The 144179-nt window shown below is 44.1% G+C and overlaps 8 protein-coding genes and 1 pseudogene across 11 annotated transcripts in view; 4 read left to right on the top strand and 5 right to left on the bottom strand.

Moving 5' to 3' along the window:
• LOC121574734 (acid-sensing ion channel 1-like) overlaps positions 1-12525 on the bottom strand; it is a 367348-nt gene extending 354823 nt beyond the window's left edge. Inside the window, exon 1 of the mRNA XM_041887285.2 lies at positions 11557-12525. Coding sequence (XP_041743219.1) covers positions 11557-11924 — 368 coding nt within the window. The 5' untranslated portion in view covers positions 11925-12525. The remainder of the gene's footprint in view (positions 1-11556) is intronic.
• Positions 12526-35821: 23296 nt separating this feature from the next.
• On the bottom strand, positions 35822-42040 carry LOC121575773 (elastase-1). The gene is made up of 8 exons (XM_045223228.1): positions 41937-42040; positions 41629-41732; positions 38431-38531; positions 37930-38055; positions 36921-37057; positions 36596-36738; positions 36146-36295; positions 35822-35958 (listed from the first exon to the last, which is right to left on the bottom strand). Exons 1-8 carry the CDS (start codon positions 41974-41976, stop codon positions 35947-35949), a joined length of 813 nt encoding a protein of 270 aa, XP_045079163.1. The 5' UTR covers positions 41977-42040; the 3' UTR covers positions 35822-35946.
• Positions 42041-44128: 2088 nt separating this feature from the next.
• On the top strand, positions 44129-48901 carry LOC121575742 (elastase-1). Its single transcript, XM_045223227.1, has 8 exons — positions 44129-44354; positions 44851-44954; positions 45389-45489; positions 45846-45971; positions 46541-46677; positions 47783-47925; positions 48298-48447; positions 48634-48901. Exons 1-8 carry the CDS (start codon positions 44315-44317, stop codon positions 48643-48645), a joined length of 813 nt encoding a protein of 270 aa, XP_045079162.1. The 5' UTR covers positions 44129-44314; the 3' UTR covers positions 48646-48901.
• Positions 48902-56428: 7527 nt separating this feature from the next.
• Positions 56429-66513, top strand: LOC121575774 (elastase-1). Its single transcript, XM_041889068.2, is given in 9 exon segments — positions 56429-56661; positions 57161-57234; positions 57236-57265; positions 57673-57773; positions 58133-58258; positions 64272-64408; positions 65516-65658; positions 66033-66182; positions 66369-66513. Coding segments are annotated over 9 exon segments (813 nt in total). The 5' UTR covers positions 56429-56621; the 3' UTR covers positions 66381-66513.
• Positions 66514-76267: 9754 nt separating this feature from the next.
• On the top strand, positions 76268-80743 carry LOC121575775 (elastase-1-like). Its single transcript, XM_041889069.1, has 8 exons — positions 76268-76375; positions 76872-76975; positions 77380-77480; positions 77840-77965; positions 78542-78678; positions 79783-79925; positions 80297-80446; positions 80633-80743. The coding sequence occupies exons 1-8, from the start codon at positions 76336-76338 to the stop codon at positions 80642-80644; spliced, it is 813 nt and encodes a 270-aa protein (XP_041745003.1). The 5' UTR covers positions 76268-76335; the 3' UTR covers positions 80645-80743.
• Positions 80744-81555: 812 nt separating this feature from the next.
• On the top strand, positions 81556-87531 carry LOC121575743 (annotated as a pseudogene).
• A 2884-nt stretch (positions 87532-90415) lies between these two features.
• On the bottom strand, positions 90416-125228 carry LOC121574736 (glutaminase kidney isoform, mitochondrial). Of its 3 annotated transcripts, none has more exons than XM_041887288.2 (18): positions 124590-125228; positions 124297-124396; positions 120346-120481; positions 117896-118025; positions 113832-113911; positions 111329-111492; positions 111063-111121; positions 108537-108569; positions 106708-106766; positions 106520-106586; positions 99833-99883; positions 99452-99628; positions 94426-94557; positions 93922-94014; positions 91660-91721; positions 91192-91268; positions 90926-90989; positions 90416-90668 (listed from the first exon to the last, which is right to left on the bottom strand). In XM_041887288.2, exons 3-18 carry the CDS (start codon positions 120414-120416, stop codon positions 90506-90508), a joined length of 1482 nt encoding a protein of 493 aa, XP_041743222.1. In that variant the 5' UTR covers positions 120417-120481; positions 124297-124396; positions 124590-125228; the 3' UTR covers positions 90416-90505. The 3 variants fall into 3 exon arrangements, with proteins under 3 accessions (XP_041743222.1, XP_041743220.1, XP_041743221.1); XM_041887286.2 differs by having other exon boundaries at positions 120346-120467; XM_041887287.2 differs by lacking the exon at positions 90416-90668 and having other exon boundaries at positions 91192-91332; positions 120346-120467.
• Positions 125229-125295: 67 nt separating this feature from the next.
• Positions 125296-131936, bottom strand: rdh5 (retinol dehydrogenase 5 (11-cis/9-cis)). 2 transcript variants are annotated; one of them, XM_041887289.2, is made up of 7 exons: positions 131841-131936; positions 129475-129563; positions 129192-129230; positions 128673-128998; positions 127750-128008; positions 127085-127248; positions 125296-126025 (listed from the first exon to the last, which is right to left on the bottom strand). In XM_041887289.2, exons 2-7 carry the CDS (start codon positions 129504-129506, stop codon positions 125805-125807), a joined length of 1041 nt encoding a protein of 346 aa, XP_041743223.2. In that variant the 5' UTR covers positions 129507-129563; positions 131841-131936; the 3' UTR covers positions 125296-125804. The 2 variants fall into 2 exon arrangements, with proteins under 2 accessions (XP_041743223.2, XP_045078745.1); XM_045222810.1 differs by lacking the exon at positions 129192-129230.
• Positions 131937-134636: 2700 nt separating this feature from the next.
• bloc1s1 (biogenesis of lysosomal organelles complex-1, subunit 1) lies at positions 134637-144133 on the bottom strand. The gene is made up of 4 exons (XM_041887292.2): positions 143878-144133; positions 140477-140549; positions 137609-137741; positions 134637-135934 (listed from the first exon to the last, which is right to left on the bottom strand). Exons 1-4 carry the CDS (start codon positions 143936-143938, stop codon positions 135824-135826), a joined length of 378 nt encoding a protein of 125 aa, XP_041743226.1. The 5' UTR covers positions 143939-144133; the 3' UTR covers positions 134637-135823.
• Positions 144134-144179: the final 46 nt, after the last annotated feature.

Raw genomic sequence — 144179 nt, 5'->3', positions numbered from 1 at the left:
GCGCACATGACTGTAAGTCGCTTTGGATAAAAGCGTCTGCTAAATGGCATATTATTATTATTATTACAGGGACCGACTCCTTCCAGACTACAGGGACCGACTCCTTCCAGACTACAGGGACTGACTCCTTCCAGACTACAGGGACCTACTCCTTCCAGACTACAGGGACCGACTCCTTCCAGACTACAGGGACCTACTCCTTCCAGACTACAGGGACCTACTCCTTCCAGACTACAGGGACCTACTCCTTCCAGACTACAGGGACCTACTCCTTCCAGACTACAGGGACCTACTCCTTCCAGACTACAGGGACCTACTCCTTCCAGACTACAGGGACCTACTCCTTCCAGACTACAAGGACCCTTTGCTGTTGCAGTGACAGCTGGACGATCAAGGAAAATATGCCACTGAGTTGTCTAGCACAGTTTTTGAGCACCCTGCCTCCAATACCGTCAGGCTCTAATACCATCAGGCTCCAATACCGTCAGGCTCCAATACCGTCAGGCTCTAATACCATCAGGCTCCAATACCGTCAGGCTCCAATACCGTCAGGCTCCAATACCATCAGGCTCCAATACCATCAGGCTCCAATGCTCCAATACCATCAGGCTCCAATACCCTCTTATATGCTTCCCTACTCTGGGTGGCATCACCCTGGTGAAAAGTGATATTTTTCATAATAACCGTCCCGTTGTCCTTGGGTCAAAATTATTATTAGTGACAGACCGTGGTTGGTCGACACTCCTGACCATGTAAGGAGGCTGTGGGCTCCCCAAAGAAGACAGGCTGCGTCGACACAGCAGAGCCAAGGCGCCGGCCGAAGCGATGAGTGGCCGTTTGTTCACCGCCGGACAGGTCCTAGAGCAGATATGTTCATCAAACCTGGAGCAAGAAGAAGAAGACGAAGAAGAAGAAGAGGAGGATGAAGCTGAGGATGCTGAGGACGTGTCAGAAGAGGAAGACGACGAGGAATTCAACTCGCCGCGTCGTCCTCATGTTCAGAGGAAGAGCGAGAGGAGGAAACGTGCGAGGGCGAAGGAGAGATGTTCATGACAAAAAAACAGCCAAATCAAATGGTCCTCAGTGGCATACGAGAGAGCGGGCAGGATGGCAGAGAACGAGGCGGCGACGACGACCCCGATCCCCGGCGGACCTACGCCGTATGCGGTTGGCCAGGCCCGTGACACGGCGTCGACGTTCCACCTGTTCATCACACGAGCAATAGAAGAGATCGTGGTGGACATGACAAATCTGGGTGTTCGAAAATACAGAGACGACTGGAAAGGGATGGACGAGACCGACCTACGTGCCTACATAGGGCTGCTGATCTTAGCCGGCGTGTACAGGTCCGCGGCGAGGCGGCTGCCAGTCTGTGGGACGCAGAGAGCGGAAGGGCGATATTCCGTGCCACCATGCCACTCAAAGTGTTTCACACGTACTCGAGACTGCTACGGTTCGACCCGCGAGACACGCGACTGACAAATTGGCAGCCATAAGAGAGGTGTGGGACAAGTGGGTGGAGCGGCTGCCGCGTCTCTACAACCCAGGGCCTGAGGTGACAGTGGACGAGCAACTGGTTTCATTTAGAGGTAGTGTACGTAATAAAATTATTCTGTGTGTTTCTTTTACACACACACCTCTGACCACCACCTCTGACCACCACCACTGACCACCACCTCTGACCACCACCACCTCTGACCACCTCTGACCACCACCTCTGACCACCACCTCTGACCACCACCTCTGATGACCGTAACCTCTGTGCCTGTGTTCTGTGACACACCAACACTCGTAGTAATAATAGTAGCACTTGGCGACGAAGATTGCTAACAATCTCTTCTTTCCCGTCCCCCCCCATCCCAAAGGCCATTGTCCTTTCCGGCAGTATATGCCAAGCAAGCCGGCCAAATACGGGATCAAGTCATGGGTGGACTGCGACGCGAAATCCAGCTACGCCTGGAAGATGCAAGTCTACACCAGCAAGCCCACCGGCGGAGGCCCAGAGAAGAAGCAGGGGCTGCGGGTCGTGCTTGACGTGACCGAGGGACTTGGGGGGGGCGCAATGTCACATGTGACAATTTCTTCACCTCTTATGAACTCGGTCAGCAGCTCCTCCAGAGGAACATCACCATGGTTGGCACGGTTCGAAAGAACAAGCCTGTGCTCCCACCTGCACTACTGGCGTCAAAGGGACGAGAGGTGTTCTGTTCTCGTCCAAGTTCGCCTTCATGCCTACCACCACTCTGGTGTCCTACCTACTACAAATTAGCTATAACTGGGCTAATAACTCACTAGCTAGCAAAGAATATGAACAAATGTGCACACGTGGCTACACGCAGCTCTCGCTTTGATCTCAAAACAAGTGCATAACAATCGTGACCGCTCATGCTGTAAAAGTCCAGTTCTAAGTGAATGGCAACAAATCCATATACAGTGGGGGAAAAAAGTATTTAGTCAGCCACCAATTGTGCAAGTTCTCCCACTTTAAAAAGATGAGAGAGAACTGTAATTTTCATCATAGGTACACGTCAACTATGACAGACAAATTGAGAATTTTTTTTCTCCAGAAAATCACATTGTAGGATTTTTAATGAATTTATTTGCAAATTATGGTGGAAAATAAGTATTTGGTCACCTACAAACAAGCAAGATTTCTGGCTCTCACAGACCTGTAACTTCTTCTTTAAGAGGCTCCTCTGTCCTCCACTCTTTACCTGTATTAATGGCACCTGTTTGAACTTGTAATCAGTATAAAAGACACCTGTCCACAACCTCAAACAGTCACACTCCAAACTCCACTATGGCCAAGACCAAAGAGCTGTCAAAGGACACCAGAAACAAAATTGTAGACCTGCACCAGGCTGGGAAGACTGAATCTGCAATAGGTAAGCAGCTTGGGTTGAAGAAATCAACTGTGGGAGCAATTATTAGGAAATGGAAGACATACAAGACCACTGATAATCTCCCTCGATCTGGGGCTCCACGCAAGATCTCACCCTGTGGGGTCAAAATTATCACAAGAACGGTGAGCAAAAATCCCAGAACCACACAGGGGGACCTAGTGAATGACCTGCAGAGAGCTGGGACCAAAGTAACAAAGCCTACCATCAGTAACACACTACGCCGCCAGGGACTCAAATCCTGCAGTGCCAGACGTGTCCCCCTGCTTAAGCCAGTACATGTCCAGGCCCGTCTGAAGTTTGCTAGAGTGCATTTGGATGATCCAGAAGAGGATTGGGAGAATGTCATATGGTCAGATGAAACCAAAATATAACTTTTTGGTAAAAACTCAACTCGTCGTGTTTGGAGGACAAAGAATGCTGAGTTGCATCCAAAGAACACCATACCTACTGTGAAGCATGGGGGTGGAAACATCATGCTTTGGGGCTGTTTTTCTGCAAAGGGACCAGGACGACTGATCCGTGTAAAGGAAAGAATGAATGGGGCCATGTATCGTGAGATTTTGAGTGAAAACCTCCTTCCATCAGCAAGGGCATTGAAGATGAAACGTGGCTGGGTCTTTCAGCATGACAATGATCCCAAACACACCGCCCGGGCAACGAAGGAGTGGCTTCGTAAGAAGCATTTCAAGGTCCTGGAGTGGCCTAGCCAGTCTCCAGATCTCAACCCCATAGAAAATCTTTGGAGGGAGTTGAAAGTCTGTGTTCCCCAGCGACAGCCCCAAAACATCACTGCTCTAGAGGAGATCTGCATAGAGGAATGGGCCAAAATACCAGCAACAGTGTGTGAAAACCTTGTGAAGACTTACAGAAAACGTTTGACCTGTGTCATTGCCAACAAAGGGTATATAACAAAGTATTGAGAAACTTTTGTTATTGACCAAATACATATTTTCCACCATAATTTGCTAATAAATTCATTAAAAATCCTACAATGTGATTTTCTGGATTTTTTTTCCTCATTTTGTCTGTCATAGTTGATGTGTACCTATGATGAAAATTACAGGCCTCTCTCATCTTTTTAAGTGGGAGAACTTGCACAATTGGTGGCTGACTAAATACTTATTTTCCCCACTGTATGGAAATGGCTATTTGCATATAGGCCTACTGCAGCTCTGATTGGTTATGGCGCACCGGTCTGTGTAGAGTCCAGGCCTGAGTCATGTCTGTCAGTGCAATAAAATCCTATTCCGATGGCAGGGAGCTCGGCCCCAAGTGATGTACTGGGCCGTACGTACTACACTCTGTAGTTAGCGCCGTACGGTCTACAGATAAGCCATATTCTGACCTTGACTTCATTCCCTCATAATTACAACACCTTTACGCGAGAGGAAACCATGATTATGGTCGAGCGAACCTGCCGGTCCCATGTCGAAAAAGCATCTTCTTTATTTTCCCCAATAGAAATAACAGCATTCGCCATGCACTGTAATTTATAATTTGATAAGAGCTATTGATAAGACCTAGGTAAATGAGTAATCCGTTTGGAAAAATAGATTGTAAATACACATAGCAATTGTTTAAGATTTATTTTTTCTTATGATCCCTGGAGAATAATTTGAAACCAGCCATATGGAAGCAAACTGAAAATCATATCAACATGACATGTATTGCGGACCCTTTTCCACAGTGAAGTAGATATAAATAACTGTGCCGTTATTCAGAATTTCTATTGTGTGCCCTCATAATATGCGTGGATGTAATTTGGACACCTAAGCTATAGGCTTCTGTAGGGCCGAACCTGCCAAGTTGACGTATGCGCTTTAGAACGTTTTAATTATATCCTATGTCCGGGCTTTTCTCCATTTTATTTAACAATGTTTATATCATGTTAAATATTAGCCACTATCGGGAGCCACGGTCAGTAGTACCCACATACATTTATAACTGTCACTTTAGTGTTAGTTTTCTTCCATTTGTAGCATCCATTTTGCTTCATTCCATTCCGTTTAACTTTATTTCCTCTGTCACGTCCAAGTTGTTCCTGAGGGTCGCTAGCATTAGTGGATCATATTAGGCGAACGATGTGCAATAATGTGCGACACATAGCCTATTTGAATCATTATGGAACTCAGACCACACGTAGCAGGTTAAACCTGGAGCCTGGCGCACGGTTCACGACGACTGGACCGTTGTCATACAGTTCCATGATTAGTGAGAACTAGGGTAGATGTATAGGACTATTGTTTAACCGCTATTGTACACTTTTTTCCACCTTCCAATATTCCATGAATTGAACTTGAATATGACAACTTTCAGGATGAATCAAACGACTGTATTTTGTATTCACCAATATATTTTGTGCGTAAAGGCTCTCCAAACCTGTTTTTTTATGATTCATACATACTTTCCTAACCCTAACATTTGCCTAAATAATCTACAAGATCAGAGAATTTTGTAATCTTCCAGTTGGTGGTGAAACGAAGATGAAGATGCATAGATGGCATTGTTTCATTGATCCATATATTCTGAACCCGTTCTCTCTATATATTCTATTTAAAGGGATGGCTTAAAATAAATGTACTGAAAACCCTATTGAATGAAAACTACACGAGAAAATCAGTTGGCCAGAAAGTGGGAGGGTTTTCAGCGGTTGAATTACATTTATTCAGAGAGCGCAAGGTAACCACACCTTTATCAGCACCACAACACGGTGCATTTTGGGTGCATTTGGTGCATTTTATTATTTATTATTGTTGTTGCATTGCCGAAAAGGAACCTGCAAGTAAGCATTTCGTTGGAAGGTGTCTATCATGCTTATCCTGTACATACGACTAAGAATACAACTTGAACTTGCATTCCAAATGCAAGTTCCTGGGCCCTGGTCAAATGTAGTGAACTATATAGGGAATAGGGTGCCATTTGGGACTATATAGGGAATAGGGTGCCATTTGGGACTATATAGGGAATAGGGTGCCATTTGGGACGCTGCCACTGTGGTTTCACAAACACCACTAATTACACTGGGATAAAGGCTTGTTTATCACACAGCTTACCAGACACTGGTTAATTGCTTCTGCTTGTCATCCCTCTCTCTCTCCTCTTGCTCCCTCTTTCCTTCTCTCTGAGTCGGCTCCACTCTCTCTACACTCATATTTCTCTCTCTCTCTCTCTCCTTCTGTCTCCCTTCTATCTCAGGCTAATTTAGAGGACACCATTGCTGCTCTGCTCAGCTTTACCTTTTTCATTTCATACTGCATGACTTTGTTTTCATATTTTTGCAATAACAACACCTCTTTATGAGCATGTAATGGACTGACTGCCGAGACTGGTCAGCTCTGTAAAGCCCATGGACCAGGTAACGTTTTTCTGGCACTATGGAGTTAAACTAAAGCCTCCTTGCCATCCCAGCTTATCGTACTATACAGGAGAGGAGTTTTCAGAATCCTAGAGGTTTCCTTCCTTCCTTAGGCCTCGCTAGAAGGATTGTGTTAGCTGAGATGTACATATTCCTGCAAACACCTTGGAGCGATTAAATACAATGCATTAAAAATTTCCCCAAGGTTAGTAGTAATGTGAACATCAAGGTCAGAGAGAGAGAGAGAGAGAGAGAGAGAGAGAGAGAGAGAGAGAGAGAGAGAGAGAGAGAGAGAGAGAGAGAGAGAGAGAGAGAGAGAGAGAGAGAGAGAGAGAGAGAGAGAGAGAGAGAGAGAGAGAGAGAGAGAGAGAGAGAGAGAGAGAGAGAGAGAGAGAGAGAGAGAGAGAGAGAGAGAGAGAGAGAGAGATAGAGAGAGAGAGAGAGAGAGAGAGAGAGAGAGAGAGAGAGAGAGAGAGAGAGAGAGAGAGAGAGAGAGAGAGAGAGAGAGAGAGAGAGAGAGAGAGAGAGAGAGAGAGAGATAAATAGAGAGACAGAGAGAGAAAGTAAGAGAAAGAGAGAGAGAGAAAGTAAGAGAGAGAGAGAAAGTAAGAGAGAGAGAGAGAAATAGAGAGAGAGAGAGAGAGAGAGAGAGAGAGAGAGAGAGAGAGAGAGAGAGAGAGAGAGAGAGAGAGAGAGAGAGAGAGAGAGAGAGAGAGATACATAATATGACATTTGAAATGTCTTAATTCTTTTGGAACTTCTGAGTGTAAGGTTTACTGTTAATATTTATTGTTTATTTCACTTTTGTTTACTATCTACTTCACTTGCTTTGGCAATGTTAACATACGTTTCCCATGCCAATAAAGCCCTTAAATTGAAATTGAAATTGAAATTGAATTGAGAGAGACATAGAGAAAGAGAGAATGAGAGAGAAATAGTTCTGTATGGAGATGGAGATTGTATGTGTGACATTCTTACATGTAACCTGCTACCACAGAAGTAGTGTTCTTACAGTGAGGGAAAGAAGTATTTGATCCCCTGCTGATTTTGTACGTTTGCCCACTGACAAAGAAATGATCAGTCTATAATTTTAATGGTAGGTTTATTTGAACAGTGAGAGACAGAATAACAACAAAAAAATCCAGAAAAACGCATGTCAAAAATGTTATAAATTGATTTGCATTTTAATGAGGGAAATAAGTATTTGACCCCCTCTCAATCAGAAAGATTTCTGGCTCCCAGGTGTCTTTTATACAGGTAACGAGCTGAGATTAGGAGCACACTCTTAAAGGGAGAGCTCCTAATCTCAGCTTGTTACCTGTATAAAAGACACCTGTCCACAGAAGCAATCAATCAATCAGATTCCAAACTCTCCACCATGGCCAAGACCAAAGAGCTCTCCAAGGATGTCAGGGACAAGATTGTAGACCTACACAAGGCTGGAATGGGCTACAAGACAATCGCCAAGCAGCTTGGTGAGAAGGTGACAACAGTTGGTGCGATTATTCGCAAATGGAAGAAACACAAAAGAACTGTCAATCTCCCTCGGCCTGGGGATCCATGCAAGATCTCACCTCGTGGAGTTGCAATGATCACGAGAACGGTGAGGAATCAGCCCAGAACTACACGGGAGGATCTTGTCAATGATCTCAAGGCAGCTGGGACCATAGTCACCAAGAAAACAATTGGTAGCACATTACGCCGTGAAGGACTGAAATCCTGCAGCGCCCGCAAGGTCCCCCTGCTCAAGAAAGCACATATACAGGCCCGTCTGAAGTTTGCCAATGAACATCTGAATGATTCAGAGGAGAACTAGGTGAAAGTGTTGTGGTCAGATGAGACCAAAATGGAGCTCTTTGGCATCAACTCAACTCGCCGTGTTTGGAGGAGGAGGAATGCTGCCTATGACCCCAAGAACACCATCCCCACCGTCAAACATGGAGGTGGAAACATTATGCTTTGGGGATGTTTTTCTGCTAAGGGGACAGGACAACTTCACCGCATCAAAGGGACGATGGACGGGGCCATGTACCGTCAAATCTTGGGTGAGAACCTCCTTCCCTCAGCCAGGGCATTGAAAATGGGTCGTGGATGGGTATTCCAGCATGACAATGACCCAAAACACACGACCAAGGCAACAAAGGAGTGGCTCAAGAAGAAGCACATTAAGGTCCTGGAGTGGCCTAGCCAGTCTCCAGACCTTAATCCCATAGAAAATCTGTGGAGGGAGCTGAAGGTTCGAGTTGCCAAACGTCAGGCTCGAAACCTTAATGACTTGGAGAAGATCTGCAAAGAGGAGTGGGACAAAATCCCTCCTGAGATGTGTGCAAACCTGGTGGCCAACTACAAGAAACGTCTGACCTCTGTGATTGCCAACAAGAGTTTTGCCACCAAGTACTAAGTAATGTTTTGCAGAGGGGTCAAATACGTATTTCCCTCATTAAAATGCAAATCAATTTATAACATTTTTGACATGCATTTTTCTGGATTTTGTTGTTGTTATTCTGTCTCTCACTGTTCAAATAAACCTACCTTTAAAATTATAGACTGATCATGTCTTTGTCAGTGGGCAAACGTACAAAATCAGCAGGGGATCAAATACTTTTTCCCCCTCACTGTACAGAAGTAGTGTTCTTACATGTAGCCTGCTACCACAGAAGTAGTGTTCTTACATGTAGCCTGCTACCACAGAAGTATTGTTCTTACATGTAGCCTGCTACCACAGAAGTAGTGTTCTTACATGTAGCCTGCTACCACAGAAGTATTGTTCTTACATGTAGCCTGCTACCACAGAAGTATTGTTCTTACATGTAGCCTGCTACCACAGAAGTAGCGTTCTTACATGTAGCCTGCTACCACAGAAGTATTGTTCTTACATGTAGCCTGCTACCACAGAAGTATTTATTTTACATGTAGTCTGCTACCACAGAAGTAGTGTACTTACATGGCCTTAGGCAAAAGAGCAGTGGTGATCAATATGCTAAAACTACACATGAAGTAATGTGCAGCAAAGGCCTTTGGTAGCTGTTTAATAATGGCATAGTGTGTGTGTGTGTGTGTGTGTGTGTGTGTGTGTGTGTGCGCGCACGTGTGTAGAAAAATAATGGATATACGCACAAAGCACAATCTGACGACAAACAACTGATTCAATGTCAAGGAGAGAGTCCAAAACCTCTTGTTCAGTACATCCTATAGAATCCCATACAGTTCTGAAACGGTGTGTTGTAAGTCTTTTGTCTGTAATGTATTTTTCGTTATGTGTTGGACCCCAGGAAGACTAGCTGTCGCCATTGCCGTCAGCTAATGGGGATCCTAATAAAAAATCATACAAAAATCACAGACGTAAAAGCAACATTAGTTCTCTAAAGTAATGACTAAACATCATTCTAAAGACACTTGAGGTACATCCAAAATACTTAAATCAATATGTAAAGGGATATGTTAGACCTGAATGTCCTGGTGGTTTCTCCCCCTAACTCCTACAGTCTAACGTGACTGATTTCCCTGAATACAGACAGAGATGACAATCAGTCAAATGAGGCTCTGTGAAAGTAAATCAGCTTTTTATGTTGATTGCCACGTCTATTGTTTATCGAGGGAAAGGAAAGGAGAGATGGAGGTATGGAAATAGAAGATGTGAAAGGTGTGAAATCTAAAGTAAATACCACATCAAATTAAATTTAAAAAACAGATATGTATGGTAAGGGATTTGGATCTCATATTATAAATAGTATATTGCTTTCTTCAGTTCCTGTGGTGATATTCACACCCTATGAGCAAAAGTGCTCACTGGGCATACAGATACAGAAGTGAATAGAATGGGCGGCAGGTAGCTTAGTGGGTAAGAGCGTTGTGCCTGTAACCGAAAGGTCGCTGGTTCTAATCCCCGAGCCGACTAGGTGAAAAATCTGTTGATGTGCCCTTAAGCAAGGCACTTAACCATGATTGCTCATGTAAGTCGCTCTGGATAAGAGCGTCTGCTAAATGACTAAAATAAAATAAATAAAAATGAGTATGAACTTCATGGTTGCTATTCAGACTAATGGTTTAAAAAGATCTGATTGGTCAAGACCAATTAGTGGCCAAAGGTCAGAAATGTGCTTCCTGTTTAAAAGCAGTAACTCTTTATGTTTTCAAACCGGTTTCACCACAGCATGAGGTCATGCTTACAAATAATATAATCCTTATTTATTAATCATTTATAAATAGTTTACATGTTAGCAGACACTCTTTATCCAGAGCTACTTACAGCAGCAATTAGGGCAAATCAACAGATATTTCACGTAGTAGGGTCGGAGATTCGAACCAGCGACCTTTCGGTTACCGGCCCAACACTCTTAACTGCTAGGCTACCTGCTTATTCATTATATCACAAAGAGTTACTGTAACCCTGTACGCCCTCACACATGTTCTACCCTTGTTCCCTAAGTGTGAGGTAAGCTGTATCAGGGTTAGAAATACATAATGCTTTAAAAGGTTTTGCATGTCTCCACCATGTTGTTTGTGTACACTACCGGTCCAAAGTATTAGAACACATTCAAGGGTTTTTCCGGTTAATTGAAATGCATTCCAGGTGACTACCTCATGAAGCTGGTTGAGAGAATGCCAAGAGTGTGCAAAGCTGTCATCAAGGCAAATGGTGGCTATTTGAAGAATCTCAAATATAAAATATATTTTGATTTGTTTAACACTCTTTTGGTTACTACATGAATCCATATGTGTTATTTAATAGGTTTGATGTCTTCACTATTATTCTACAATGTAGAAAATAGTAAAAAGAAAGAAAAACCCTTAAATGAGTAGGTGTTCTAAAACTTTTGACTGGTAGTGTACAGAAGCAGGATACTGCCAGGCTGGTTAAGTTGAACATTGAACAGCTAACTGGTTAAGCGCTAACTGGTTGAGTTGAACAGCTAACTGGTTAAGCGCTAACTGGTTGAGTTGAACAGCTAACTGGTTAAGCGCTAACTGGTTGAGTTGAACAGCTAACTGGTTAAGCTGAACAGTTAACAGAACAGCTAACATGTTAAGTTGAACAGCTAACTGGTTGAGTTGAACAGCTAACTTGTTGAGTTGAACAGCTAACTGGTTAAGCTGAACAGCTAACAGAACAGCTAACATGTTAAATTGAACAGCTAACTGGTTAAGTTAAAGAGCTAACTGGTTGAGCGCTAACTGGTTAAGTTGAACAGCTAAGTGGAACTGTTGTGGCTCCATTGTGTTATACACCCCCCCCACACACACACACACACACACACACACACACACACACACAAAACATAATGACATGACACACACCTTCCATTGAGTAGAGCAAGGAGCTCTCCGGCATGGTACAGATCGTTGCGTGTCACCTGGCCGAAGCGAAACGTGTTGAGGTTGCAGAAGGTGACTGCTGGGAAGATCATCAGCGGTGTCGCTATCTCGTCCAATTTAGTGACATGGGGGTACTGTAAGTAGAACTGGACCCGGTCCACACACACCAGGACCAGGAACCCGAGAGAACCCAGGAAGAACAAGATCCACAGGCACTGCTTGATGCAGATCCGTTCATAAGTGAACATGTGCGAGATGCCATGGAGAGTCGACCTGCTGGCGAAAACTTCAATCGCCGGAGGTTGCTTGAAAGAGTCCACCATCTCTTCCGAGTCCGGTTTGAGATCCATGACGAGGCGGTACGGTATCAGCGTGAAGGAATGGGAAATAGAGGGGTATAGTAGCCTAGACGAGGTGTTGTTATTAACAATAGGAAGAAAGGAGGGTACTGACTCTGACTCTGTGAGTTCACGCCCTACTACGCATGGATGTTCATCCTCATCCAGGCAGAATGAAATGTTGCGTCACTGAGCCCCCCAACAAAATAACACTATCTACCATATAGGCTACCAATACATTCTTCACAATGAAGTCGTCTATTTCGCGCTCAATTTCCCTTCAAAACGGTCCATGTGATAACTCAAACATACAGTATGTCCGATAGAGTCCCACATCTACAGGCATATATAGATTTCAATCCCGATTGGTCTCTCTCTCTCTCTCTCTATTTCTCTCTTCCAGGCTTGCAAAAACAAAGAAAGGACTGAAGAAGTTGAGATGGTTCAGGAGCAGTTCAATGATATGGTTCAATCATATGCAAATGTATACAACCAACGCAGTTTTTTGGGGGGGAAATGCTGTAAATTGTCTGCCCATACAACACGCTGCGTTCCTTCCCACCGGCTGTAGTAAATCCCACCTGGAGACAGTCTTACATTCCCGGACCAGTGAGAAAACAGTGAGCCGCGTGTCGGTCAGGCAGCAACAGCCTTGCATCCCTCCTCTCCTGTCTCTAGAACGGCAACAACCACAACAATGCAGTCATCATAAACTCCCCTTTTGAGTGGGATAAGATGAAACACGATTTAGGATGAGACCATCCTGACTAAAATAATGCTTATTAATCTGGGGGGGGGGGGGGGGGTGTAAATCCAATACCAACAAATTAGAGGTAAAAGGCAGAGGGAACCTCTGAGGATGTCGACATAAAACAGCTTTTCTTCCCCTGATCAATTAATTTGATGCGCGAATCGGAGGAGAGCAGGGATTGGAAGGCACGTGTTTTAAATAGGGTGACAAAGTCGGTTGGAAAATACGTAAAGCTCCGAACCCCGCGAGTCTCCGTCTGAATCTAGCCTATTATGTCCTTATAAACCACGGCTTCCTGCATCGAATTCACCAGAATATATATATATTTTTTTTGTAAGCAACACTCATCAGTGGTAGAAAACATGGTGTGGTGGCGCTGATGCAGGAAGGGAGGCGGCAGGGAAGGGAGAGAGAGAGAGTGTGGTTGTGTACCACCCCCGGTCTATGGTCTGAACAGTGTGAGTGAGAAGCTGATTGTAGTGGTGCTGACATGAGCTAAATGAGGTGTCTGGCTGCAGACCTGCACAAGGCAGAAGAAAACCCTACCCACCCGCAGACACCTAAGGGAATGGGACCCAAACAATATATCTCATTCTGTAACCTTATCAATACTTCTGATTAGAACGGAATGGAATGTAGTCTAACATTCAAATAATCCATCCATGGAAAGATGAGGCAGAAACAGTTAGTTTGTTAGTTAGTCAGTTAGTTAGTAGGTTAGTTTGTTAGTTAGTCAGTTAGTTAGGGGTTGGGAAGGCATATACTGTATAGCCTATAGTAAATAGCCTACTGCAAGACTGTCAAAGCAGCATGAGAAACCTATTACCACAGATGTTAACGGTACTCACCAATGAAATTGCTCATCTGATGCATATATAATCCCCGTTTGTTATAGTATTGACTGCATGACACAGTCTATTATGCAGTATATATCATTTATCATGTATTGAAGGCTACTGTATGTTGGTAACTTAAAGGAAAACTCTGCCCAAAAACTATCTTTAGGTATTTGTTTCATTAGTCCATTGTTGATATAGTCCCAACACGGTTTTGCATGTCAGCAATCAAGTGTTCAGATTTCTATATTTTGAAAGTTACATATCTTGAAAATGTGATTGCTGACATGCAAAACCTTTTGGGACAATATCAACAATGGACTATGTGTTCTCTCATAGTCCGAGAGCATCTGGTCGTCGAGGTGATGGTACGGGGCTACTAATTTCTCCTACGTGGAGATTTTCTCTTCTCCCCCTCTCTCACCTGTCTATCTCCTCATTTAAATTCTGTGCTGTCACTGTCACTTGTCCACTCAAGTTTAACATTGTTGTCATCTATCGCCCACCAGGTGCCCTTGGAGAGTTCCTCAATGAGATTGACACCTTGATAAGCTCATTTCCCGACGATGGCTGACCACTTATCGTACTGTGTGACTTTAACCTCCCGACGCCAGACTTCAATTCATTTCTTTCCACCTCTTTCTTTCTTTCCACTCCTTTCCTCTTTTGACCTCACCCTTCCCCAGTCACAGGCAATACGCTTGACCTCATCTACACTAGAGGCTGTTCGCTTACTAATCTCACTGAAACCCCCCGTCCATGTCTCCGATCACTACTTTGTTTCCTTTTCTCTCCATCTCATCTCTCCTCCAACCTAACCACTCAACCCCTACCCAGCTGGTCGTCCCACTGCTCTCTCCTCTTCCCTCCTGTCTCTCTTCGACCCTACTCTCCTCCCTTTCTGCATCCTTTGACTCTCACTGCCCCCTTTCCTCCAGGCCGGCCCGACCTTCCCCTCCCGCTCCATGGCTGAGTGACTCACTGTGTGCTAACAGAACAGGGCTTCAGGCAACTGAGCAGAAAAGGAGGAAAATTACATTTCCTGAGGACTTATCATCCTTCCACTCTCTCCTCTCTACCTTCACTTCCTCTGTATCCTCTGTTAAAGCTGCTTTCTATCACTCTAAATGTCAAGCTTCTGCCTCCAACCCTGGGAAACTCTTCTACACTTTCTCCTCTCTCCTTAATCCTCCTCCCCCTCTCTTCTCCTTCTCTGCAGATGACTTTGTCAACCACTTTGAAAAAAAGGTTGACGACATCCACTCCTCTTTCACTCAGCCTAGGGAGTCCAATGGTCCCACTCACACATAACTACCCTACACCTTGACCTCTTTCTCCCCTCTCTTTCCAGATGAAATCCTTCTCCATCCTGTCTCCTGACGCTGCCTCTTCGACCCTACTCTTCTGCATCCTTTGACTCTCACTGCCCCCTTTCCTCCCGGCCGGCCGGCCCGACCTTCCCCTCCCGCTCCATGGCTGAGTGACTCACTGTGTGCTAACATAACTGGTCCCACTCACACAGAACTACATTTTTCTCCCCTCTCTCTCCAGATGAAATCCTGCAACTAGTGATGTCCGGCCACCCGACAACCTGCCCGCTTGAGAGTCGCTCCCCTCCTCAAGAAACCAACACTCAACCCCTCTGACATCAAAAACTACAGACCTGTATCCCTTCTTTCTTTTCTTTCCAAAACACTTGAGCGTGCTGTCTCTGACCAACTCTCTCGTTATCTCTCTCAGAACGATCTTCTTGACCCTAACCAGTCAGGTTTCAAGGTGGCTCACTCAACTGAGACCGCTCTCCTCTCTGTCACAGAGGCTCTTCGTTCTGCCAATGCTGACTCTCTCTCCTCTGTTCTCATCCTCCTAGATTTATCTGCTGCCTTCAACACCGTGAACCATCAGATCCTCCTCTCCACCCTCTCAGGGCTGGGCGTCTCAGGCTATGCACACTCTTGGATTGCATCCTACCTGGCAGGTTGCTCCTACCAGGTGGCGTGGATAGGATCTGTGTCTGCACCATGTGCTCTCACTACTAGTGTTCCCCAGGGCTTGGTTCTAGGCCCTCTCCTCTTCTCTCTGTACATCAAGTCACTTGGCTCCGTCATATCCTCACATGGTCTCTCCTATCGTTGCTATGAGGACGACACTCAACTACTCTTCTCCTTCCCCTCCTTCTGACATCCAGGTGGCGACATGCATCTCTGAGTGCCTGGGAGATATCTCAGCTTGGATGTCGGCCCACCACCTCAAGCTCAACCTCGACAAGACAGAACTGCTCTTCCTCCCAGGGAATGCCTGCCTGCCCGCTCCAAGACCTCTCCATCACGATTGACAACTCCACGGTGTCCCCCTCCCAGAGTGCAAAGAACTTTGGCGTGACCCTGGACAATGCCCTGTCGTTCTCTGCAAAGATCAAAGCAGTGACTCGCTCCTGCAGCTTCATGCTCTACAACATCCGTAGAGTACGACCCTACCTCACACAGGAAGTGGCGCAGGTCCTAATCCAGGCACTTGTTATCTCCCATCTAGACTACTGCAACTCTCTGTTGGCTGGGCTCCCAGCTTGTGCCATCAAACCACTGCAACTTATCCAGAACGCAGCAGCCCGCCTGGTGTTCAACCTTCCCAAGTTCTCCCATGTCACCCCGCTCCTCCGCACACTCCACTGGCCTCCAGTCCAAGCTAGTATCATCTTCAAGACCCTGGTGCTTTTCTACGGAGCAGCAAGGGCAACTGCACCTCCCTAGCTTCAGGCTATGCTCAAACCCTACATCCCAACCCGAGAACTCTGTTCCGCCACCTCTGGTCTCTTGGCCCTCCCACCCCTACGGGAGGGCAGCTCCGGCTCAGCCCAGTCAAAGCTCTTCTCTGTCCTGGCACCCCAATGGTGGAATGAGCTGCCCTCTAAAGTCAGGACAGCGGAGTCCCTGCTGATCTTTTGAAAACGTCTGAAACCCTACCTCTTTGAAGGGTATCTTAAACAACTCTCTCTTTTTAAAAAAAAAATAACGTATCTTTTCCCACTAGCACTGACTTTCCTGATAAATACTTTGTTGAGGGAAAATGTACATGATACGATTGTGTTGTGTTGTTGTCTCACCTAACTATCTTAAGATGAATGCACTAATTATACGTTGCTCTGGATAAGAGCGTCTGCTAAATGACTAATATGTAAAGGCTGTGTGCTGCAACTATAAGATGCCTCTCTGCACTGCACATTAGATGGCTGCAACTATAAGATGCCTCTCTGCACTGCACATTAGATGGCTGCAACTATAAGATGCCTCTCTGCACTGCACATTAGATGGCTGTAACTATAAGATGCCTCTCTGCACTTCACATTAGATTGCTGTATCTTTTAACTATAAGAGAGGCTGCAGACAGAGTAATGCATTCATAAATCTATAAAGACCTCTTATAGAATATCTACTCTTGTATAATAATAATATGCCATTTAGCAGACGCTTTTATCCAAAGCGACTTAGAGTCATACGTGCATACATTTTTGTGTATGGGTGGTCCCGGGGATCGAACCCACTACCTTGGCGTTACAAGCGCCGTGCTCTACCAGCTGAGCTACAGAGGACCATATATACCCAGAGAAAAATATGTTTTATATTATTCAACAAAACCGTCTCTGTATTCAGTACATTCAAATGCATTGCAGCATTCAAAAGCAGTCTACTCATTGTTGCATATTGCTTTTTGAAAGACAGACACGCAAGCAATTCTCAGCGAGGTGAGAAGTGTCAGGTCTAGTTCTAAAGTATAGATGTTGCTGTTTATCCTTCTGTTGATGATGCCTGGCATGGCGAGCAGAACACTGTTTAATATTTCATTGGGATGACAGTGTGAAGCCAGAGACTGGCAGAATGGCATTTGGCACTGGGATAATTTTGGCTTTGGGAGCTGGGTCTGCCAGAACATGTATGCCAAGAGAGGGAGAGACAGAAAGAGAGAAACAGGAGAGAGTGAGGGGCGGGGAGAGAGAAACGGAGCGAGAGAGAGGGGGAGAGAGGGGGGGGTGAAAGAGGGAGGGAGAAAGAGAGAGAGGGGTGAGAGAAAGAAGGCTCTGCTGTGTAAAATGCCAACTCCAGGAACCTGGCTGGCAGAGAGATCAATAAGAGGCCTTCACTGCTTATCCAGTCTCTCTCTAGTAGGGCCTCAGGTGCTTCAGGTGGAGTATAGCTGTTTATCCTTCTGTTACTGATGCCTGGAAGAACACTGTTTTATATATTTCATTGGGACGACAGCGTGAAGCCAGTGATGGGATGGTATTGGGATATCATGATGGGGGGATAGAATCTCAGATGCCCCTGCTGGCTCGGGGAGCTGGGTCTGCCAGGAGGGGGGGGGAGAGAGAGAGACTCTGGGCCTTCACTACTAGTCCAGTATCTCTGTAGTTAGTCTTCAGACTCTGGGCCTTCACTACTAGTCCAGTATCTCTGTAGTTAGTCTTCAGACTCTGGGCCTTCACTACTAGTCCAGTATCTCTGTAGTTAGTCTTCAGACTCTGGGCCTTCACTACTAGTCCAGTATCTCTGTAGTTTAGTCTTCAGACTCTGGGCCTTCACTACTAGTCCAGTATCTCTGTAGTTAGTCTTCAGACTCTGGGCCTTCACTACTAGTCCAGTATCTCTGTAGTTAGTCTTCAGACTCTGGGCCTTCACTACTAGTCCAGTATCTCTGTAGTTTAGTCTTCAGACTCTGGGCCTTCACTACTAGTCCAGTATCTCTGTAGTTAGTCTTCAGGTGGCTAGAGACCTTTGACCCTGTTATGGAGTATAGCTGTTTATCCGTTATGTTGCTGGTGCCTGGCATGGCGAGCAGAACACGGTTTAATATTTTATTGGGATGACAGTGTGAAGCCAGAGACTGGCAGACTTGCATGGCATTGGGCACTGGGATAGGTTTGGCTGTGGAATCTGGGTCTGCCAAGACATGCATGCCGATTGGCCTCTTACACTAGTCAGAGCGAAAGAGGGGGGAGGGAGAAAGAGACAGAGAGAGAAAGGGAGGGAGAGAGAGAGAGACAGAGAGAGAAAGGGAGGGAGAGAGAGAAAGGGAGGGAGAGAGAGTGAGAGAGAGAGAGAGGGAGAAAGAGTGAGAGAGAGAAAAGGCTCTGGTGTGCCAATTCCCAAGGACCTGGCAGAGAGATGAATAGACAGACTCTGGGCCCCCACTGCTTGTCAACTCTCTCTACCGCCAGGTAGCACCTCTCTCTACAGGCTTCAGGAGCTCAACGTGGCCCTTGACCTCATGTTGTTGCTAAGCTGTTAAGCTGTCCCCACTAACCCTCCCATTGATTTAACTGTGGAGCCTATACCTGCTTCCAAACAACTGTTATCTTCACACACCCACACACACCCACACACACACACACACACACACACACACACACACACACACACACACACACACACAGATTGTCAGAGGGTTGGCATGCCCATATATCTGGACAGATGGACTATTATCTCCTACAAGGTTCCCCGTGGATACGCTGGAAGGAAAGATTGGATGATGGTGGATGGAGGAAGGAAGCAACACTTTGACATTGGAGGACATCCTTAGGCTTTGTCCAGAAACTACCCCTAGACGTAGGCCATACCCATGTAGAGTAGTTACTTATAATATAATAATATGCCATTAGCAGACGCTTTTATCCAGTAGGTACTTATAGCTGAAAGAATTGACATTCAAAGACATTCTTAGGCCCTGTCCAGAAACAACCCCTGGGCCTAGACCCTATACCCGTCCTAATATTTCTATATTTCTTAATTAAATTTTTCTATTTTTAGATTTGTGTGTATTGTTGTGAATTGTTAGATACTACTGCACTGTTGGAGCTAGAAACACAAGCATTTCGCTACACCCGCAATAGTCTACTGTAGGTAGAATTTCTGCCATATTGCTTTTATTTATCCAGTTTTCACAGAACTACACAAGTGCCTAGATAAGTGTGACAAACTAAGCAGAATTTGGTTTCTTTTATTTCTCATCCTGTATGAGATAAGATGTACTTTATTGTCCATTAACTGACAGAGAACGGAATTTGCCTTTATGCTCACAACGCAACCCCCCTGAGACACTCACTCACACCGAGCAGATGGAAGCAATGGGTCAGGCGCAGTACAGTTCCCCTGGAGCAATTGTAGAATGTAATGATACTGTAGGGGGTTAACATTTACATTACATTTACGTCATTTAGCAGACGCTCTAATCCAGAGCGATTTACAGATAGGGATAAGTGCCTTACTCAAGGGCACGAAGGAAGGGTGAGGGTATCTAGGATGATGCCACTGACTCTCTGGTTTTCAGCTGGGACTCTAACCACGAGGTCACCTGCCGTCCCCATTAGCACACCTCAATTCCTCTAAAACAGTTTGACTGGTTAATGTCTCCCTCTTTATGACCTTTAGCCTTTATCACACCTCTGCTCTGTGGTGCAAAAGGTGATCATGCAAATCATGCTGCAAATACTCTGCAGCAACGTCTACTATGCCTTACAGGGAGTTACAGCAGCAGAGACCTGGTCCTAAAGGGAATTACAGCAGGGACCTGGTCATGAAGGGAATTACAGCAGGGACCTGGTCCTAAAGGGAATTACAGCAGGGAGCTGGTCATGAAGGGAATTACAGCAGGGACCTGGTCATGAAGGGAATTACAGCAGGGACCTGGTCATGAAGGGAATTACAGCAGGGACCTGGTCATGAAGGGAATTACAGCAGGGACCTGGTCATGAAGGGAATTACAGCAGGGAGCTGGTCATGAAGGGAATTACAGCAGGGACCTGGTCCTAAAGGGAATTACAGCAGAGACCTGGTCCTAAAGGGAATTACAGCAGGGAGCTGGTCATGAAGGGAATTACAGCAGGGACCTGGTCATGAGGGGAATTACAGCAGGGACCTGGTCATGAAGGGAATTACAGCAGGGACCTGGTCATGAAGGGAATTACAGCAGCAGAGACCTGGTCATGAAGGGAATTACAGCAGGGACCTGGTCATGAAGGGAATTACAGCAGGGACCTGGTCATGAAGGGAATTACAGCAGGGACCTGGTCATGAAGGGAATTACAGCAGGGACCTGGTCCTAAAGGGAATTACAGCAGAGACCTGGTCCTAAAGGGAATTACAGCAGGGACCTGGTCCTAAAGGGAATTACAGCAGGGACCTGGTCATGAGGGGAATTACAGCAGGGACCTGGTCATGAAGGGAATTACAGCAGGGACCTGGTCATGAAGGGAATTACAGCAGCAGAGACCTGGTCATGAAGGGAATTACAGCAGGGACCTGGTCATGAAGGGAATTACAGCAGGGACCTGGTCATGAAGGGAATTACAGCAGGGACCTGGTCATGAAGGGAATTACAGCAGGGACCTGGTCATGAAGGGAATTACAGCAGGGAGCTGGTCATGAAGGGAATTACAGCAGGGACCTGGTCCTAAAGGGAATTACAGCAGAGACCTGGTCCTAAAGGGAATTACAGCAGGGACCTGGTCATGAAGGGAATTACAGCAGGGACCTGGTCATGAAGGGAATTACAGCAGGGACCTGGTCCTAAAGGGAATTACAGCAGGGACCTGGTCATGAAGGGAATTACAGCAGGGACCTGGTCCTAAAGGGAATTACAGCAGGGACCTGGTCATGAAGGGAATTACAGCAGGGACCTGGTCCTAAAGGGAATTACAGCAGGGACCTGGTCATGAAGGGAATTACAGCAGGGACCTGGTCCTAAAGGGAATTACAGCAGGGAGCTGGTCATGAAGGGAATTACAGCAGGGACCTGGTCCTAAAGGGAATTACAGCAGGGACCTGGTCATGAAGGGAATTACAGCAGGGACCTGTTCCTAAAAGGAATTACAGCAGAGACCTGGTCATGAAGGGAATTACAGCAGGGACCTGGTCATGAAGGGAATTACAGCAGGGACCTGGTCCTAAAGGGAATTACAGCAGGGACCTGGTCATGAAGGGAATTACAGCAGGGACCTGGTCCTAAAGGGAATTACAGCAGGGACCTGGTCCTAAAGGGAATTACAGCAGCAGAGACCTGGACCAAAGGGAATTACAGCAGGGACCTGGTCATGAAGGGAATTACAGCAGGGAGCTGGTCCTAAAGGGAATTACAGCAGCAGAGACCTGGACCAAAGGGAATTACAGCAGGGACCTGGTCATGAAGGGAATTACAGCAGCAGAGACCTGGTCCTAAAGGGAATTACAGCAGGGACCTGGTCCTAAAGGGAATTACAGCAGGGACCTGGTCATGAAGGGAATTACAGCAGGGACCTGGTCATGAAGGGAATTACAGCAGGGACCTGGTCATGAAGGGAATTACAGCAGGGACCTGGTCATGAAGGGAATTACAGCAGGGACCTGGTCATGAAGGGAATTACAGCAGGGACCTGGTCCTAAAGGGAATTACAGCAGGGACCTGGTCCTAAAGGGAATTACAGCAGGGACCTGGTCATGAAGGGAATTACAGCAGGGACCTGGTCCTAAAGGGAATTACAGCAGGGACCTGGTCATGAAGGGAATTACAGCAGGGACCTGGTCATGAAGGGAATTACAGCAGGGACCTGGTCATGAAGGGAATTACAGCAGGGACCTGGTCCTAAAGGGAATTACAGCAGGGACCTGGTCATGAAGGGAATTACAGCAGGGAGCTGGTCATGAAGGGAATTACAGCAGGGACCTGGTCCTAAAGGGAATTACAGCAGGGACCTGGTCCTAAAGGGAATTACAGCAGCAGAGACCTGGTCATAAAGATAATTATGTATTGTGTTTTGTGTTGTGTCCGTGTGGTGTGTATTGTGTTGTGTGTTGTGTTGTGTATTGTGTTGTGTTGTGTTGTGTTGTGTATTGTGTATTGTATTGTGGTGTGTATTGTGTATTGTGTCCGTGTTTGTGTGTATTGTGTAATGTGTTGTGTCTGTGTCTCTCCCTCTCGTGCTGAATGCTCCTCTACTGGTGTTGGGCTTTCTTAACTAAAAGTGTTAGTTAAGGTAACTCTTTAGATTGTTTAATGACAGTTATAATATTGTGCAGTCAAAAATGCGATTTTCCTGTGTTTTATATATATTTCCACAATTTGAGGTTGGAATAATACCGTGAAATTGTGAAAATTATGATAATTAAAAAGGCCATCTGAAATTTCAGCCTTTTCTTCAAAGAGTCAGTGGAAAACATTGGAAACAGAGGAATTAATATTAATGACTTCGTTCAACTACAATAAAACGACTATATTTGATACGTCTCTCTCTCTCTCTCTCTATCTCTTTCTCTCTCTCTCTCTCACCCTCTCTCTCTCTCTCTCTCTCTCTTTCCCACTGTCCCTGTGTAGCAATGTCCTTGCAACAACTTCAATGAGAGTGGTAATTCTATACAGCTGCATGTATGGGATATGGATTTGTGACTGTTTCCAACCTACCTTTGTACTGACAATCAACCATACATGGTCTACCTGGTAGTATCTAATATCAGGACTGTAGGCCTTGGGGAAATGCATATTTTTCTGCCTTTGGCTTTCTAATTTCCTATACCCGTTTAGTGGTTCGTAACTACAGTGCCTTTCAAAAGTATTCATCCCCCTTGGCATTTTTCCTATTTTGTTGCATTATAACCTGTCATTTAAACTGATTTTATTTGGATTTCATGTAATGGACATACACAAAATAGTCCAAATTGGTGAAGTGAAATGAAAAAAATGTTTAAGAAAATGCAAAAAAAAATAAAAACGGATAAGTGTTGAGTGCATATGTATTCACCCCCGTTGCTATGAAGCCCCTAAATAAGATCTGGTGCAACCAATTATCTTCAGAAGTCACATAATTAGTTAAATAAAGTCCATCTGTGTGCAAGTGTCACATGATCTGTCACATGATCTCAGTATATATACACCTGTTCTGAAAGGCCCCAGAGTCTGCAACACCACTAAGCAAGGGGCACCACCAAGCAAGCGGCACCATGAAGACCAAGGAGCTCTCCAAACAGGTCAGGGACAAAGTTGTGGAGAAGTACAGATCAGAGTTGGGTTATAAAAAAATATCAGAAACTTTGAACATCCCACGGAGCACCATTAAATCCATTATTAAAAAAGGGAAAGAATATGGCACCACAACAAACCTGCCAAGAGAGGGTCGCCCACCAAAACTCACAGACCAGGCAAGGAGGGCATTAATCAGAGAGGCAACAAAGAGACCAAAGATAACCCTGAAGGAGCTGCAAAGCTCCACAGCAGAGATTGGAGTATCTGTCCATAGGACCACTTTAAGCCGTACACTCCACAGAGCTGGGCTTTACGGAAGAGTGGCCACGTTTGGTGTTCACCAAAAGCCATGTGGGAGACTTCCCAAACATATGGAAGAAGGTACTCTGGTCAGATGAGACTAAAATTGAGCTTTTTGGCCATCAAGGAAAACGTTATGTATGGCGCAAACCCAACACCTCTCATCTCCCCGAGAACACCATCCCCACAGTGAAGCATGGTGGTGGCAGCATCATGCTGTGGGGATGTTTTTCATCGGCAGGGACTGGGAAACTGGTCAGAATTGAAGGAATGATGGATGGCGCTAAATACAGGGAAATTCTTGAGGGAAACCTGTTTCAGTCTTCCAGAGATGTGAGACTGGGTTCACCTTCCAGCAGGACAACGACCCTAAGCATACTGCTAAAGCAACACTCGAGTGGTTTAAGGGAAAACATTTAAATGTATTGGAATGGTCTAGTGAAAGCCCAGACCTCAATCCAATTGAGAATCTGTGGTATGACTTAAAGATTGCTGTACACCAGCGGAACCCATTCAACTTGAAGGAGCTGGAGCAGTTTTGCCTGGAAGAATGGGAAAAAATCCCAGTGGCTAGATGTGCCAAGCTTATAAAGACATACCCCAAGAGACTTGCAGCTGTAATTGCTGCAAAAGGTGGCTCTACAAAGTATTGACTTGGGGGGTGAATAGTTATGCACGCTCAAGTTTTCAGTTTTTTTGTCTTATTTCTTGTTTGTTTCACACAAAAAATGATTTTGCATCTTCAAAGTGGTAGGCATGTTGTGTAAATCAAATGATACAAACCCCCCAAAATATCAATTTTTAATTCCAGGTTGTAAGGCAACAAAATAGCAAAAACTCCAAGGGGGGGTGAATACTTTGGCAAGCCACTGTAGTTAGGGCTGGTCTCCAAAGCTATATCCTTGACTTAAAAGCTTTATCGATGGAAAATCTCAATTGAAAGTGCTTTTTAGTCTAGGACCAAGCGTAATCTGTGTCCAAGAAACAGCCCAGATGGTCTATGTTTCGGGTCTAACGGTTTAAGTAATGAGTTGCTTAACAAATACGATTGTAACTGTGATCCATTGGGATTACTAGTCCTCAACAACTCTTTCTCTTTCAGTGGCCACTTGATATCGATGTTTAAAGCACTTCCTCTTCCTCCTTCTCCTAAGGTAGTAATTATCTCTTGACAACTCGACAGGTAGAAATCTGCATCACTGTGTTAAGAACGATACTATTAATTGCCATATTGTTTGGCAGATGTTGAGTTATTATTATTTCAATTACCTCTCCTGTGTGTGTGTGTGTGTGTGTGTGTGTGTGTGTGTGTGTGTGTGTGTTTTACACATATAGACACACAGACACATGCTAAGAGGCTGGGAGACAGAGATGGATGGAAAGTACTTCCACAGGATCAATGAGCCACTCACAGCCACTCCAGATCATCTATATCTATTTACAGCCACCCCAGATCAGCTTTCTCTTTCTACAGCCACCCCAGATTAGCTTTCTCTTTCTACAGCCACCCCAGATCAGCTATATCGTTCTACAGCCACCCCAGATCATCTATATCTTTTTACAGCCACCCCAGATCAGCTATATCTTTCTACAGCCACCCCAGATCAGCTATCTCTTTCTACAGCCACCCCAGATCAGCTATATCTTTCTACAGCCACCCCAGATCATCTATATCTTTCTACAGCCACCCCAGATCAGCTATCTCTTTCTACAGCCACCCCAGATCAGCTATATCTTTCTACAGCCACCCCAGATCAGCTATATCTTTCTACAGCCACCCCAGATCATCTATATCTTTCTACAGCCACCCCAGATCAGCTATCTCTTTCTACAGCCACCCCAGATCAGCTATATCTTTCTACAGCCACCCCAGATCATCTATATCTTTCTACAGCCACCCCAGATCAGCTTTCTCTTTCTACAGCCACCCCAGATCACCTATCTCTTTTTACAGCCCCCCCAGATCAGCTTTCTCTTTCTACAGCCACCCCAGATCAGCTATATCTTTCTACAGCCACCCCAGATCATCTATATCTTTATACAGCCACAACAGATCAGCTTTCTCTTTCTACAGCCACCCCAGATCAGCTATATCTTTCTACAGCCACCCCAGATCACCTATCTCTTTTTACAGCCACCCCAGATCAGCTTTCTCTTTCTACAGCCACCCCAGATCAGCTATATCTTTCTACAGCCACCCCAGATCACCTATCTCTTTTTACAGCCACCCCAGATCAGCTTTCTCTTTCTACAGCCACCCCAGATCATCTATCTCTTTCTACAGCCACCCCAGATCAGCTTTCTCTTTCTACAGCCACCCCAGATCAGCTATATCTTTCTACAGCCACCCCAGATCAGCTATCTCTTTCTACAGCCACCCCAGATCAGCTATATCTTTCTACAGCCACCCCAGATCAGCTATCTCTTCCCTACAGGTCTTTACTCCCTCCTGCTGCAACCTACTCCCACACCGCCTCCCTGTTCCCTCCTCCTCTGAAAACGTGTGTGTGTGAGATAGAGAGAGAGAGAGAAAGGCAGAGATGGCGAGAGAGAAAAAGAGACAACCATGTTGAGAGGCAGAGAGAGAGAGAGAGAGAGAGAGAGAGAGAGAGAGAGAGAGAGAGAGAGAGAGAGAGAGAGAGAGAGAGAGAAAGAGACAACCATATTGAGAGGCAGAGAGAGAGAGAGAGAGAGAGAGAGAGAGAGAGAGAGAGAGAGAGAGAGAGAGAGAGAGAGAGAGAGAGAGAGAGAGAGAGAGAGAGAGAGAGAGAGAGAGAGAGAGAAAGAGACAACCATATTGAGAGGCAGAGAGAGAGAGAGAGAAGAGAGAGAGAGAGAGAGAGAGAGAGAAAGAGACAACCATATTGAGAGCCTGAGAGTGAGAGAGAGCGAGAGAGGTAAAGTGAGAGAGGAGAGGCAGGCATTGAGGGAGTGTGGATATTGATAGATAGGCCGTGTCTAGACTTGACAGTTCCTACAGCTTTTGTATTCTGATAATGGAATTCTGATAATGGAATTCCGAACACGTCATGCGTCTACAGCCACATTTAAATGTGTCCACCATGTCCACGTTGTGTCCGGATTCCTTTTTCCCGCGCTATATTCAAATACCAGTATGCATTCTGCAAACGGCGGAACAGGCTAAATCTGATAAAAACACAACAACAACTTGATGTCAGTAGCTAACTACTGTAGCTAACTAGCCAGCTAACCTCTGTAACTAGCCAGCTAACCTCTGTAACTAGCCAGCTAACCTCTGTAACTAGCCAGCTAACCTCTGTAACTAGCCAGCTAACCTCTGTAACTAGCCAGCTAACCTCTGTAACTAGCCAGCTAACCTCTGTAACTAGCCAGCTAACCTCTGTAACTAGCCAGCTAACCTCTGTAACTAGCCAGCTAACCTCTGTAACTAGCCATCAAGCTAGCTAGTAAAGCTAAAGGGATTGTAAACAGGCTAGGAACACATTTCCTCCAACTTTTACTGGAAAAAGGTGCCTTAGTTTTCTGAATACTTGTGGGCAGAGTGCTGACGACATCGCCCACTGTATGCACTTTTGGTAGCCTGACTGCTTCCAGACTGAGGAGAAGTCCGCAACGTGTCCCTGACCACCTCCTGAAGAAAAAAAACCCCTGTCTTTTCAATGCGATCTTCGTATTTTGATAGCAGAAGTTGCATGTAATGGTCAAGTGTAGACACAGCCATAGAGAGATAGATAGATCGATAGATCGATAGATATATTTTATTAGACTATTTAAAACACAATACAACCACACACATGTGGATAATGCATTTACAATCATCGAGGATGACACAAAAACGTTTTTTTTTAAAGTATTTCCATTGTGATCCTCTGATTGTTTCCATTATGTTAAAATTGCAATTAAAGGTTACAAGTAGGCCTGCTGTGGATCAGTTACACAGCTGTTACACTCCAGGATGCAGCATTGATGCCTCCCTCTCAACACCTTCATACCGGAGCGCTAGCAGGAAAACCAACCGCTAACGATACCATGGAGAATACCCATAGACATCAGTGTCATAGTTTACAATTAGTTCGCATTTAGCACTTTCCAAATCCCTGTAGACTCTCTGTGTATCAGTGTCATAGCGTGGAATATGTTAGCATTAACGCTAATGCGTTTCAAATTCACACAGTATTTGTCAAGGGAGCCCTTTAAAAACCAGGTGGCATCTTGAAGAAAACAAGATAGCATCATTAGACCCTTGTTAGTGTTCAAGCATATGCTAATGTTTGTAGGCTACTGCATTTTATGATGAATGCTTACCGACAGCTACATGAGATTGGTACATCTGTTGTGTTTAGTCAGGTTTTAGGTTCCCATGGGAAGCAAACTTTCCTTTAAGTCAAGAGGCCTTGATCTCAAACTCTCACGCACAGACAGTTTTATCAACAGTATAAAAACCTCCCTTCTACTGTCCTTCTCCTCTAGTCTGATCTGCTGTTGCTGCTGCTGCTTGGCCAAGGATGGTGAGAGGGAGGGAGGGAGGGAGGGAGGGAGGTAGGGAGGGAGGGAGGGAGGGAGGGAGGGAGAGAACGAGGGAGGGAGGGAGGGAGGGAGGGAGGGAGGGAGGAAACACGCAAACAGACGGACAGACAGACGGACAGACAGAGATACAGACAGACAGAAAGACATACAGACAGACAGATGGACAGATATACAGACAGACAGACGAACAGGGAGACAGACAGACGGACAGACGGACAGATATACAGACAGACAGACAGACGAACAGAGATACAGACAGACAGACGGACAGACAGACAGACAGACAGACAGACAGACAGACGAACAGAGATACAGACAGACAGACGGACAGACAGACAGACAGACAGACAGACAGACAGACGGACAGACAGACAGACAGACAGACAGAGACACAGACAGACAGACAGATAGAGATACAGACAGACAGGCAGACACATGGGGAAACAACATACTATCTATAGAAGCTACATTACAGAATAATAATATTAAGCAATGAACCAGACGTGATGGAAAAACCTCAATACATTAAACATACTTTATTCAATACAAATATAACTGGGAGGCGATGGGGAAATAACATCAAATCTACAGTATATCTATAGAACCTACACTATGATCCAGAGGTGATAAAATACATCATTAAATAACACACTGAATAAATTAAATTCTAATTCCACATATAGTAGGCATACTGTACATTCCGGATAGTCCCTCCTCTCTCTGGTGAGAGTGATAACATAAATGTCAAATCGCATAGCTAGCTAGAGTAGGTGACATTTGGTTCTGACTTCCGAGATAACCTAGGACATATGCATTTTAACTCGTTTATTTTTGCTTTGCACAAGATGACACTGCTTTGCCCATAAATACTGTAATGACCTTGCTAGATCATAAATGAACAATCGTCCAGACGGAGGATCGAGTTTACGAATTCTCAGATTATTAACCAAACTCAACACAGGCTACTGTTTGCCCGTAGCCCACGCCAAATAAATCCAGGATACCCGTATAAAACAACCGTGACCACCTCAGAAGTATACCCCTGTATGGGAGGCTTCCTTCCTGTCATCTCCCCTGGATGGGAGGCTTCCTTCCTGTCATCTCCTCTGGATGGGAGGCTTCCTTCCTGTCATCTCCTCTGGATGGGAGGCTTCCTTCCTGTCATCTCCCCTGGATGGGAGGCTTCCTTCCTGTCATCTCCTCTGGATGGGAGGCTTCCTTACTATCATCTCTTCTGGATGGGAGGCTTCCTTCCTGTCATCTCCTCTGGATGGGAGGCTTCCTTCCTGTCATCTCCTCTGGATGGGAGGCTTCCTTCCTGTCATCTCCTCTGAATGGGAGGCTTCCTTCCTGTCATCTCCTCTGGATGGGAGGCTTCCTTACTATCATCTCCTCTGAATGGGAGGCTTCCCTCCTGTCATCTCCTCTGGATGGGAGGCTTCCTTCCTGTCATCTCCTCTGAATGGGAGGCTTCCTTCCTGACATCTCCTCTGAATGGGAGGCTTCCTTCCTGACATCTCCTCTGAATGGGAGGCTTCCTTCCTGTCATCTCCTCTCACTTTCCCTATTAGAAATATACCCCTGGATGGGAGGCTTCCTTCCTGTCATCTCCTCTGGATGGGAGGCTTCCTTCCTGTCATCTCCTCTGGATGGGAGGCTTCCTTCCTGTCATCTCTTCTGGATGGGAGGCTTGGTTCCTGACATCTCCTCTGAATGGGAGGCTTCCTTCCTGTCATCTCCTCTGGATGGGAGGATGGAGAGAAGAAAGGAAGGAGGGAGTAACTGGGGAGGAGAGCGAGAGAAGGGCAGGGCCACTGATTCAGGAGATAATCAGACATCCATTATTGTTCTCCTAGAACACTATTTTAAATAAAGTTTACGTCCCAAATGGCACATTTTTTAGTGCACTGCTTTTGACTGGGGCCCATAGGGCTCTGGTCAAAAGTAAGGCGCATTGTAGGGACTAAGGTGCTATTTGGGCCACAAGCTTAAACCCTTTTCCTGATGTGCTCAAATATGAGTTGGAATGGGTATCTTTTTAATAGCTGCAGATAAGGTCATAATCCAAAACGCAGGCAGTCATTTTTTAATGACTTTCAGTCCTAATTAACGTTATGTAAAAAGTGACTGCTGCGTTGAGGACGTGCCTGTCGTCCCTATGGTCCAACGGTCTATTATTGTAGCTATCAGGACCGAGGCTTGGCCTGGGAAGACCTGGTGAAGAGATGGTGAAAAGAGTTGGAATGTTCTTTCAACAAATAGACTTTGGATTTAGAATCAACTAATCCCCTCAATGAGAGCCAATGTCAAAGAGTTCACAGTGGAACTCAGAACATGGAACGCTGAGAGAGATCAACTTGAATTCAAAGTTTCAGTGAGAGTTTGTCTATGTCACTACTCACGTGGACTTGAGGGTGACATAAAGATACACTATTGAAGTTATGTCGTGAATTCTTTACCTCAAACCTCAGTGTTGACCGTAGGCCCATAGTTCATATGCATATTATAATATTCATCTATTTCTTATCTCATGAAACCATTCTTATTTTTGTCTTTATCACAGACTGAGGAGATCAGACCGGCAGCAAGCAGAAAACCTCAGCAGGAATTTGCTCTTAAATACACTGAACAAAAATATAAACACAACAAGTAAAGTGTTGGTCCCATGTTTCATTAGCTGAAATAAAAGATCCCAGATATTTTCCATACGCACAAAAAGCGTATTTCTATCAGATTTTGTGCACAAATTTGTTTACATCCCTGTTAGTGAGCATTTCTCCTTTGCCAAGATAATCCATCCACCTGACAGGTGTGGTATATCAAGAAGCTGATTAAACAGCATGATCATTACACAGGTGCACCTTGTTCTGGGGACAATTAAAATGCCACTTTAAAATGCACAGTTTTGTCACACAACACAATGCCACAGATGTCTCAAGTTTTGAGGGAGCGCACAATTGGCATGCTGACTGCAGGAATGTCCACCAGAGCTGTTGCCAGAGAATTGAATGTTTTCTACCATAAGCCGTCATTTTTTAGAATTTGGCAGTACGTCCAACCGGCCTCACAACCGCAGACCACGTGTATAGTGTGGTGTGGGAGAGCGGTTTGCTGATGTCAACATTATGAACAGAGTGTCACATGGTGGCGCTGGGGCTATGATATGGGCAGGTGGGCATAAGCTATGGACAACGAACACAATTGCTTCTTATCGATGGCAATTTAAATGCACAGAGATACCGTGATGAGATCCTGAAGACCATTGTGAGGCCCATTTTTTTTTAAAGGTGTCTGTGACCAACAGATGCATATCTGTATTCCCAGTCGTGTGAAAATCATAGATTAGGGCCTAATGAATTGATTTCAATTGACTGATTCCCTTATATGAACTGTAACTCAGTAAAATCTTTGAAATTGTTGCATGTTGCGTTTATATTTTTGTTCAGTATAAATCGTTATGTCCCACTATGTCTGACCTCCCAGGAGACGTGGTTGCAATACATAGTCAGCTTGTACTATTAGTTTGTTGCCCTTTAGCCCCACCTAGTGAGTGGTCACAATATAGATATTCTAATGGCCAAAAAAACAAGCTTGGGCTATTTCTTTGAGAGAACACAAATACATGTAACTGCCAAAATAAAGGAAACACCAACATAACATGTCTTAATAGGGCGTTGGGCCACCACGAGTCACAAGAACAGTTTAAATGCGCCTTGGCGTAGATTCTCCAAGTGTCTGGATCTCTATTGGAGGGATGAGACACCAATCTTTCACAATAGATTTGATAATTTGGTGTTTTGTTGATGGTGCTGGAAAACGCGGTCTCAGGCGTCGCCCCCGGAATCTATCATAAGTGTTCAATTGGGTTGAGATCTGGTGACTGAGACGTCCGTGGCATATGGGTTACATAGTTTTCATGCTCATCAAACCATTCAGTGACCACTCGTGCACTGTGGATGGGGGACATTGTCATGGTCAGATCATTGCCATGGTAGCAAAAAATTATGACCAGACCCTAAGCATGATGGGATGTTTATTGCTTATTTAACTCAGGAACCACACCTGATACTGATTCAATATACTTTGTAGCCTTCATTAACTCAAGCGTTTGCATTATATTGCCAGTTACTCATGTGTGTAAGAACATTTGTAACATTTGTTCAACATGAATGAAAAATAAAACAATAAAATACACTACATGACCAACAGTATGTGGACACCTGCTCGTCGAACATCTCATTCCAAAATCATGGGCATTAATATGGAGTTGGTCCCCCCCTTTGCTGCTATAACAGCCTCCACTCTTCTGGGAAGGCTTTCCACTAGATGTTGGAACATTGCTGCAGGGACTTGCTTCCATTCAGCCACAATAGCATTAGTGAGGTTGGGCACTGATGTTGGGCGTTTAAGCCTGGCTCGCAGTCGACGTTCCAATTCATCCCAAAGGTGTTAGATGAATTGAGGTCAGGGCTCTGTGCAGGCCAGTCAAGTTCTTCCACACTGATCTCGACAAACCATTTCTGTATAAAACAGGAAAGGGCCTTCCCCAAACTGTTGCCACAAAGTTGGAAGCACAGAATTGTCTAGGATGTCATTGTATGCTGTAGCGTTAAGATTTCCCTTCACTGGAACTAAGGGGCCTAGCCTGAACCATGAAAAACAGCCCCAGACCATTATTCCTCCTCCACCAAACTTTACAGTTGGCACTATGCATTCAGGCAGGTAGCGTTCTCCTGGCATTCGCCAAACCCAGATTCGCCCATCAGACTGTCAGATGGTGAAGCGTGATTCATCACTCCAGAGAACGTGTTTCCACTGCTCAAGAGTCAAATTGCGGCGAGCTTTACACCACTCCAGCCGACGCTTGGCATTGCACATTGTGATCTTAGGCTTGTGTGCATCTGCTCAGCCATGGAAACCCATTTCATGAAGTTCCCGGTGAACAGTTATTGTGTTGACGTTACTTCCAGAGGCAGTTTGGAACTCGGTTGTGAGTGTTGCAACCAAGGACAGACAAGTTTTACGCCCTACGCGCTTCAGCACTGGACGGTCCTTTCTGTGAGCTTGTCTGGCCTACCACTTCGCGGCTGACATTTCCACTTCACAATAACAGCACTTACAATTGACCGGTGCAGCTCTAGCAGGGCAGAAATTTGACGAACTGACTTGTAGGAAAGGTGCCACGTTGAAAGTCACTGAGCTCTTCAGTAAAACCATTCTACTGCCAATGTTTGTCTATGGAGATTGCAGGGCTGTGTGCTTGATTTTATACACCTGGCAGCAACGGGCGTGGCTGAAATAGCTGAATCCACTAATTTGAAGGGGTGTCCACATACTTTTGTATATATAGTGTATGTACTGCCGAATGATGTATACTGTATAAACCCTGGATTGCTGATGCTATGTATTGGCCATTGAGAGGCTTTGAAGCCACAGGTCGGCCATATTGCCACTCCCCGGTAGGAGCAGTCCACCATAGGAATGAGTGGAATTCTACAGTATTTCAGTTAAATGTTTCAAGGACAAAATTACATGTATTTAAGTATTTTTGTTGTAGCGCAGACTGTAAAATTAGAACTTTCTAACCCTAATTTAAAAGTATGCATTAATGTGTCTGTAATAGAATAAACGTGGCAAAAACAAATTCTACAGCGTCCAAACTATTTTTACACTGGTGGGGGCCAAGATCGAGGCACGTCGGCTTCGAAACAGAGGCCCCTGTTAGTAATCTAATATATACAGTGGCTTGCGAAAGTTTTCACCCCCCTTGGAATTTTTCCTATTTTGTTGCCTTACAACCTGGAATTAAAATTGATATTTTTTTTTGGGGGGGGGGGGTTGTATCATTTGATTTACACAACATGCCTACCACTTTGAAGATACCAAATATTTTTTATTGTGAAACAAACAAGAAATAAGACAAAAAAACAGAAAACTTGAGCCTGCATAACTATTCACCCCCCCAAAGTCAATACTTTGTAGAGCCACCTTTTGCAGCAATTGCAGCTGCAAGTCTCTTGGGGTATGTATCTATGAGCTTGGCACATCTAGCCACTGGGATTTTTGCCCATTCTTCAAGGCAAAACTGCTCCAGCTCAAGTTGGATGGGTTCCGCTGGTGTACAGCAATCTTTAAGTCATACCACAGATTCTCAATTGGATTGAGGTCTGGCCTTTGACTAGGCCATTCCAATACATTTAAATGTTTCCCCTTAAACCACTCGAGTGTTGCTTTAGCAGTATGCTTAGGGTCATTGTCCTGCTGGAAGGTGAACCTCCGTCCCAGTCTCAAATCTCTGGAAGACTGAAACATGTTTCCCTCAAGAATTTCCCTGTATTTAGCGCCATCCATCATTCCTTCAATTCTGACCAGTTTCCCAGTCCCTGCCTGAAAAAAACATCCCAAAAGCATGATGCACTGTGGGAATGGTGTTCTTGGGGTGATGAGAGGTGTTGGGTTTGCGCCAGACATGGCGTTTTCCTTGATGGCCAAAAAGCTCAATTTTAGTCTCATCTGACCAGAGTATCTTCTTCCATATGTTTGGGAAGTCTCCCACATGGCTTTTGGCGAACACCAAACATGTTTGATTATTATTTTCTTTAAGCAATGTATTTTTGCTGGCCACTCTTCCGTAAAGCCCAGCTCTGTGGAATGTACGGCTTAAAGTGGTCCTATGGACAGATACTCCAATCTCCGCTGTGGAGCTTTGCAGCTCCTTCAGGGTTATCTTTGGTCTCTTTGTTGCCTCTCTGATTAATGCCCTCCTTGCCTGGACCATGAGTTTTGGTGGGCGGCCCTCTCTTGGCAGGTTTGTTGTGGTGCCATATTCTTTCCCTTTTTTAATAATGGATTTAAATGGTGCTCCGTGGGATTTTCAAAGTTTCAGATATTTTTTTATTATAACCCAACCCTGATCTGTACTTCTCCACAACTTTGTCCCTGACCTGTTTGGAGAGCTCCTTGGTCTTCATGGTGCCGCTTGCTTGGTGGTGCCCCTTGATTAGTGGTGTTGCAGACTCTGGGGCCTTTCAGAACAGGTGTATATTTACTGAGATCATGTGACAGATCATGTGACACTTGCACACAGGTGGACTTTATTTAACTAATTATGTGACTTCTGAAGGTAATTGGTTGTACCAGATCTTATTTAGGGGCTTCATAGCAAATGGGGTGAATACATATGCATGCACCACTTATCCGTTATTTATTTATTTCGAATTTTCTGAAACAAGTTATTATTTTTATTTCACTTCACCAATTTGGACTATTTTGTGTAAGTCCATTACATGAAATACAAATAAAAATCCATTTAAATTACAGGTTGTAATGCAACAAAATAGGAAAAACGCAGAGGGGGATGAATACTTTTGCAAGGCACTGTAAATCATTGGTACTTCCAAGGGAAATTTACGCTAAACTGTGCACATGTATAACCCTACCACGGATCTGATCAATTTACATGTGTTACGTTACAGTGGCGATTAACATTGAGATAGATTTGACTTGTTACACATAGACAAGAGAAAAGGTTTACTTCAAAGATTAAGTTTATTGAGCTTTAAGAGCAGAATGTGAATTAAGTTGAGCTGGGTTGGTGGTGATTCCGGATCAGTGCCTTGGGTTCTGTCTTTCTGCTCGATGACCATGTTCCCTTTCAACCCATGATCTGCAGAGGAAAGGAAAGACAATTAATTAGACCAGGATTCAGACATTTGCCCAAAATACAGTCAGTATTGTTGCTGAGACGGACACCAATTCGACTAATTAAAATGTGCATAACAATGCCATAGACTTAGCTTGGAGAGAAATGAAGTAAATGTTCTCCTCCTGTCCCCTAGCTATACAGTACGTACCCCGTTCATCCAGCTGATGTAAGCAGACACACGGGTGAAGACGGTGGGCTTGCGGTTGGCGTTGCATCCAGAAGAGGACACGAAGCTTGCCACTCCGTGGACGTAGTACTGACCGTTGACCTGGCAGTTCAGGGGTCCGCCAGAGTCTCCCTAGAACGATGGAGAGGGAGAGCTTCACCAGGGAAAGATACTTACAACACATCAATTATTTGTTTATAAATATGTAAGCAATGACATCATTTAAATTATAAAGAAAATAAACTACATTTAATTAATCCAAAAACATGTTGTAGTGTCCTCAGTAGTGCCCCACTAAGAGAACAGGTAAGATGTTAGAACACAAAAATAAAAATAAAATAAAAAGATGTTAGAATGAGAGAGGCAGGGTCGCAGGTTCAAACCCTGGAACAACCAACATTTAAACAAATTATTCCATTACACTATTCTTACATTGCATCCAGCGTTGGCTCCGCCTCCGGCGCAGACCATGGAGGTCTTGATAGTAGATCCCCACCAGCCAGAGCTGGAGCAGGTCTGGTGGTCAACGCTGGGCAGCAAAGCCTGCTTCAGGCTGTTGGACAGAGGACCGCCGGCTATAGGAAGGACAAGTGGACACGTTAGAGAAGATAACAGGATGGGGATCATAGTGCATACGGCTAGATAAACGTATAGAAAAAGAGAGACAACTATAAACTAGACACAAATATAAGTCTACAAATATTAACCCAAAAACCATTTCCCAGTTCGGTTACTGTTAACTACTTATGCAACTCACTGGAGGTGCGTCCCCATCCGGTGATGTAGCAGGGGTTGTTGTTGGGCAGGATCTGGTCAGATGGAGGCAGAGCAGCCAGCTGGACAGCAGAGTTCAGGGAAGCCTCGGTGGACAGACGCAGCAGGGCGATGTCATATCTGAGGGTTAAAGGAACACAATGTCAGATCTGAGGGTTAAAGGAACACAACGTCAGATCTGAGGGTTAAAGGAACACAATGTCAGATCTGAGGGTTAAAGGAACACAATGTCAGATCTGAGGGTTAAAGGAACACAATGTCAGATCTGAGGGTTAAAGGAACACAATGTCAGATCTGAGGGTTAAAGGAACACAATGTCAGATCTGAGGGTTAAAGGAACACAATGTCAGATCTGAGGGTTAAAGGAACACAATGTCAGATCTGAGGGTTAAAGGAACACAATGTCATATCTGAGGGTTAAAGGAACACAATGTCAGATCTGAGGGTTAAAGGAACACAATGTCAGATCTGAGGGTTAAAGGAACACAATGTCATATCTGAGGGTTAAAGGAACACAATGTCAGATCTGAGGGTTAAAGGAACACAATGTCAGATCTGAGGGTTAAAGGAACACAATGTCAGATCTGAGGGTTAAAGGAACACAATGTCAGATCTGAGGGTTAAAGGAACACAATGTCAGATCTGAGGGTTAGAGGAACACAATGTCAGATCTGAGGGTTAAAGGAACACGTCCAGAAGGCTTCATTTTCACCTCAGGTCATAAATCTTCCTTCATCCTAACTTTCCTCCTGTTCTGTGGCACTTCACCCCCTAGCACATCTACTTAATACTGGGATAATTCTCCAGATAACTGTTATTATAACCGGACCACAGAACACTTATTTTTAAGATCTAATAAAACGGCACAACATGGTATCATTAGAACGTGTCAAAATAGTGACATTTAACTAGTGTAGCTAAATTCAAACCAATCACTGACGCGATTTTAAACTTCAACTGAAATAACAATTGATTACAAATGAGTTCCGTACCCTGCAGCGACGTTGTTGGAGTTCCACCCGTTGTGGATGTAGACCTTGCTGACGGTCAGGATCTGTTCCTTACCCTCGTTGCTGTTCAGGTGGTGGTCTCCCAGAACCACACGCCAAGTCCTCTGGCTGGAGACACACACAATAATACATTGGTCACTTAGGAAGTCAGTTAGGAAGTCACTTAGGAAGTTATACAACATACATCCATTTTATAGCGATCTTTAAAGTTGGAATCTGTCGCGGTGAAACTGCCACGTACGTTAGGCCTACTCTAAACTACAACAGAAAAACTATCAATTTATAAACTTTTAAAATGGTACGTACCCAATAATACATTGGTCACTTAGGAAGTTACATCCATATCTTATGAATGGCATTTTAATGAAAATTCGAACTCGCTGTTTATCTTGTATAATGTATTTGTATCTGTCATGTGTTGTTTATTTGTGTAACGTTAACTCTTGGAAAAATGTAGCTATTCTACGTCTTCCTTTGTCCTACCTGTCCACACAGTGAGCAGCAGTCATGACCCATCCCCTCCTGATCAGACTACCTCCGCATGTGTGGTAGTAGGAGCTGCCAGACAAATACTGGAGAGAGATCTGAGGACAAGAGAGCAAGAGAGAGAGAGGGGTGAGAGAGAGAGAGAGAGAGAGAGAGGGGTGAGAGAGAGAGAGAGAGAGAGAGAGAGAGAGAGAGAGAGAGAGAGAGAGAGAGAGAGAGAGAGAGAGAGAGAGAGAGAGAGAGAGAGGTGAAAGGAGGATGTTAAAGATGAGGAGATTCAATAGCTGAAGGGAGGAGAGGATTAGAACAAAAAAAGGTTTGTCACTTTTTAAAAGACTTGTTGCTCACCAGACCTGGGATAACCAGAGGGTGCTCACCAGACCTGGGATAACCAGAGGGTGCTCACCAGACCTGGGATAACCAGAGGGTGCTCACCAGACCTGGGATAACCAGAGGGTGCTCACCAGACCTGGGATAACCAGAGGGTGCTCACCAGACCTGGGATAACCAGAGGTGCTCACCAGACCTGGGATAACCAGAGGGTGCTCACCAGACCTGGGATAACCAGAGGGTGCTCACCAGACCTGGGATAACCAGAGGGTGCTCACCAGACCTGGGATAACTATAGTTTTAACTCTGCGTTGTGGAAAGTAACTATTCTTCTGGTGAACAAATAGTAACTTGGGAGGTGATAACTATCTGAATACACATCCCAAAAAAGTACTACTTTTCTAAACTATTTGAATACAGACCTGAGAAAGCAACTTTATATATATATATATATATATATATATATATATATATATATATTTTGAATACAGATCTCAGAAAGTAAGTACTTTTTTTAAACTATTTGAATACACATCCCAAAAAATGACAACTTTTAAAAACTATTTGAATACAGACCTGAGAAAGCAACTTTATATATATATATATATATATTTGAATACAGATCTCAGGAAGTGACTACTTCTCTGAAACTATTGATTGGATTGGCTGTCTTCAACTAATGGCAGGGCTGTATTTGCAGGGCTGTATTTGCAGGGCTGTATTTACAGGGCTGTATTTGCAGGGCTGTATTTGCAGGGCTGTATTTGAAGGGCTGTATTTGCAGGGCTGTATTTGCAGGGCTGTATTTGAAGGGCTGTATTTGCAGGGCTGTATTTGAAGGGCTGTATTTGCAGGGCTGTATTTGCAGGGCTGTATTTTCAGGGCTGTATTTGCAGGGCTGTATTTGCAGGGCTGTATTTGCAGGGCTGTATGTGGAACGGCATGTTGCAGATAGAAATACAGTAAATAGAGCACACCCAATCTCCTATTCCAATCTATCTGACAGTCATATTGGATCTACACAATACAATTTCTATCTGAACATTTTGTAAATGTCCATTCTCCTGAATGTCCATTGCCCCATGTGTACATAATCAAGTCAAACCAATTAACCAAGGATATTTTGTACAGAGAAGTATAAATAAGTTGTGATGCTCAACTACTGTATGACTCTTTCAACATGCCACTGGAAAGGTTAAACGCTGCAATTAATTTTATAATACCTGAAAATACTGCAGAGTACTTCAATGCCATTTGCTAACATTGCAAACAGCAAGTTGGATGCTTAGCAAAAACAACTCCGAAACTCTTTGTCCATCTGAGGGTACGTTTTCTTGTTTCAAACACACACTATACCATCTTTAAAGGGATAGTTTAGTACGAATACAAAACTAACATGATATTCTCCACCTTGGCTGTAGTTGATTCAAGAAGACAGTTTTGGGATATTTAGTTTCTTTTCGACACTTAGTAGTCATATTTTGTTACTGTTAGCATTCTCAGTAACACATAACATTAAACAGTTCTTGTGCCTGTGTATTACAAATCTAATTCTTTTGGAGCAATATTTTATTACCATGTTGTTACAGTAATACTTTGGTAATTGCATTTTAATTGCATAGCAATGAGCTGAGAGTTAGTAACTACAGTACACAAGAGGAATATTGACCGTTCCTTATTCCACTTGTGATAACTCCAGTATTATGCAATTCTCAAGCAATTTCCAAAGTGGTATTTGGTATTTTATTAGGATCCCCATTAGCTGTTGCGAAAGCAGTAGCTACTCTTCCTGGGGTCCACACAAAACATGACATAATACAGAACATTAATAGACAAGAACAGCTCAAGGACAGAACTACATCAATTTTTTAAAAGGCACACGTAGCCTACATATCAATACATACACACAAACTATCTAAGTCAAATAGGGGAGAGGCGTTGTGCCGTGAGGTGTTGCTTTATCTGTTTGTAACATGTAAAGCAACACCCGTGTAACAACAATGTTGCTAGCGCAATAAATCACACAGCTACTACACATGTATAAGAACTGGATGTCAAGTGTTACTGCATTATCTTATGTCTCACGCATTATCAAAATATATTTGTTATTCATTTTGAAGATGCAAAAGTGGTCTACTCTAATGCTGAGGTGATTCCATGTCCCTCGTGTATTTAATTATTTACTATAGGCTATATTAAGATTAATATCTAGCCCTCCAAACCATGTGCTAATGATCATATATTTACACTAATTCAATCAACTGTTGTAGTTTTTGGTTCTTCATCAAATATTTGGCAGCCATCAATTACATTATTTTTTTTTGGGGGGGGTTCAAATCACTTGCAAATACCTTCAAATATTATTTGTTTTTCCGAGACCTGTATTTCAATATCAAAGAAAACAATTGCATTTTAGTTGAAACTCTATATAAAGTACACTGAGTGTACAAAACATTAGGAAAATTTGCTGTGGGAAACACTGGAGTCAACACTGGCCAGCATCCCTGTGGAACGCTTTCAACACCTTGTAGAGTCCATGCCCCGGCGAATTGAGGCTGTTCTGAGGGCAAAAGGGGGTGCAACTCAATATTAGGAAGGTGTTCTTAATGTTTTGTACACTCAGTGTATATTTGACTACCTTGAGTATTTGAAAAGTTAGAATTTTCAAATAAACTACAAAATACAACTATTTTCCGCCTAGGTCTGATGCTCACAGTTTTATTCAAGTAACATCTCTCAACAGTAATATTTTTCTTGCCTGGCCCCAGATCTGTTTGTATCATAGCCAACTCCTCTGACAGCGGAGTATCGACGAGTTGGCTGAAGCACATTTAGTACAGGCCTGGGATCAGGCTAATGTTTTACCTGCCAGGGCCAGGAGTTGGGTTGGGCGACCTCACCACCCACAACTCTCTGCTCAGGAACATCTTCCAGGTATCTGGGCTGCGGCACCAGATCCACAGCCAGCACTGCAGGAGATTACAGGACAGAAACACACAGCTAAAGTAGATTTCTTCTGGATGCTGTACATACTCAAAGAGAGAGAGAGAGAAAGAGAGAAAATGGAGAGAGAGAAAGGGAGTCTGAATAAGAAAAGAGAGGGAATGAGAGTGAACGAGGGGGGAAATATAAAGGCAGACAGAGAGAGTGTCCGGAAGAAATTCAGTTCTTACCCAGGGCTGCGAGAACGCTCAACAGGACGAACCTCAGCATGTTTGCAGTCTGTTAGTGTCAGTCTGTCCTGATGGAATATTCCTGTCCCTGTTTTATACCTTTGGGTGGCATGACACCCCACCTGACCCCCTCCTGTCTGGTCTGGATCGACCAGGGTGTAGGGGTGCGTCCCAAATCACACCCTATTCTGTGCACTTTGTGGGAATAAAATGTAATTTGGGACGTAGGTGTGCTGTACTTTCAGATTGGCAACAGAGGGTGTAGAATGGAACTGCTGCAGCTGTTATTATTTGCACAAGATAAGCAAAAAGGCAAACAAAAATACTCGCATGAAAAAACTAAATGAAGAGACGAGGGTTAAAATCTTGACAAACCACATTGGAGCCTTTATTGAAGTGTACAGAGTATTTCAAACATCTTATTAAAATTAATCTTTGATCTCCAACACCATTAAAACAGTCATCTTTTCCAATAATTAAATAAGATAAGGCTATGATTCTGGGAAAATCCACTGTACAGTAATACAGCTGGATCCGCTAACCCTAACCCAGGTAGTGTATAGTAATACAGCTGGATCTGCTAACCCTAACCCAGGTAGTGTACAGTAATACAGCTGGATCCGCTAACCCTAACCCAGGTAGTGTACAGTAATACAGCTGGATCCGCTAACCCTAACCCAGGTAGTGTATAGTAATACAGCTGGATCCGCTAACCCTAACCCAGGTAGTGTATAGTAATACAGCTGGATCCGCTAACCCTAACCCAGGTAGTGTATAGTAATACAGCTGGATCTGCTAACCCTAACCCAGGTAGTGTATAGTAATACAGCTGGATCCGCTAACCCTAACCCAGGTAGTGTATAGTAATACAGCTGGATCCGCTAACCCTAACCCAGGTAGTGTACAGTAATACAGCTGGATCCGCTAACCCTAACCCAGGTAGTGTACAGTAATACAGCTGGATCCGCTAACCCTAACCCAGGTAGTGTACAGTAATACAGCTGGATCTGCTAACCCTAACCCAGGTAGTGTACAGTAATACAGCTGGATCCGCTAACCCTAACCCAGGTAGTGTACAGTAATACAGCTGGATCCGCTAACCCTAACCCAGGTAGTGTACAGTAATACAGCTGGATCTGCTAACCCTAACCCAGGTAGTGTACAGTAATACAGCTGGATCCGCTAACCCTAACCCAGGTAGTGTACAGTAATACAGCTGGATCCGCTAACCCTAACCCAGGTAGTGTATAGTAATACAGCTGGATCCGCTAACCCTAACCCAGGTAGTGTACAGTAATACAGCTGGATCTGCTAACCCTAACCCAGGTAGTGTACAGTAATACAGCTGGATCTGCTAACCCTAACCCAGGTAGTGTACAGTAATACAGCTGGATCCGCTAACCCTAACCCAGGTAGTGTATAGTAATACAGCTGGATCCGCTAACCCTAACCCAGGGAGTGTACAGTAATACAGCTGGATCCGCTAACCCTAACCCAGGTAGTGTACAGTAATACAGCTGGATCTGCTAACCCTAACCCAGGTAGTGTACAGTAATACAGCTGGATCTGCTAACCCTAACCCAGGTAGTGTACAGTAATACAGCTGGATCCGCTAACCCTAACCCAGGTAGTGTACAGTAATACAGCTGGATCCGCTAACCCTAACCCAGGTAGTGTACAGTAATACAGCTGGATCTGCTAACCCTAAGCCAGGTAGTGTACAGTAATACAGCTGGATCTGCTAACCCTAACCCAGGTAGTGTACAGTAATACAGCTGGATCTGCTAACCCTAACCCAGGTAGTGTACAGTAATACAGCTGGATCCACTAACCCTAACCCAGGTAGTGTACAGTAATACAGCTGGATCCGCTAACCCTAACCCAGGTAGTGTACAGTAATACAGCTGGATCTGCTAACCCTAACCCAGGTAGTGTACAGTAATACAGCTGGATCCGCTAACCCTAACCCAGGTAGTGTACAGTAATACAGCTGGATCTGCTAACCCTAACCCAGGTAGTGTACAGTAATACAGCTGGATCCGCTAACCCTAACCCAGGTATCTGAGGCTAGGGCCTAGACCTTGGACAGTGGGATAACGGTGGGACAGAACACAGGTGGTTACCTGCTGCCACCCTGATGTTGTACAAACACCTACCAGACAGGAAGGTTTTCCAGAAATCCTGTGTGCTGGATTCCCTCCTAGCTTATTCTCTCTTGATTCCAGGAATCCTCCAACCGGGATTTCGGGAAAACTGTGGCATTTTGGGGGAAGTTAGATAGGTCAGGTGGGGTGTTCTCAGTCTTCCAGAGTCCAGAGGGTATAAAACAGGGACAGGAATATTCCATAAGGACAGACTGACACTAACAGACTGCAAACATGCTGAGGTTCGTCCTGTTGAGCGCTCTCGCAGCCCTGGGTAAGAAATTACCATCTCTATACAAACTCTCTCTCTCCTTGAGACTCTCTCTCTACCTCTCTCTCTCTCTCGTGCTTTGACACACTCAGAGACGCAAAGTATTTATTCACCCCCTGATTGAGACTAGATTTAGATTTTATTAGGATCCGGCGGCAATGGCGACAGCTATTCTTCCTGGGGTCCGACACATACAGAAAACGACATTACAAACAAAAATACTTTACAATTGACATACATTTAAAAACATTAACATAGACGTTACAGACTTACGTGCATAAATAAATGACTACATACAGTATTGATATGTCTTAACTAGGTTAACTAGGTCAAATAGGGGAGAGACCAGTGGACCGTAAGGTATGAACGGGGGTTGGAAAAGCTAGCTTCCTACAATTCCACACATGTTATTGGGCAAAGACAAAAAATTTGCAGTTTTATAGCTAATCTCATGCTAAACTGCCTTCAGAAAGTATTCACACCCCTTGACTTTTTCCAGTGCTGTCTGAGAATCTGGTGCCCCAGCCCAGATACCTAGAAGACGGAGCTGAAGAGAGGGTTGTGGGTGGCGAGGTCGCCCAGCCCAACTCATGGCCCTGGCAGGTAAAACATTATCCTTCTCATGGTCTCTCGTAGCCTGGTGGAACCAGCCTGATTGCTGCGATCACCATTCTGTGCAGTAAAACAGGCTGGTTCCACCAGTGAAGTCTCCTGTGACAGCCTAGCTGATTTGGATCTGGGTGTCAACATTAGCCTGCCGCTCCCAGAACTTTCTGTGCTTCAGCCAGTTCCTCTGTACTAGAGGAGTTGGCCATGGGACCTGGGATCCAGCAAGGATCAGCTGCACCTGATAGTTTCATACGATGAAGAAACTAACTTTTCGGTACATATTTTTTGTTCTAATACTCTCCTCCCTTCTTTAACATCCTCCTCTCACCCCCTCTCTCACCCCCCCTCTCTCTCACCCCCTCTCTCTCTCTCTCTCTCTCTCTCTCTCTCTCTCTCTCGCTCTCTCTTGCTCTCGCTCTCTCTCTCAGATCTCTCTCCAGTATTTGTCTGGCAGCTCCTACTACCACACATGCGGAGGTACTCTGATCAGGAGGGGATGGGTCATGACTGCTGCTCACTGTGTGGACAGGTAGGACAAAGGAAGACATAAGATTTTATAGCGAAACTCTGAAACCTCTTGACAAGGTAGCATGGCGTTAGGTTAAAGCTGAGAGCCGCGAAAGGTAACACAGCGCCACTGTCAACGGAGGAGATGAGCTTCCAGCGTTGTGATAAACAAAAATCATAGTACATACTCTGCAGTTCTATCACGCGTGCAATGATGTCAAAGAAAAAAAACTGTCAGCTGTTTAGAGTAGGCCTAACGTACGTGGCAGTTTCACCGCGACAGATTCCAACTTTAAGATCGCTATAATATGGATGTATGTTGTATAACTTCCTAACTGACTTCCTAAGTGACCAATGTATTATTGCGTGTGTCTCCAGCCAGAGGACTTGGCGTGTGGTTCTGGGAGACCACCACCTGAACAGCAACGAGGGTAAGGAACAGATCAAGACTGTCAGCCAGGTCTACATCCACAACGGGTGGAACTCCAACAACGTCGCTGGAGGGTACGGACCGTTTAGTTTATAAATTGATCGTTTTTTTTTCCAACAGTTTTTTAAAATATTTATTTTACATTTACATTGACTGATAAGAATTTGAGTATAATATGGGTCAGTACATCATAAATGTTTACTATAACCAATATGTAATTACTGTGACATATACGTCACCACAAGTGACATACGGTATAACTAATATGCCAGCCAAGGTGACTACATTTAACTACAGGGGTCAAGTGTCACACTTTAAAAATATATATTCTAGCGAGACCATGTTGCGGCTATATCAGATCTTAAAAATAAATAAAAAAGTGATGCTTTGTATGTTTATAAAACAGTGACCCAAGGAGCTATATTTAGGCAGATCCTCTTAGCATTTAGTAGATATTCCACAATAATAAATAATAAATAAATAATAAATATGTTACATATTGGGTTGCCATAAGTACAGCATAGAAAGGTTGGGAGAAAGTGCAGAAACACTGTGAGAAAGATTTATAACCTGAAGTGAAAACGACTCCTCGGACGTACCCTTTTGTTCCTCCGGTATGATACTGTGCTCTTCTATTTCTTAGATATGACATCGCCCTGCTGCGTCTGTCCACCGAGGCTTCCCTGAACTCTGCTGTCCAGCTGGCTGCTCTTCCTCCATCTGGCCAGATCCTGCCCAACAACAACCCTTGCTACATATCCGGATGGGGACGCACCCAGAGTTAGTAGCAACCTATTATCTCAATGTAACCTCAAACGCATTAAAAACATTTCATTGTCCTCGCATATAGTACAGGCCCAGAGACTGCCCATAACTAATCACAACCCTGAATATGACACTAACAGAGCTGGCAAATGAGGGTCTTTTGGGATTTATACTTAAGCAATAAGGCCCAAGGGGGTGTGGTATATGGCCAATTTACCACGGCTAAGGGCTGTTCTTAAGCACGACGCAACGCTGAGTGCCTGGATACAGCCCTTAGCCGTGGTATATTGGCAAATATACCACAAACCCCCAGAGGTGCATTATTGCTATTATAAACTGGTTACCAAAGTAATTAGAGCAGTAAAAATAAATGTTTTGTCATACCCGTGGTATACCACGGCTTTCAGCCAATCAGCATTCAGGGCTCGAACCACCTAGTTTATAATTGTTCTTAAGCATGTAAGTGACATATAACTAAGCAGGTTAGGTTTTTCTTCATGAATCTTTTTCTGGAGGCGGCTCTGCAGAGTGGTCAGTAGCTGGCAGTCACAAAGTCATAAAATCTGATTTTAAACCTAACCTTTACCCTAACCACACTTCTAACCTTAATGCCTAACCCTCGTTGTATCGCGTGTGTTTTTGTTCTACCTTGTTTTTTTCTAGTATTACTTTGTTATTGATTATTGCATTGTTGGGTTTTGAGTTTGCAAGAAAGGCATTTCACTGTACTTGTGCATGTGACATTAAAACTTTAAACTAACCCTAACCTTAAATTAAGATCAAAAAGCCAATTTTTGTTTTCATGAATCTTTACAATATAGCACATTTTTACTCTGCAGCTGGCCTATCTAAGGGGAAATCGCTCAGTTTTGATAACAGGACAAGACTCATGACAATAAACATCAACTTGCTAGAACTAATGTCAACCGAGATGACATATGGTTAAATTTAATTATTTTGACATATTCTAAATGAAACCATATTGAATTATCATATCCTGTTCCTCTGAAATACATCCCCTGTTCTTCACTATCAGCTGAAGTGATATATAACTACAATAGATAAATGTCACTATTTTATTTTACATATTCTAATAAAGCGTCCCCTGTCTGCCCTATAGCCGGCGGTTCTCTGTCCAACAGCCTGAAGCAGGCTTGGCTGCCCAGCGTTGACCACCAGACCTGCTCCAGCTCTGGCTGGTGGGGATCTACCGTCAATACCTCCATGGTCTGTGCCGGAGGCGGAGCCAACTCTGGTTGCCAGGTAAGACCAGTGTAATTGAGGGGGAGGTGGAAGGGGGGGGGTGTAGACCGATCGGTTTGGGATTTGAACCCACGACCCTGCATCTGTCCTTCTAAAACCTTCAACACTACACCAAGAGGTTTGAAGATGATTTGTCTTGGTGGGGTTATACTGCTGTAACATATGTATGGATGCATTTTATTGACTTTATATTCATTTATCATTTGAATTATATCTTAGCTTAGCTACATGTTTAGAAAATAAAAATAACCATTTATATTTTGTAAGCGACAGACACTTTATGTTATACATAAATTCATGAAGTAATAAATGTGTAAGAATCAAAAATGTGTAACTCAGCCCTGGTGAAGCTCTCCCTCTCCATCGTTCTAGGGAGACTCTGGCGGCCCCCTGAACTGCCAGGTCAACGGTCAGTACTACGTCCACGGAGTGACCAGCTTCGTGTCCTCTTCTGGATGCAACGCCAACCGCAAGCCCACCGTCTTCACCCGTGTGTCTGCTTACATCAGCTGGATGAACGGGGTACGTACTGTATAGCTAGGGGACAGGAGGAGAACATTTACTTCATTTCTCTCAAAGCTTGTCTATGGCATTGTTATGCACATTTTAATTAGTCGAATTGGTGTCTGTCTCTGCAAAAATACTGACTGTATTTTGGGCAAATGTCTGAATCCTGGTCTAATTAATTGTCTTTCCTTTCCTCTGCAGATCATGGGTTGAAAGGGAACATGGTCATCGAGCAGAAAGACAGAACCCAAGGCACTGATCCGGAATCACCACCAACCCAGCTCAATTTAATTCACATTCTGCTGCAAAAGTTCAATAAACTTTATCGACTTTGGAGTAAACCTTTCATCATGTTTACTTTTTACTGTTCATGTCAAATCCACCCTGTCATTAATTACTTCACATAATTGTGTGCGTTATGAGTGTAATTTGAGCGGGGTATTTTGTGACTACGCTTTATTTGAGAATGAGATGTCTTTAGAAGTGGAGAAATAATTAAAGTTTGTTAACTGGATGTAAGAACATCAAAGAATATAGAAAAGAATGGTGCTCTTTTAATTTTCTGTGCTATAAATTAATCCTCATTATGAACATCCTTGCAAATGCAGGGGCAACATAAACTGACTGAAATAAGGTATTGGTGTATATTCGAGGCATTGCTTACTACTACCGTACGTCCAACCTGCCTCACCTGGGTTGCTGTCTGAAAATGAGTTACTGACTGAACCGGTTGAACCCGTTGTACTTTTACTGTACGAGTCAAGTTCAGAAAAAAAAGTAACTTACTCTCATGCACAATTGCTAAGCAACGCCCCCTTGAGGATGAACATTAATGTGCTCCCATACAGATAATAATTCAGTGAGCAGGCCGACTGCTCAGCCTAAGAAAACATTAATAAACTTGCATCAACAAAACACACCTCAATATTGTATCCTGCCTACGAAGAAGTAGCTTTTATAACCACAATAAATCCAAAATGGCTGACAGTTTCTCACTCATAACACACCTACTGTAGGCATATTTAGTTCAAATGGGAGCTGAGCCCACACCATTGATGGTAAGTAACAGCACTGCCCAACTCAGCTATCTGGACGACTGAATGAGGACTCCAGTACACTCGATACACATGATTGACATACGGTGAAAACATAGCCTAACCTATAATAAAGAACGAGAGAGGACATTGTATATTGTGAATAAACAGAAGTCACAGCTTTGGTCTGTTTTAGACTCCATCTGTATCCACAGTAACTAATCGCATGGGAATTACCCTCTCCTTGTATTTAATGCATTTTAACAGAAAGGGGCTTTTTATCCACTGTCTTGCTTATAGGTCCTAACATTGAGGGTAAGTTTCCCAGACACACGTAAATTAAGTCCTGGACTAAAATGGATTTACAATAGAGATTCTCAATACAATAAAGATCCAGTACTAGAATTAATCTGGGTCCGGGAAGCCCTGAGAGTTTACATGGTAGAAATAGATTTTTAAACAAAACACTTCCCACCTGGAATCTAACCAACCTGAGGATAGACATGGTTAAATCATTATTATAATAATAATACATGCCATTTACCTGACACTTTTATCCAGAGCAACTTACAGTACAGTGACTGCATATATTTGAGTATACTCACAGTGGGATGAGATGTCTCCAGTGGGCTTGGCCTTGGTGACAGGAGATAACTATGGTACGTCCCCAGTGGGCCTTGGTGACAGGAGATAACTATGGTACGTCCCCAGTGGGTTTGGCCTTGGTGACGGGAGATAACTGTGGTACGTCCCCAGTGGGTTTGGCCTTGGCGACAAGAGATAAATGTGGTACGTCCCCAGTGGGCTTGGCCTTGGCGACAGGAGATAACTGTGGTACGTCCCCAGTGGGCTTGGCCTTGGTGACAGGAGATAACTGTGGTACGTCCCCAGTGGGCTTGGCCTTGGTGACAGGAGATAACTATGGTACGTCCCCAGTGGGCTTGGCCTTGGTGACAATGTAATATGGTGTCTCCCATTACCCCGGAAGAGGTGGTCTTCACTTATATATCCCTTAAACTGCCAGGTCTATGTTTAATATGGTGTCTCCTGTCTCCTATTACCCTGGAAGAGGTGGTCTTCACTGATTCATCCCTTAAACAATGTAATATGGTGTCTCCTGTCTCCCATTACCCTGGAAGAGGTGGTCTTCACTGATTCATCCCTTAAACAATGTAATATGGTGTCTCCTGTCTCCCATTACCCTGGAAGAGGTGGTCTTCACTGATTCATCCCTTAAACAATGTAATATGGTGTCTCCTGTCTCCCATTACCCTGGAAGAGGTGGTCTTCACTGATTTGTCCCTTAAACAATGTCAACTACTCTTTGGTCCTATTACTGCTCACACAATTTATATTTGGCCCAAAACTGTAAAACAATGTACCTGGGAATCAAAATGTCATGCCCGTACTCTAATATTTCACAATAACACCTTGCGATCCGGAGGGCGGCCTTTTGCATCCCCCTAATGGTCCAAATGTGGAATCCGTACCCTTATCGATATCATGGACAGTAATGGTTTAAGAATATTCCAAAATTAGAAAGACATACACATTACCAGGCACATCGTTTTTTTCTACATTTACAACTTATGTCAGCTATGTTGGCCTATGGAGTCCCTTGGAAAACCCAACTACAGAACCACCCAATGATGGGATTTATAAATAAATTATCTGGGCTACCAAAAGGACTGATCTCTATAATATACAGTGCATTCGGAAAGTATTCAGACCCCTTCACTTTTCCACATTTTGAGACGTCACAGCCTTATTCTAAAATGGATTAAATTCTCTCTAATAGTGAAGACATCAAAACTATGAAATAACACATATGGAATCATGTAGTAACCAAAAAAGTGTTAAACAAATCAAAATATATGTTATATTTGAGATTCTTCAAATAGCCACCCTTTGCCTTGATGACAGCTTTGCACACTCTTGATTTGTTTAACAAATTGGTTGTACATCGTTGCTAGACAGCCATTTTCAGGTCTTGCCATAGATTTTCAAGCAGATTTAAGTCAAAACTGTAACTGTGCCACTCAGAAACATTCAATGTCTTTCCTCGTAAGCAACTCAGTGTAGATTTGGCCTTATGTTTTAGGTTATTGTCTTGCTGAAAGGTGAATTAATCTCCCAGTGTCTGGTGGAAAGCAGACTAATTTTTTAAATCCTGAAAAACATAATGATTACAAGCATACCCATAACATGATGCAGCCACCACTATGATAAAAAATATGGTGAGTGGTACTCAGTAATGTGTTGTATTGGATTTGCCACAAACATAACACTTTGTATTGAGGACAAAAAGTTAATTGCTTTGCCGCATATTTTGCAGTATTACTTTAGTGCCTTATTATAAACAAGATAAATGTTGTATTCTGTACAGGCTTCCTTCTTTTCACTCTGTCAATTGGGTTAGTATTGTGGAGTAACTACAATGTTGTTGACCCATCCTTAGTTTTCTAAAACTAGTAAACTCTGTAACTGTTTTAAAGTCACCATTAGCCTCTTGGTGAAATCCATGAGCGGTTTCCTTCCTCTCCGGCAACTGAGTTAGGAAGGACGCCTGTATCTTTGTAGTGACTGGGTGTATTTATACACCATCCAAATTGGAATTAATAACTTCACCATGCTCAAAGGGGTATTCAATATCTGCTTTTTTATTTTTACCCATATACCAATATTTATAATTCTCCAGTAGGAGGTGCTGCCAGCCTATAGTTTTTTTTCTTCTGATAGTGGATATAACGTTGAAGATCTGACGTTGTTTTAAAGGTAAAAATTCAACATATTTTATAGAAAGTTTGTATATGTTTAAATTTGGTTACCATGATGACAGATACCCAGATACCCTACTATACCCAGGTAGTGTACAGTAATACAGCTGGATCCGCTAACCCTAACCCAGGTAGTGTACAGTAATACAGCTGGATCCGCTAACCCTAACCCAGGTAGTGTATAGTAATACAGCTGGATCTGCTAACCCTAACCCAGGTAGTGTACAGTAATACAGCTGGATCTGCTAACCCTAACCCAGGTAGTGTACAGTAATACAGCTGGATCCGCTAACCCTAACCCAGGTAGTGTACAGTAATACAGCTGGATCCGCTAACCCTAACCCAGGTAGTGTACAGTAATACAGCTGGATCCGCTAACCCTAACCCAGGTAGTGTACAGTAATACAGCTGGATCCGCTAACCCTAACCCAGGTAGTGTACAGTAATACAGCTGGATCCGCTAACCCCTAACCCAGGTAGTGTACAGTAATACAGCTGGATCTGCTAACCCCTAACCCAGGTAGTGTACAGTAATACAGCTGGATCTGCTAACCCTAACCCAGGTAGTGTACAGTAATACAGCTGGATCTGCTAACCCTAACCCAGGTAGTGTACAGTAATACAGCTGGATCTGCTAACCCTAACCCAGGTAGTGTATAGTAATACAGCTGGATCTGCTAACCCTAACCCAGGTAGTGTATAGTAATACAGCTGGATCCGCTAACCCTAACCCAGGTAGTGTATAGTAATACAGCTGGATCCGCTAACCCTAACCCAGGTAGTGTACAGTAATACAGCTGGATCCGCTAACCCTAACCCAGGTAGTGTACAGTAATACAGCTGGATCCGCTAACCCTAACCCAGGTAGTGTATAGTAATACAGCTGGATCCGCTAACCCTAACCCAGGTAGTGTATAGTAATACAGCTGGATCCGCTAACCCTAACCCAGGTAGTGTATAGTAATACAGCTGGATCCGCTAACCCTAACGCAGGTAGTGTACAGTAATACAGCTGGATCCGCTAACCCTAACCCAGGTAGTGTATAGTAATACAGCTGGATCCACTAACCCTAACCCAGGTAGTGTACAGTAATACAGCTGGATCCGCTAACCCTAACCCAGGTAGTGTATAGTAATACAGCTGGATCCGCTAACCCTAACCCAGGTAGTGTACAGTAATACAGCTGGATCCGCTAACCCTAACCCAGGTAGTGTACAGTAATACAGCTGGATCCGCTAACCCTAACCCAGGTAGTGTACAGTAATACAGCTGGATCCACTAACCCTAACCCAGGTAGTGTACAGTAATACAGCTGGATCCACTAACCCTAACCCAGGTAGTGTACAGTAATACAGCTGGATCCGCTAACCCTAACCCAGGTAGTGTACAGTAATACAGCTGGATCCGCTAACCCTAACCCAGGTAGTGTATAGTAATACAGCTGGATCCGCTAACCCTAACCCAGGTAGTGTACAGTAATACAGCTGGATCTGCTAACCCTAACCCAGGTAGTGTACAGTAATACAGCTGGATCCACTAACCCTAACCCAGGTAGTGTACAGTAATACAGCTGGATCCGCTAACCCTAACCCAGGTAGTGTACAGTAATACAGCTGGATCCGCTAACCCTAACCCAGGTAGTGTACAGTAATACAGCTGGATCCGCTAACCCTAACCCAGGTAGTGTACAGTAATACAGCTGGATCCGCTAACCCTAACCCAGGTAGTGTACAGTAATACAGCTGGATCCGCTAACCCTAACCCAGGTAGTGTACAGTAATACAGCTGGATCTGCTAACCCTAACCCAGGTAGTGTACAGTAATACAGCTGGATCCGCTAACCCTAACCCAGGTAGTGTACAGTAATACAGCTGGATCCGCTAACCCTAACCCAGGTAGTGTAAAAGTAATACAGCTGGATCCACTAACCCTAACCCAGGTAGTGTACAGTAATACAGCTGGATCCGCTAACCCTAACCCAGGTAGTGTACAGTAATACAGCTGGATCCGCTAACCCTAACCCAGGTAGTGTACAGTAATACAGCTGGATCCGCTAACCCTAACCCAGGTAGTGTACAGTAATACAGCTGGATCCGCTAACCCTAACCCAGGTAGTGTATAGTAATACAGCTGGATCCGCTAACCCTAACCCAGGTAGTGTACAGTAATACAGCTGGATCCGCTAACCCTAACCCAGGTAGTGTACAGTAATACAGCTGGATCCGCTAACCCTAACCCAGGTAGTGTACAGTAATACAGCTGGATCCGCTAACCCCTAACCCAGGTAGTGTACAGTAATACAGCTGGATCCGCTAACCCTAACCCAGGTAGTGTACAGTAATACAGCTGGATCCGCTAACCCTAACCCAGGTAGTGTATAGTAATACAGCTGGATCCGCTAACCCCTAACCCAGGTAGTGTATAGTAATACAGCTGGATCCGCTAACCCCTAACCCAGGTAGTGTATAGTAATACAGCTGGATCCGCTAACCCCTAACCCAGGTAGTGTATAGTAATACAGCTGGATCCGCTAACCCCTAACCCAGGTAGTGTATAGTAATACAGCTGGATCCGCTAACCCTAACCCAGGTAGTGTACAGTAATACAGCTGGATCCGCTAACCCTAACCCAGGTAGTGTACAGTAATACAGCTGGATCCGCTAACCCTAACCCAGGTAGTGTACAGTAATACAGCTGGATCCGCTAACCCCTAACCCAGGTAGTGTACAGTAATACAGCTGGATCCGCTAACCCCTAACCCAGGTAGTGTACAGTAATACAGCTGGATCCGCTAACCTAAACCAGGTAGTGTATAGTAATACAGCTGGATCCGCTAACCCTAACCCAGGTAGTGTATAGTAATACAGCTGGATCCGCTAACCCTAACCCAGGTAGTGTACAGTAATACAGCTGGATCCGCTAACCCCTAACCCAGGTAGTGTACAGTAATACAGCTGGATCCGCTAACCCTAACCCAGGTAGTGTATAGTAATACAGCTGGATCCGCTAACCCTAACCCAGGTAGTGTATAGTAATACAGCTGGATCCGCTAACCCTAACCCAGGTAGTGTACAGTAATACAGCTGGATCCGCTAACCCTAACCCAGGGAGTGTACAGTAATACAGCTGGATCCGCTAACCCCTAACCCAGGTAGTGTACAGTAATACAGCTGGATCCGCTAACCCTAACCCAGGTAGTGTACAGTAATACAGCTGGATCCGCTAACCCTAACCCAGGTAGTGTACAGTAATACAGCTGGATCCGCTAACCCTAACCCAGGTAGTGTACAGTAATACAGCTGGATCCGCTAACCCCTAACCCAGGTAGTGTACAGTAATACAGCTGGATCCGCTAACCCTAACCCAGGTAGTGTACAGTAATACAGCTGGATCCGCTAACCCTAACCCAGGTAGTGTATAGTAATACAGCTGGATCCGCTAACCCTAACCCAGGTAGTGTACAGTAATACAGCTGGATCCGCTAACCCTAACCCAGGTAGTGTACAGTAATACAGCTGGATCCGCTAACCCTAACCCAGGTAGTGTACAGTAATACAGCTGGATCCGCTAACCCTAACCCAGGTAGTGTACAGTAATACAGCTGGATCCGCTAACCCCTAACCCAGGTAGTGTACAGTAATACAGCTGGATCTGCTAACCCTAACCCAGGTAGTGTACAGTAATACAGCTGGATCCGCTAACCCTAACCCAGGTAGTGTACAGTAATACAGCTGGATCCGCTAACCCTAACCCAGGTAGTGTACAGTAATACAGCTGGATCCGCTAACCCTAACCCAGGTAGTGTACAGTAATACAGCTGGATCCGCTAACCCTAACCCAGGTAGTGTACAGTAATACAGCTGGATCCGCTAACCCTAACCCAGGTAGTGTACAGTAATACAGCTGGATCCGCTAACCCTAACCCAGGTAGTGTACAGTAATACAGCTGGATCCACTAACCCTAACCCAGGTAGTGTACAGTAATACAGCTGGATCCGCTAACCCTAACCCAGGTAGTGTACAGTAATACAGCTGGATCTGCTAACCCTAAGCCAGGTATCTGAGGCTAGGGCCTAGACCTTGGACAGTGGGATAACGGTGGGACAGAACACAGGTGGTTACCTGCTGCCACCCTGATGTTGTACAAACACCTACCAGACAGGAAGGTTTTCCAGAAATCCTGTGTGCTGGATTCCCTCCTAGCTTATTCTCTCTTGATTCCAGGAATCCTCCAACCGGGATTTCGGGAAAACTGTGGCATTTTGGGGGAAGTTAGATAGGTCAGGTGGGGTGTTCTCAGTCTTCCAGAGTCCAGAGGGTATAAAACAGGGACAGGAATATTCCATAAGGACAGACTGACACTAACAGACTGCAAACATGCTGAGGTTCGTCCTGTTGAGCGCTCTCGCAGCCCTGGGTAAGAAATTACCATCTCTATACAAACTCTCTCTCTCCTTGAGACTCTCTCTCTACCTCTCTCTCTCTCCTCGTGCTTTGACACACTCAGAGACGCAAAGTATTTATTCACCCCCTGATTGAGACTAGATTTAGATTTTATTAGGATCCGGCGGCAATGGCGACAGCTATTCTTCCTGGGGTCCGACACATACAGAAAAACGACATTACAAACAAAAATACTTTACAATTGACATACATTTAAAAACATTAACATAGACGTTACAGACTTACGTGCATAAATAAATGACTACATACAGTATTGATATGTCTTAACTAGGTTAACTAGGTCAAATAGGGGAGAGACCAGTGGACCGTAAGGTATGAACGGGGGTTGGAAAAGCTAGCTTCCTACAATTCCACACATGTTATTGGGCAAAGACAAAAAATGTGCAGTTTTATAGCTAATCTCATGCTAAACTGCCTTCAGAAAGTATTCACACCCCTTGACTTTTTCCCAGTGCTGTCTGAGAATCTGGTGCCCCAGCCCAGATACCTAGAAGACGGAGCTGAAGAGAGGGTTGTGGGTGGCGAGAGTCGCCCAGCCCAACTCATGGCCCTGGCAGGTAAAACATTATCCTTCTCATGGTCTCTCGTAGCCTGGTGGAACCAGCCTGATTGCTGCGATCACCATTCTGTGCAGTAAAACAGGCTGGTTCCACCAGTGAAGTCTCCTGTGACAGCCTAGCTGATTTGGATCTGGGTGTCAACATTAGCCTGCCGCTCCCAGAACTTTCTGTGCTTCAGCCAGTTCCTCTGTACTAGAGGAGTTGGCCATGGGACCTGGGATCCAGCAAGGATCAGCTGCACCTGATAGTTTCATACGATGAAGAAACTAACTTTTCGGTACATATTTTTTGTTCTAATACTCTCCTCCCTTCTTTAACATCCTCCTCTCACCCCCCTCTCTCACCCCCCTCTCTCACCCCCCTCTCTCTCTCTCTCTCTCTCTCTCTCTCGCTCTCTCTCTCAGATCTCTCTCCAGTATTTGTCTGGCAGCTCCTACTACCACACATGCGGAGGTACTCTGATCAGGAGGGGATGGGTCATGACTGCTGCTCACTGTGTGGACAGGTAGGACAAAGGAAGACATAAGATTTTATAGCGAAACTCTGAAACCTCTTGACAAGGTAGCATGGCGTTAGGTTAAAGCTGAGAGCCGCGAAAGGTAACACAGCGCCACTGTCAACGGAGGAGATGAGCTTCCAGCGTTGTGATAAACAAAAATCATAGTACATACTCTGCAGTTCTATCACGCGTGCAATGATGTCAAAGAAAAAAACCCAGTGTTAACTGTTTAGAGTAGGCCTAACGTACGTGGCAGTTTCACCGCGACAGATTCCAACTTTAAGATCGCTATAATATGGATGTATGTTGTATAACTTCCTAACTGACTTCCTAAGTGACCAATGTATTATTGCGTGTGTCTCCAGCCAGAGGACTTGGCGTGTGGTTCTGGGAGACCACCACCTGAACAGCAACGAGGGTAAGGAACAGATCAAGACCGTCAGCCAGGTCTACATCCACAACGGGTGGAACTCCAACAACGTCGCTGGAGGGTACGGACCGTTTAGTTTATAAATTGATCGTTTTTTTTCTCCAACAGTTTTTAAAAATATTTATTTTACATTTACATTGACTGATAAGAATTTGAGTATAATATAATATCATAAATGTTTACTATAACCAATATGTAATTACTGTGACATATACGTCTCCACAAGTGACATACGGTATAACTAATATGCCAGCCAAGGTGACTACATTTAACTACAGGGGTCAAGTGTCACACTTTAAAAATATATATTCTAGCGAGACCATGTTGCGGCTATATCAGATCATTTTTTTTCTTTTTAAGTGATGCTGTGTATGTTTATAAAAACAGTGACCCAAGGAGCTATATTTAGGCAGATCCTCTTAGCATTTAGTAGATATTCCACAATAATATGTTAGGGTTGCTATATGATACAACTATTAATAAATATGTTACATATTGGGTTGCCATAAGTACAGAATAGAAAGGTTGGGAGAAAGTGCAGAAACACTGTGAGAAAGATTTATAACCTGAAGTGAAAACGACTCCTCGGACGTACCCTTTGTAACGATCCCGGCGGTCTGAGTCGGGTCCTGTCTGGTGACGAGTGTTTCTGGTCGTAGCTCCTGTTTCCCGAGGGTTCGGGAACGCTCCCGGGAGCGCGCTTGTTCCGCACCTGCTTCCCATCAGCAATCGGCACACCTGGGCCTAATCATCACCCTTCTTAGGGTCTGGCCCAACATCCAGTTCCTGCCGGATCGTTAGCCATGAACAGTATGTTTTGCCGGCGTATCAGCCTCCCAGTACTAGAGTTAGTTTTTTGTTGTTTTGTTGCACCCTGTTGACCTGCCTGGTACTTACCTCCGTTTTTGTTCTCCCCCACAGTCACTCGTCCGAACCTCTACCCAACCTCTGCCTGATGGTCGGCGGCTGCCGAGCCATCATCGGATCAACCACTGGACCCTCTACAACTCCTCCAGCCGCCGCTCTGTTCCCTGGATTATTTCCCTTCACCCTTGGTTCAGTAAATAAACACTCACCTTTTGACACCACTTACCTTGTCCTGGTCTGCTTCTGGGTTCTGGCTTAGTAAACCGTGACAGAACGATCCGGCCAGTAATGAACCCAGCGGACCTGGACTCTGTTCGCCATGCTATTACCCAGCAGGAGAAGATGTTGGGTCATCATAGCACGGTACTACAGGAGATCGCGTTGTCAGTTCGGAACCTTTCTACCGGTCTGACGGAGGTCCAGAACCAACGCAAGTGGCCGGTGGAGGATCCACTACCGGTTTCATCCATCTCGCCTGCCGCTTCTGAAGCTGTGGCCATCCGTGAGCCCAAGGTTCCGGCGCCGGATAAATATGAGGGGGAGCTGGGAAGATGCCGTTCCTTCCTTATGCAGTGTGGACTAGTGTTCGATCTACAGCCCTACTCTTATGCCACAGACAAGGCTAGGATAGCCTTTGTGATTGAGTTGCTGCGTGGTCGTGCGCTGGAGTGGGCTTCAGCCGTTTGGGAACGACAGGATCCCTGCATGGCTTCATACCAGGGGTTCACGACCGAGATGAGGAAGCTCTTCGACCATTCCGTCCGAGGGAGAGGACGCAGCTAGGCGCCTGTTTTCGCTTCGCCAAGGAACTCGCAGCGTGGCCGACTTCGTGATTGAGTTCAAGACGTTGGCTGTGGAGAGTGGGTGGAACGAGGAGTCTCTGCAAGCGGCCTTTTACCAGGGTCTGTCGGAGCAGCTCAAGGATGAGTTGATCTCCTATCCGGAGCCTAGTGACCTGGACAGCTTGGTAGCCTTGTCCATTCGGGTGGATAATCGAGTCCGAGAGCGAAGGAGGGAGAAGCAATGGGGTCCGTCCAATCGATCAGTTTCTCAGTTCCCAGTCGGGTCGGGTGGTGGACCAGAACACATCGATCATTCTCCACCACAGTGGATTAGTGGAGAGGTCCTCTCTCCCGATTCGGAACCCATGCAAGTGGGGGCGGCACGGGTTAACCAAGGAGGAGCGTCAACATGGACGTAAGACCAACTGCTGCCTCTACTGTGGTAGCTCGGGACATTACATCTCCACTTGTTCCCGGCGGTCGTCAAACTGCCCGGCTCGCTAAAGTTGGGAGGACTTTTAGCGAGCCAGTTTCAACCTCTCAGTACCTCTGTCAGACCCCGCTTCCCGGCTACCCTTGTGAACAGGAATCAGAGCTTAGCGCTTAACGCTTTTACTCGATTCAGGTGCCGATGGAAGCTTTCTTGATGCCGAGTTGGTGGAACAGCTGGGGCTTTCCAAGGAGCAATTGCCGGAAGCCATTGAGGCGACCACTCTGAACGGCAGTAGTCTGGCACGTATCACGATGAGGACTGAACCCGGTTAAGATGCGGTTGTCAGGGAATCATTCTGAGATGATTTCATTTTTCATTCTGCCGTCTTCCCATGTTCCTCTGGTCCTTGGATACCCCTGGCTGAAGGAACACAATCCCACGTTCGATTGGGTGACGGGCAAGGTAACGAGTTGGAGCCTGGATTGTCATGCTAACTGTCTCAAGACTGCCTGCCCCCATTCGGTTCCCAGTCAGGTGATTGAGGCTAAACCTCCAGATTTGTCCCTGGTTCCCGAGACATATCACGATTTGGGGAGGTTTTCAGTAAGCAGAAGGCTCTGTCACTCCCTCCCCACCCGACCATATGATTGTGCCATCAACCTGGTCCCTGGAGCTGTCTACCCCAAGGGAAGGTTATACAGTATCTCCCGACCTGAACGTGAGGCGTTGGAGACCTACATCAAGGAGTCCCTAGCTGCTGGTCTCGTTCGTCCCTCGTCATCACCCCTGGGGGCAGGATTCTTCTTTGTGGGTAAGAAGGATGGCTCTCTTCGACCATGTATTGACTATCGGGGGGTTGAATGACATCACGGTCAAGAACAAGTATCCCCTGCCCTTGATGAGTTCTGCCTTCGACTCCTTACAGGGTGCTACGGTGTTCACCAAGTTAGACCTACGCAATGCGTATCACCTGGTCCGGATCAGAGAGGGGGACGAGTGGTTGACGGGTTTCAATACACCGATGGGGCGCTCGAGTATCAGGTGATGCCGTTTGGACTGACCAATGCTCCAGCGGTATTCCAGAGTATGGTGAACGACGTCCTGAGAGATATGATCGGTCTCTTCGTGTTTGTTTACCTGGATGACATTCTGATCTTCTCGAAGGAACCTACCGACCACGTCCAGCATGTCCGGCAGGTTCTGCAGCGATTGTTGGAGAATCGCCTGTTGCGTGAAGGCCGAGAAGTGCGAGTTTCACGCCCACACAACATCCTTTCTCGGGTACATCATCTCCAGGGGAGAGATTAGGATGGACCAGGAGAAGGTTAGAGCGGTTCTGGAGTGGGCCCAGCCCGGTACGAGATTGCAGCTCCAGAGATTTTTGGGGTTCTGCGAATTTCTACCGCAGATTCATCCGGGATTACAGCCGTGTGGCCGCTCCATTAACTGCCTTGACTTCCAGCATCAGGACCTTCAAGTGGAATCCGGAGGCGGATCGAGCGTTTCTGGATTTGAAGAGGCGATTCACCAACGCACCGATTCTCTCTCAACCGGACACGGCCCGTCAGTTCGTTGTTGAAGTGGCGCGCGTCTGATGTGGGAGTTGGCGCCATCCTGTCGCAGCGATGCTCCACGGACAGTAAACTCCATCCCTGCGCCTACTACTCGTCGCCTTTCACCTGCGGAGAGGAATTACGATGTGGGTAACCGGGAGCTTCTCGCGGTGAAACTTGCCTTGGAGGAGTGGCGCCACTGGTTGGAGGGGGCGGAGCAACCGTTTATTGTCTGGACTGACCACAAGAATCTTGCTTACGTGCAATCGGTGAAACGTCTCAACTCCCCGTCAGGCCAGGTGGGCGTTGTTTTTCGGACGATTCAAGTTTGTCCTGACGTTCCGACCTGGGTCTAAGAACGGCAAGGCGGACGCCTTGTCCCGGATGTTCTCCAAGACGGAGGAGAGTGGGTCCAAGACCGAGACTATTCTCCCCCGGAACTGCGTCGTGGGAGCAGTCATGTGGAAGATTGAGGAGGAGGTGCTGGCGGCCCTTCGGACTCAGCCCGGTCCCGGTAACGGTCCACCCGGTCGGTTGTTTGTGCCTGAGTCGGTTCGTCCTGCTGTTCTCAAGTGGTCCCACGCCAGTAAGATGGCTTGTCACCCTGGCGTGGCTCGGACTATAGCGTTTCTTCGCAGACGTTTTTGGTGGCCTGCCATGGCCGAGGATACTCGGGGTTTTGTTGCTGCCTGTCCAGTGTGTGCGCAGAATAAGAGTACCAATCGGCCCAGCTCTGGACTACTTCACCCCCTTCCTATTCCCCGGCGTCCATGGTCGCATCTGGCCCTGGACTTCGTCACGGGGTTGCCCGCTTCTGAGGGGAACACGGTCGTTCTGACTATCGTGGACAGATTCAGCAAGTTCGCCCACTTTGTACCGATTGCCAAGCTTCCCTCTGCCTCGGAGACGTCCGAGATCCTGGTTAGGGAGGTTTTCAGGGTCCACGGTTTGCCCAGTGATATCGTTTCCGACCGTGGCCCTCAGTTTACCTCTGCTGTCTGGAAGTCCTTCTGTTCGGCCATTGGAGCTACAGTCAGTCTCACATCTGGTTTTCATCCCCAATCCAATGGTCAGGCGGAGAGAGCCAACCAGAAGATGGAATCCACGCTACGCTGTCTGGTCTCTTCCAACCCCACCTCCTGGGCCTCTCAGTTGCCTTGGGTTGAGTATGCCCACAATACTCTCCCTACATCTGCCACTGGGATGTCTCCCTTCCAGTGCCTGTATGGCTACCAACCTCCCCTGTTCCCTTCTCAGGAGAAGGAGCTCTCAGTGCCTTCTGTTCAGGCCCACATTCGTCGTTGCCACCGGACCTGGCATCGGGCCAGAAAGGCACTCCTTAGAGGTTCGGACCGGTATCAGCTCCAGGCGAATCGTCGCCGGATCCCCGCTCCCACCTATACCATCGGAGATGGGGTTTGGTTGGCCACACGGGATCTTCCGTTACGGACTGAGTCTAGGAAGTTGTTACCGGGTTCATTGGTCCGTTTGTGGTGGAGAAGGTGATCAATCCAGTGGCAGTTCGACTCAAACTACCGAGGACGCTCAGAGTCCATCCCACCTTTCATGTCTCCTGCCTCAAGCCTGTCCTCCTCAGTCCTCTGTTGCCTCCTCCGCCTCCTCCTCCTCCTCCTCGTATGATCGGAGGTGGTCCTGCCTACACGGTGCGGCGCATCATGGATTCCCGGCGGCGGGGCCGGGGTTTCAGTATCTCGTGGACTGGGAGGGGTATGGTCCTGAGGAGAGAAGTTGGATTCCGCGGCGACAGGTCCTAGATCCGGATCTCATCAGGGACTTCTACCGCCTCCATCCTGGCGCTCCGGGAGTCCGCCCGGTGGCGTTCGGCCGGAGGGGGGTACTGTACCGATCCCGGCGGTCTGAGTCGGGTCCTGTCTGGTGACGAGTGTTTCTGGTCGTAGCTCCTGTTTCCCGAGGGTTCGGGAACGCTCCGGGGCGCGCTTGTTCCGCACCTGCTTCCCATCAGCAATCGGCACACCTGGGCCTAATCATCACCCTTCTTAGGGTCTGGCCCAACATCCAGTTCCTGCCGGATCGTTAGCCATGAACAGTATGTTTTGCCGGCGTATCAGCCTCAGTACTAGAGTTAGTTTTTGTTGTTTTGTTGCACCCTGTTGACCTGCCTGGTACTTACCTCCGTTTTTGTTCTCCCCACAGTCACTCGTCCGAACCTCTACCCAACCTCTGCCTGATGGTCGGGCGGCTGCCGAGCCATCATCGGATCAACCACTGGACCCTCTACAACTCCTCCACGCCGCCGCTCTGTTCCCTGGATTATTTCCCTTCACCCTTGGTTCAGTAAATAAACACTCACCTTTTGACACCACTTACCTTGTCCTGGTCTGCTTCTGGGTTCTGGCTTAGTAAACCGTGACACCCTTTTGTTCCTCCGGTATGATACTGTGCTCTTCTATTTCTTAGATATGACATCGCCCTGCTGCGTCTGTCCACCGAGGCTTCCCTGAACTCTGCTGTCCAGCTGGCTGCTCTTCCTCCATCTGGCCAGATCCTGCCCAACAACAACCCTTGCTACATATCCGGATGGGGACGCACCCAGAGTTAGTAGCAACCTATTATCTCAATGTAACCTCAAACGCATTAAAAACATTTCATTGTCCTCGCATACAGTACAGGCCCAGAGACTACCCATAACTCATCACAACCCTGATAATGACATTAACAGAGCTGGCAAATGAGGGTCTTTTGGGATTTATACTTAAGCAATAAGGCCCAAGGGGGTGTGGTATATGGCCAATTTACCACGGCTAAGGGCTGTTCTTATGCTTGACGCAACGCTGAGTGCCTGGATACAGCCCTTAGCCGTGGGATATTGGCCATATACCACAAACCCCCCGAGGTGCCTTATTGCTATTATAAACTGGTTACCAAAGTAATTAGAGCAGTAAAAATAAATGTTTTGTCATACCCGTGGTATACCACGGCTTTCAGCCAATCAGCATTCAGGGCTCGAACCACCTAGTTTATAATTGTTCTTAAGCATGTAAGTGACATATAACTAAGCAGGTTAGGTTTTTCTTCATGAATCTTTTTCTGGAGGCGGCTCTGCAGAGTGGTCAGTAGCTGGCAGTCACAAAGTCATAAAATCTGATTTTAAACCTAACCTTTACCCTAACCACACTTCTAACCTTAATGCCTAACCCTCGTTGTATCGCGTGTGTTTTTGTTCTACCTTGTTTTTTTCTAGTATTACATTGTTATTGATTATTGCATTGTTGGGTTTTGAGTTTGCAAAAAAGGCATTTCACTGTACTTGTGCATGTGACATTAAAACTTGAAACTAACCCTAATCTTAAATTAAGATCAAAAAGCCAATTTTTGTTTTCATGAATCTTTACAATATAGCACATTTTTACTCTGCAGCTGGCCTATCTAAGGGGAAACCGCTCAATTTTGATAACAGGACAAGACTCATGACAATAAACATCATCCTGCTATAACTAATGTCAACCGAGATGACATATGGTTAAATTTACTAATTTTGACATATTCTAAATGAAACCATATTGAATTATCATATCCTGTTCCTCTGAAATGCATCCCCTGTTCTTCACTATCAGCTGAAGTGATATATAACTACAATAGATAAATGTCACTATTTTTTTTTTTTACATATTCTAATAAAGCGTCCCCTGTCTGCCCTATAGCCGGGGGTTCTCTGTCCAACAGCCTGAAGCAGGCTTGGCTGCCCAGCGTTGACCACCAGACCTGCTCCAGCTCTGGCTGGTGGGGATCTACCGTCAATACCTCCATGGTCTGTGCCGGAGGCGGAGCCAACTCTGGTTGCCAGGTAAGACCAGTGTAATTGAGGGGGAGGTGGAAGGGGGGGGGGGTGTAGACCGATCGGTTTGGGATTTGAACCCACGACCCTGCATCTGTCCTTCTAAAACCTTCAACACTACACCAAGAGGTTTGAAGATGATTTGTCTTGGTGGGGTTATACTGCTGTAACATATGTACGGATGCATTTTATTGACTTTATATTCATTTATCATTTGAATTATATCTTAGCTTAGCTACATGTTTAGAAAATAAAAATAACCATTTATATTTTGTAAGCGACAGACACTTTATGTTATACATAAATTCATAAAGTAATAAATGTTTAAGAATCAAAAATGTGTAACTCAGCCCTGGTGAAGCTCTCCCTCTCCATCGTTCTAGGGAGACTCTGGCGGCCCCCTGAACTGCCAGGTCAACGGTCAGTACTCCGTCCACGGAGTGACCAGCTTCGTGTCCTCTTCTGGATGCAACGCCAACCGCAAGCCCACCGTCTTCACCCGTGTGTCTGCTTACATCAGCTGGATGAACGGGGTACGTACTGTATAGCTAGGGGACAGGAGGAGAACATTTACTTCATTTCTCTCAAAGCTTGTCTATGGCATTGTTATGCACATTTTAATTAGTCGAATTGGTGTCCGTCTCAGCAACAATACTGACTGTATTTTGGGCAAATGTCTGAATCCTGGTCTAATTAATTGTCTTTCCTTTCCTCTGCAGATCATGGGTTGAAAGGGAACATGGTCATCGAGCAGAAAGACAGTACCCAAGGCACTGATCCGGAATCACCACCAACCCAGCTCAATTTAATTCACATTTTGCTGCAAAAGTTCAATAAACTTTATCGACTTTGGAGTAAACCTTTCATCATGTTTACTTTTTACTGTTCATGTCAAATCCACCCTGTCATTAATTACTTCACATAATTGTGTGCGTTATGAGTGTAATTTGAGCGGGGTATTTTGTGACTACTAAGTTTGTTAACTGGATGTAATATCAAGAACATCAAAGAATATAGAAAAGAATGGTGCTCTTTTAATTTTCTGTGCTATAAATTAATCCTCATTATGAACATCCTTGCAAATGCAGGGGCAACATAAACTGACTGAAATAAGGTATTGGTGTGTATTCGAGGCATTGCTTACTACTACCGTACGTCCAACCTGCCTCACCTGGGTTGCTGTCTGAAAATGAGTTACTGACTGAACCGGTTGAACCCGTTGTACTTTTACTGTACGAGTCAAGTTCAGAAAAAAAAGTAACTTACTCTCATGCACAATTGCTAAGCAACGCCCCTTGAGGATGAACATTAATGTGCTCCCATACAGATAATAATTCAGTGAGCAGGCCGACTGCTCAGCCTAAGAAAACATTAATAAACTTGCATCAACAAAACACACCTCAATATTGTATCCTGCCTACGAAGAAGTAGCTTTTATAACCACAATAAATCCAAAATGGCTGACGGTTTCTCACTCATAACACACCTACTGTAGGCATATTTAGTTCAAATGGGAGCTGAGCCCACACCATTGATGGTAAGTAACAGCACTGCCCAACTCAGCTATCTGGACGACTGAATGAGGACTCCAGTACACTCGATACACATGATTGACATACGGTGAAAACATAGCCTAACCTATAATAAAGAATGAGAAGAGGACATTGTATATTGTGAATAAACAGAAGTCACAGCTTTGGTCTGTTTTAGACTCCATCTGTATCCACAGTAACTAATCGCATGGGAATTACCCTCTCCTTGTATTTAATGCATTTTAACAGAAAGGGGCTTTTTATCCACTGTCTTGCTTATAGGTCCTAACATTGAGGGTAAGTTTCCCAGACACACATAAATTAAGTCCTGGACTAAAATGGATTTACATTAGAGATTCTCCATTGTGAAAGATCCAGTACTAGAGTTAATCTGGGTCCGGGAAGCCCTGAGAGTTTACATGGTAGAAATAGATTTTTAAACAAAACACTTCCCACCTGGAATCTAAACAACCTGAGGATAGACATGGTTAAATCATTATTATAATAATAATACATGCCAATACATGCCATAACTATGGTACGTCCCCAGTGTGTTTGGCCTTGGTGACAGGAGATAACTGTGGTACGTCCCCAGTGGGCTTGGCCTTGGTGACAGGAGATAACTGTGGTACGTCCCCAGTGGGCTTGGCCTTGGTGACAGGAGATAACTGTGGTACGTCCCCAGTGGGCCTTGGTGACAGGAGATAACTATGGTACGTCCCCAGTGGGCTTGGCCTTGGTAACAGGAGATAACTGTGGTACGTCCCCAGTGGGGCTTGGCCTTGGTAACAGGAGATAACTGTGGTATGTCCCCAGTGGCCTTGGTAACAGGAGATAACTGTGGTACGTCCCCAGTGGGGCTTGGCCTTGGTAACAGGAGATACGGTGAGATGTCCCCAGTGGGGCTTGGCCTTGGTGACAGGAGATAACTGTGGTACGTCCCCAGTGGGCTTGGCCTTGGTGACAGGAGATAACTGTGGTACGTCCCCAGTGGGCCTTGGTGACAGGAGATAACTGTGGTACGTCCCCAGTGGGCTTGGCCTTGGTGACAGGAGATAACTGTGGTACGTCCCCAGTGGGCCTTGGTGACAGGAGATAACTATGGTACGTCCCCAGTGGGCTTGGCCTTGGTAACAGGAGATAACTGTGGTACGTCCCCAGTGGGGCTTGGCCTTGGTAACAGGAGATACGGTGAGATGTCCCCAGTGGGGCTTGGCCTTGGTGACAGGAGATAACTGTGGTACGTCCCCAGTGGGCTTGGCCTTGGTGACAGGAGATAACTGTGGTACGTCCCCAGTGGGCCTTGGTGACGGGAGATAACTGTGGTACGTCCCCAGTGGGCTTGGCCTTGGTGACAGGAGATAACTGTGGTACGTCCCCAGTGGGCCTTGGTGACAGGAGATAACTGTGGTACGTCCCCAGTGGGCTTGGCCTTGGTGACAGGAGATAACTGTGGTACGTCCCCAGTGGGCCTTGGTGACAGGAGATAACTATGGTACGTCCCCAGTGGGCTTGGCCTTGGTAACAGGAGATAACTGTGGTACGTCCCCAGTGGGGCTTGGCCTTGGTAACAGGAGATAACGGTGAGATGTCCCCAGTGGGGCTTGGCCTTGGTGACAGGAGATAACTGTGGTACGTCCCCAGTGGGCTTGGCCTTGGTGACAGGAGATAACTGTGGTACGTCCCCAGTGGGCCTTGGTGACGGGAGATAACTGTGGTACGTCCCCAGTGGGCTTGGCCTTGGTGACAATGTAATATGGTGTCTCCTGTCTCCCATTACCCTGGAAGAGGTGGTCTTCACTGATGTATCCCTTAAACAATGTAATATGGTGTCTCCTGTCTCCCATTACCCTGGAAGAGGTGGTCTTCACTGATTCATCCCTTAAACAATGTAATATGGTGTCTCCTGTCTCCCATTACCCTGGAAGAGGTGGTCTTCACTGATTCATCCCTTAAACAATGTAATATGGTGTCTCCTGTCTCCCATTACCCTGGAAGAGGTGGTCTTCACTGATGTATCCCTTAAACAATGTAATATGGTGTCTCCTGTCTCCTATTACCCTGGAAGAGGTGGTCTTCACTGATGTATCCCTTAAACAATGTCAACTACTCTTTGGTCCTATTACTGCTCACACAATTTATATTTGGCCCAAAACTGTAAAATAATGTAACTGGGAATCAAAATGTCATGCCCGTACTCTAATATTTCACAATAACACCTTGCGATCCGGAGGGCGGCCTTTTGCATCCCCCTAATGGTCCAAATGTGGAATCCGTACCCTTATCGATATCATGGACAGTAATGGTTTAAGAACATTCCAAAATTAGAAAGACACATACACATTACCAGGCACATCGTTTTTTTCTATATTTACAACTTATGTCAGCTATGTTGGCCTATGGAGTCCCTTGGAAAACCCAACTGCAGAACCATCCAATGATGGGATTTATAAATAAATTATCTGGGCTACCAAAAGGACTGATCTCTATAATATACAGTGCATTCGGAAAGTATTCAGACCCCTTCACTTTTCCACATTTTGAGACGTTAAAGCCTTACTCTAAAATGGATTAAATTCTCTCTAATAGGGAAGACATCAAAACTATGAAATAACACATATGGAATCATGTAGTAACCAAAAAAGTGTTAAACAAATCAAAATACATTTTATATTTGAGATTCTTCAAATAGCCACCCTTTGCCTTGATGACAGCTTTGCACACTCTTGATTTGTTTAACAAATTGGTTGTACATCGTTGCTAGACAGCCATTTTCAGGTCTTGCCATAGATTTTCAAGCAGATTTAAGTCAAAACTGTAACTGTGCCACTCAGAAACATTCAATGTCTTTCCTCGTAAGCAACTCAGTGTAGATTTGGCCTTATGTTTTAGGCTATTGTCTTGCTGAAAGGTGAATTAATCTCCCAGTGTCTGGTGGAAAGCAGACCGTTTTTTTAAATCCTGAAAAACATAATGATTACAAGCATACCCATAACATGATGCAGCCACCACTATGATAAAAAATATGGAGAGTGGTACTCAGTAATGTGTTGTATTGGATTTGCCACAAACATAACACTTTGTATTGAGGACAAAAAGTTAATTGCTTTGCCGCATATTTTGCAGTATTACTTTAGTGCCTTATTATAAACAAAATAAATGTTGTATTCTGTACAGTCTTCCTTCTTTTCACTCTGTCAATTAGGTTAGTATTGTGGAGTAACTACAATGTTGTAGACCCATCCTTAGTTTTCTAAAACTAGTAAACTCTGTAACTGTTTTAAAGTCACCATTAGCCTCTTGGTGAAATCCATGAGCGGTTTCCTTCCTCTCCGGCAACTGAGTTAGGAAGGACGCCTGTATCTTTGTAGTGACTGGGTGTATTTATACACCATCCAAATTGGAATTAATAACTTCACCATGCTCAAAGGGGTATTCAATATCTGCTTTTTTATTTTTACCCATATACCAATATTTATAATTCTCCAGTAGGAGGTGCTGTCAGCCTATAGGTTTTTTTTCTGATAGTGAATATAACGTTAAAGATCTGACGTTGTTTTAAAGGTAAAAATTCAACATATTTTATAGAAAGTTTGTATATGTTTAAATTTGGTTACCATGATGACAGATACCCAGATACCCTACTATACCCAGGTAGTGTATAGTAATACAGCTGGATCCGCTAACCCTAACCCAGGTAGTGTATAGTAATACAGCTGGATCCGCTAACCCTAACCCAGGTAGTGTACAGTAATACAGCTGGATCCGCTAACCCCTAACCCAGGTAGTGTATAGTAATACAGCTGGATCCGCTAACCCTAACCCAGGTAGTGTATAGTAATACAGCTGGATCCGCTAACCCTAACCCAGGTAGTGTATAGTAATACAGCTGGATCCGCTAACCCTAACCCAGGTAGTGTATAGTAATACAGCTGGATCCGCTAACCCTAACCCAGGTAGTGTACAGTAATACAGCTGGATCTGCTAACCCTAACCCAGGTAGTGTACAGTAATACAGCTGGATCCGCTAACCCTAACCCAGGTAGTGTATAGTAATACAGCTGGATCTGCTAACCCTAACCCAGGTAGTGTACAGTAATACAGCTGGATCCGCTAACCCTAACCCAGGTAGTGTATAGTAATACAGCTGGATCCGCTAACCCTAACCCAGGTAGTGTATAGTAATACAGCTGGATCCGCTAACCCTAACCCAGGTAGTGTACAGTAATACAGCTGGATCTGCTAACCCTAACCCAGGTAGTGTACAGTAATACAGCTGGATCCGCTAACCCCTAACCCAGGTAGTGTACAGTAATACAGCTGGATCCGCTAACCCTAACCCAGGTAGTGTATAGTAATACAGCTGGATCTGCTAACCCTAACCCAGGTAGTGTATAGTAATACAGCTGGATCCGCTAACCCTAACCCAGGTAGTGTATAGTAATACAGCTGGATCCGCTAACCCCTAACCCAGGTAGTGTACAGTAATACAGCTGGATCTGCTAACCCTAACCCAGGTAGTGTACAGTAATACAGCTGGATCCGCTAACCCTAACCCAGGTAGTGTACAGTAATACAGCTGGATCCGCTAACCCTAACCCAGGTAGTGTACAGTAATACAGCTGGATCCGCTAACCCCTAACCCAGGTAGTGTATAGTAATACAGCTGGATCCGCTAACCCCTAACCCAGGTAGTGTACAGTAATACAGCTGGATCTGCTAACCCTAACCCAGGTAGTGTACAGTAATACAGCTGGATCTGCTAACCCTAACCCAGGTACTGTACAGTAATACAGCTGGATCCGCTAACCCTAACCCAGGTAGTGTATAGTAATACAGCTGGATCCGCTAACCCTAACCCAGGTAGTGTACAGTAATACAGCTGGATCTGCTAACCCTAACCCAGGTAGTGTACAGTAATACAGCTGGATCTGCTAACCCTAACCCAGGTACTGTACAGTAATACAGCTGGATCCGCTAACCCTAACCCAGGTAGTGTACAGTAATACAGCTGGATCTGCTAACCCTAACCCAGGTACTGTACAGTAATACAGCTGGATCTGCTAACCCTAACCCAGGTAGTGTACAGTAATACAGCTGGATCCGCTAACCCTAACCCAGGTAGTGTACAGTAATACAGCTGGATCTGCTAACCCTAACCCAGGTAGTGTACAGTAATACAGCTGGATCCGCTAACCCTAACCCAGGTAGTGTACAGTAATACAGCTGGATCTGCTAACCCTAACCCAGGTAGTGTATAGTAATACAGCTGGATCTGCTAACCCTAACCCAGGTAGTGTACAGTAATACAGCTGGATCCGCTAACCCTAACCCAGGTAGTGTACAGTAATACAGCTGGATCTGCTAACCCCTAACCCAGGTAGTGTACAGTAATACAGCTGGATCCGCTAACCCCTAACCCAGGTAGTGTACAGTAATACAGCTGGATCCGCTAACCCTAACCCAGGTAGTGTATAGTAATACAGCTGGATCCGCTAACCCTAACCCAGGTAGTGTACAGTAATACAGCTGGATCTGCTAACCCTAACCCAGATAGTGTACAGTAATACAGCTGGATCCGCTAACCCTAACCCAGGTAGTGTATAGTAATACAGCTGGATCCGCTAACCCTAACCCAGGTAGTGTACAGTAATACAGCTGGATCTGCTAACCCTAACCCAGGTAGTGTACAGTAATACAGCTGGATCCGCTAACCCCTAACCCAGGTAGTGTACAGTAATACAGCTGGATCTGCTAACCCTAACCCAGGTAGTGTACAGTAATACAGCTGGATCCGCTAACCCTAACCCAGGTAGTGTACAGTAATACAGCTGGATCTGCTAACCCTAACCCAGGTAGTGTATAGTAATACAGCTGGATCTGCTAACCCTAACCCAGGTAGTGTACAGTAATACAGCTGGATCCGCTAACCCTAACCCAGGTAGTGTACAGTAATACAGCTGGATCTGCTAACCCTAACCCAGGTAGTGTACAGTAATACAGCTGGATCCGCTAACCCCTAACCCAGGTAGTGTATAGTAATACAGCTGGATCCGCTAACCCCTAACCCAGGTAGTGTACAGTAATACAGCTGGATCTGCTAACCCCTAACCCAGGTAGTGTACAGTAATACAGCTGGATCCGCTAACCCTAACCCAGGTAGTGTACAGTAATACAGCTGGATCTGCTAACCCTAACCCAGGTAGTGTACAGTAATACAGCTGGATCCGCTAACCCTAACCCAGGTAGTGTACAGTAATACAGCTGGATCTGCTAACCCTAACCCAGGTAGTGTATAGTAATACAGCTGGATCTGCTAACCCTAACCCAGGTAGTGTACAGTAATACAGCTGGATCCGCTAACCCTAACCCAGGTAGTGTACAGTAATACAGCTGGATCCGCTAACCCTAACCCAGGTAGTGTACAGTAATACAGCTGGATCCGCTAACCCTAACCCAGGTAGTGTATAGTAATACAGCTGGATCCGCTAACCCTAACCCAGGTAGTGTACAGTAATACAGCTGGATCTGCTAACCCTAACCCAGGTAGTGTACAGTAATACAGCTGGATCCGCTAACCCTAACCCAGGTAGTGTACAGTAATACAGCTGGATCTGCTAACCCTAACCCAGGTAGTGTACAGTAATACAGCTGGATCCGCTAACCCTAACCCAGGTAGTGTACAGTAATACAGCTGGATCTGCTAACCCTAACCCAGGTAGTGTATAGTAATACAGCTGGATCTGCTAACCCTAACCCAGGTAGTGTACAGTAATACAGCTGGATCCGCTAACCCCTAACCCAGGTAGTGTACAGTAATACAGCTGGATCTGCTAACCCTAACCCAGGTAGTGTACAGTAATACAGCTGGATCCGCTAACCCTAACCCAGGTAGTGTACAGTAATACAGCTGGATCCGCTAACCCTAACCCAGGTAGTGTATAGTAATACAGCTGGATCCGCTAACCCTAACCCAGGTAGTGTACAGTAATACAGCTGGATCTGCTAACCCTAACCCAGGTAGTGTACAGTAATACAGCTGGATCCACTAACCCTAACCCAGGTAGTGTACAGTAATACAGCTGGATCCGCTAACCCTAACCCAGGTAGTGTACAGTAATACAGCTGGATCCGCTAACCCTAACCCAGGTAGTGTACAGTAATACAGCTGGATCCGCTAACCCCTAACCCAGGTAGTGTACAGTAATACAGCTGGATCCGCTAACCCTAACCCAGGTAGTGTACAGTAATACAGCTGGATCCGCTAACCCTAACCCAGGTAGTGTATAGTAATACAGCTGGATCCGCTAACCCTAACCCAGGTAGTGTGCAGTAATACAGCTGGATCCGCTAACCCTAACCCAGGTAGTGTACAGTAATACAGCTGGATCCGCTAACCCCTAACCCAGGTAGTGTACAGTAATACAGCTGGATCCGCTAACCCTAACCCAGGTAGTGTATAGTAATACAGCTGGATCCGCTAACCCTAACCCAGGTAGTGTACAGTAATACAGCTGGATCCGCTAACCCTTAACCCAGGTAGTGTACAGTAATACAGCTGGATCCGCTAACCCTAACCCAGGTAGTGTACAGTAATACAGCTGGATCCGCTAACCCTAACCCAGGTAGTGTATAGTAATACAGCTGGATCCGCTAACCCTAACCCAGGTAGTGTACAGTAATACAGCTGGATCCGCTAACCCTAACCCAGGTAGTGTACAGTAATACAGCTGGATCCGCTAACCCTAACCCAGGTAGTGTACAGTAATACAGCTGGATCCGCTAACCCTAACCCAGGTAGTGTACAGTAATACAGCTGGATCTGCTAACCCTAACCCAGGTAGTGTATAGTAATACAGCTGGATCCGCTAACCCTAACCCAGGTAGTGTACAGTAATACAGCTGGATCCGCTAACCCTAACCCAGGTAGTGTATAGTAATACAGCTGGATCCGCTAACCCTAACCCAGGTAGTGTATAGTAATACAGCTGGATCTGCTAACCCTAACCCAGGTAGTGTACAGTAATACAGCTGGATCCGCTAACCCTAACCCAGGTAGTGTACAGTAATACAGCTGGATCCGCTAACCCTAACCCAGGTAGTGTACAGTAATACAGCTGGATCCGCTAACCCTAACCCAGGTAGTGTACAGTAATACAGCTGGATCCGCTAACCCTAACCCAGGTAGTGTACAGTAATACAGCTGGATCCGCTAACCCTAACCCAGGTAGTGTACAGTAATACAGCTGGATCTGCTAACCCTAACCCAGGTAGTGTATAGTAATACAGCTGGATCCGCTAACCCTAACCCAGGTAGTGTATAGTAATACAGCTGGATCCGCTAACCCTAACCCAGGTAGTGTACAGTAATACAGCTGGATCCGCTAACCCCCTAACCCAGGTAGTGTACAGTAATACAGCTGGATCCGCTAACCCCTAACCCAGGTAGTGTACAGTAATACAGCTGGATCCGCTAACCCCTAACCCAGGTAGTGTACAGTAATACAGCTGGATCCGCTAACCCTAACCCAGGTAGTGTATAGTAATACAGCTGGATCCACTAACCCTAACCCAGGTAGTGTACAGTAATACAGCTGGATCCGCTAACCCTAACCCAGGTAGTGTACAGTAATACAGCTGGATCCACTAACCCTAACCCAGGTAGTGTACAGTAATACAGCTGGATCCGCTAACCCTAACCCAGGTAGTGTACAGTAATACAGCTGGATCCGCTAACCCTAACCCAGGTAGTGTACAGTAATACAGCTGGATCCGCTAACCCTAACCCAGGTAGTGTACAGTAATACAGCTGGATCCGCTAACCCTAACCCAGGTATCTGAGGCTAGGGCCTAGACCTTGGACAGTGGGATAACGGTGGGACAGAACACAGGTGGTTACCTGCTGCCACCCTGATGTTGTCCAAACACCTACCAGACAGGAAGGTTTTCCAGAAATCCTGTGTGCTGGATTCCCTCCTAGCTTATTCTCTCTTGATTCCAGGAATCCTCCAACCGGGATTTCGGGAAAACTGTGGCATTTTGGGGAAAGTTAGATAGGTCAGGTGGGGTGTTCTCAGTCCTCCAGAGTCCAGAGGGTATAAAACAGGGACAGGAATATTCCATAAGGACAGACTGACACTAACAGACTGCAAACATGCTGAGGTTCGTCCTGTTGAGCGCTCTCGCAGCCCTGGGTAAGAAATTACCATCTCTATACAAACTCTCTCTCTCCTTGAGACTCTCTCTCTACCTCTCTCTCTCTCTCGTGCTTTGACACACTCAGAGACGCAAAGTATTTATTCACCCCCTGATTGAGACTAGATTTAGATTTTATTAGGATCCGACGGCAATGGCGACAGCTATTCTTCCTGGGGTCCGACACATACAGAAAACGACATTACAAACAAAAATACTTTACAATTGACATACATTTAAAAACATTAACATAGACGTTACAGACTTACGTGCATAAATAAATGACTACATACAGTATTGATATGTCTTAACTAGGTTAACTAGGTCAAATAGGGGAGAGACCAGTGGACCGTAAGGTATGAACGGGGGTTGGAAAAGCTAGCTTCCTACAATTCCACACATGTTATTGGGCAAAGACAAAAAATGTGCAGTTTTATAGCTAATCTCATGCTAAACTGCCTTCAGAAAGTATTCACACCCCTTGACTTTTTCCAGTGCTGTCTGAGAATCTGGTGCCCCAGCCCAGATACCTAGAAGACGGAGCTGAAGAGAGGGTTGTGGGTGGCGAGGTCGCCCAGCCCAACTCATGGCCCTGGCAGGTAAAACATTATCCTTCTCATGGTCTCTCGTAGCCTGGTGGAACCAGCCTGATTGCTGCGATCACCATTCTGTGCAGTAAAACAGGCTGGTTCCACCAGTGAAGTCTCCTGTGACAGCCTAGCTGATTTGGATCTGGGTGTCAACATTAGCCTGCCGCTCCCAGAACGTTCTGTGCTTCAGCCAGTTCCTCTGTACTAGAGGAGTTGGCCATGGGACCTGGGATCCAGCAAGGATCAGCTGCACCTGATAGTTTCATACGATGAAGAAACTAACTTTTCGGTACATATTTTTTGTTCTAATACTCTCCTCCCTTCTTTAACATCCTCCTCTCACCCCCCTCTCTCCCCCCCCCCTCTCTCTCACCCCCCCTCTCTCTCTCTCTCTCTCTCGCTCTCTCTCTCAGATCTCTCTCCAGTATTTGTCTGGCAGCTCCTACTACCACACATGCGGAGGTACTCTGATCAGGAGGGGATGGGTCATGACTGCTGCTCACTGTGTGGACAGGTAGGACAAAGGAAGACATAAGATTTTATAGCGAAACTCTGAAACCTCTTGACAAGGTAGCATGGCGTTAGGTTAAAGCTGAGAGCCGCGAAAGGTAACACAGCGCCACTGTCAACGGAGGAGATGAGCTTCCAGCGTTGTGATAAACAAAAATCATAGTACATACTCTGCAGTTCTATCACGCGTGCAATGATGTCAAAGAAAAAAACCCAGTGTTAACTGTTTAGAGTAGGCCTAACGTACGTGGCAGTTTCACCGCGACAGATTCCAACTTTAAGATCGCTATAATATGGATGTATGTTGTATAACTTCCTAACTGACTTCCTAAGTGACCAATGTATTATTGCGTGTGTCTCCAGCCAGAGGACTTGGCGTGTGGTTCTGGGAGACCACCACCTGAACAGCAACGAGGGTAAGGAACAGATCAAGACCGTCAGCCAGGTCTACATCCACAACGGGTGGAACTCCAACAACGTCGCTGGAGGGTACGGACCGTTTAGTTTATAAATTGATCGTTTTTTTCTCCAACAGTTTTTAAAAATATTTATTTTACATTTACATTGACTGATAAGAATTTGAGTATAATATAATATCATAAATGTTTACTATAACCAATATGTAATTACTGTGACATATACGTCTCCACAAGTGACATACGGTATAACTAATATGCCAGCCAAGGTGACTACATTTAACTACAGGGGTCAAGTGTCACACTTTAAAAATATATATTCTAGCGAGACCATGTTGCGGCTATATCAGATCATTTTTTTCTTTTTAAGTGATGCTGTGTATGTTTATAAAAACAGTGACCCAAGGAGCTATATTTAGGCAGATCCTCTTAGCATTTAGTAGATATTCCACAATAATATGTTAGGGTTGCTATATGATACAACTATTAATAAATATGTTACATATTGGGTTGCCATAAGTACAGAATAGAAAGGTTGGGAGAAAGTGCAGAAACACTGTGAGAAAGATTTATAACCTGAAGTGAAAACGACTCCTCGGACGTACCCTTTTGTTCCTCCGGTATGATACTGTGCTCTTCTATTTCTTAGATATGACATCGCCCTGCTGCGTCTGTCCACCGAGGCTTCCCTGAACTCTGCTGTCCAGCTGGCTGCTCTTCCTCCATCTGGCCAGATCCTGCCCAACAACAACCCTTGCTACATATCCGGATGGGGACGCACCCAGAGTTAGTAGCAACCTATTATCTCAATGTAACCTCAAACGCATTAAAAACATTTCATTGTCCTCGCATACAGTACAGGCCCAGAGACTGCCCATAACTCATCACAACCCTGAATATGACACTAACCGAGCTGGCAAATGAGGGTCTTTTGGGATTTATACTTAAGCAATAAGGCCCAAGGGGGTGTGGTATATGGCCAATTTACCACGGCTAAGGGCTGTTCTTAAGCATGACGCAACGCTGAGTGCCTGGATACAGCCCTTAGCCGTGGTATATTGGCCATATACCACAAACCCCCCGAGGTGCATTATTGCTATTATAAACTGGTTACCAAAGTAATTAGAGCAGTAAAAATATATGTTTTGTCATACCCGTGGTATACCACGGCTTTCAGCCAATCAGCATTCAGGGCTCGAACCACCTAGTTTATAATTGTTCTTAAGCATGTAAGTGACATATAACTAAGCAGGTTAGGTTTTTCTTCATGAATCTTTTTCTGGAGGCGGCTCTGCAGAGTGGTCAGTAGCTGGCAGTCACAAAGTCATAAAATCTGATTTTAAACCTAACCTTTACCCTAACCACACTTCTAACCTTAATGCCTAACCCTCGTTGTATCGCGTGTGTTGTTGTTCTACCTTGTTTTTTTCTAGTATTACATTGTTATTGATTATTGCATTGTTGGGTTTTGAGTTTGCAAGAAAGGCATTTCACTGTACTTGTGCATGTGACATTAAAACTTGAAACTAACCCTAACCTTAAATTAAGATCAAAAAGCCAATTTTTGTTTTCATGAATCTTTACAATATAGCACATTTTTACTCTGCAGCTGGCCTATCTAAGGGGAAACCGCTCAGTTTTGATAACAGGACAAGACTCATGACAATAAACATCATCCTGCTATAACTAATGTCAACCGAGATGACATATGGTTAAATTTAATTATTTTGACATATTCTAAATGAAACCATATTGAATTATCATATCCTGTTCCTCTGAAATGCATCCCCTGTTCTTCACTATCAGCTGAAGTGATATATAACTACAATAGATAAATGTCACAATTTTTTTTTACATATTCTAATAAAGCGTCCCCTGTCTGCCCTATAGCCGGCGGTTCTCTGTCCAACAGCCTGAAGCAGGCTTGGCTGCCCAGCGTTGACCACCAGACCTGCTCCAGCTCTGGCTGGTGGGGATCTACTGTCAATACCTCCATGGTGTGTGCCGGAGGCGGAGCCAACTCTGGTTGCCAGGTAAGACCAGTGTAATTGAGGGGGAGGTGGAAGGGGGGGGTGTAGACCGATCGGTTTGGGATTTGAACCCATGACCCTGCATCTGTCCTTCTAAAACCTTAAACACTACACCAAGAGGTTTGAAGATGATTTGTCTTGGTGGGGTTATACTGCTGTAACATATGTACGGATGCATTTTATTGACTATATATTCATTTATCATTTGAATTATATCTTAGCTTAGCTACATGTTTAGAAAATAAAAATAACCATTTATATTTTGTAAGCGACAGACACTTTATGTTATACATAAATTCATAAAGTAATAAATGTTTAAGAATCAAAAATGTGTAACTCAGCCCTGGTGAAGCTCTCCCTCTCCATCGTTCTAGGGAGACTCTGGCGGCCCCCTGAACTGCCAGGTCAACGGTCAGTACTCCGTCCACGGAGTGACCAGCTTCGTGTCCTCTTCTGGATGCAACGCCAACCGCAAGCCCACCGTCTTCACCCGTGTGTCTGCTTACATCAGCTGGATGAACGGGGTACGTACTGTATAGCTAGGGGACAGGAGGAGAACATTTACTTCATTTCTCTCCAAGCTTGTCTATGGCATTGTTATGCACATTTTAATTAGTCGAATTGGTGTCCGTCTCAGCAACAATACTGACTGTATTTTGGGCAAATGTCTGAATCATGGTCTAATTAATTGTCTTTCCTTTCCTCTGCAGATCATGGGTTGAAAGGGAACATGGTCATCGAGCAGAAAGACAGAACCCAAGGCACTGATCCGGAATCACCACCAACCCAGCTCAACTTAATTCACATTTTGCTGCAAAAGTTCAATAAACTTTATCGACTTTGGAGTAAACCTTTCATCATGTTTACTTTTTACTGTTCATGTCAAATCCACCCTGTCATTAATTACTTCACTGAATTGTGTGCGTTATGAGTGTAATTTCAGCGGGGTATTTTGTGACTACGCTTTATTTGAGAATGAGATGTCTTTAGAAGTGGAGAAATAATTAAAGTTTGTTAACTGGATGTAAGAACATCAAAGAATCTAGAAAATAATGGTGCTCTTTTAATTTTATGTGCTATAAATTAATCCTCATTATGAACATCCTTGCAAATGCAGGGGCAACATAAACTGACTGAAATAAGGTATTGGTGTGTATTCGAGGCATTGCTTACTACTACAGTACGTCCAACCTGCCTCACCTGGGTTGCTGTCTGAAAATGAGTTACTGACTGAACCGGTTGAACCCGTTGTACTTTTACTGTACGAGTCAAGTTCAGAAAAAAGTAACTTACTCTCATGCACAATTGCTAAGCAACGCCCCTTGAGGATGAACATTAATGTGCTCCCATTCAGATAATAATTCAGTGAGCAGGCCGACTGCTCAGCCTAAGAAATCATTAATAAACTTGCATCAACAAAACACACCTCAATATTGTATCCTGCCTACGAAGAAGTAGCTTTTATAACCACAATAAATCCAAAATGGCTGACGGTTTCTCACTCATAACACACATACTGTAGGCATATTTAGTTCAAATGGGAGCTGAGCCCACACCATTGATGGTAAGTAACAGCACTGCCCAACTCAGCTATCTGGACGACTGAATGAGGACTCCAGTACACTCGATACACATGATTGACATACGGTGAAAACATAGCCTAACCTATAATAAAGAACGAGAGAGGACATTGTATATTGTGAATAAACAGAAGTCACAGCTTTGGTCTGTTTTAGACTCCATCTGTATCCACAGTAACTAATCGCATGGGAATTACCCTCTCCTTGTAATTAATGCATTTTAACAGAAAGGGGCTTTTTATCCACTGTCTTGCTTATATGTCCTAACATTGAGGGTAAGTTTCCCAGACACACATGAATTAAGTCCTGGACTAAAATGGATTTACAATAGAGATTCTCAATACAATAAAGATCCAGTACTAGAATTAATCTGGGTCCGGGAAGCCCTGAGAGTTTACATGGTAAAAATATATTTTTAAACAAAACACTTCCCACCTGGAATCTAAACAACCTGAGGATAGACATGGTTAAATCATTATTATAATAATAATACATGCCAATACATGCCATAACTATGGTACGTCCCCAGTGTGTTTGGCCTTGGTGACAGGAGATAACTGTGAGATGTCCCCAGTGGGTTTGGCCTTGGTGACAGGAGATAACTGTGGTACGTCCCCAGTGGGTTTGGCCTTGGTGACAATGTAATATGGTGTCTCCCATTACCCCGGAAGAGGTGGTCTTCACTGATTCATCCCTTAAACAATGTAATATGGTGTCTCCTGTCTCCCATTACCCTGGAAGAGGTGGTCTTCACGGATTCATCCCTTAAACAATGTAATATGGTGTCTCCTGTCTCCCATTACCCTGGAAGAGGTGGTCTTCACTGATTCATCCCTTAAACAATGTAATATGGTGTCTCCTGTCTCCCATTACCCTGGAAGAGGTGGTCTTCACTGATTCATCCCTTAAACAATGTAATATGGTGTCTCCTGTCTCCCATTACCCTGGAAGAGGTGGTCTTCACTGATGTATCCCTTAAACAATGTAATATGGTGTCTCCTGTCTCCCATTACCCTGGAAGAGGTGGTCTTCACTGATTCATCCCTTAAACAATGTAATATGGTGTCTCCTGTCTCCCATTACCCTGGAAGAGGTGGTCTTCACTGATTTATCCCTTAAACAATGTAATATGGTGTCTCCTGTCTCCCATTACCCTGGAAGAGGTGGTCTTCACTGATTCATCCCTTAAACAATGTAATATGGTGTCTCCTGTCTCCCATTACCCTGGAAGAGGTGGTCTTCACTGATGTATCCCTTAAACAATGTAATATGGTGTCTCCTGTCTCCCATTACCATGGAAGAGGTGGTCTTCACTGATTCATCCCTTAAACAATGTAATATGGTGTCTCCTGTCTCCTATTACCCTGGAAGAGGTGGTCTTCACTGATGTATCCCTTAAACAATGTAATATGGTGTCTCCTGTCTCCCATTACCCTGGAAGAGGTGGTCTTCACTGATTCATCCCTTAAACAATGTCAACTACTCTTTGGTCCTATTACTGCTCACACAATTTATATTTGGCCCAAAACTGTAAAACAATGTACCTGGGAATCAAAATGTCATGCCCGTACTCTAATATTTCACAATAACACCTTGCGATCCGGAGGGCGGCCTTTTGCATCCCCCTAATGGTCCAAATGTGAAATCCGTACCCTTATCGATATCATGGACAGTAATGGTTTAAGAACATTCCAAAATTAGAAAGACACATACACATTACCAGGCACATCGTTTTTTTCTATATTTACAACTTATGTCAGCTATGCTGGCCTATGGAGTCCCTTGGAAAACCCAACTACAGAACCACCCAATGATGGGATTTATAAATAAATTATCTGGGCTACCAAAAGGACTGATCTCTATAATATACAGTGCATTCGGAAAGTATTCAGACCCCTTCACTTTTCCACATTTGGAGACGTCACAGCCTTATTCTAAAATGGATTAAATTCTCTCTAATAGTGAAGACATCAAAACTATGAAATAACACATATGGAATCATGTAGTAACCAAAAAAGTGTTAAACAAATCAAAATACATGTTATATTTGAGATTCTTCAAATAGCCACCCTTTGCCTTGATGACAGCTTTGCACACTCTTGATTTGTTTAACAAATTGGTTGTACATCGTTGCTAGACAGCCATTTTCAGGTCTTGCCATAGATTTTCAAAGCAGATTTAAGTCAAAACTGTAACTGTGCCACTCAGAAACATTCAATGTCTTTCCTCGTAAGCAACTCAGTGTAGATTTGGCCTTATGTTTTAGGTTATTGTCTTGCTGAAAGGTGAATTAATCTCCCAGTGTCTGGTGGAAAGCAGACCGTTTTTTTAAATCCTGAAAAACATAATGATTACAAGCATACCCATAACATGATGCAGCCACCACTATGATAAAAAATATGGAGAGTGGTACATCAGTAATGTGTTGTATTGGATTTGCCACAAACATAACACTTTGTATTGAGGACAAAAAGTTAATTGCTTTGCCGCATATTTTGCAGTATTACTTTAGTGCCTTATTATAAACAAGATAAATGTTGTATTCTGTACAGGCTTCCTTCTTTTCACTCTGTCAATTAGGTTAGTATTGTGGAGTAACTACAATGTTGTTGACCCATCCTTAGTTTTCTAAAACTAGTAAACTCTGTAACTGTTTTAAAGTCACCATTAGCCTCTTGGTGAAATCCATGAGCGGTTTCCTTCCTCTCCGGCAACTGAGTTAGGAAGGACGCCTGTATCTTTGTAGTGACTGGGTGTATTTATACACCATCCAAATTGGAATTAATAACTTCACCATGCTCAAAGGGGTATTCAATATCTGCTTTTTTATTTTTACCCATATACCAATATTTATAATTCTCCAGTAGGAGGTGCTGCCAGCCTATAACATCCATCTGTTGTGATGGTCCAAAAACTTAAGTCAAGCCTGATTTACATCGGAATAACGTTAGTCTATGCAGGTCTGTGAGATAAGAGGTTGTTATATGTGTCCCTTTATATTTCAGGTATGACATTGCCCTGCTGCGTTTGTCCTGAACTCTGCCATCCAGCTGGCTGCTCTTCCCTGAACTCTGCTATCCAGCTACCTGCTTTTCCCTCAACTATAACGTCCAGCTACCTGTTCTTCCCTGAACTCTAACGTCCAGCTACCTGCTCTTCCCTCAACTCTAACGTCCAGCTACCTGCTCTTTCCTGAACTCTGCTGTCCAGCTAGCTGCTCTTCCTCCCTCTGGTCAGATCCTGTCCCACAACAACCTCTGCTACATCACTGGATAGGTCGCAGAGCTAGTATAGCAAATAGCAAATGTAACAGTTACTGAACTGGTAAAACAGGGACTTTTTGCAGAGACGTAATGTCCATTGAAACTGAGGGTAACCAATTGGTAGTTAAGCTTCCACAAAAACGGAATACCTATGCTACTGACTGTTTGATTTTACCATCAGTACTTGGTCTGAGTTATCAGATACATGAGATCCTATGGATTTTGGCCTTCAAATGTTTTTTGGGTGTCTGGCACTTACAATCCATGTTAATCATGTCCTTCCTAGCCGGCGGTAGCCTGTCCTCTGAACTGAAGATGGCCTACCCGCCCGTGCTGGAGCAGCACAGGACCTGCTCCAGCCGTAGCTGTTGGGGAGGCTCTGTCGAGACCGCCATGGTCTGTGCTGTAGGAGGATCTCTCTCTGGGCGCCAGGGTGAAACACAGTCCCCAAACACAGGTCTGTTGTGAAAAGAGTCCTTGAGTTTCAACGGGGGAGAGACAACAGATAACAATCATACCATTAATAGTATGTCACAGCTATTAAGTCAGCTTCAGGGAAAATATTACAATTCATCTATAATTTATGAAGTAAATTCACTTGCAGGTGCAAGTTGGTTCATTTCATCTAATCTCAGGCCCATGCCCTCTGGTGGAGGCTGAAGGGTAGTACTCAAAGTCTGAATGAAAACAGCATAGTGACGAGTTCTCGCCCCAGTGTCAAGTTTCAAGTTTTAATGTCACACGCACAAGTACAGTTAAATGCCTTTCTTGCAAACTCAAAACCCAACAATGCAATAATCAATAACAATTTATTACTAGAAAAAAATACACAAGAAATAAGAATAAGAAATATGAAATACACAATAAAGTAAGTAAGGATACTAAATTATATACAGGAAAGTCAGTTCCAATACCATATTTACATGTTCAGGGACACTGGAGTGATGGAGGTAGATATGTATAGGGGTAAGGTGACTATATACAGGGTCGGTTCAATACCATATTTACATGTGCAGGGACACTGGAGTGATGGAGGTAGATATGTATAGGGGTCAGGTGACTATATACAGGGTCGGTTCAATACCATATTTACATGTTCAGGGACACTGGAGTGATGGAGGTAGATATGTATAGGGGTAAGGGAGCTAGGCAACAGGATATAAGATAAACAGAGTAGCAGCAGCTTGCATGTGAGTGGGTGTGTCTAGAGTCAGTATAAGTGTATTATGTGTGAGTGAGAAAATGATGGAGTGAGTGTTTGTGTGTGTGTTGAAGTGACAGTCTGTGTGAGTGTATAAGGGCCCTGTGAGGGTGCATAGACAGTGCACATGCTGAAAGTATCACCCCCTGCTAGAGTTTATCGGTATTTTGACTATAAGTAGAATCATCGCAGTGAATGTAGTACTCACCTGTGTCCTCCCGCTCTCTCTCTCTGTCTCTCTCTCTTGTTTTTCTCTCTGTTTCCTGTAGGGAGACTCTGGTGGCCCCCTGAACTGCCAGGTGAGTGGGAAGTACTACGTCCATGGTGTGACCAGCTTCGTGTCCACCCAGGGCTGCAACGCCCAGGGAAAGCCCACCGTCTTCACCCACCTGTGTGCCCACATCAGCTGAATGGATGGGGTACGTACCATAGATATCCATATGTTTATAATATATCACAGTATATGATATGTACTGTAGATCAGCTAGGAACCACAGCTCCCATGGCCACTGTCTTCCATATCTGCCTCCATAACATGCTGCTAAGTGGCAATATTATATAAATGAGTAGAGTACCGTAGAACTCACAAATATGCAGTATGATTCTTAAACTTAAAACACAATGCTCAATAAGTCACAATCCACCGACTGGCACTTATAAATTATTATACAGTTAGCTGTACTGTTCCTAATCAATACTCTTTTCCTCCTAGAGATCATGGGTTGAGGTTAAGAACTGTCATAGACAGCAGGGACCTCGATTTCTGGCTCTCTCATGTTTGTTCCAATACAACAACACAAGACTTGAAAATGTGCCAATGAGACCAAGACAGCGGTGAACAGAGCTGGCCACTGGCCTGGTCACGTCTCCTCAGACCGCAACATTTCCACTTCTTTCATCTGCTGAATGTCCTATACTGAATGAAAAATAGACGTCTGTATCAAGAGCCATCGTCTGAGAGCAATGATCTATTGAAAACCAATTTTATTGTCAACAAGTATTTTTCCCTACATAGGAAAATCCCCTTATATATAATTCCATAACATTACCCATGGGGGTGAAAACATGACAATGTTTAATAGATAATCCCTTTCATAATGCAGACATTTAAATAAGCATGACATAAAAATCCCACCGGTGAATTCAGGTGATGAAGAACAGGTTAAGAGACAATAAAAGGAAATACACTTTCTTATTTATGTTTGAGCAATAAAGTACTTAGACAAAGTCTAATTCAATGTTTGCAGATGTGCTCGATTTCATCACGTCAGAGACATGCGATGCTGTACGTCACAGTTTCAACATTACACATTTGTTGACAAACTACATTAAATTGGCCCATGTATTACATCCATGGACCTACAGTAGATCTTTAATAAAGTACATAAGGTATAAAGCTAAATAAAGTAAGGCACATACATTTTGACTTTTAGAAATAATTAACTAAATTTAACTCAACCCAGCTACGTCCCAATGTCCATTCTAGCAGTTATATGTTAGTGTGTTATATGTTAGTGTGGATTTTGGAACAGAGCCCCGGGTACTCAATGAAGCCAAAGACATGACTGAAACAACAGTCACCATGATATCTGAACCCCTTCAGTATTACTGAAACAACAGTCACCATGATATCTGAACCCCTTCAGTATTACTGAAACAACAGACACCATGATATCAGAACCCCTTCATCATGACTGAAACAACAGTCACCATGATATCTGAACCCCTTCATTATTACTGAAACCGTCACCATGATATCTGAACCCCTTCAGTATTACTGAAACAACAGTCACCATGACATCTGAACCCCTTCATCATGACTAAAACAACAGTCACCATGATATCTGAACCCCTTCATTATTACTGAAACCGTCACCATGATATCTGAACCCCTTCAGTATTATTGAAACAATAGTCACCATGACATCTGAACCCCTTCATCATGACTAAAACAACAGTCACCATGATATCTGAACCCCTTCATCATGACGGGGTCTTAGAAGTGTCTGTCTGCTGCGCCCTTGTAGCACAACCTCAGCTAATGTATCAACAACGTGCTAATCTTCACCAATAAACCGCAAAGCCAAAGGCATTCTCTGATGCAGCATACACATAAACACCTACTGCACAGAGGAGAACGACAAAGCTGTTTTTTTAGCAGGCCAGCTGTGTGTTGTGAAAGTGCTGTATATGAATTTGCAAAAGGCCCTTGCTAAGAAAACACTACCAAGGCAACTCGCCTGTTCATATGAGCCTGGTCCCAGATCTGTTTTGTGCTATCATGTCAACTCCTTGTCATGCCAAACTTGACAGACTGGTACCTAGCAGTGTTCATTTTGCCAGCGATTTTAGATTTCGTTTTAGTCTTTTGACTAAAATAGCTTTTAGTCATTTACGTCATTTAGCAGACGCTCTTATCCAGAGCGACTTACAAATTGGTGCATTCATCTTATAGCCAGTGGGATAACCACTTTACAATATGTTTTTGGTCTTAGTCACATTTTAGCCATTTCATCCTTCTTAGTTTTTAAGTAAACTAAAACTGGACAATTTTAGTGTAGTTTTAGTCACAGTCATAGTTTAGTCAACGCATTTTCCCATTAAATAACTAATATTTAGGCTTCCTCTAACTTCGACCATGTGCATATTCAGCCTTGTCCAACTAGGCCTACCAGTATAGAGTGTATACCCTCCTATAACTTAGCTGGCAAAATTGCAATTGTGGAAGCCATGATTAATCATCCTAGCCTACAAAGCCTTGGATACAGGTTAACCAATTTACAGCTCTGATTTTCTCCTCATCATAACCGTCAGAGGGGGGTAAATACCAGTGGTTTCGTTGAGAAGGGGAGGATGTGAGCTTTCCAACAAGGCCCGAATTATTACTGTACTCCTAATATTCACTAAGTAGCATTAGTATTTCCAATGGGGAGGAAGTAACTGCAACTCGTATTTGCGGACCGTGAGAACGGCAACACTAATGAATATCAGCAAAAATGGCAACATATAACTTTGGATGTGATCAAATATGAACATTATTGTTTCTTAACAGAATAGAGGTTAGTTCCAATTTAGAAGTTCCCTGCCTGCGCATCAGTTCAAAAGAGAGACAATTGAAGCAACCGCCTGGGAGCTGTGTGTGTGTAGGAAAGATATGTAGTCTTTCAGCCAATAAAAGGATTGCATTAAATATTCTGTATATAAGCCCAGCCTCACTCTCAGGTCTCCTCCTGTATTTAAGCCCAGCCTCACTCTCAGGTCTCCTCCTGTATTTAAGCCCAGCCTCACTCTCAGGTCTCCTCCTGTATTTAAGCCCAGCCTCACTCTCAGGTCTCCTCCTGTATTTAAGCCCAGCCTCACTCTCAGGTCTCCTCCTGTATTTAAGCCCAGCCTCACTCTCAGGTCTCCTCCTGTATTTAAGCCCAGCCTCACTCTCAGGTCTCCTCCTGTATTTAAGCCCAGCCTAGGAGAGGAGTAAATACTGCATACAAGATAGGGACTCCGTCCCAAAGATCTTTCCTTCCTCCTAAAGTGTGCACTTCACTGATTTGAAGGAAAATGACTGGTATAAGAAATATGGTGGAAACTCCCACTACCCCATGCCTCCACCAATCCAATGCTTTTAGATTTGTGGGAAGTAGTGAACAAGTGTACACTTCAGGAGGAAGGAGATATTATTGGGACTCACCCAGGGACTCAGAGATGTCAGAGAGAGAAGTCCTGGTGGAAGGAATAACACTACACTTAGAAAAAAAAAAGATTCCAAAAGGGTTATTTTGGCTGTCCCCATAGGATAACCATTTTTGGTTCCAAGTATAATTGTTTTTGGTTCCAAGTAGAACCCTTTTGGGTGCCATGCAGAACACTCTGTGGAAAGGGTTCTACATGGAACCAAAAAGGGTTCTTCAAAGGGTTCTCCAATAGGGACAGCCGAAGAACCCTTTTAGGTTCTAAATAGCGCCTTTTTTTCGAAGACTGTAGGGTTACATCCCAAATGGCATCCCTATTCTTTATACACACTACTGACCAACTAACACACTACTGACCAACTAACACACTACTGACCAACTAACACACTACTGACCAACTAACGCACAAAAGGCCTATATCAAATAGAGTGGCACTTTGGACACACTACCAATTGCAACTGAAAACTAAAATGAGTGTTTGCTATTGGACTTGAAGTCCCTCCATGTTTCAGTACGCTTTCTTCCGTTTGGGGCCTAATGATTTATCAAGTAGGAGTGCTGATCTAGTATCTTCAATGTCTATAATAATCAGTTTCATTACGCAAAATTGATCGTAGATCATCACTCCGAATGGGAGAGCTTGATACATACATTTACATTACATTTTAGTCATTTAGCAGACGCTCTTATCCAGAGCGACTTACAGGAGCAATTAGGGTTAAGTGCCTTGCTCAAGGGCACATCGACAGATTTTTCACCTAGTCGGCTCGGGGATTAGAACCAGTGACCTTTCGGTTACTGGCACAACGCTCTTAACCACTAAGCTACCTGCCCGCATACGGCCCCCTGATCACACCATGCCTTCTACAGTCTCTAGTTTGGGGGGTATGGGTATGGTATCAGCCACTGGTAGTCTCTCCTGTTCCTGGCAGGCCACCTGGTACTCCTGTAGGACCTTCACCACGGCACCGTGGCCAAACTGCATGGCGTCATCCTGGGGAATGTTGCCCCACCTGGAGGGAGGTGGTAGAGACGAGACAGACAGGAGGTGAACAATGTCAGACGTTATTCAGTGCACTACCTTTGAGTAAAGATACCAGCCGCGGGGGGACAGAACGAAATGGAGAAATAAGGCACGAGGCTGGGAATGTATAGTGAGTCTAGATAGCAACACCAGCTAAGGGACGTTGTTAGGTTGGAGGCAAAGTCAATAGAGACTGATATAGATGGATGAATGAATGGAGGGGTGGATGAATGAATGCTACCGTACCTGTCTTTCACAAAGGGGTTCACTTTGCAGGTGTCTGTTAGGAACCGTACCACATCCACATGACCTGAGGACAAAAACACTAAATATGTATCTTAGGGGGGCAACACTTGCTATGAGGCACACACACATAATGCCTTATATGATACACTTTTAGTGCATTATAACACTTGCTAGAAGCTGTCATAACAACTAGGAAGCTGTAACATCACTATGATGCATTGTAAAACATAATCCCAACTAGGAGCCACCGGTGGATTGTAGCTCACCCTCAGCGGCAGCCACGTGTAGAGCCGTCCTAGAGTCGTAGTCTTTCAGATCCATGTCCATCGATGACAGAGCAAACCTGAGAGGAAAGGATAGGAGAGTCATAGGCTTTCAGATCCATATCCATCGATGACAGAGCAAACCTGAGAGGAAAGGATAGGAGAGTCATAGGCTTTCAGATCCATATCCATCGATGACAGAGAAAATCTGAGAGGACAGGATAGGAGAGTCGTAGTCTTTCAGATCCATGTCCATCGATGACAGAGAAAACCTGAGAGGACAGGATAGGAGACGAGGGGTGCTATATTCTCCATGTTAGTTCTAATTTCCAAGAGGTTTACTGTTAAGGATTACTAGCTAGGAGAGAGTGACATCTACAGCATGTGACAAGTAGTAAAACGAACAATATATTTACTTTATATTAATTTAACCAGGTTGGTCTCTGCATATAGCCTCCTAGATTATTTTACCTTCTGAGGGCTGACACATCTCCACTGTAGGCCGCAAACATCAGGTTCACCACAGACTTGTTCTACAGATATAGCAGAGATAAATACAACTTACACTGGGTGGGACACTGGGAGACAGATACATAACCATTCATAGGACACAGATACATAACCAATCATAGTACAAAGCTATATAACCATTCATAGGACACAGCTACATAACCATTCATAGGACACAGCTACATAACCATTCATAGGACACAGATACATAACCATTCATAGGACACAGCTACATAACCATTCATAGGACACAGCTACATAACCATTCATAGGACACAGATACATAACCATTCATAGGACACAGATACATAACTATTCATAGGACACAGCTACATAACCATTCATAGGACACAGCTACATAACCATTCATAGGACACAGATACATAACCAATTCATAGGACACAGATTCATAACCATTCATAGGACACAGATACATAACTATTCATAGGACACAGCTACATAACCATTCATAGGACACAGATACATAACCATTCATAGGACACAGCTACATAACCATTCATAGGACACAGATACATAACCAATTCATAGTACTCATCATAACAAAAGCAAACTTAAACTTCACTTTATGTTTTAGAAAATATACTACCAGTCAAAGGTTTGGACACAACTACTCATTCAAGGGTTTTTCTTTATTTTTTACTATTTTCTACATTGTAGAACTATAGTGAAGACATCAAAACTATGAAATAACACATATGGAATCATGTAGTAACCAAAAAAGTGTTAAACAAATCAAAATATATTTGAGATTCTTCAAAATAGCCACCCTTTGCCTTGATGACAGCTTTGTACACTCTTGGCATTATCTCAACCAGGTTCATGAGGTAGTCACCTGGAATGCATTTCAATTAACAGGTGTGCCTTCTTAAAAGTTAATTTGTGGAATTTCTTTCCTTTTTAATGCGTTTCAGCCAATCAGTTGTGTTGTGACAAGGTAGGGGTGGTATACAGACGATAGCCCTATTTGGTAAAAGACCAAGTCCATATTATGGCAAGAACAGCTCAAATAAGCAAAGAGAAACAACAGTCCATCATTACTTTAAGACATGAAGGTCAGTCAATACGGAACATTTCAAGAACTTTGAAAGTTTCTTCAAGTGCAGTCGCAAAAACCATCAAGTGCTATGATGAAACTGGCTCTCATGAGGACCACCACAGGAATGGAAGACCCAGAGTTACCTCTGCTGCAGAGGATAAGTTAATTAGAGTTACCAGCCTCAGAAATTGCAGCCCAAATAAATGCTTCACAGAGTTCAAGTAACAGACACATCTCAACATCAGCTGTTCAGAGGAGACTGTGTGAATCAGGACTTCATGGTCGAATTGCTGCAAAGAAACCACTACTAAAGGACACCAATAATAAGAAGAGACTTCCATAGGCCAAGAAACACGAGCAATGGACATTAGACCGGTGGAAATGTGTCCTTTGGTCTGGAGTCCAAATTGAGGATTTTTGGTTCCAACCACCGTGTCTTTGTGAGACGCGGTGTCGGTGAACGGATAATCTCCGCATGTGTAGTTCCCACCGTAAAGCATGGAAGAGGAGGTGTTATGGTGTGGGGGTGCTTTGCTGGTGACACTGTCTGTGATTTATTTAGAATTCAAGGCACACTTAACCAGCATGGCTACCACAGCATTCTGCAGTGATACGCCATCCCATCTGGTTTGGGCTTAGTGGGACTATCATTTGTTTTTCAACAAGACAATGACCCAACACACCTCCAGGCTGTGTAAGGGCTATTTTACCAAGAAGGAGAGTGATGGAGTGCTGCATCAGATGACCTGGACTCCACAATCCCCCGACCTCAACCCAATTGAGATGGTTTGGGATGAGTCGGACCGCAGAGTGAAGGAAAAGCAGCCAACAAGTGCTCAGCATATGTGGGAACTCCTTCAAGACTGTTGGAAAAAGCATTCCAGGTGAAGCTGGTTGAGAGAATGCCAAGAGTGTGCAAAGCTGTCATCAAAGCAAAGGGTGGCTATTTGAAGAATATCAAATATAACATATTTGTTTAACACTTCTTTGGTTACTACATGATTCCATATGTGTTATTTCATAGTTTTGATGTCTTCACTATTATTATACAATGTAGAAAATAGTACAAATAAAGACAATCCCTGGAATGTGTAGGTGTGTCCCAACTTTGGACTGGTAATGCATGTTAAATTGTTGTTATGTTTATAACTCACAAAAACCCTTACCCTATCATCCCCGTCCTGCCTTCGAGGGTCCTGCTTCTTGACAAAGTGTCTCAGGTTGTCATAGTTATGGAAGTTAAACGAAGACACCAGTTCCTGAAAACCAGAGCATGACAAAAAGACAGTTCAGTCCCCAGTACAGTATCGGGAGGCAGAAACATTATATATATGTGGTAACACTACTGAAGGGTACCTACATACAGACTTTGTAACACATTCATAACCTATACATAGGGAGTACATTTTACATTTTTAGTAATTTAGCAGATGCTCTTATCCAGAGCGACTTACAGTTTCTTCTTCTTTTTTTTCTTTTTTTTTTAAATGTTTTTTTTTCTTCTTCATACTGGCCCCCCGTGGGAATCGAACCCACAACCCTGGCGTTGCAAGCGACATGCTCTACCAACTGAGCTACACAGGGCCTACACATAAACATTTCTCACCCTGTACACGCATTTCAGTCATTTTATCATTTATAACACATGGAAATAAAGCTAGTAACTTTACCTGGCAGAAGTGTATTCCCCGGACACTGTTTCCAACCTTGTCTAGCGGAGGAGACCAACACATGACTCCCATGACGTTAGGGACCACCAACAGAATTGCTCCTGACACCCCAGACTTAGCAGGCAAGCCCACCTGGGAAAGAACCATACAAGGGACCATACATAGTTATGATAAAACTGTCAGTTGAAGCCTCCAACAAAATTCAAATAAAAAAAAGTGGCCTTCATTTGACCGATACATTTGTAAAAAGTTTACTTGACTATAAATACATGGCTTTTTTTTTTTAGTTTAGGCTACTACACAATTAATTCATATAAATTCAAATAGCTTTTATTTCCTGAGAGGGAACTTAAAATGTGGTGATGGATTGCTGCATTCAAGACACATAACATAGAATGCAAAACATGTACAGTACATGTTTAAATACATTAAATACATATACATAGGTAGTTGCATACCTTTCCCTACTGTATCTTAGGACTGCCGTATAACTACTATATAACTACTATATGACTACTATATAACTACTATATGACTACTATATGACTACTATATGACTACTATATAACTACTATATGACTACTATATGACTACTATACAACTACTATATGACTACTATATAACTACTATATGACTACTATATGACTACTATATGACTACTATATAACTACTCTATGACTACTATATAACTACTATATAACTACTCTATGACTACTATATAACTACTATATGACTACTATATGACTGCTGTATAACTACTATATGACTACTATATGACTACTATATAACTACTATATGACTACTATATGACTACTGTATAACTACTATATGACTACTATATGACTACTATATGACTACTATATAACTACTATATGACTACTATATGACTGCTGTATAACTACTATATAACTACTATATGACTGCAGTATAACTACTATATGACTACTATATGACTACTATATAACTACTATATAACTACTATATGACTACTATATGACTACTATATGAACACTATATGACTACTATATGACTGCTGTATAACTACTATATGACTACTATATAACTACTCTATGACTACTATATAACTACTATATGACTACTATATGACTGCTGTATAACTACTATATGACTACTATATGACTACTATATGACTACTATATAACTACTCTATGACTACTATATAACTACTATATAACTACTATATGACTGCAGTATAACTACTATATGACTACTATATGACTACTATATAACTACTATATGACTACTATATGACTACTATATGAACACTATATGACTACTATATGACTGCTGTATAACTACTATATGACTACTATATAACTACTCTATGACTACTATATAACTACTATATGACTACTATATGACTGCAGTATAACTACTATATGACTACTATATAACTACTATATGACTACTATATAACTACTATATGACTGCTGTATAACTACTATATAACTACTATATGACTGCTGTATAACTACTATATAACTACTATATGACTACTATATGACTACTATATGACTGCTGTATAACTACTATATGACTACTATATAACTACTATATGACTGCCGTATAACTACTATATGACTACTACATAACTACTATATAACTACTATATGACTACTATATGACTACTATATGACTGCTTTATAACTACTATATGACTACTATATAACTACTATATGACTACTATATGACTACTATATGACTACTATATAACTACTATATGACTACTATATGACTGCTGTATAACTACTATATGACTACTATATAACTACTATATGACTACTATATAACTACTATATAACTACTATATGACTGCTGTATAACTACTATATGACTACTATATAACTACTATATGACTACTATACAACTACTATATGACTACTATATGACTACTCCATGACTACTAAATGACTACTATATGACTACTAAATGACTGCTGTATAACTACTCTATGACTACTAAATGACTACTATATGACTGCTGTATAACTACTATATAACTACTATATGACTACTATATAACTGCTGTATAACTACTATATGACTACTATATAACTACTATATGACTACTATATGACTACTATATGACTGCTGTATAACTACTATATGACTACTATATAACTACTATATGACTACTATATGACTACTATATGACTACTATATGACTGCTGTATAACTACTATATAACTACTATATGACTGCAGTATAACTACTATATGACTACTATATAGCTACTATATGACTACTATATGACTGCTGTATAACTACTATATGACTACTATATGACTGCTGTATAACTACTATATGACTACTATATGACTGCTGTATAACTACTATATGACTACTATATGACTACTATATAACTACTATATAACTACTATATGACTACTATATGACTGCTGTATAACTACTATATGACTACTATATGACTACTATACGACTACTATATGACTACTATATGACTACTATATGACTGCTGTATAACTACTATATAACTACTATATGACTACTATATGACTGCTGTATAACTGCTCTATGACTACTCTATGACTACTATATGACTACTATATGACTACTATATGACTGTTGTATAACTACTATATGACTACTATATGACTGCTGTATAACTACTATGACTACTATATAACTGCTATATGACTACTATATAACTACTATATGACTACTATATGACTACTATATGACTGCTGTATAACTACTATATGACTACTATATAACTGCTGTATAACTACTATACAACTACTATATGCCTACTATATGACTGCTGTATAACTACTATACGACTACTATATGACTACTATATGACTACTATATGACTACTGTATGACTACTATATAACTACTAAATGACTACTATATAACTACTATATAACTACTATATGACTACTGTATGACTACTATATGACTGCTGTATAACTACTATATGACTACTATATAACTACTATATAACTACTATGTGACTACTATATAACTACTATATGACTACTATATGACTACTATATGACTACTATATGACTGCTGTATAACTACTATATGACTACTATATGACTGCTGTATAACTACTATATGACTACTATATAACTACTATATAACTACTATATGACTACTATATGACTGCTGTATAACTACTATATAACTACTATATGACTACTATATGACTGCTGTATAACTGCTCTATGACTACTCTATGACTACTCTATGACTACTATATGACTGTTGTATAACTACTATATGACTACTATATGACTGCTGTATAACTACTATATGACTACTATATAACTGCTATATGACTACTATATGACTACTATATGACTGCTGTATAACTACTATATAACTACTATATGACTACTATATAACTACTATATGACTACTATATAACTGCTGTATAACTACTATATAACTACTATATGCCTACTATATGACTGCTGTATAACTACTATACAACTACTATATGACTACTATATGACTACTGTATGACTACTATATAACTACTAAATGACTACTATAGAACTACTATATGACTACTGTATGACTACTATATAACTACTATACGACTACTATATGACTACTATATGACTGCTGTATAACTACTATATGACTACTATATAACTACTATATAACTACTATATGACTACTATATGACTACTATATGACTACTATATGACTGCTGTATAACTACTATATGACTACTATATAACTACTATATGACTACTATATGACTGCTGTATAACTACTATATGACTAGTATATAACTACTATATAACTACTATATGACTACTATATGACTGCTGTATAACTACTATATGACTACTATATGACTGCTGTATAACTACTATATGACTACTATATAACTACTATATGACTACTATATGACTGCTGTATAACTACTATATAACTACTATATGACTACTATATAACTACTATATAACTACTATATGACTACTATATGACTGCTGTATAACTACTATATGACTACTATATAGTTACTATATGACTACTATATGACTGCTGTATAACTACTATATGACTACTATATGACTACTATATAACTACTATATAACTACTATATGACTACTATATAACTACTATATGACTACTATATGACTACTATATGACTGCTGTATAACTACTATATGACTTCTATATAACTACTATATGACTACTATATAACTACTATATGACTACTATATAACTACTTTATGACTACTATATAACTACTATATGACTACAATATGACTGCTGTATAACTACTATATAACTACTATATGACTACTATATGACTACTGTATAACTACTATATGACTACTATATAACTACTATATGACTACTATATGACTACTATATAACTACTATATGACTGCAGTATAACTACTATATGACTACTATATGACTACTATATGACTACTATATGACTACTATATAACTACTATATAACTACTATATGACTACTATATGACTACTATATAACTACTATATGACTACTATATAACTACTATATGACTGCTGTATAACTACTATATGACTACTATATAGTTACTATATGACTACTATATGACTGCTGTATAACTACTATATGACTACTATATGACTACTATATAACTACTATATGACTACTATATGACTACTATATGACTACTATATGACTGCTGTATAACTACAATATGACTTCTATATAACTACTATATGACTACTATATAACTACTATATGACTACTATATAACTACTATATGACTACTATATAACTACTATATAACTACTATATGACTGCAGTATAGCTACTATATGACTACTATATGACTGCTGTATAACTACTATATGACTACTATATGACTACTATATAACTACTATATAACTACTATATGACTACTACATAACTACTATATGACTACTATATAACTACTATATGACGGCTGTATAACTACTATATGACTACTATATAGCTACTATATGACTACTATATAACTACTATATGACTACAGTATGACTTACATGGAAGGCCATCTGTCCAGAGAAGTCGTACATGCCGCAGGAGTGCATGAGACTCAGGGTATTCCGTACGGCCTCGGCACTCAGCACCCGCTCGCCTGTGATTGGGCAGATTCCCCCGTGGGCCAGCGTAGCTGCCATGACACTCCCAGACTCACAGGTCACCTCTATGGAACACAGCTGAAAGGAAGTCATTTATTTACTCAAACATAGGGAGAAATACAGTGTCTGTGACTCATACATACTGTAAAGAAACGACATTATGACATTTTCCAGTAATAAATCATTATGATGCATTAGCAGAAATATACAGCATATAAATAGCATAACCCTGTTACATTATCACAGTGTGGTAAAGTGCTATCTTGAGGAAGTATCGTTTACCTGGAAGTAGAAGTCCAGTGCATCAATCATTTCTGCCCCACTGGGAAAACACTGCAGATGGAAACCAGTTTATAATATCATTTCTGCCCCACTGGGAAAACACTGCAGATGGAAACCAGTTTATAATATCATTTCTGCCCCACGGGGAAAACACTGCAGATGGAAACCAGTTTATAATATCATTTCTGCCCCATGGGGAAAACAATGCAGATGGAAACCAGTTTATTATAGCAATAAGGCCCGATGGGGTGTGGTATACGGCCAACATACAACGGCTAAAGGCTGTTCGTAGGCATGACGCATCGCGGAGTGCCTGAACACAGCCCTTAGCCATGTAATATTGGCCATATACCACAAACCCCCGAGGTGCCTTATTGCTATCATAAACTGGTTACCAAGGTTAATTAGAAGAGTAAAAATAAATGTTTTGTCATACCAGTGGCATAGGGTCTGATATACCACAGCTTTCAGCCAATCAGCATTCAGGGCTCAAACCACCCAGTTTATAATGATCAATGTTACACACAGAACATTAATATCTAAGAGTCATCCATATCTCTCACATGGTTTACAGTAGGGTCGGGAGGTTTTTCAGTATCATAGAGTCATCCATATCTCTCATATGGTTTACAGTAGAAACAAGATTCTCTGGTCTGATGAAACCAAGATTGAACTCTTTGGCCTGAATGCCAAGCATCACGTCTGGAGGAAACCTGGCACCATCCCTATGGTGAAGCATGGTGGTGGCAGCATCATGCTGTGGGGATGTTTTTCAGCGGCAGGGACTGGGAGACTATTCAGGATCGAGGGAAAGATGAACGGAGCAAAGTACAGAGAGATCCTTGATGAAAACCTGCTCCAGAGCGCTCAGGACCTCAGACTGAGGCGAAAGTTCACCTTCCAACAGGACAACGACCCTAAGCACACAGCCAAGACAACGCAGGAGTGGCTTCGGGACAAGTCTCTGAATGTCCTTGAGTGGCCCAGCCAGAGCCTGGACTTGAACCTGAGACCTGGAAATAGCTGTGCAGCGATGCTCCCCATCCAACCTGACAGAGATTGAGAGGATCTGCAGAGAAGAATGGGAGAAACTCCCCAAATACAGGTGTACCAAGCTTGTAGCGTCATACCCAAGAAGACGCGAGGCTGTAATCGCTGCCAAAGGTGCTTCAACAAAGTACTGAGCAAAGGGTCTGAATACTTATGTAAATGTTATTTCATTTGTTTTATTTTAAATACATTTCCTAAAATGTATACAAAGCTGTTTTTGCTTTGTCATTATGGGGTATTGTGACCCCAAAAAACGATAATACATTTTAGATAAGGCTGTAACGTAACTGTAGCGGTCAGGGGTGTGGCCGGGCTGGCCAACAACTGACGAGAGTGTGAAGTAACACAAGCGTAGACAAAAATTAACCTTTCTCCAGGGAAACAACCCAGGACCTTTATTCAGGGAAACGACCCAGGACTGTTATCCAGGGAAACGACCCAGGACTGTTATCCAGGGAAACGACCTAGGACTTTTATCCAGGGAAACGACCCAGGACTTTTATCCAGGGAAACGACCCAGGACTTTTATTCAGGGAAAGAAACCGAATGCGCCACAGCAATGGGTAACAATAAAACCAAAACAAAACCTAGCTTGTCTTTGAGCCTTTCTACCAGGGTCTTCCAGTCCCTATCTGCTACAGGAGAGCTAAGCTGTTTACCGGCGTATCAAACAAAAGAAAACAGAAATTCACCAGGCTTGTCCTTACTTGGGTCAGGCCTATGGCCAAGTAACGTCTGGTAGGTTCCGGTCCACTTGGGTTCGATATTCCTCCCAGGGTTGGAGGGCCCTGCATGTCAGCTCATGCTGCTCCAGACCAAAACAACAGATCTGGCCAAAGCCAGGTTAAAACAGCCACCGCCCAAGCTCCAAGCTAATTAGATTCAGGTGTGTGTAATTAGGCTCTTACACTTCCGGACCATCCTCTCTCCTGGCCAGCAGATGTAGCCAACGAGCAGGAATATACCAGCCTTCACACACCCACCCTCTCACTCCATCACACACCTCCCTCCTCAGCTCTGATCTGGAGGGCGGGGCGGCCATCGTCCACAGAGCGTTCCGGCGGGACAAGGCTTCTGTTTTCCCGTGTTTCGACCCGGACCTGTGAACATCAGAGAAATGGTACTGTTGGAGTGAGAGAAACCACCTGGTCACTCTATCGTTGGTCTCCTTGTTCGTGGACATCCAGACTAGAGGAGCATGGTCCATGACCAGAGTGAAGTGTCGTCCCAGGAGATAGTACTTTAATTTATTCAATGCCCACTGCACCGCTAGGTGCTCTTTCTCCACTGTTGAGTATTTGGTTTCACGGGGCAACAGCTTCCGGCCTCATGTATAGGATGGGATGCTCCTCCCCTCGTACTTCTTGGGACAAGACCGCTCCCACCCCTGTGTCGGAGGCATCAGTCTGGACCACCATCTCTCTCCCAAAGTTTGGCATCACCAAGACAGTTCCGGAGCACATGGCCTCCTTCACGTTCTGGAAGGCTTCTTCTGCTTTGTCAGTCCACCTGACCCTCTTGGGCTGGGTCTTTTTGGTCAGGTCTGTGAGAGGACAAGCTACAGTTGCATAGTTAGGAATGAACCTACTGTAATAGCTGGTTAGCCCCTCAAAGGTTTTTACCTGAGACTTGGTTTGGGGCCGTGGCCACTGTCTCTTGCGGTTTGACGTTGCCCCTCCCGTGGTGAAGCCCAGGTACTCTGCTTCCTCAAGTCCCAGTCTGCATTTTTCTGCATTGGCGGTTAGACCTGCTCTGCGAAGAGCCTCCAAGACAGCGTTGAGTTGCTTCAGGTGAAATTCCCCAGTTAGGGCTGTACACAATCACGTCATCCAAATATGCTGCTGAGTACTCACTGTGGGGTCTCAGGACCCTATCCATTAGCCTCTTAAGAGTAGGCAGAGCTCCATGCAGGCCGAAGGGTAGAACCGTGTAATGGTACAGCCTTTTTGATGGCCACCCGTCTGGCCTTTGGGATCCTATAAGGCTGTAATGTTACCTTCTTTCCTGTTTTGTGTGGATGTGGCGGTGCGTCAAGGTTGTGCGCCTTGGGAGGGGAGAGAAGACATCCCTGCTCTGGTCCACTAGTTCCCCCATCTCTTGCCACTTTAGTTTTGTAAGCTGTGTGTTGATGGCAACCTCATCTCGAGCTGCTTCTGTGGGGACAGGGGACACAGCAACAACAAGCAACGCCTCTCGGGCGTGCCACTTTTTGAGAAGGATAATGTGGTATATTTGCACCGGCTTCCGGCACCCTGGCTGCTGAACTGTGTAGTTCACTGGACTCATCTTCTCCAGGATCTCATATGGCCCCTTCCAGGTGGCCAGAAACGTATTCTCTGTTGTGGGCACCAGTACCAGAACTCTTTCCCCATTCTGGAATTCTCTGGGTTGAGCTCCTCGATTGTAGACCCTCCTCTGCGCTTCTTGGGCTTGGGCCATATGCTCTCTTACCATTGGCCACAACTTCTGCATCCGATCACCCATTTCAGCCACATGGTCGATGAGACTGTGATGCGGGCTTGGCTCAGTCTCCCAGGTCTCCTGTGCAATGTCCAGGAGCCCCCGGGGTTGTCGTCCATATAGGAGCTCGTACGGGGAGAATCCAGTGGATGCCTGGGGCACCTCCCTTATGGAAAAGAGCAAATATGGCAACAACTGGTCCCAGTTCCTTCCATCCTGGTCTACTACCTTACGGAGCATGCTCTTTAAGGTTTTATTAAACCTTTCAACTAGCCCATTGGTCTGAGGGTGGTACATAGAAGTACAGATTTGTTTTACCTTCAGCAGCTTGCACAAGTCCTGCATGATCCGGGACATGAAGGGGGTCCCCTGGCCGGTGAGGATCTCCTTGGCTATCCCCACTCGGCTGAAGCACATCACCTGTTCCTTGGCAATACCTTTCGAGGTCATAGTTCTTAGGGGAATGGCCTCTGGGTAGCGGGTAGCATAGTCCAGAATCATCAGGATATATTGGTGCCCTTTGGCGGACTTTGCCAGGGGCCCCACCAGGTCCATTATAATTCTCTCAATGGGGACATCTATGATGGGAAGAGAGATTAGAGGATGCAGTGAGTTGGCATTCGGGACATGACCGGCAATAATCCTCTACGGCTCTTACCACTCCCGGCCAGTAGAAGCGCACCAGGACCCTGTCCTTTGTCTTCTGGACCCCCAGGTGGGCTCCAAGGACATGTGAGTGGGCTAACTGCAAAACGATGGGGACATACCGTTTTGGGACCCACAACAGTTCGTTAACTTTAGAATTGACTTCTTTAGCACAACACAACATATATCTTAATATGTCAATTCACTCACCCCAGGGACCATCTTTCCATCTACTTCGGTGACCTGGACCCTCGCTTGGGAGAGATTGGGGTCCTCCAGCTGGGCCGTTCCGAACTGGCCTTTGAGGTTGAGACCGAGGGGCCCCTCTCCGAGATCTTCCTCTGACAGCTCCCAGTCTGGGAATGGATCGAAGGGTTGTGTTGATTCTTCCTCTGATCCCGGCTCAGTGGAGGCCCCATCCGGGTTCCCCTGGGCAGCGCAGATGGGGGTTTTCGTCGACCGTTGGAGGGGTTCTTGGGCCGTGGCCTGATTGGTTTTCCTCCGAGCCCCAGGTGGGGGGTGTTCTTGACGGTTGTACCGGGCCTCCTGCTTCCCTACAGTTTAGAAAAGAGAGGACAATCACGACCCACCAGAATGTACCGGAAGATTATGGGACTAGGCCTACTTGAAGTTGACAGTTCCCTTGAGGGGTTGTAAGCTTCACCACTGCCTTGGGATATTCCTTGGTGTCCCCGTGAATGCAGGATACTGCCACGGGATTCTCTGGGGTACGATTGTGCTCACCTACTAGCGATGGCTGTATCAATGACACCATACTGCCAGAGTCCAACAGGGCTTCCGCATCTCTTCCATCTACTTTGGTTGGGATTGTGGGGGCTGGTGTCTCCTTATGGGAGGTCATTAAGTGACAGTGCCTCCCCCTAACTGGGTCCATGGAGTGTGCCGTGGGCATGGGTTCATCTCTACTGGGGCAGTTCCAGGCCACGTGTCCCACCTCACCACACTCATAACACCTTCTTCGGTCGGGGTCTAGCCCGACCCTACGTCGTTGGGGTGGCTCCACCTCTGGGAATTTGGCAGACCTATCGGGCGGCAGGAGTCTCTCTGGTTGTTTCCTTAGCTTACCCTTTGTCTTGTCCATCTTTCCAGACTTCAGCAGAGCCATTGTGGTCTGGTGGCTTTCCACTAGGAGGACTAGTTAGTCCACAGACTGTGGATTGCCCTGGCTGGCCACCTTCTTGGCATCATAGGGAAGGGCCCGTAGGAAGTGGTCCATTACCACTCTCTCCACCACGCTGGGCCCTGTGAGGTCACTCTGCAACCAGGCCTTCGCCAGCCGGATAAGGTAGTGCATCTGGGCCCTAACCGACTGGGCGGAAACAGAGATCCATTCCTGGAACTTCAAGGCCCGGGTCATTAACGTGTCGCCATACCAGGCAAGAACCGCTGCCTTAACCACCTTGTAGTCTTTAGCCTGGTCATCTGATAGGTCATAGTAGACCCGTTGTGCTTCTCCAGCCAGGAAGGGTTCAAGCAGCCCAGCCCAGGTGTTCTCGGGCCAACCCTCCCATATTGCTGTTCTCTCGAAGGTTAAGAAGTAGGACTCCATGTCATCCGCCTCTGTCATTTTCAACAGGAACCTGCCAGGGTTGGGTCCACTGGCTGGGGTCGCCTGTGGAGCACAAGTGGGGAGGGTCTGTAGTTGGGCCAGCAACCTAGAATTTTGATTCCTTTGCTCCGTAAAGAACTCCCTGTGCATGTTGAACTGGGGCTGGCTGTCATGAGCCAGCTGCTTGATGAAGTTCTCCATGATCTAGTATTACTTCACAGTCTCTTGTCACTTGCCCTTCAAGCCCGGAGGAATAATGCCCTCATTCTCCACCGGTGTAGTGGTCAGGGGTGGGGCTGGGCTGGCCAACAACTGACGAGAGTGTGAAGTAACAAACATAGACAAAATGTAACCTTTCTCCAGGGAAACGACCCAGGACTTTTATTCAGGGAAAGAAACAGAATGCCCCACAGCGCTGGGTAACAATAAAACCAAAACAAAACCTAGCTCATCTTTGAGCCTTTCTACGCGGGTCTTCTCTGCTACCGGACAGCTAAGCTGTTTACCAGCGTATCCAACAAAAGAAAACAGAAATTCACCAGGCTTGTCCTTACTTGGGTCAGGCCTACGGCCAAGTAACGTCCGGTAGGTTCCGGTCCACTTGGGTTCGATATTCCTCCCAGGGTTGGAGGGCCCTGCATGTCAGCTCATGCTGCTCCAGACCAAAAAAACTGATCTGGCCAAAGCCAGGTTAAAACAGCCACCCCCCAAGCTCCAAGCTAATTAGATTCAGGTGTGTGTAATTAGGCTCTTACACTTCCGGGCCATCCTCTCTCCTGGCCAGCAGATGTAGCCAACGAGCAGGAATATACCGGACTTCACACACCCACCCTCTCAATCCATCACAGTAACAAAAAGGTCAAGGGGTCTGAATACTTTCCGAATGCACTGTACGTGTTCCCTTTTGTTTTTTTATTTTCATTCAAAGCTATAAAACAAGCTCCACTCTCTACCATACTGACCTTCTTTTCTTTGAGGTAGTATCCAATTGCAAAATTTCTGTCGCCTGTTTCTTTTTCAGATTGGAACCTGAGAGACACAGAGACAAAGAGAGTCCATCACAACATCACATCAATAATGCAACAAACAGAGAGAAAATGTTCTAGAAATGTATTTTTTCTGGCAAATTAAGACATTAGCTAAAACTCACGTGGCATTGCTGAACCCCACGTACTCTTGACCAGCCATCTTCTTGATAAAATCCATCACCTGAGGAGAAAGGATGACTGATATAGTTATTCTGCCATGGCAAAGACACAAGATAATTGCCGGCGTGGTGCGGCATGGTATTGTGTCAAGCTTGTATTGTGTGTTCCACTGTACGGTATTATATTCGTATCAATGTGAGGTGAGATGTATGGAATGATGACATTAATGATATGTACAGTGAGGGGAAAGAAAGTATTTGAACCCCTGCTGATTTTGTACGTTTGCCCACTGACAAAAGAAACGATCAGTCTATAATTTCAATGGTAGGTTTATTTGAACAGTGAGAGACAGAATAACAACAAACAAATCCAGAAAAACGCATGTCAAAAATGTTATAAATTGATTTTGCATTTTAATGAGGGAAATAAGTATTTGACCCCTCTGCAAAACATGACTTAGTACTTGGTGGCAAAACCCTTGTTGGCAATCACAGAGGTCAGATGTTTCTTGTAGTTGCACACATCTCAGGAGGGATTTTGTTCCACTCCTCTTTGCAGATCTTCTCCTAGTCATTAAGGTTTCGAGGCTGACGTTTGGCAACTCGAACCTTCAGCTCCCTCCACAGATTTTCTATGGGATTAAAGTCTGGAGACTGGCTACCTTAATGTGCTTCTTCTTGAGCCACTCCTTTGTTGCCTTGGCCGTGTGTTATGAGTCATTGTCATGCTGGAATACCCATCCACGACCCATTTTCAATGCCCTGGCTGAGGGAAGGAGGTTCTCACCCAAGATTTGACGGTACATGGCCCCGTCCATCGTCCCTTTGATGCGGTGAAGTTGTCCTGTCCCCTTAGCAGAAAAACATCCCCAAAGCATAATGTTTCCACCTCCATGTTTGACGGTGGGGATGGTGTTCTTGGGGTCATAGGCAGCATTTCTCCTCCTCCAAACACGGCGAGTTGAGTTGATGCCAAAGAGCTCGATTTTGGACTCATCTGACCACAACACTTTCACCCAGTTCTCCTCTGAATCATTCAGATGTTCATTGGCAAACTTCAGACGGGCATGTATATGTGCTTTCTTGAGCAGGGGGACCTTGCGGGCGCTGCAGGATTTCAGTCCTTCACGGCGTAGTGTGTTACCAATTGTTTTCTTGGTGACTATGGTACCAGCTGCCTTGAGATCATTGACAAGATCCTCCCGTGTAGTTCTGGACTGATTCCTCACCGTTCTCATGATCATTGCAACTCCACGAGTTGAGATCTTGCATGGAGCCCCAGGCCGAGGGAGATTGACAGTTCTTTTGTGTTTCTTCCATTTGCGAATAATCGCACCAACTGTTGTCACCTTCTCACCAAGCTGCTTGGCGATGGTCTTGTAGCCCATTCCAGCCTTGTGTAGGTCTACAATCTTATCCCTGACATCCTTGGAGAGCTCTTTGGTCTTGGCCATGGTGGAGAGTTTGGAATCTGATTGATTGATTGCTTCTGTGGACAGGTGTCTTTTATACAGGTAACAAGCTGAGATTAGGAGCACTCCCTTTAAGAGTGTGCTCCTAATCTCACCTCGTTACCTGTATAAAAGACACCTGGCAGCCAGAAATCTTTCTGATTGAGAGGGGGTCAAATACTTATTTCCCTCATTAAAATGCATATCAATTTATAAATTTTTGACATGCGTTTTTCTGGATTTTGTTGTTGTTATTCTGTCTCTCACTGTTCAAATAAACCTACCATTAAAATTATAGACTGATCATGTCTTTGTCAGTGGGCAAATGTACAAAATCAGCAGGGGATCAAATACTGTTTTCCCTCACTGTATAGTACTCACATAGTCAAACTTCTCTGCTTTGTTTGAGCCAGGCTAGTGACACAGAGAGGGAGGAAGAACAGACATGAACAACAGACTTGTACTGTAAAAGCAACATAAAAGACAATCACATCAAAGGCCTTTAGCTAAGTCAACCACAGGGTAGCAGCCTTCATAAGGACTTTTAGGATACAGGAGGCTGAAAACTTTACTATAGTATTATTAATGATGTCCCAATATCCAGGACTTTTAGGATACAGGAGGCTGAAAACTTTACTATAGTATTATTAATGATGTCCCAATATCCAGGACTTTTAGGATACAGGAGGCTGAAAACTTTACTATAGTATTATTTATGACGTCCCAATAGCCTACTAACGTTGTACAAGGTGACAAAAGCAAGCAGTTTTCACAGTGTGTACGGTAGATAGCAGCTTGTAAAGATAACGGTAATGATTTTCATGAAGTCTCAGCAGTTTACAGACACTTTCAATAGTTACACCTGTTCCAAATCAACAGCACCTAGTCTGAAAAGGCACATTATACAGTGGGGACAAAAAGTATTTAGTCAGCCACCAATTGTGCAAGTTCTCCCACTTATCTCAACCCCATAGAAAATCTTTGGAGGGAGTTGAAAGTCTGTGTTACCCAGCGACAGCCCCAAAACATCACTGCTCTAGTGGAGATCTGCATGGAGGAATGGACCAAAATACCAGCAACAGTGTGTGAAAACCTTGTGAAGACTTACAGAAAACGTTTGACCTGTGTCATTGCCAACAAAGGGTATATAACAAAGTACTGACAAACTTTTGTTATTGACCAAATACTTATTTTCCACCATAATTTGCAAATAAATTCATTAAAAATCCTACAATATGATTTTCTGGATTTATTTTTCTCATTTTGTCTGTCATAGTTGACGTGTACCTATGATGAAAATTACAGGCCTCTCTCATCTTTTTAAGTGGGAGAACTTGCACAATTGGTGGCTGACTAAATACTTTTTTTCCCCACTGTATATCACTGATCAATCACTGATAGGGCGGATTTGCTTGTGAAATAACATTATTTTACTGTATACAAATTCAATAGCATAGCAGTGATGGCCCAAGTGACCCCAAATATCATATGTCAATACATGTCCTGTATTGGGGTATAAATAAGATTGTTTGCTTCACAAAGATGTATTACACCGTAACATTTCCATTTCAGTATATCTATTCAATTGAAGATGAATTCTGAACAGATAAGCAGAAATCCAGACTTAAACCCTCCTGTTATTCCTTCAGGCTATCTCGGTCTTCCTTATCTAACTTCCACTTGGAGCCCCATTCGTCTTTATATATAATATATCCTTCCCTGCTGTCTATCTGCCTTTCTCGCTCTCTGACTGAGATAGCGACACAAGCATGCACACACACCTCTCCAAAGAGCCACAATAATTGGCTATGCTGATGCTCCCACCCATCTCAGGGTCCCTCCCCCCGCACGGTGTGAGGGGGAGAGGAGAGCAGTAAAGCTGGCACAACCAGGTTCAAAGCGTTAAGAACACACAACACTACTGACGGCACTACTGACTACCCTACTGAATACACTACTGAATACACTACTGACGACACCACTGACTACACCACTGACGACACTACTGACGACGCTACTGACTACGCTACTGACTACACTACTGACGACACAACTGACGACCCTACTGACTACCCTACTGAATACACTACTGACGACACCACTGACTAGACCACTGACGACACTACTGACGACACTACTGACTACACTACTGACTACCCTAATGACGACACTACTGATGTACTGACGACACTACTGATGACACCACTGACGATACTACTGACAACACTACTGACGCCACTACTGACGACACCACTGACGACACTACTGACGACACTACTGACAACACTACTGACGACACTACTGACGACACCAGTGACACTACTGACGAACCCACGGACGACACTACTGACGACACTACTGATGACACCACTGACAACACTACTGACTACACTACTGACGACACTACTGACGACACCACTGACGCCCACCTGGCAGCCTAAAGCAAATGTTTATGTTTTGTGTTTGAAAGATTTCCAATTTTAACCCAAGACTAGCGCCAGATAGAAGCATGTGTCAGGGCCAAAGCCAAACTAGGTCAGTGTTGGGTCCAAGGCTGGCAGGGTGACCTGGATCTTGGTTTTGTGTTTGTATTTGTTTTACATGTCAAACACTGAACCGTCCGTGGGTTTCAACAAAACGTGGATTCAGAAACCATTGAACCGTCCTTGGGTTACAACAAACGTGGATTCAGAAACCATTGAACCGTCCTTGGGTTACAACAAACGTGGATTCAGAAACCATTGAACCGTCCTTGGGTTACAACAAACGTGGATTCAGAAACCATTGAGCGGTGACTTATATCACCGACACATCATCGAGGGTGGGATGTTTTTACGGGACGATTCAGTCAGACAGGATATACTCATACCATGTATACGGTGGTCTGCAGGCTGTCTGCCTATTTACCTTGATAAGAGAACTGATGACAATGGCTCCAGCATTCACCATGGGGTTGTGTGGTTTGTCTAGGCACACAATTATCAGGGTTAAAACAGAGTTAACACAGTATATTCCTAGAAAGTAGATGCTTTAGTATTTTGGTAGAAAGTAGAAGATAAACTATCTTGTCAACTTGAACTCACGTGGCCTTAACTTGTACTGAAATCAACTCATATTCTTCCACCAAACAAACAAAAAAAGCCATACAATACAGCAAGTCTTCCCTTACCCACCATCCTCATCCAGGTAGAGCTTGTTGAACTTGAGTCCGCTGGGCTCCATCCCTACGTAGCGGTGTACCTTCTCTGTCCCAGCCTCGTGGATGGCCACAGCATACTCCAGAGGCTTCACACACGACTGCAGACAGAAGGGCTGCTTGGTTTCTCCTACTGAGTGTCTGGGGGGAGAGGAGGGAGGAGACAGGGAAACATAAGGGAGGAGAGGGAGAGGAGGGAGGAGACAGGGAAACACAGGGGAGGAGAGGGAGAGGAGGGAGGAGACAGGGAAACACAGGGGAGGAGAGGGAGAGGAGGGAGGAGACAGGGAAACACAGGGGAGGAGAGGGAGAGGAGGGAGGAGACAGGGAAACACAGGGGAGGAGAGGGAGAGGAGGGAGGAGACAGGGAAACACAGGGGAGGAGAGGGAGAGGAGGGAGGAGACAGGGAAACACAGGGAAGGAGAGGGAGAGGAGGGAGAGGATGGAGGAGACAGGGAAACACAGGGGAGGAGAGGGAGAGGAGGGAGGAGACAGGGAAACACAGGGGAGGAGAGGGAGAGGAAGGAGGAGAGGGAAACACAGGGGAGGAGAGGGAGAGGAGGGAGGAGACAGGGAAACACAGGGGAGGAGAGGGAGAGGAGGGAGGAGACAGGGAAACACAGCGAAGGAGAGGGAGAGGAAGGAGAGGATGGAGGAGACAGGGAAACACAGGGGAGGAGAGGGAGAGGAGGGAGGAGACAGGGAAACACAGGGGAGGAGAGGGAGAGGAGGGAGGAGACAGGGAAACACAGGGGAGGAGAGGGAGAGGAGGGAGGAGACAGGGAAACACAGGGGAGGAGAGGGAGAGGAGGGAGGAGACATGGAAACACAGGGGAGGAGAGGGAGAGGAGGGAGAGGAGGGAGGAGACAGGGAAACAGGGGAGGAGAGGGAGAGGAGGGAGGAGACAGGGAAACACAGGGGAGGAGAGGGAGAGGAGGGAGGAGACAGGGAAACACAGGGAAGGAGAGGGAGAGGAGGGAGAGGATGGAGGAGACAGGGAAACACAGGGGAGGAGAGGGAGAGGAGGGAGGAGACAGGGAAACAGGGGAGGAGAGGGAGAGGAGGGAGGAGACAGGGAAACACAGGGGAGGAGAGGGAGAGGAGGGAGGGAGGGAGGAGACATGGAAACACAGGGGAGGAGAGGGAGAGGAGGGAGAGGAGGGAGGAGACAGGGAAACACAGGGGAGGAGAGGGAGAGGAGGGAGAGGAGGGAGAGGAGGGAGGAGAGGGAGGAGACATGGAAACAGGGGAGGAGAGGGAGAGGAGGGAGGAGACAGGGAAACACAGGGAAGGAGAGGGAGAGGAGGGAGAGGATGGAGGAGACAGGGAAACACAGGGGAGGAGAGGGAGAGGAGGGAGGAGACAGGGAAACAGGGGAGGAGAGGGAGAGGAGGGAGGAGACAGGGAAACACAGGGGAGGAGAGGGAGAGGAGGGAGGGAGGGAGGAGACATGGAAACACAGGGGAGGAGAGGGAGAGGAGGGAGAGGAGGGAGGAGACATGGAAACACAGGGGAGGAGAGGGAGAGGAGGGAGAGGAGGGAGAGGAGGGAGGAGAGGGAGGAGACATGGAAACAGGGGAGGAGAGGGAGAGGAGGGAGGAGACAGGGAAACACAGGGGAGGAGAGGGAGAGGAGGGAGGAGACAGGGAAACACAGGGGTGGAGAGGGAGCGGAGGAAGGAGACAGGGAAACACAGGGGAGGAGAGGGAGAGGAGGGAGGAGACAGGGAAACACAGGGGAGGAGAGGGAGAGGAGGGAGGAGACAGGGAAACACAGGGGAGGAGAGGGAGAGGAGGGAGGAGACAGGGAAACAGGGGAGGAGAGGGAGAGGAGGGAGGAGACATGGAAACACAGGGGAGGAGAGGGAGAGGAGGGAGGAGAAGCCCTAGTTGTCAGCATAAGTCACTATTTCACATTCAGTTATGTTTTTCAATTACTTTTAATCTGCCAGACATCCATACATACCTCTGTCCATCCACAGTACACAGAGACACACCCCAGAGATCAGGACTGTTGTACATACCTCTGTACATCCACAGTACACAGAGACACACCCCAGAGATCAGGACTGTTGTACATACCTCTGTCCATCCACAGTACACAGAGACACACCCCAGAGATCAGGACTGTTGTACATACCTCTGTCCATCCACAGTACACAGAGACACACCCCAGAGATCAGGACTGTTGACATACCTCTGTCCATCCACAGTACACAGAGACACACCCCAGAGATCAGGACTGTTGTACATACCTCTGTACATCCACAGTACACAGAGACACACCCCAGAGATCAGGACTGTTGTACATACCTCTGTCCATCCACAGAGACACACCCCAGAGATCAGGACTGTTGACATACCACTGTCCATCCACAGTACACAGAGACACACCCCAGAGATCAGGACTGTTGTACATACCTCTGTCCATCCACAGTACACAGAGACACACCCCAGAGATCAGGACTGTTGTACATACCTCTGTCCATCCACAGTACACAGAGACACACCCCAGAGATCAGGATTGAACTTGGCCAGGTGGGGAATGTAGACTGCTACCTGGATCCAGGAAGTTCAGACATACCATCAGAACAGGTGCATGTTTCTAGCACCAACAGTGCAGTAATATCTAGCAATACAATATCAGAATGAGCAATATCAGAGTCTGGAATAGTGTTCCATTATTCAAATGACCAGTGTTCCATTATTAAAGTGACCAGTATTCCATTATTAAAGTGACCAGTGTTCCACTATTCAAGTGACCAGTGTTCCACTATTCAAGTGACCAGTGTTCCACTATTAAAGTGACCAGTGTTCCACTATTCAAGTGACCAGTGTTCCACAATTCAAGTGACCAGTGTTCCACTATTCAAGTGACCAGTGTTCCACTATTCAAGTGACCAGTGTTCCATTATTAAAGTGACCAGTGTTCCATTATTCAAATGACCAGTGTTCCATTATTAAAGTGACCAGTGTTCCATTATTAAAGTGACCAGTATTCCATTATTGAAGTGACCAGTGTTCCATTATTAAAGTGACCAGTGTTCCATTATTCAAGTGACCAGTGTTCCATTATTCAAATGACCAGTGTTCCATTATTCAAGTGACCAGTGTTCCATTATTCAAGTGACCAGTGTTCCATTATTCAAGTGACCAGTGTTCCATTATTCAAATGACCAGTGTTCCATTATTAAAGTGACCAGTGTTCCATTATTCAAGTGACCAGTGTTCCATTATTCAAGTGACCAGTGTTTCATTATTCAAGTGACCAGTGTTTCATTATTCAAGTGACCAGTGTTCCATTATTCAAGTGACCAGTGTTCCATTATTCAAGTGACCAGTGTTCCATTATTCAAGTGACCAGAGTTCCATGTCTATGTATTGGGCCAAAATAAATTACACGTTAAACAACTACTACTGTACACGTTAAACAACTACTGCTGTACACGTTAAACAACTACTACTGTACACGTTAAACAACTACTACTGTACACGTTAAGCAACTACTACTGTACACGTTAAACAACTACTACTGTACACGTTAAACAACTACTACTGTACACGTTAAACAACTACTACTGTTCACGTTAAACAACTACTACTGTACACGTTAAACAACTACTACTGTACACGTTAAACAACTACTACTGTACACGTTAAACAACTCTTACTGTACACGTTAAACAACTACTACTGTACACGTTAAACAACTCTTACTGTACACGTTAAACAAATCAAATCAAATCAAATCAAATTTTATTGGTCACATGCGCCGAATACAACAAGTGCAGACATTACAGTGAAATGCTTACTTACAGCCCTTAACCAACAGTGCGTTTATTTTAAACAAAAAAAGTAAGAATAAAACAACAACAAAAAAAAGTGTTGAGAAAAACAAAGAGCAGAAGTAAAATAAAGTGACAGTAGGGAGGCTATATATACAGGGGGGTAACGGTGCAGAGTCAATGTGCGGGGGCACCGGCTAGTTGAGGTAGTTGAGGTAATATGTACATGTGGGTAGAGTTAAAGTGACTATGCATAAATACTTAACAGAGTAGCAGCAGCGTAAAAAGGATGGGGTGGGGGGGCAGTGCAAATAGTCCGGGTAGCCATGATTAGCTGTTCAGGAGTCTTATGGCTTGTGGGTAGAAGCTGTTGAGAAGTCTTTTGGACCTAGACTTGGCACTCCGGTACCGCTTGCCGTGCGGTAGCAGAGAGAACAGTCTATGACTAGGGTGGCTGGAGTCTTTGACAATTTTGAGGGCCTTCCTCTGACACCGCCTGGTATAGAGGTCTTGGATGGCAGGGGAGCTTTGCCCCAGTGATGTACTGGGCCGTACGCACTACCCTCTGTAGTGCCTTGCGGTCAGAGGCCAAGCAGTTGCCATACCAGGCGGTGATGCAACCAGTCAGGATGCTCTCGATGGTGCAGCTGTAGAATTTTTTGAGGATCTGAGGACCCATGCCAAATCTTTTTAGTCTCCTGAGGGGGAATAGGCTTTGTCGTGCCCTCTTCACGACTGTCTTGGTGTGCTTGGACCATGATAGTTCGTTGGTGATGTGGACACCAAGGAACTTGAAGCTCTCAACCTGTTCCACTACAGCCCCGTCGATGAGAATGGGGGCGTGCTCAGTCCTCTTTTTTTTCCTGTAGTCCACAATCATCTCCTTTGTCTTGGTCACGTTGAGGGAGAGGTTGTTGTCCTGGCACCACACGGCCAGATCTCTGACCTCCTCCCCTATAGGCTGTCTCATCGTTGTCGGTGATCAGGCCTACCACTGTTGTGTCGTCGGCAAACTTAATGATGGTGTTGGAGTCGTGCCTGGCCATGCAGTCATGGGTGAACAGAGAGTACAGGAGGGGACTGAGCACGCACCCCTGAGGGGCCCCCGTGTTGAGGATCAGTGTGGCAGATGTGTTGTTACCTACCCTTACCACCTGGGGGCGGCCCGTCAGGAAGTCCAGGATCCAGTTGCAGAGGGAGGTGTTTAGTCCCAGGATCCTTAGCTTAGTGATGAGCTTAGAGGGCACTATGGTGTTGAATGCTGAGCTGTAGTCAATGAATAGCATTCTCACGTAGGTGTTCCTCTTGTCCAGGTGGGAAAGGGCAGTGTGGAGTGCGATAGAGATTGCATCATCTGTGGATCTGTTGGGGCGGTATGCAAATTGGAGTGGGTCTAGGGTTTCTGGGATTATGCTGTTGATGTGAGCCATGACCAGTCTTTCAAAGCACTTCATGGCTACAGACGTCAGTGCCACGGGTCGGTAGTCATTTAGGCAGGTTATCTTAGAGTTCTTGGGCACGGGGACTATGGTGGTCTGCTTGAAACATGTTGGTATTACAGACTCGGTCAGGGACATGTTGAAAATGTCAGTGAAGACACTTGCCAGTTGGTCAGCACATGCTCGGAGTACACGCCCTGGTAATCCGTCTGGCCCAGCGGCCTTGTGAATGTTGACTTGCTTAAAAGTCTTACTCACATCGGCTACGGAGAGCGTGATCACATAGTCGTCCGGAACAGCTGGTGCTCTCATGCATGCTTCAGTGTTGCTTGCCTCGAAGCGAGCATAGAAGTGGTTTAGCTCGTCTGGTAGGCTTGTGTCACTGGGCAGCTCGCGGCTGTGCTTCCCTTTGTAGTCTGTAATAGTTTTCAAGCCCTGCCACATCCGACGAGCGTCAGAGCCAGTGTAGTATGATTCAATCTTAGACCTGTATTGACTCTTTGCCTGTTTGATGGTTCGTCGGAGGTCATAGCGGGATTTCTTATAAGCTTCCGGGTTAGAGTCCCGTTCCTTGAAAGCGGCAGCTCTACCCTTTAGCTCAGTGCGGATGTTGCCTGTAATCCATGGCTTCTGGTTGGGGTATGTACGTACGGTCACTGTGGGGACGACATCATCGATGCACTTATTGATGAAGCCAGTGACTGATGTGGTGTACTCCTCAATGCTGTCTGAAGAATCCCGGAACATGTTCCAGTCTGTGCTAGCAAAACAGTCCTGTAGCTTGGCATCTGCGTCATCTGACCACTTTTTTATTAACCGAATCACTGGTGCTTCCTGCTTCAGTTTTTGCTTATAAGCAGGAATCAGGAGGATAGAGTTATGGTCAGATTTGCCAAATGGAGGGCGAGGGAGAGCTTTGTATGCGTCTCTGTGTGTGGAGTAAAGGTGGTCTAGAGTTTTTTTCCCTCTGGTTGCACATTTGACATGCTGGTAGAAATTAGGTAGAACGGATTTAAGTTTCCCTGCATTAAAGTCCCCGGCCACTAGGAGCGCTGCATCTGGATGAGCGTTTTCCTGTTGATTAATGGCCTTGTACAACTCGTTCAGTGCAATCTTAATGCCAGCATTGGTTTGTGGTGGTAAATAGACAGCTATGAAAAATATAGCTGAAAACTCTCTTGGTAAATAGTGTGGTCTACAGCTTATCATAAGATACTCTACCTCAGGCGAGCAAAACCAACTACTACTGTACACGTTAAACAACTACTACTGTACACGTTAAACAACTACTACTGTACACGGGAAACAAATATACTTACATGTCCGTCATGGTTTTTCTGGACGGTGTCGTAGATTTTATCTATCTTTGCTACAAAGGAATCAAACTCAGGGATGATGAACTTCTTTCTGAAAGCCTGGATCAGAAGCACTATGTTCCCACCAACACACCTGAGGATTGGTACAACAACAACAACAAGAACACTTTATTAGAACAAGAATACTGAAATAAGGAAATGAATACCCACCAGGGCTCTCACCTCCTCCCTGTAGGCTGTCATTTTGAGGGAAGTATATATATTTTCTTTTGTATTTTATGACCTTATGTTTTTTTTACCCCATATGTAACTCTGTGTTGTTGTTTTTATCGCACTGCTTTGCTTTATCTTGGCCAGGTCGCAGTTGTAAATGAGAACTTGTTCTCAACTGGCTTACCTGGTTAAATAAAGGTGAAATAAAAAATAAAAAATAAAAAACTCCCTGGTAACCTAAAAATGTACGTTCCCAGACCAGACACATTTTTCACTTACTTTCTCAGAAGGTTTACAAAACGTTCAGTTTTACCGGAAACGTATAGCTTCGTTCCCAGAACCAATAGCAACCTCCAAGGAACTCAATGTGCTAGCTGGGTAATTCTGCACAGTAGGTTACTCATAGACGTTGAGAAAAGTTAAAGGCCTATCATTTGTCTTTGTTGTGAGCAAAGAGGTGGGTTGGAAATAATAAGGAATTAGTGAGGCTGTTAATAGGATACAAGGAGTATAATTATCTGTGTGTGTCACAGAGAATAAAGTTCACATTCTCACATAACACTTAGGAAGTGTCACTCGGTACTGCCTCAAAGGAATCGTCGGGGAAAGTAATCTTATCTTTTCACAAAAACTGATAGCAGTTTCTTAAAGCGACAGTACACAACTGTAATTTGAATCAAATAAGTAAGATAATAAGTAAACATACACTGACTCCTGACTCCATAGTTATGAATCAGAGTCATGGTGTGGGCATGACTAGTCTAAATGTCTCTCATTTTGGCTGTGTGTATGTGTGGCCCCAAGGTCCAAGGCAGCTGGCATCTATCAATCCGAGTCGTTCCCTGCCCTGTAGCCCCCAACAAGACTACCCACCTACTGCCCTCACACAAATACATGCAGATAATATGTAGGCTAGTGCACTAAGATCACACATGCTGTTGTCTCTTGCTAACTCTTAAACATGACAATGTATTGAAGATTAAATGACAGCGAGAGAGGAGCTGAATGTCTGTCTGTGTGTGTGTGTGTGTGTGTGTGTGTGTGTGTGTGTGTGTGTGTGTGTGTGTGTGTGTGTGTGTGTGTGTGTGTGTGTGTGTGTGTGTGATACAAAAAGAGACAGACAGAGAGAAATACAGTATAATGTAGACCTAAAACAAACCCTGGATTAATAATGTGGAATGCTGAAGGGGTCAGGGTATTTATAGCCACTCTCCACCATGGCACTTCGCAGTAAGAGGAGACGGAAATGTGATGTGTGTTAGAGAGGCAGAGAGAGGTAGAGAGGGGTAGAGAGGGGTAGAGAGGGGTAGAGAGGGGTAGAGAGGGTTAGAGAGAGGTAGAGAGGGTTAGAGAGAGGTAGAGAGGGTTAGAGAGGGGTAGAGAGGGTTAGAGAGGGTTAGAGAGGGGTAGAGAGGGTTAGAGAGGGTTAGAGAGGGGTAGAGAGGGTTAGAGAGAGGTAGAGAGGGTTAGAGAGGGGTAGAGAGGGTTAGAGAGGGTTAGAGAGGGGTAGAGAGGGTTAGAGAGGGGTAGAGAGGGTTAGAGAGGGGTAGAGAGGGTTAGAGAGGGTTAGAGAGGGGTAGAGAGGGGTAGAGAGGGTTAGAGAGGGGTAGAGAGGGTTAGAGAGGGTTAGAGAGGGGTAGAGAGGGTTAGAGAGGGGTAGAGAGAGGTAGAGAGAGGTAGAGAGGGGTAGAGAGGGTTAGAGAGGGTTAGAGAGAGGTAGAGAGGGGTAGAGAGGGGTAGAGAGGGGTAGAGAGGGTTAGAGAGAGGTAGAGAGGGTTAGAGAGGGGTAGAGAGGGTTAGAGAGGGGTAGAGAGGGGTAGAGAGAGGTAGAGAGGGTTAGAGAGGGTTAGAGAGAGGTAGAGAGGGTTAGAGAGGGTTAGAGAGAGGCAGAGAGAGGTAGAGAGGGGTAGAGAGGGGTAGAGAGGGGTAGAGAGAGGTAGAGAGGGTTAGAGAGAGGTAGAGAGTGGTAGAGAGGGGTAGAGAGGGGTAGAGAGGGTTAGAGAGGGTTAGAGAGGGGTAGAGGGGGTTAGAGAGGGTTAGAGAGAGGTAGAGAGAGGTAGAGGGGGTAACAATAATCGTTATTTATTGTGTTACTATTTTCTATTTTTGTTAGCTAATTTCCTTACTTTTTAACTCTGCATTGTTGGGAAAGTGCTCGTAAGTAAAGTAGAGAGGCAGATAGACCTTGGGTTAAGGGGGAGGGTCTTAGATCCAACTAGCCGACAAGATAGGGGACTCACTTGTGGAAGAGTTCCCGGTCCATCATGACGTCATGAAAAGATTCCGATACGGAGCGGCGCAGCTTGTCCATACAGTCCTTCAGTCGGGGGTCTGATGTATTAAGACCTGTCCTCTTCAGAGCCTGATCAAATCAAACTTTATTTAAAGCGCATTTAAAACCGCAAGACACTTTACGGTCAAATCAATACAATGAAAGGCAATAAAATAACATAGATATTATACAAGGGTTTGGTTAGGGAGAAAGGAAATGAATTATGGCAACATCAAAACAAAAAATGTACTGTAAATAAAACTGCCTCGTCTTGTCGAGTATACACCTTACAAAGTTATTAATACTGTTATGAGAGGCACTTGGATGTGAACTAACGTCATAGGAGCTAACTTTAACTCATCTTGTGACCCACTGACAGAGATGAGCCTTGTTCCAAGTTGAGCACTTAATTTTTATAATTAAGCTGGGTGAAGCTCGCTTGGGTATGCTTTCAGTCACTTGTTGCGAGTGTTTTGATTCAAACAGCACAGTACTGTTGGTGCAATATGAAACAAAGATCAAATCAGAGCCTTGACTATCTAAAGTGCATTCGGAAAGTATTCAGACCCCTTGACTTTTTACAGCCTTATTCTAAAATGGATTAAATAAAACATTTTCCTCATCAATCTACACACAACACCCCATAATGACAAAGTGAAAACAGGTTTTTAGAAATTCTTGGAAATGTATTACAAATAAAAAACTGAAATACCTTATTTACATAAGTATTCAGACCCTTTGCTATGAGACTCGAAATTGAGCTCAGGTGCATCCTGTTTCCATTGATCATCCTTGAGATGTTTCTACAACTTGATTGGAGTCCACCTGTGGTACATTCAATTGATTGGACATGATTTGGAAAGGCACACACATGTCTATATAAGGTCCCAGAGTTGACAGTGCATGTCAGAGCAGAAACCAAGCCATGATGTCGAAGGAATTATCAATAGAGCTCCGAGACAGGATTGTGTCGAGGCACAGATCTGGGGAAGGGTAACAAAAAATGTTTGCAGCATTGAAGGGCCCCAAGAACACAGTGGCCTCCATCATTATTACATGGAAGAAGTTTGGAACCACCAAGACTCTTCCTAGAGCTGGCCGCCCGGCCAAACTGAGCAATCGGGGAAGAAGGGCCTTGGTCAGGGAGGTGACCAAGAACCCGATGGTCACTCTGACAGAGCTCCAGAGTTCCTCTGTGGAGGTGGGAGAAACTTCCAGAAGGTCAACCATCTCTGCAGCAGTCCACCAATCAGGCCTTTATGGTAGAGTGGCCAGATGGAAACCACTCCTCAGTAAAAGGCACATGACAGCACTCTTGGAGTTTGCCAGAAGGCACCTAAAGACACTCAGACCATGAGAAACCAAGATTGAACTCTTTGGCCTGAATGCCAAGCGTCACGTCTGGAGGAAACCTGGCACCATCCCTACGGTGAAGCATGGTGGTGGCAGCGTCAAGCTGTGGGGAAGTTTTTCAGCGGCAGGGACTAGGAGACTAGTCAGGATCGAGGGAAAGATGAACGGAGCAAAGTACAGAGAGATCCTTGCTGAAAACCTGCTCCAAAGCGCTCAGGACATCAGACTGGGGCGAAGGTTCACCTTCCAACAGGACAACGACCCTAAGCACACAGCCAAGACAACGCAGGAGTGGCTTCGGGAAAAGTCTCTGAATGTTCTTGAGTGGCCCAGCCAGAGCCCGGATTTGAACCCGTTTCAACATCTCTGGAGAGACCTGAAAATAGCTGTGCAGCGACACTCCCCATCCAACCTGACAGAGCTTGAGAGGATCTGCAGAGAAGAATGGGAGAAACTCCCCAAATACAGGTGTGCCAAACTTGTAGCGTCATACCCAAGAAGACTTGAGGCTGTAATCACTGCCAAAGGTGCTTCAACAAAGTACTGAGCAAAGGGTCTGAATACTTATGTAAATGTGAGATTTCCGTTTTTAATCTTTAATACATTTTCAAGAAATTCTAAAAACCTGTTTTTGCTTTGTCATTATGGGGTATTGTGTGTAGATTGATGAGGAAAAAACAACAATTTAATCAATTTTTAAATAAGGGTGTAACTTAACAAAATGTGGAAAAAGTCAAGGGGTCTGAGTACTTTCCGAATGCACTGTATTGACATCCTATACAACTGATTCTTTAATTGAACAAGTTACAGTTAATTTGTGGTGATTTCATTACGTTGGAAGACAAAACCCCCATGTTATTGTTGCTTGATGATACAACCTAATCGAGTCTCTGTAGTAACTATGCAGGGTAATCTTTACAACCTAATCGAGTCTCTGTAGTAACTATGCAGGGTAATCTTTACAACCTAATCTAGTCTCTGTAGTAACTATGCAGGGTAATCTTTACAACATAATCTAGTCTCTGTGGTAACTATGCAGGGTAATCTTTACAACATAATCTAGTCTCTGTAGTAACTATGCAGGGTAATCTTTACAACCTAATCTAGTCTCTGTAGTAACTATGCAGGGTAATCTTTACAACCTAATCTAGTCTCTGTAGTAACTATGCAGGGTAATCTTTACAACCTAATCTAGTCTCTGTAGTAACTATGCAGGGTAATCTTTACAAACTAATCTAGTCTCTGTAGTAACTATGCAGGGTAATCTTTACAAACTAATCTAGTCTCTGTAGTAACTATGCAGGGTAATCTTTACAACCTAATCTAGTCTCTGTAGTAACTATGCAGGGTAATCTTTACAACCTAATCTAGTCTCTGTAGTAACTATGCAGGGTAATCTTTACAACCTAATCTAGTCTCTGTAGTAACTATGCAGGGTAATCTTTAGACTGATGTGTTGTGATCTTCACCAGACACATTCCTTCCAGTCCTCCATTAGGCACGGAGGCATGGAGACTATTTCATTACAATAACATAATGAAATACTGTTCCACGATACACCTCTGTGTGTATTCAATCAAATTGATTACATCAGCAGATGTCACAAAGTGCTATACAGAAACCCAGCCTAAAACCACAAACAGCAAGCAATGCAGATGTAGAAGCACGGTGGCTAGGAAAAACTCCCTAGAAAGGCAGAAACCTAGGAAGAAACCTAGAGAGGAATCAGGCTCTGAGGGGAGGCCAGTCCCCTTCTGGCTGTGCCGGGTGTTGATTATAAGAGCACATGGCCATTTAAGGCCAGATTGTATTCACCCTTTTGTTGCCCACTGTTTCTTGCAATAAAGTGACAATTAACAGCAATAGTTAAATGTATCCATTGTTTGAGTTACTAATAGTATTTAGAAAATGCAATAACATACAGATTATTAATAAAAAAAAGTTAAAGGACTCAACTAATTGGCCTGTCTTGAAATGTAATTGTGCTAAAAAAAAAAAACAATCTTGATATAGTTGTACTATTATTAAATGGCTGCACTGCAATGTAATGAACACCATGTCAGCTTGCTCAAGGGATGCAATCGACGAACGGGTCACTTGTTGCACCTGCCTTCCCTTGCTCATAATTAACCTACTTCCCCAAAGCGAATAAAGTTGGTTCTGTGCAGCCAGTGGCAGTTCGGTGTCTCCAATAACTCTTGAACCCAGCATACCTGGGTTAAGCATAGCTCAAGTGGTGACAGAGACAAAGTTTGAGTGAGAGCAAAAATTGTATAGTCTCATATAATTTCTGAAGACATATTTTGTATCTTTCTTTACAAATAAATGACTGTTCTGCAGTGTTTGTTGTGAAGTGTGTGTGAGTGAGTGAGTGAGTGAGTGAGTGAGTGAGTGAGTGAGTGAGTGAGTGAGTGAGTGAGTGAATATGTGCTTTTGTGTCTGAACCGAGAGAGAGAGTTTGTTGTCGAGGGTTGTGTGAGAAAGGGTACATTAGGCTACAGAGTAATCTATTTAATTTACAACTGAATCTCCTTTCTTGTATAGGTTAACTGACGTGTGTACTCACAGAGATAAAATGTGAGACGGGGACTTGTTCATGACCATCTGTGATGGTGTAGAAGAGCATGTCTTCTACTCCTGAGAACAGACCCTTTCCATCATTGCTCCTACAGCAACATAGAGGACAGTCGTCAGTGTACACAAACACAGACACATGCTAATGTAATTGAAATAATATTTATAGACTAATGGATGATTGAGGAACATGGAGAAAAGCATTGTTTTATAGATATAATTGCATGTAATGTGACACACACACACACATCACTGAACTGGACCAATAGTGAAACACAAACTCACAGTTTAGGAAGCACGTGGTCCATATCTGAGGTTGTTCCAATGTGGTGCTGATCTGTTGAACTTGTGTTGAAACATTGTGCGGCTTGAACTTTAACGTTAGTAGGACACCCCGGTAATAAACAGTTATAACAACCCTTTTTGACAACTCTTTTAGTGGCGTCCGTCACCAAGGTTTGCACAGCTGCTGCGTTGGTCACCCGTAATATTTTCAAACAGTGCATGGTTTACAACTTTACAAAAAATGTAAACAGACTAGGAGAATAACTGCCTTCGGATACCTTTCCGTTATTTCCGTTACCTTCCACTATTTGTCCGCAGTCTGATAGTCCCGCTTTGGCCAACCCGCAACAGGTGTACAGTAGGCAACAGCAGCAACAGATCAAATCCCGTTGTCAAATTCTAAACTTGTCATGATGAGAGCACAAGCAGCGAGCTCTGGCGACGACGTCGGAGTATTTTCAGGTCAGGCATTGGTCAGCACAGTGACCAATGAGAAATTACAATCAAGCACATTCTAGGAGATGACAAGGTTTGGCGCCAAAGATACAATGTATTCAAATACTCAAGGACTGGCTGCAACCTGTAGGCTACGTTTTGAAATACTTTGAGCAACTCAGTGAGATCATGACATAGGCTGGTGAGGTGTATCCAGAGACATGTTCTGTGCAATTTTTAACAGATTAATATAACAAAAATGCTTTCAAAATCATTAATTGGTCTCATTTTATTATTTGTGTTCATATAATGGACATCAGTTCTTTCAATAAGAACAGACTTATTGAATATGAGGGTTATTAGTGCATTTGTTCAAACTGCTTGTTGTAGGTAGGTTTCATAAAGATTTTACCTACAAAGTTAACAATATCGCTCAAAATTAAGCAACATCAATAACAGTGACGAAAAGGCACAGTAGGTTGGCAAACAGCATAATAATTCAAATATTCTATGTTCTCTTTCAAAACTATAGGATACCCATCTAGAAACACAGACAGTAGGCCTGTAAACAAACTATAGGATACCATCTAGAAAGACAGACAGTAGGCCTGTAAACAAATGCATTGAATTAACTTTTCTAAATAGAGTTATGATGTGTAGGCTACTCTAGGTTCTGTAAGTTTGAACTTGTTTAGTGTTGTATTGTATAGTATTGGGTTATATCGTATTGTGTATTGTATTGCAATGTATTGTACGCTATTAACTCTTTTAAATGTAACTCTAGACACTCTTAGCAGGACGTGGCATCACCAGTTTCAGCCCAATATCGATGACACAGGATGGCATGTAAGAGAGGGGGATCCATCCGAATTTAGCGTCCCAGCCAGCACTGTAGCGGGTTCGGGGGTAGGCAGACGCCAAGGCATGCTCCATGCAGTTAGTCACTTTACTCAGGTCCGAGTCACACGCTGCGTTCATGATCAACCGCTGGATCTGGATGTCTGGATAGGTTGAGGAGAAACGTGATAATGTTAAAACTGTTAAGATGTTGTACAACCAATGGTATAGGACTGAAGGAGAGGAGAGGAGATGTGTTGAACACAGGGTTCTGTCCCAGCACATCCTTGTATATAGTCTCTTTATTGTTATTTTATCGTGTTACAATTTATTTTCTTTGGTGCAAATTTTCTTACTTTTTAAAGGGCTTCGTAGGTAAGCATTTCACGGTAAATTCTACACCTGTAGTATTCGGCGCATGTGACAAATAAAATGTGATTTGTACATCAAGCTGCCTCATGCTACAGAAACAGCAGATAGGCTCCTGCCCTTATGGACTGTTCTGGGTCAGACAAGGCTACAGGACAGAATAAAGACAAGGCTACAGGACAGAATAAAGACAAGGCTACAGGACAGAATAAAGACAAGGCTACAGGACAGAATAAATATATGTTTTAACCAAAGGTCTAATCCGATGGATAACTTGCTGCTACTACTACTACTACTACTACTACTACTACTACTACTACTACTACTACTACTACTACTACTGCTGCTACTACTACTACTACTACTACTACTACTACTACGCCTACTACTGCTGCTACTACTACTACTACTACTACTACTACTACTGCTACTACTACTACTGCTACTACTACTGCTGCTGCTACTACTACCACGCCCCCACTGCCACTGCTGCCACTACTACCGACTACCACTACTACTACTACTACTACTACTACTACTACCACTACCACTACTACTGCCACCGCTGCCGCACTACTGATACTACTACTACTACTACTACTACTACTACTACCGCTACCACTGCTACTGCTGCCACTACCACTACCACTACTACTACTACTGCTACTACTACTACTACTACTACTACTACTGCTACTACTACTACTACTACTACTACTACTGATACTACTACTACTACTACTACTACTACTGCTGCTACTATTACCACTACTGCTGCTACTATTACTACTACTGCTGCTACTGCTACTACTACTGCTACTACTACTACTACTACTACTACTACCACAACTTACACTTATCCAGGTATTTGTCTCCGTAGCTGGCCTTCACTTCAGGTGTGAGCTGGTTCCACAGGCGATGCAGCTCACTCTCGATGGGATCCAGACTGGTCACAGCTGTCTTAAAGAACCCTGGTTCAATGATGCACACCTTGATCCCAAAGTAGTGGATATCCCTCCTGAAGAAAAGGTACATTGACAAAACGGGTAGGTTGATGAAAAAGGTAGACAGCAAGCCTTGACATGCATTCTCTAAAAAACACACTCAGTTCATTTATCTCCGTAGAAACGTTACCTATAGTTTTAAATATAAGTAGTTGATGACAATATAGTTAAATGGAAGACACTAGATGTAAGAGGAGTACTATATTGGGGAGCTGTTCTATGCAGTCAGAGGAAGGTCAATACCACAATGAGGGTTTTATTGAATTGAGCTTTGTGACTTGCCTACTGTAGATGTGTTGTATTCACAGTACCCGGTGTGTTTACACTAGGAACCAAACAGAAGCAAATGGCCCGCAACGGGGAGGGACTACCTGAACTTGACCAATAAGAAAATCTTGTTTCATTGCAAAACGTTTTTTTGCTACGGTGTGCACTAATGAACTCTATTGCACTCTTGGAAGATAAGGCCGCCGATGTGGGCAAAAAGAGACAACAGACTAACAGCAGTAACCTACCTGAGGCAGTCTGAGAAAGACTCCACAGCAAACTTTGAGATGCAGTATCCACCACCGTTAGCTGCCACCCTGCCCAGTACCGATGCTACATTAACGATCCTGCCCTGGGCCTGTTTGATGAGGGGCAGGAAGGTTAGGGTTATCTCTATCACCCCCGTCATGTTGACCTTCAGGGTACTGGTATAGTCCTCCAGCCTCATCCACTCTGAGGGACCCATGGGCAGGGACCGCCCCGCGTTGTTCACGATGCCCCACAGTCCTGGTGGGAGAGAGAGAGAGAGAGAGAGAGAGAGAGAGAGAGAGAGAGAGAGAGAGAGAGAGAGAGAGAGAGAGAGAGAGAGAGAGAGAGAGAGAGAGAGAGAGAGATAGATAGAGAGAGAGAGAGAGATGTAGAGAGAGAGAGATGAGAGAGAGAGATGTAGAGAGAGAGATGTAGAGAGAGAATTAGAGAGAGAGAGAGAGAGAGAGAGATGTAGAGAGAGAGATGGAGAGAGAGAGATGGAGAGAGAGAGATGTAGAGAGAGAGATGTAGAGAGAGAGATGTAGAGAGAGAGAGAGAGAGAGAGATGTAGAGAGAGAGATGTAGAGAGAGAGATGTAGAGAGAGAGAGAGAGAGAGAGAGAGAGAGAGAGAGAGAGAGATGTAGAGAGAGAGATGTAGAGAGAGAGATGTAGGGAGAGAGATGTAGGGAGAGAGAGAGAGGACAAGCGATTAATTCAGACATGTTCTGTACCTTTGATTCCACTGTGTATTTCAAGTAAAGTGCATCTGTTTTGTTTGCCACAACTGCTGTTTGAGTAACGAGCAGGCCCGTGTGCTTTTCTTGACTCTGACCAGGCCAGGATAGGTTACAGCTAGGGCCCAGAGTTTTTACTAACCAGGAACATAGTCAGGAAAAAAACCCACTCCAAATGGTCTCTCACCGTTATCTCCAACTTCCTGCTTGGTGTACTCCAAGGCTTTCTGTATACTGACGGTGCTCGTCACATCTAGGAGAACCGTCTTCAGGTACGGCCCAGTCGCCCTCTTCAGATCATCAGCCCCTTTCTCCGTCAGACACCCAGCTATCACCCTGAACCCCCGCCGGTCCAGCCTCTTACAGAGCAAGTTCCCAAAGCCAGAGTCACACCCCGTCACAAACACATACTTGTCCTTGATATCTTCTATCTCCAGACTGTCTCTGTACAGCCAGCCTAGCGTCCACAGAACCACGAAGGTGCCCACGCCGTACAGCCATAGGTTATCCCAGCTGGGGGGAGGGAGAGCACAGTGAGGGGTGGTAGGTAGGATGACGTTGATAGAATTTGAGTTCAATGTTGTTTTTTTTGCCAGATGGGATTTTTTTATCCCACCAGGCAAAGACCTGACGTTAACATCAAATCAACATCTAAGTTTGTTTGGTATTTTGATTGAGTTTTCAACAAACTTGAAACAAACCAAACCTTGAAGTCCCTGAATCGTCGTTGGCTTGTGCTGGATACCTAGTTTAGAATGAGACAGAAAACTGTGCATGTTGATGGATGGTTTTTGCAAATTCAACAAAACAAATCCATTGATGTTCAACGTCAGGTGTATTGAAATATGACAGTGATAGAATGCCATGCCAATATTTAGTCATTATCATGGCATTGGTAGAAAAGTGAATGGGTGTTTTCATGCGTGTTCACATAGGATTATTTCTAAAATAACATTATAGGAGTTAAAAATGGACACAATAAATCTTACCCTAAATACTGGTACACAGAATCCATATCCATGATGAGTTCTGAGAAGCGATTTTATGGAGGCGTTGAACAATTAATCCCTGTGATGCCCTGGACAAAACACGAATTACAAATGTTATCAACGCCACCTGAGCAAGACCTAGTCGGTGGAAACCTGTTGCAGTAGGTGTTCTGCTTTAACAACTGCTGATCAGCTGCTACCTCTGTATATATTTTTTTCTAAGTAGTTCACCGGGACAAAGTAAGTGAGACAAAGAGGAATTCTAAGTAAGTAAAGTGGGTAGAGTGTTCATTGTAAGATACATCAAGACGCAGGCCTCGTGTGTTTTCTATGTTCTCCCTGTCATCGTGAGGCCCTTTTCCCCCTCTGACCCTCTCTCACATGTTATCAGTGAAAAGACAGCTAAAGATGATTCAGCCGGTTTACAAATAATTATTTTTCTCTTTCAAAAAAAGGACTCAACCCCAAAACACCATCTAGTGAAAGTCCAAAAATAACAATTCTCAATTCTGTTGAATCTACTTTACAGGGTGTTCTATTTTTTTATTTTTATTTTACTAGGCAAGTCAGTTAAGAACAAATTCTTATTTACAATGACGGCCTACACTGGCCAAACCCGGACAACGCTGGGCCAATTGTGCGCCGCCCTATGGGACTCCCAATCACGGCCGGTTGTGATACAGCCTGGAATCGAACCAGGGGGTCTGTAGTGACGCCTCAAGCACTGAGATGCAGTGCCTTAGACCCCTGCGCCACTCGGGAGCCCAGTGAGCCTATTGTGATAAGGATCGAATTAATCTGACGTCTTAAAACACGTGTTTTGGGGCTTTCCAGTGAGGTATTTAGAGAACGACATGCATAATATGGGCAGCTGGTTTTGTCAGAGCACATGAGGAATCTTGGGATAAGGCTCTTAAAGATCTTATGAAACACAGAGGCATTGGGACCAGGATAGGGGTTTAGGGCAGGGCCTTGATTGTTTTGTAGCAAAAACCCAATGTCTCTGTTCAAGACTCACAGTAAGACTCTCAGTGCTCTAAACTTATTAGCTTCCCTGCAGGCTTATTAGGCTGGGGGTGGAATAGATTGGGACATCCTGGAATCACACTGGAGAAAGGGACACATACTGTATGGAAGCAAGGTGCGCGGACCAACAAGGGTTTTGGGGAACAGGAACAAATGAATACACTAGTAAGAATAACACTTGTAGGAGTGGATATTACCTGGCTCATCTGTAACTATATTATCCATAAAATCACTAATTAAAAAGTACATCACATAGACTGACCGATTTCAATCATCACTTTCCTCTTCATATCTCAATATGTGATGGTGAGATGACAGTAACTAGTGTGATGGTTAGAGGACAGTAACTAGTGTGATGGTGAGAGGACAGTAACTAGTGTGACGTTAGAGGACAGTAACTAGTGTGATGGTTAGAGGACAGTAACTAGTGTGATGGTTAGAGGACAGTAACTAGTGTGATGGTTAGAGGACAGTAACTAGTGTGACGTTAGAGGACAGTAACTAGTGTGATGGTTAGAGGACAGTAACTAGTGTGATGGTTAGAGGACAGTAACTAGTGTGATGGTTAGAGGACAGTAACTAGTGTGATGGTTAGAGGACAGTAACTAGTGTGATGGTTAGAGGACAGTAACTAGTGTGACGTTAGAGGACAGTAACTACTGTGATGGTTAGAGGACAGTAACTAGTGTGATGGTTAGAGGACAGTAACTAGTGTGATGGTTAGAGGACAGTAACTAGTGTGACGTTAGAGGACAGTAACTAGTGTGACGTTAGAGGACAGTAACTAGTGTGATGGTTAGAGGACAGTAACTAGTGTGATGGTTAGAGGACAGTAACTAGTGTGATGGTTAGAGGACAGTAACTAGTGTGACGTTAGAGGACAGTAACTAGTGTGACGTTAGAGGACAGTAACTAGTGTGACGTTAGAGGACAGTAACTAGTGCGCACCTCTTGTTTGAGGGGGAATAAAGGACTGTACTTATTTACTTGTCCTTTATCTACGTGAGCCTTTCCCCTCTGGATAATAACATTTACAAATCTGCGCAAAGGCTTAGTAAACCCGGACCATTTTGAGCATTATGATGTAATCATTTTATAATAAATAATAAATAAATAAATAAATACAATTGAGTACGTCATGCACCAGAACCAGCTATGCTACCCTGTAAATATCTAATAATACTTTAAAGTTTAAATGATTGGGTACCACTTTACATTAATCACTTGAAAAATGAATCCAATCCAATATTTCTGTTTAAGTATTCAGTTTTTAATTATCTGATGATTGTTCAAATTAAAAAGCCAACCTAACTTTCCCTAAAATTAAAATGCCAACCTACCTGGTATCAGTGGTTTACTGGTCCACAGGTCTGTCTCTTCACTCTCTGACAGTAACAGTTTGGTCCATGGAGCCTGGAGCCTGTGTTGTGTCACTGCGTGTGACTGGCAGAGAAAGGGCTTTATTCCCCTAGTTTATCCTTTAAGACAATCTGCAATTTGTAATCTGAAAGCTGTGTGTACGTGGAGTGTGTGTATGTGTGTGTGTACGTGGAGAGTGTGTATACGTGGAGAGTGTGTACACGTGGAGTGTGTGTATGTGTGTGTACGTGGAGAGTGTGTATACGTGGAGAGTGTGTACGCATGGAGTGTGTGTGTTGGGAATAAAGGGAGGTGTGGAGGAGGGATTATGTGGAGGGACCAGCGACTGATTTACATTCAGGGACCAGTAAATTCGTACATAGACTCTACAAAAAATATATAAATAATTATCAGTTGATAAGACAAACAAACCTTTTTTAGACTGTTGGTATGTAGCTGTCAGTATGTAACTGTCAGCATGTATCAATCACATGTATCAGTCAGCATCTATCAGTCAGCACTTATCAGTCAGCACGTATCAGTCAGCATGTAGTAGTCTAATAATACAGAGTTGTCAGTCTAGGTCTCTTTAGTGTAAAATTCTTGTCAAATTTACTAAAACTGTTCAATGTTACCTTAATGTCAATGTAGACCTTTTTATATTTCAGCCTGCAATGTAATATTGTTACATTTACTGTTCATCACCATACCGTTCCCTAAAAGAGGGTTAAATAAGCGTACACTAATCCTATCCTTCAACAAAGTACTGAGTAAAGGGTCTGAATACTTATGTAAATGTGATTTAGAAAAAAAAACTTATAAAAACCTGTTTTTGCTTTGTCACTGTGGGTTATTGTGTGTAGATTGATGAATTACGGTGTAACGTAAATAATTGTGCCGTCGGAAAGTATTCAGACCCCTTGACTGGTTCCACATTTTGTTACGCTACGGCCTTATTCTAAAACTGATTAAATAGTCCATCTACTACACACAATACCCCACAATGACAAAGCAAAAACAGGTTTTTAGAGGTTTTTGCTAATTTATCATAAAAAAAAAAAAAAATGGACAAATCTAATTTACATAAGTATTCAGACCCTTTACTCAGTACTTTGTTGAAGCGCCTTTGGCAGCGATTACAGCCTTGTGTCTTCTTGGGTATGACGCTACAAGCTTGGCACACCTGTATTTGTGGACTTTCTCCCATTCTTCTCTGCAGATCCTCTCAAGCTCTGTCAGGTTGGATGGGGAGCGTTGCTGCACAGCTATTTTCAGGTCTCTCCAGAGATGTTCGATCAGGTTCAAGTGCAGGCTCTGGCTGGGCCACTCAAGGACATTCAGAGACTTGTCCCGAAGCCACTCCTGCGTTGTCTTGGCTGTGTGCTTAGGGTCATTGTCCTGTTGGAAGGTGAACCTTCGCCCCAATGTGAGGTCCTGAGCACTCTGGAGCAGGTTTTCATCAAGGATCTCTCTGCACTTTCCTCCGTTCATCTTTCCCTCGACCCTGACTAGTCCCCCAGTCCCTGCTGCTGAAAAACATCCCCACAGCATGATGCTGCCCCCACCATGCTTCACCGTAGGGATGGTGCCAGGTTTCCTCCAGATGTGACGCTTGGCATTCAGACCAAAGAGAATCTTTTACTGAGGAGTGGCTTCCATATGGCCACTACCATAAAGGCCTGATTGGTGGAGTGCTGCAGAGATGGTTGTCCTTCTGGAAAGTTCTCCCATCTCCACAGAGGAACTCTAGAGCTCTGTCAGAGTGACCATCGGATTCTTGGTCACCTCCCTGACCAAGGCCATTCTCAAAACGATTGCTCAGTTTGGCCGGGCGGCGAGCTCTAGGAAGAATCTTGATGGTTCCAAACTTCTTCCATTTAAGAATGATGGAAACCACTGTATTCTTGGGGTCCTTCAATGCTGCAGGTCCCCAGATCTGTGCCTCGACACAATCCTGTCTCTGAGCTCTACGGACAATTGCTTCAACCTCATGGCTTGGTTTTTGCTGTGACATGCCCTGTCAACTGTGGGACCTTTCATAGACAGTTGTGTGCCTTTCCAAATCATGTTCAATCAATTGGACTCCAATCAAGTTGTAGGAACATCTCAAGGATGATCAATGGAAACAGGATGCACCTGAGCTCCATTTTGAGTCTCATAGCAAAGGGTCTGAATACTTATGTAAATAAAGACATTTCATTTTTTTACTGTTTTTGCTTTGTCATTATGGGTATTGTGTGTAGATTAGAATAATTGTATTTATTTAATCCATTCTAGAGTAAGCCTGTAAACGTAACATTTGGAAAAAGTCAAGGGGTCTGAATACATTCCAAAGGCACTATAGGTCTATGGAGACCTCATATGCCCTTTAAACCACGAGTACATATTCAGGTCAATTGCATGTTGCTTAAATGTAAAAATCTGCTTCCAAATCACCTTCTTTTCTCTTTGACTAGTGAATTAGTTAGTGAACTAGTTCATTATCATCTAGACTAGGCCTACTCACACACATTAATGGCAGAGTTCAGTGAGTGCACCAACTCTGGTAAAGTTGGGTTCGTCACCTACGGGTTTGATTATTTTGTGGTTGTATTTTAGATTAATTTGTGCATGCAATAACCCAAACGTCATGAGGTTGTCAGAACTTATGAAAGAGAGTGGTTACTAAACAGGAATGTGATTGAGCTCCAGTGATGTAACAACCTTCTCTCGTTGTTTTACTTTGTTCTGTGGCTGGATTAAATGGATTCCACAATCCAACAACAATACAAAACATCCACCATTACTTAATTTCTTTATTCAAGAACAGAGAAACATCACATCAAAACAGAGTTCAAAGACAAGCATTTGATATATATATAGCCTGGTCCCCCAGATCCATTTGTTCTTGTCAATTCCATTGCGGTCATTGTTTGTCATGACAACGAGTTGGTACGATAGCTGAAACTGACTGGCACTCAGGCTACAACACACCGTGAGAGAGAGTGATTAATTGAACATACATGATCCAAAAGGTTTTCAAGCAGTAAGAGACTTGAGATGTTTAAACGTCGCTTCTATTAAAACAGGGTACAAATACCACCTGCTTAAACCAGACTGACATCACTGGCGAACGCATCATTCAGTCAGTCTGGTTTAACCAGGCTAGGTAGTTTTAGTCATACAGGAGAGTTGGCAGTTACCAGACAAATCTCTCCTTCTAAAAACAGGCGACCAATTACAAGCAAATAAATCCTATTTCTCCATAGTACTATTTCACACACAGGCCTCTTTTGTTCCAACGACTCGCTCGCTAATCCACATTTCAAAGTCCTGTTCATCCTCATGGGAATAGGATCATGGCCTAACTTCAGAGAACGACTGACTAGTACCCGAAAGACAGACTAAAACCAATCTGAACTATTTCTCTTTGCAGAAGATCGTAAAAAGTGTAAAAGTGAAATTTGTTAAAACGTTGCATTGCCCCGTTCAATTGATTATTAGATATGCTTGGTCTTGTTCGCCCACACAGATAGACTCACAAAGGAAACAACGTTTGTGCAAACAGCGAAATCATTAGGAGTGTTGCTAAATTCACATGGACCCATCTGAAGCCCATTATACCTGGTCTGAGGACAATTGGTTAGGTATTTCCACGACAGTTAATATATATTTGGTACAGACCTTTAACAATTAAAAGTGTTGAGGACAAAACAACATTGCAGATGGGCCATAGGCGCTCTTTTCAATAAGGTTTATTTGTCCACAGATATTCAGTTCCTGCTGTAACACAACGCGTCACCTCATGAACACTGGGCGAGCCTTAAAGCCTTTAGTAATCACTGAAGCCTTGAATCAACTTTTCAGATGGTTCTTCGACCAGAATCCTGGTATCCGTGGTAAGTCCACCACTCTTTCACAGTGAAAGTGTCCAGCTACTGAAGTTAGCAGCGGGCCATCAGTTCCAGGTTATGGTTCAGTGTGTCTACGACGAGGCTGATGTGACCTGACCCTTGTGTACGTACTCCAGAGCTGTGGCGACGGTTCTCATGTCCATCTCAATACTGCGAGCCCAGTTCTCCACATCACCTATTTCCTGTTCAAGACAAAAACATTAAAAATTTTTTTAAAAAAGGTTAGAGGCTAGAGCTGCCTTATTAAGGGGTCAATACTAAGGACACAATGGGAAGAGTTACAACAAAAAATGTCAGAAGTTCATGAATAAGTAGCATACATGTTATAGACTATACAGTTGTTGCAGCTACTTCATACCACAAGGGGGGTGACATTATCAACTTTGTGACAAGGGGGGTGACATTAACTTTATGAGTGAGCACCTGACATTTCATCGTCAGACAGTCCTGAGAGTCATCCTCTTAATGACAAAGCATGAGTGAGCTGTGACGGAGATGGCTCAGAGCTATTTAACCTCCACTAAGCTAACATACGGAAATTGTTTTAAGATCATCAGACCATGGCTCATTTAGCTATTTGATTTTGAATTTTAGGACCCCTTTAGGTATAAAAAAAATGTATAATTTGATAAAAGATTACATTTCGCTTTTGCTACTATAGCCCATACAAACACATTGAATAACACAAATGGCAAAAAAAAGTCTAAATAAACCATAAGGAATAAGGTTTAGAAGTGTCTGTCCTATATCTAGGAGATATAAGAAAGTTCAGGAAATAAACAAATGTTGGGACACATATTGAACCCCTTATATTTGTTGGCACAAAACTACCTCCATACTTCCATTCGTTTGTATGGATTACCATCGTGTTCGTGAGAGTCTCCCCTTTCCATAGAGGGGTCATATTAGTTTGTAGCTCAAACGGTTCGGACACTACAGACAGAAGTTGGCAGATCGGATGTACCGACTTCAGACGAGTCCCGAGACACCTGTGGGGGTTGTAGAGCAAACCGATTTTCGGGATGTCTCATGGTCTGACAAACACCGCTGTTTGCAGATCTGGAAGGCCGACATCGGCGGATACGGTGGATTGATCCGGAAGGCCGACATCGGCGGATACGGTGGATTGATCCGGAAGGCGAAATAGGCGGATGCCATGATATCTCTAGCTTAAACTGATGGATTTTGATGGGGATTTTTTTTATTATGTTACTTAGATTGACGCACGGTAGCGTCAAAAGACTTAAAGATTAACAAAATAAAATCAACCTTACTCTCTCACTCTGTTCTTCCTGACCAAGCCAAGGTATATGACACATTCATAATGCACCTATAATACAGCTTCCTGGAAGGTTACAGACAGACAGAGAGAGAGGGAATGTGGTGTTTGATGTTCAACGAAAGGGTTTGGATTTCCCTCCATACCGTAGTCATCTACTGGTGTCGATGTTAACACAGACAGGCAGAGATTGGCTTAACGCTGTGTTTGAGCCTTGGTAAGAAGAACAGTAGCTCATTATCTGTGATAGATATATATATATAGCTTTGATGAGTTTGAGGCCTACTAAATGTTAAGTATCACATGTTTTAGCTAAAATGCTTTTGAACATAAGGTTTTATTTAACATGTTTGCCTGGCTGGGAATGTGGCAGGACTAAACGTACATTAGAACGGGTGAAAAAGTCAACTGAAAAGATACCCAATATACCAGTTTGTTTTGTTCCCAAAGGAAAGTTATATTGTACTTCTCTTCAGATTTGAAACACTCATGGGGGGGGCTGCTATCATTCGACAAACATAAAAGGATTTAGGGAAAATGGCTACTAATCTAAGACCATACTGTGTAGTGTGTGTACCTTCAGGGCCTGGTTGAATCCTTCCACCATACTGATCCACTGAGCGGTCTGCTTGGAGAACTGGCTGGCCTGCACCTGTAACGTCTTCACCTCATGGTCCAGCTTCCTCTGGTTCACATACGCCTGGGCCACCCTGGAATTAAACATCACACACAGCAACTGTAAGATTAGTACAACAAGATTTTAAGGAGGCATGGAGATCAGAAGACTTCACATGAGGATAATAATAATAATAATAATAATAATGCCATTTAGCAGACGCTTTTATCCAAAGCGACTTACAGTCATGTGCGCATACATTTTTACGTATGGGTGGTCCCGGGGATCGAACCCACTACCCTGGCGTTACAAGCGCCATGCTCTACCAATAGAGCTACAGAGGCCTAAGCAACATTTAATAAAAGGTTGATCTGATGACATCTTATGGGCAAAGACATTCTATTGGATATTGGAAACGGAAGAGAAATTAGACCGAAAGCAGTGGTTAAGAAAGTGTAAAAATATGTCCTTATGAAATCCTTCATAACAAAAATAAAATAAAAGGTTGGTTTCTACACTTGACTTTATCCTCCTTTCGTTAACTGTAATTGAATGTAGTGTCGCAACCGAGGTGGTCAAGTCCAAATGTTTCCATTAGATGCTATTCTTTGGTTTCGCCACTAGATCAAGCTTCCTGCCATCCAGAACCTCTAAACTATGCGTTGTCAGAGGAAGGCCCCAAAAAAATTGTCAAAAAGACTCCAGCCACCCAAGTCATACACTGTTCTCTCTGCTACCGCACGGCAAGCGGCACCAGAGCGCCGAGTCTAGGTCCAAAAGGCTCCTTAACAGCTTTTAACCCCAAGCCATAAGACTGCTGAACAATTAATCAAATGACTACCCGGACTATTTGCATTGACCCCTCCCCTTTTTTTGTGCCGCTGCTACTCACTGTGTATTATCTATTATCTACGTATAGTCACTTTTACCCCTACCTACATGTACATATTACCTAAATTACCTCGACTAACCTGTACCCCACACATTGACTCGGTACCGATACCCCCTGTATATAGCCTCATTATTGTTCTACTTAAAAAGACAAAAAACTTTATTTCGTAAATATTTTCTTCACTCTTATTTTCTTACATTTTAGTCATTTAGCAGACGCTCTTATCCAGAGCGACTTAAAGTTAGTGAGTGCATACATTTTTCATACTGGCCCTCCGTGGGAATCGAACCCACAACCCTGGCGTTGCAAACGCCATGCTCTACCAACTGAGCTACAGCATTGTTGTTAAGGGCTTGTAAGTAAGCATTTCACATTAAGGTCTACACCCATTGTATTCAGCACAAATAACATTTGATTTTAATTAACTTTTGTACTACTGAAATATTACCAGGGTGTACAATGTGCTGTGGAGTCACATGCCATCATTGGTTAACACAGTGATTGAAGGCTAAGCACACAGACAGGTTTTTTTTAGTCCAGGATTAAATTTAATCTGTGACGGGGAAATTTGCAGGCATTTTCTGTTATAAAATCGACGATTGCTTAGTAAGGAAGATAGGGGATTTCTATTGGAGAAGCAGTGTCCGCCTATCACGCCTGTAGGCGATATCATGGAGACGTTAGCTACCTAAGATCATGTGCAGAAACACATCGTCGGGTATAACGGTCAAGTCACTCCGAACTGCGCATGTGCATGCCGTCCACTCGATATAAAGTTGTTTTTGACGAAAATGAAAACGTGTCAGTTTGTCACTTTTATGAGGATGTAGTAATGGCATGGTTCAGCTACTTAAAACATGGGTTTTAATCTATGTTGTGCCTTCAGAAATCGAGAAAATGAACTACTAAGGAATCAGTTCAATTCTCTCATTGACTTCTCAAACCCCGGTCCGGTATGCAGAGTCTGCTTCACAAGTGTTGCAATGTTGGGTTTAAAAACCTCTGTGACAAAAAGCTATAAACCAAGGCTACAGTTCAAATACAAGACGGTAGCTAAACACTTTCAATGCAGGTTACAAAACAGGCCTAATTGGTCACGTGTCAAGGCATTTGATCGGAATTGGCCGAGTTGAACAGCTGAATGATGGGTACATAAAAACAGGGGTAGGGCCCTATAAAAAAAATCAGTATTGCGGACGGAATCCCGACAATAAAACGGAATTTAACAATATATTTAACTTGTTTGGAAATCAAATAAAGCTATTGAACAGAAATGAGAAAAATGCATTCATTTGCCCAAGTGAATCATAAGACGAACAAACTGCATCAGTGATTCCTATTTTCATGCAACTTTCTGAAACGGCACAGGAATGACCCTGTCTGAGTGGGTGTGTGCGGTGCGTACACCGTGTAGCCGTTAGCGATGATGCTAATGATAACATTATTCTGGTAGAGATGGAAAGGCTTTCCCAAAAACCTTCTCAATTAAATGTTAACAACAAAGTAGCCTATGCATACATGGCAGAATAATATTATGATTATTTGCATCAATACAGTGGCCATTTGTTTTGCAAACTCTGCAATCACATGAGCCCTACAACAACACCGCTTAACCAAACAAAGGTATCTTCCTGGTGCCCACTTGCATTAAAGGGTAACTACACACAAAAATCGAATTTTCGGGAAGAAATCCCAGACCTAAAAAAAGTATCCTGATGCAGTTTAAACATTTTTGTGGACTTAGAACATTCAATTGTTAAAAAAAAAATCAAATACAATAAAGTGAATGAGAGCGAAAACTGAAACTGTGAAAAACTAAATGGCGAAAACCGAATTTGGGAAAAACAAAACGTAATCAGGCAAAAAATAAATACAGATTTTATAGGTCCCAACAGGGGTAAACAACACAAGCTAGCTACTGGCCATTATTCACATACCCAACATTGAGGTGGTCCACCAAGGCTTCTGTTAGACAGGTGGCCGCAGCAATTGCCTCTCGTCTGCGTCTCTCTGAGCAGGGCAAAAGAAAACAGGAGTGTATTCATTACGTCTTGCAACGGAAACCGTTTAACAAACAAATTGAAACAAATCGAGCAAACGGAACAAAACAGGGAGGGACCTACCTGAATTTGTCCAATCTAAACTCATTTTCGTTGCAAAACGTTTACAGTTTGGAGTAAACAGTTTCTATTGCAAAACGTTTTGCAACAACAGAATAGGCGTAATGAATACATCTACAGAAAACGTTTACCGTTTAAGAACCAAACGGAATGCAAACGGAGCAAAACGGGAGTTTCTTGCTATTGGACAAATTTAGGTAGCCGCCACCACTAGAATCGGCGGAATGAATACACCCCACCTATCATGTCATGGGTGGAATAGCATAACGTAGCTAGGTTAGCCATCAAGTTAAGAACACGCTAACGTTAGCGTTGTAATATTCATATGTGTCACCATACTGAATTGTAATTGGATGCATCATACTGTGCAATGATTGGTTAAGACCACCCAGGTGGTGAGGTCATTCTAAGATGATCATGGCCAGAGACACATGGACATGCACGTTATAGCTAGTTAATAAAGAGGTACGTTTATAAATATCCTGTCGTCCTGCATTTTATTATTTTGTACAAAGCGTACAAAACAAGACATGGTGTCAGAAGTGGGATACATACAACAGGCCTGGAGTTACCGGCGAGAACACAGCGCTGGTCACATCATCCCCGCTGGGCAGACGGAGACTACAGACTGTGAAATCAACTACGCTCAAATCGAAAAGGAGCTGTACGCCATTCTGTTCGGATGTAAGCGTTTCCATCAGTATGTCTATGGACGACAAGTCATTGTGGAATCAGACCACAAGCCCCTCGAGTCAATCATGAGGAAACCGTTAGCCGCAGCCCCGCCAAGGCTACAGAGAATGATCCTTCAACTACAAAAATACGACTTCACAATCACTCACCGTCCAGACAAAGACATCCCTGTCGCAGACACACTCTCCAGGAAGTTTCTTACCTACAAGGACAGCAGCCTCAGTGAAGGCATGGACATGCAGGTGCACACTGTGTACAGCAACTTACCAGTTAGTGACACAAAACTGAAGGAGATCCGAGCAGAAACAGAAAAAGACACACAACTCACACAGCTGAGGAAAGTCATACAGTCAGGATGGCCTGAGGAGAGGAGAAAATGCCCTCAGAGCGTCTCAGAGTTCTGGAACCATCGTGACGAACTATCACAGATCAACGGAATCATTTTCAAAGGAGAGAAAATCATCATTCCTACCAGTCTCAGAGAAGAGATTTTGACAAAGATCCATGCTGGACACATGGGCATGGAAAAGTGCAAACAGAGAGCACGGGACATTTTGTTTTGGCCCGGAATGTGCAAACAAATAGAGGACATGGTTGGTAAATGCCCCACGTGTCTTGAACGACGCCCCTCGAACACCAAAGAGCCAATGTTACCTCACCGTATCCCAGACCGACCCTGGCAGGTCGTGCGCAACCGATCTGTTCACGTGGAACAACGAGGACTACATTATAACAGTGGACTACTACAGCAGATACTTTGAACTCGACAAGCTTCACAGCACCACATCTGCAGCTGTGATACACAAGCTGAAAGCAGCCTTTGCCAGGCATGGCATTGTAGAGACTTTAATATCTGACAATGGGCCCTGTTACAAATCAAATGAGTTTGAATCCTTCACAAAAGCATGGGAGTTCACACACGTCACCACAAGCCCACATTACCCTCAAAGTAATGGCCTTGCTGAAAAATCTGTGCAGATCGCTAAATCACTCATGGACAAAGCAAAAGCAGACAAGAGAGACCCTACCTCAGTCTCCTTGAATACCGCAACACTCCAGTTGACAACCTCAAATCACCAGCCCAGCTGTTGATGAGCCGCAGACTTCGCTCAATCCTCCCCAGCACCAACCAGCAGCTGCAACCTGAGGTCGTCAGCTAGCTCAAGGAAGTGCATGCAAAACGTGCACAGAGACAGCAACAGCAAAAGCGATACTACGACAGGTCAGCCAGACCACTGCCACCACTGAACGAATGAGAGTCAGTTAGAATCCAGGAGCATGGCTACTGGAAGCCAGCAGTCGTCATCCAACCAGCTGACACTGAACGTTCATATCACGTTCGCACCGCAGAAGGAGCGGTGTACCGCCTCAATCGTCGTCACCTACTGAACACAAAAGAACAACACACTGACGAGATGAACTGTTCCCCTGAAAGAGAACGGGATGGACTAAACACAGACACAACACAACATACACCATACTTACCTGCAACACCACAAGAACTGTTGACTGACACAGAAGCATGCTCAGCTTCATATCACACAAGGTCAGGAAGAGAGGTCAAGCCTAGAGCTGTCCTAGACCTGTGAAATGTCAAAGGGTGTAGGCGGATCGCTGCCCTAAAAGAGTTTCCAGACTGTAAACTTGTTATTGAAAGTTAACTTGAAATGCTTTGGTATTGTATTTGTTTGATATGTTGAGATGTCATTGCTACAGTGAAAAGCTGAGTTGCTGAGAAATATTTGTTCTAAAAATAACAATATGCTGAATCATTGTTTGTCTGTTATGTTGATGCAGTTGGTGCAGTTTAAATGGTTACTTACCTCGAGTTCAAACTACAGAGCATATATTCAAAAGAAACGCTTTATTGTTCCACATATTTTTTCTTTTTTTTAAAAGAAGGGGGGATGTAATATTCATATGTGTCACCATACTGAATTGTAATTGGATGCATCATACTGTGCAATGATTGGGTTAGACCACCCAGGTGGTGAGGTCATTCTAAGATGATCATGGCCAGAGACACATGGACATGCACGTTATAGCTAGTTAATAAAGAGGTACGTTTATAAATATCCTGTCGTCCTGCATTTTATTATTTTGTACAAAGCGTACAAAACAAGACAAGCGTCTTCTAGTTAGCTGTGTTCGCCCAAAACTTGAGTAACCCTTGGAGTAAATGTACAGTATATAACCACACACACACACATACATATATATATATATGCGGTATAACGTCGATTCCAGGGGCTAGTTAGCGAACTGCCTGACCCTGGGCGTCAGTACGAGTTCAAATACTAGCAGAGGCAACTCGTCGTTGTCGTCCAGAGCTAGCTAACTATAAATCCAGTTATCGTCACGAAATTCACAATTTGCTTGACTCATGCATTTCTAACGGTTGTTTGTTGTTATACGTTCAGAACCTTGTTGCTGCAGCTAACTAACTAGCTAGCTAATTTTCCTAGCTGTTGTTTTTAGCATAGCTAGCTAGCTGCAGCATCACACTAGACGTTATTTCCCCTCACCTTGGAGTTCTTTTCTCTCGTTCTGCTTAGCTTGGTGCTCCTTCAATAAACGAGAAAGCATTTTTACTTTATTTTTCGCTACCTTAATTTATTTGTTCAATATATTTTCATTTATCTAGCAGGGACATGAGAGCTAGCAGGATTTACAGCTGTTGTCACACGAGACCACGTAATGATGACCAAGTGCGTTTCTCGTAGGATCAGTTTGCCATCCCAAAGCTGAAATTGCCCAAATAACGCAATATTGACTTCAGATCCGTTTTTATTTCTTCTTTGGAGTTTAACGGCGGTTGGCATCCAAT

Source organism: Coregonus clupeaformis, chromosome 10 (genome assembly GCF_020615455.1).
Source record: "Coregonus clupeaformis isolate EN_2021a chromosome 10, ASM2061545v1, whole genome shotgun sequence".
Classification (NCBI taxonomy): domain Eukaryota; kingdom Metazoa; phylum Chordata; class Actinopteri; order Salmoniformes; family Salmonidae; genus Coregonus; species Coregonus clupeaformis.
This window is presented reverse-complemented; position numbering and strand designations above follow the sequence as displayed.

Bases quoted from the DNA above. Each gene is read 5' to 3' on its own strand.
- LOC121574736 (XM_041887286.2), bottom strand. From the start codon at position 124,810: ATGCACTGTTTGAAAATATTACGGGTGACCAACGCAGCAGCTGTGCAA. The intron at 111,122-111,328 runs GTGGGTAAGGGA...TTGTGTGCCTAG, and splicing joins GCTCTACCTGGATGAGGATG to ACAAACCACACAACCCCATG. The intron at 108,570-111,062 runs GTAAATAGGCAG...CTGTGTCACTAG, and splicing joins TCATCAGTTCTCTTATCAAG to CCTGGCTCAAACAAAGCAGA.
- LOC121575773 (XM_045223228.1), bottom strand. From the start codon at position 41,976: ATGCTGAGGTTCGTCCTGTTGAGCGTTCTCGCAGCCCTGG. The intron at 41,733-41,936 runs GTAAGAACTGAA...AATCTCCTGCAG, and splicing joins GAGCGTTCTCGCAGCCCTGG to TGCTGGCTGTGGATCTGGTG. The intron at 36,739-36,920 runs GTGAGTTGCATA...TCCTTCCTATAG, and splicing joins CGGATGGGGACGCACCTCCA to CCGGCGGTCCTCTGTCCAAC.
- LOC121575742 (XM_045223227.1), top strand. From the start codon at position 44,315: ATGCTGAGGTTCGTCCTGTTGAGCGCTCTCGCAGCCCTGG. The intron at 46,678-47,782 runs GTTAGTAGCAAC...TCTGCCCTATAG, and splicing joins CGGATGGGGACGCACCCAGA to CCGGCGGTTCTCTGTCCAAC. The intron at 47,926-48,297 runs GTAAGACCAGTG...CCATCGTTCTAG, and splicing joins GAGCCAACTCTGGTTGCCAG to GGAGACTCTGGCGGCCCCCT.
- LOC121575775 (XM_041889069.1), top strand. From the start codon at position 76,336: ATGCTGAGGTTCGTCCTGTTGAGCGCTCTCGCAGCCCTGG. The intron at 77,481-77,839 runs GTAGGACAAAGG...GTGTGTCTCCAG, and splicing joins GCTGCTCACTGTGTGGACAG to CCAGAGGACTTGGCGTGTGG. The intron at 77,966-78,541 runs GTACGGACCGTT...TCTATTTCTTAG, and splicing joins TCCAACAACGTCGCTGGAGG to ATATGACATCGCCCTGCTGC.
- rdh5 (XM_041887289.2), bottom strand. From the start codon at position 129,506: ATGGATATGGATTCTGTGTACCAGTATTTAGG. The intron at 128,999-129,191 runs GTTTGGTTTGTT...CCCTCCCCCCAG, and splicing joins GACGATTCAGGGACTTCAAG to CTGGGATAACCTATGGCTGT. The intron at 128,009-128,672 runs GTGAGAGACCAT...CTCTCCCACCAG, and splicing joins GCAGGAAGTTGGAGATAACG to GACTGTGGGGCATCGTGAAC.
- bloc1s1 (XM_041887292.2), bottom strand. From the start codon at position 143,938: ATGCTTTCTCGTTTATTGAAGGAGCACCAAGCTAAGCAGAACGAGAGA. The intron at 140,550-143,877 runs GTGAGGGGAAAT...TGCCCTGCTCAG, and splicing joins CGAGAGAAAAGAACTCCAAG to AGAGACGCAGACGAGAGGCA. The intron at 135,935-137,608 runs GTACACACACTA...TGTCTTGAACAG, and splicing joins GATTCAACCAGGCCCTGAAG to GAAATAGGTGATGTGGAGAA.